The 143631-nt window shown below is 43.0% G+C and overlaps 5 protein-coding genes across 8 annotated transcripts; 2 read left to right on the top strand and 3 right to left on the bottom strand.

Moving 5' to 3' along the window:
• Nucleotides 1-791: 791 nt before the first annotated feature.
• Nucleotides 792-13635, top strand: CIAO3 (cytosolic iron-sulfur assembly component 3). 2 transcript variants are annotated; one of them, XM_063315036.1, is made up of 11 exons: nt 792-876; nt 5104-5199; nt 5742-5885; nt 6715-6844; nt 7868-8002; nt 9102-9220; nt 9752-9881; nt 10810-10882; nt 11784-11921; nt 12674-12831; nt 13363-13635. In XM_063315036.1, exons 1-11 carry the CDS (start codon nt 811-813, stop codon nt 13599-13601), a joined length of 1428 nt encoding a protein of 475 aa, XP_063171106.1. In that variant the 5' UTR covers nt 792-810; the 3' UTR covers nt 13602-13635. The 2 variants fall into 2 exon arrangements, with proteins under 2 accessions (XP_063171106.1, XP_063171107.1); XM_063315037.1 differs by lacking the exon at nt 12674-12831.
• A 1853-nt stretch (nt 13636-15488) lies between these two features.
• LOC134505176 (hydroxyacylglutathione hydrolase-like protein) lies at nt 15489-27136 on the bottom strand. The gene is made up of 9 exons (XM_063314747.1): nt 27064-27136; nt 26437-26572; nt 25873-25937; nt 25392-25509; nt 21570-21678; nt 19906-20009; nt 17502-17603; nt 16956-17035; nt 15489-15779 (listed from the first exon to the last, which is right to left on the bottom strand). Exons 2-9 carry the CDS (start codon nt 26539-26541, stop codon nt 15617-15619), a joined length of 846 nt encoding a protein of 281 aa, XP_063170817.1. The 5' UTR covers nt 26542-26572; nt 27064-27136; the 3' UTR covers nt 15489-15616.
• A 1708-nt stretch (nt 27137-28844) lies between these two features.
• LOC134505175 (hydroxyacylglutathione hydrolase, mitochondrial) lies at nt 28845-56428 on the bottom strand. Of its 3 annotated transcripts, none has more exons than XM_063314743.1 (9): nt 56319-56428; nt 44564-44745; nt 41886-41950; nt 39095-39212; nt 36559-36667; nt 33553-33656; nt 33119-33220; nt 32659-32738; nt 28845-30007 (listed from the first exon to the last, which is right to left on the bottom strand). In XM_063314743.1, the coding sequence occupies exons 1-9, from the start codon at nt 56380-56382 to the stop codon at nt 29908-29910; spliced, it is 924 nt and encodes a 307-aa protein (XP_063170813.1). In that variant the 5' UTR covers nt 56383-56428; the 3' UTR covers nt 28845-29907. The 3 variants fall into 3 exon arrangements, with proteins under 3 accessions (XP_063170813.1, XP_063170816.1, XP_063170814.1); XM_063314746.1 differs by lacking the exon at nt 56319-56428 and adding an exon at nt 51647-51897; XM_063314744.1 differs by lacking the exon at nt 33119-33220.
• Nucleotides 56429-58543: 2115 nt separating this feature from the next.
• FAHD1 (fumarylacetoacetate hydrolase domain containing 1) lies at nt 58544-59947 on the top strand. Its single transcript, XM_063314748.1, has one exon. The coding sequence runs from the start codon at nt 58641-58643 to the stop codon at nt 59310-59312; it is 672 nt and encodes a 223-aa protein (XP_063170818.1). The 5' UTR covers nt 58544-58640; the 3' UTR covers nt 59313-59947.
• A 402-nt stretch (nt 59948-60349) lies between these two features.
• On the bottom strand, nt 60350-106754 carry MEIOB (meiosis specific with OB-fold). Its single transcript, XM_063314741.1, has 13 exons — nt 106681-106754; nt 88113-88170; nt 87236-87367; nt 85387-85459; nt 83905-84091; nt 82371-82471; nt 66900-66952; nt 66717-66812; nt 66150-66251; nt 65293-65446; nt 64725-64917; nt 64080-64166; nt 60350-60554 (listed from the first exon to the last, which is right to left on the bottom strand). The coding sequence occupies exons 1-13, from the start codon at nt 106747-106749 to the stop codon at nt 60447-60449; spliced, it is 1413 nt and encodes a 470-aa protein (XP_063170811.1). The 5' UTR covers nt 106750-106754; the 3' UTR covers nt 60350-60446.
• Between the last annotated feature and the right edge of the window lie 36877 nt (nt 106755-143631).

Below are 143631 nucleotides of genomic sequence, written 5' to 3'. Positions count from 1 at the left end.
AATCCCATCTGTCATTAAGCGAGGACCCCCACCCCGATGCAAGCCATCCCCTTCCAGCGCCGTTCCAGCCCCGAGCCTCGGCAACGAAAGGGGCTGCCTCCTCTTGAACTCCCCCCGACTTCTGCCTTTCTGGCTGCTCGGCCCAGCGGCGCTCCCTGCGGCGGGGGCGCTGCCGCGCGCCGGGGCTGAAGCAGAGGCCCGGGGCTTGGCCCGAGCGCGTGACGGGCGCCCGGGAAGGCGCTCTCCCGGCCGGGGCTACGGGGCATGCACACTTCGGGGCAGACAGCAAGCGACGGCCCCCGCGGCCGCCCTCCTTCCTCCTGGAGAGACGGAAAAACCGGTTGAGCAACCGACGGAAGGATCAGGCCCGCTCCGGGCTGGCCGCGCACGCGCCTTGGTCGGTCCCCGGCAGAGGCCCCGAGGCCAGCAGGGGGCGCCGCCCTTGCCTTCGCACCGGCGATCGGAACGGGTTCCGCAGCACCTAAAGGTTCGGGCAGCCCGGGAGGCTCAGGACGAAGGCCCCCCGAACGCGCTCCCGGAGGTAGAGCTGCCTCTTCCCGCTCTGAGGCAAAAGGCGGGGCGCTCACGGGCGGCCCTTCGCCCCGCCCGGCCTCCCCGGAACGCTGCCCGCGCGCCAGGCCCGGAGCCGCCGCCGGGGAGGCGAGGCGGCAGCGCTGCGCGGTCGGTAGCCCGCGGCCGCCTTTACGGCAGGAGGGCCTATGTCGTCACTTATGGAATCGCAGCCTTTTGCGGCAGCGCGGCTTGCCGGGGGCGCTTTACGGCAAGGCGGCTGTGAAAGGCCGCAGGAAGATGGCGGCGGCCTTCAGCGGAGCTCTGCAGCTGACCGAGCTGGACGATTTCATCGGGCCCTCGCAGGTGGGCGCCTGGGCGGGCGCGGCTGGGGTCCGCTCCTCTTGACGGAAGCTACGTTTGCAGGCCTTACCAATAGCCCCGTCGGATAGGCGACCGCCGTCACCTTCCTTGACTCGGAGAGGCTGAACGGGACTAACCTGGTTTGAGGGCGCCCGACGGCTGACTTCTCCGTTTCATCCACCCATCATTGTGCCAAAATAACAGCGACGAGGACGGGCTTTACGTCGCTTCCATTGCGGTTGGGGGATGCTGGGAAGAGAAGGAAACGGCCTCAGTAAAAATGGCGCCATGCGCTGCTAGCAGTTGTTATAGTGGTAGCCAATTTGGGTGGTTTGAAAAGGGATCTGGGTGGTGGCTCTGAATACGGGTGGCTCTTGACTCCCCCCTTTTCTTGGCATCAGGCCTTCAAGGCTGCTCTCGCCCTCCCGTCTGGCCTTGGGGGCTCCCCAAATGCACCCAGTGGGCAGCAGGGGACAGGAAGGCTGGACTAGACATCCCCCACATTATGACAGTGTGATGGAGCGGGAGGTGAGGAGGAGGCAGGAGATGGGTGGGGTTGCTTCAAGTGTCAATGTGATGTCCTCGCACAATTCTTATAATTGACTCCTCTGCTCCGCCAGCCGTAGTGGAGCTTCCTTTGTTACAAGTGGAGTTATCTTGAAAACAAGAGTGCTTTTGATTATGTACAGAGTGGGGCCAGGCAATGCTTCAGAGTTAGTTCCAAAGCATACAGGGCCCCAAATAGCAACACTTTGCAACTCTTTGAAGCAGCTGCATCATTTCCTGTGATCGTGGGGCTGCCTTCCCAGCTTCCATGTGATCTTGGGAAGACGTCGCTGCTTTAAAGAGTTGCACACAGGTGCAATTGGCAGTATCCATAAAATACCATAATAACATGAAATCATAATGACATGTAACCATTACATAATTGCGATTACAGTTGGATAATCATGATATGACACCTGAATCAAGTACATAAGTCACATAAAAAAAATTAAGGGGGAAGAAAAGTCAGCTTTCCCAAATTCTCAGCAAGATAAGAAATTGAACTGTCCCCTTTTCTTGCAGAACTGGGCAAGAATTAATTTATTTTTACAGTTCATAACCTGCCTTTCTAATCATCAGGGGGTTAAGGTAGCTGACAATTAAACAATAATATAGAACATAGAAATTTGGATGGGTTCCTGAGGCCATCAAGTCCTAACCCTCTGCTTAGTAATCATGCCATGATGTCTGAACCAAACAAGTCACATCATTTGTGTGATGATATTGTGCTACACGTGTCGTCATTTGCTGCCTTCCCCCAGGGTCCTACAGGTGCTAACTTTCCACCCTCCAGGTTCTGCAACACCCTTTTGGCACAGAATCCTAGTAAAGAGTTGGTTCTTTTATTCCTACTAATGAGTGACTTGCCAAATCCTTGGATTAGAGAACGAGTTCTATGAGTCTGAAGCCCCCTTGCTTCTCTCATTCCTTCTCCCAACCTACTCTTCCATGTCTAGACAACAGCCTTATGATTTAGATTAAGCAGAGAGGTGTTGGTTGCATAATGCACAACTAGCTTGGTTGTTGACCTTGCTTATTCTTCTTGTGGCTTGTTTGTTTGTTTGTTGCAAATGCACCATTTCAGCCGTTTGATTCTGATGTGTTCTGCAAGCTTGGTTTGTTTTGTGATGATTTAATGTCTTGTATAGGTTAATTTAATAACTAGATTAAGGGTGATGTGCAAAAGCAGTAGGCAGAGGGAGAATAAGCCTGTATGTAAAGTATGTGTGTGCGCACACATACAGTATAACTGGCCCAAATTCATCCATGGAGCTTCACAACTGAGTATTTGAACAGAGGCCTTCCCTGGCTGTCTCCAAAACAGAGTTTTTTTAATGTAATTTTTTTTATTAAAGATTTTTTCAAGCAGTAAAAGACAAATCTAAAAGAAAAAATAGAACAAAGAATAAGAAATAAAGAGAAGAAAAAGAAAGTGCAGAAAACACAACAAAAGAAAAAAGAAAGATAGAAAAATGAATAACTAAGAGAGCAAAAGTCAGAAAAATAAGTGACTTCCGACCTTCTTAGCAACAGAAATTAACAAATTTATTATCCAATCCTTAATATTACAAAATTTCCTTCAGCCCCTTGTGTAGTCCTTTTTCAGTCATCAAATCTGTAAATCATCACTTCACTTTTCTCTATTTTCAGCAAAAAGTCCATAAAAAGTTTCCAGTCCTTTAAAAACATACCTATTGTTTTATCCGTGACCAAACAGATCACTTTTGCCATTTTTGACAATTCGGACATCTGCACAACCCGTTCCTCCATTGTGGGAATTTCAGTATTCCTCCATTGTTGCACATATTTGCTTGCTGCAGTCTTGCTGCAGTTACCATGTATAAAATCAGTCTTCTGTGAGCTTTCTTCTATTTGGCTATCCATAAGTCCCAATAAGAAAAGTTCTGGCTTTTTCTCAATATTAAACTTTAAGATTTTTTGTATCATTTTGTATCATTATTTGTATCCAGAATTTTCTAGCTTTTTCACAAGTCCAATATGCATGATAAAATGTCTCTTCATATTTTTCACATTTCCAACATTGATTTGAGGTACCTTTATACATCTTTGATATTTTCTCTGGTGTGATATACTGTCCTAACAGCCAAGAACCACACAGAGACAAGGAGTAGGTCTCTAGTGTTTTATTACTGCTACATAACAAAGAATCCTAACAAACTGAAGAAGCGTGGGAAAACCCAGACATATAAACCCCAAAGACTAAGGCGGGCCCGATCTGTGTCTCTTTGAATGGCTACCTAATTCCTCAGTACTACGCATGCGCTTTACAGCCTGGATGGGAGCCCCCTGCTCGCCATCCTCACTCATGACGTATACCAACGGTACATCATTTTATAGAAATTCTCTCTTAAATTATAATAGTGTGAAGTTTATTCCATTTACCCACATTCTCTCCCATTTGTCAATTTGTATATTATAACCAAAATTCATTGGTTATAATATACAAATTGACAAATTTGTATTATTGACAAAGGTCCGCATAGTTAAAGCAATGGTGTTCCCCGTAGTAACATATGGCTGAGAGAGCTGGACCATAAGGAAGGCTGAGAGAAGGAAGATCGATGCTTTTGAACTGTGGTGTTGGAGGAAAATTCTGAGAGTGCCTTGGGCTGCAAGAAGATCAAACCAGTCCATCCTCCAGGAAATAAAGCCAGACTGCTCACTTGAGGGAACGATATTAAAGGCAAAACTGAAATACTTTGGCCACATAATGAGAAGACAGGACACCCTGGAGAAGGTGCTGATGCTAGGGAGAGTGGAGGGCAAAAGGAAGAGGGGCTGACCAAGGGCAAGATGGATGGATGATATCCTAGAGGTGACGGACTCGTCCCTGGGGGAGCTGGGGGTGTTGACAACCGACAGGAAGCTCTGGCGTGGGCTGGTCCATGAAGTCATGAAGAGTCGGAAGCGACTAAACAAATAACAAAAACAACCAAAATTCATAGCACATTTTATCATGCAATCCTTAACTTGTTCTTCAGTTTCAAATTTTAATAAAAGCTTATACATTTCTGCAATTACATGTTTGTCATTTGTACATAATTCATTTTCTACCATTTTCAATTTTGATTATAATGTGGTTTGATATACAAAACAACTCCATTTTTCTTCACTGACCCTGCAGATATAAATTATTGTCCCAAATTTTTGTAAACCAAATAATTTTTACCTTTTTTTCTTATATGGGTTTCCTGTAAGCAAATTACATCTTGTTTCAGTTTTTTCAAATAATGAAATACTTTTTTTTTCTTTTGAGGAGCATTGGCTTCATTTATATTCCATGTTAGGCATATCCGTGGTGTAAGTTTGGAAAAGTCTATGCCTGTGGCACCTAACTTAGTAATCTCACAGAAGTTTTCAGAGGCAGAGGGGATGAATATAATGCCAGCCATCTGGTGGGAAGTTGGGCTGCACATTTTTCAGTTTAAACTCGGTGCTGCATTGCCAAGACAGAATTCCCCCATTATCCCTGTTTCTTCATAAGATCACTGTTAGCAATATTTGCAATTCTTCTAGGAAGCTTGGATCGAGTTCCAATGTTTAATTCCATGTCTTTTTACAGTTATGGTTGGGTTTTTTTATTTGTTTGGGGACAGGTAGTTTTTGTTATAGATTTTTGTTGGCATGTGGTTGTTTGATTTGGTTGTTTGATTTCCCTTTCAGGAATGCATAAAACCAATCAAAGTTGACAAGAAACATGGGAAAGCAGCAGCTAAGATCCATATTGAAGATGATGGAACTTACTTCCAAATTGACCAGGTAAAGTTTTTCTTTCCCCAGTCTGAGTGTGTCTTAGAGACTATTGAACAAGCCTTTTTCAACATGTTTTACAGAGAACAGCAACTGTGCAGCACAAACCACTTTAGCAGGATTTTTGCTGTGCTGGAAGTTGTTCTAGATTTGAGGATCAGCAACTCAAGTGGTTCATTTTTATCGTAATCAGAAAATTATATTTGTTTTTGCTGTGGAACCCAAACCTATGACAGCAGATTAGTGTCCTCAAGGGTATAGTCTAGCAGAAATCCCTCTGTGGTGCAGAGCAAAAGAAATCTGTAACATCTCTATTTTCTTTGACGGGGAACTCTGTAACCAAAGTGGGCAGTGACCAGGAGTGTCTGTGGTGTGTGTATGTGCGTCAAAAAGTCAAGATGGTTGCCACAACCATGCTGCATATGAGGGGTGGGGCTTCATTTTTGTGGTCACAGCAATCATCCTGACTTTTTTGACCTACTCTGTGGATGCCCATAATTACTTTTTTCAGGATGCTTACAAGCTGATGGCTTCGATGGCTTCCTTCCTAGGCTGGAGGGTCACAAAAATTGGAAAAGGCCAAAATTACTCTCAATGACTGTTTGGCTTGCAGTGGCTGCATCACGTCGGCGGAGAGTGTCCTAATCACTCAGCAGAGCCATGAAGAGCTCTGCAAAATGTTAAATGCCAATAAGGTATGTGGCTTAGTGTTTTAGTAATATGAATTAAATAGGGCTGAGGGAACAAATTGGAACCAAGGACCCAGAGACAATATGTTCAAGTTGAGGCTTTAATTTTGATTCCTGCATCGAGCAGGGACTTGTACCTTAATGGCCTCCAACTTTCTCTTTTTCTGTTACCATTTTTAATCATTATCTACCTTGAGTTCCCTGTGACTAGAGGAGGTAGTGTATAAACTGTAAAAATAAATGAATTCTTGCCTAGTTCCTACAAGATAAGTGGATGAGTTTTATAACTGAACTTGCCAGAGATTCTGAAAGAGTGGCTTTTCTTCCACCTTAAGTCTTTCCATTCCTTGCTACAGAGGGTAGAAACAAGTTCCTCCTATTCTCCTTTGCATTTGAGTAAATCTGGCAAATTATTTTCAAGTTAGCAGTAGAAGGTTGAGAAGTGCCATCTCTCACTTTTCATGGCAGTCCAAATTAGATTCCCAAAAGAAAGAGCCTTCCCCAGCCCAGAATTCCCTGTTGTGCTTTGTTACTCTTCCACTGGAAGGCAAATGTGGTTTTGTTAAAGCATTGATATGCATTTGAGAGAGAGAGATTTTCTTGTTGCCAACAGAAAAACTTGGATGTGTTCATCAAGTCACCAGGAGTCAAGCTAAATTCAAAGGAGACATTGCCTTTAATATTACTCTTACCTCCTCTGGTGAAGAGGTATGGTTTAAATATAATAAATAATAAATTATGGAAGTAGTCCACCTGCCTTACATTGTATAAATATCAGTGTGCTAGGTCAGTGGAGTTATGTCTTTTTCTTCCCTTGATTTTTTTTGACAAAAAGGCATCCAATTCTCCCAAGAAACTGGTGGTAGTGTCTGTGTCTCCACAGTCCAGAGCTTCTTTAGCTGCAAGATTCAAACTGACTCCTTTAGACACGGCCAAGAAGCTGACCGCCTTCTTTAAGAATTTAGGTGAGTAGCGTTTGACTGAAAACGGTGCTGAGAGTTTGCATATAAAGGCTGCAGTGTCATCTCTCAGCCACTTTGCTCCTTAAAACTCTCAAAAGAGATGCTGAGCCTGTTAATCTGATGAAATTAATCCAGATCAAAGTCATTTGTGTGTTGCACCTAAGTAGTATTAATAGCAGAAATTTGGGGAATGTTAGAAAAAAACAGCTTTGAAGTACATGCTTCCCTTAGCTGACATATTTAAAAGGTAGAAAAATTATTTTTCCTCATCTTACACCAAATCATCATAATAATAATTCAGTCGTATTTCTGGGAAGCTGTGAAGAATGCTGGTTCATGCTGTTTCAAAACACTTTTGCAGAGAAATTGAACACGGTGATAGGAATAACCCCTTTCCTGCACTTAGGTGGAAACCACCAAGCATGTGATGTCAGTGAGAAAGTAGCCTCATATATTTGTTTGTACTAAATTCCTTATTTGGAAGAGAGATCAACTGTGATGCTGCCGTGGCGGGATCATCCCTGTCACTCCTGTGTTCAGTTGTCCTGCTTTCCTAATGCTTTTCTTCTTTCAGTGCTGCAAATGTAATCCTAATACTTTAATTTGCATTCAAGATTGTGGGGATGCTGGGAAAAGAATGGGAGAGAGAGCAGATATAAGGAGTCAAGTGATAGAAGGTGAATCTGATGGCAGCTTATCTCATAAATGGCAACTCAGCCTATGTAGCAAGAAACCTGGGAAGAAGAATTTCAAAGTTTGTAAAGAGCTCACTATAAATGAGGCTGGGAAATTCTTATAGTTTCCAAGATTCTGTATTTGCTCCATTAAAGCTACCTTACTTTCAGCCCTGCCCAGCTGCATGGGGTTTGACACGAGCTAATGAAATGATAGAATTATACATCCCATGAAATTTTGCTGCTGATCGATGGTTGCAGCTTCTTCCTTGCTGCAGTTGAGTTGTCAGCCTAAATTGCACCTCCTTGTAGTACCTACTCAACATTTCTTCTCTTCCTCCTCTCTTACCAGGGGTTCATTTTGTCTTTGACACAACTTTCTCCAGGAACTTCAGTTTGATGGAGAGTCAGCGAGAATTTCTGCAACGTTTCCAGAGACGAGCAGAAGATAAGAAGGCTTTGCCAATGTTAGCTGCTGCTTGCCCTGGTAAGCACCAGAGGGGAGCAAAGACTGAGGCAAGTCTCTTACTGTGCCCTAGGTCTGACCACCATAACTGGCTCCAATTCTGGGCACCACATTTTAGGAAATTTCAGTGAAAGTTTTAGAGAAATGCAAAGGTAATTAGAGAAGGGCAAGCAGGGTGATCAGGGAACTAAAACCAATACTTTGGAGGGAGACGGAGTGATAGTGGGGCTGTGCAGACCTTGAAAAGGATTTGGAAGAAGTGCTTCAGTTCTTGTGTCAGCACAGCATCTTTCTGTCATTCATTTTTAAGCATGACTTTTTTCAGGCTTCTGAAAGAATCTGGAAATATGCTGCTGTTGCTTTAAAGTGTCACCTCATTAAAGTGAATGAGAGCTAATAGAAGATTGGGGCTGTGTCCCAAAAAACATTTGGGGTCGTATCCTTCTGATGCTATAAAGCAAAGGAAAAGTGAAGTAAAATCCTGGTTGCTGTCATGTGACTTTTCACTTAGTGACCACTTTGCTTAACGACCAAATTGCCAGTCCCAATTGTGGTTGCTAAATGAGCACTTCCTGTACTTGCTTTTTCAGAACCAAGCAGGCAGTCTTGAGTCTTACGTAGGCCCTGCCTAGCTTCCATACTGTGAGAGAGGGTGTGGAGGCTGGGAACGGCGTGAAAACAGAGAAGACATAACGGATCAAGAGACAGGAGGGGAGTCTGTTGTCCGTTTATCTTGTAAATGGCAACTTGGCCTACGGGGTGGAGGGAAGAACTTGGGAAGAAGTGTTCAAATCATGCCAAGAGATGCCTTCATGAATTCACTGTGAAGGAGGCTGGGAAATTCCTCTTGCTATTTCCAAGGTTCTGTATTTGTCTCAAAAGTTACATTAAATATACCTTACTAAAATCGGTGTAGTTCTTACTTCAGTTGTCTTGCCCAGCTGCATGGGGCTTGATACATATTTATGGATCTGGTTATATTCAGTTTAATGGGTGGGAAAAGAATTCCTTGTGTAACGCTTTCCCGTATTCTTAAATTGGGTCATGGCCCATCTTTGCCATATAGCGTTCATTGATCCAAATCAGATTGGTTTAATTCTTAAACATGTTTCTTTTACAGGTTGGATCTGCTATGCTGAAAAGACTCACGGGACTTTTATCACCCCACACATCAGCACCACGAGATCGCCCCAGCAGATCATGGGCTCCCTGGTTAAGGACCACTTTGCCAAGCAGCAGGTGTTGCTCTTGCTCAGGCTTTTCTCACAAGAGGGCAGGCATAATAGGACACTTAGAAGCTGCTGGAGCCAAAGGACAGATTGGCAAATGTGCTACGAAGCCCAGAACCTTCGCTTCCCTTGCAAAAACAGGGTTTTGGGGGGTTTGAGTGAGTTTTTCCACAAAGGAGCAGCCAACTGTTTCTTCACCATGAAATGATCTACCACAATGGGATTGCCACCCCTGGGGTGGGTTTAGACCAGCCCTTCTGTATGTGTTACTCTTCAGATGGATAGGTGTTACAGCTCCCAGAATCCCCTAGCCAATCACCTGGAGAACAGTAGGGGGGGGGGAAGGTATAAACACTTTGGGGAAGGAGAAGGGTGAGTTAAATGGTCAACTTCTGATTGCCAGATTGCTCAGACCCCAAATTGGGAGGTGGTCCTGTCCTTTGTGCCCCTCTGTTCAGCTGCATCCGCTGTGGGAAACGGGGATTAGGGCTAGGTATTCTTTTGCCAGTTTCAGCGCAGTTTTGAAACTCTCTCATTCCAGTGCCTAACCCCAGACCAAATCTACCATGTAACTGTGATGCCTTGCTATGATAAAAAGCTGGAAGCTTCCAGGCCAGATTTCTTCATTCAAGAGCACCAAACTCGTGAGGTTGACTGTGTAATTACCACAGGTAAAGTGAACATCTATACAGTCTTTGAGAGGAAGGACCCTAGTTCTCCTGCCTTGATCCCTTTTGTGACCTAATCCTGCTCTGACAGAAATCTTGACGGAAGCCAGGGTCTCATTTGTCACAAATGGAGAGGGGAAAGTTCCAAATAAGTACTGTTGCCACACAATTGGGGGCAAAGAGACAATGCAGATTACTCTCTTGATGTATTTACTAGAGGTGTGCAAATAACTTAAAATGTGAAACACTTCATTTTGAGTTAGAAATTTATTTTTTTCACATTTCTGGATTTCTGAGCTCAAAATGTTTTGAGTTCAAAATGAGATGGGGTTTTTTTGCTCCAAGCATGTCAAATTTGGGACATTTTGTACAGCCCTAGTATTTATAATAAGGAATCAATTCTTTATTTTAGTTTCTAATACACTACTTGATCCCATAGACTTAAGGCAGATACCAGAAACTTGGTTATTTCTACCTCCGGCAAGCTTGCAATATAAGTAATGCATTCATGGCTTCAAGATACAAAGAGAGGCTGGTGCCTGGAGGAAAGGATTGTGTTCTCTTTGGTAGCTGTAGCAAGCCAGGACGGGGTCAACTGGTCAAATCCCTAACACTGCCCCCCCCCGCCCAATTTTAGTTCCTATCATTTGAGGGCATGGAGCATAAACTAAAAATATCATTTTCTTTTAAAAAAACAGGTTCACACCTGGTAGGAAAAATAAACATAAATCAAATACTGGATTCCATGTTAATGATGTACAACTCATTTAGTTTTCTTGCTACAGGCACCTAGAAGTTGTCCCCTCCATGCCAGCAAGGCTCGCGTGGGATTGCCTTGGAATTCTGAAGCATCTCATCTCTGTTCTGGGCCAGGGCTTGGTCTCTTTGGTCTGCTTGAAGTTAATTGTCACATCTCTTTTCTCTATTTCAGGAGAAGTCTTAAAGTTGCTGGATCAGGAGGGACTCTCCCTTCCTGAAGTGAATTCTGTGCCTTTGGATAGCATGTAAGAGCCACTGAGAATTCATCTATTTGCCAAGCTGCAGTCTGTTTTCTCCAGTTTCTTCTGCAACATGTTCTGCTAAAGGGGATTTTCTATGGCCAGGAGAGGCATGATGCACCCTTCTTCTTGCCATTACAGCTCACTTAACAAATACATCCAGGTGGCTTGACCAAGTGAACTAGTTTTAGTTTTGTCCTGCTGCACCCACTTTGATTTAGAGTTGTACACCTTTTAAAGGCCAGGTTTGGCCCAGGAAATGTTGTTCAGCTCAAGAGTGTGGCCAGGGTGGTCTGTCCTCTTCCAACTACAACTTACAGCATCCCTCACTAATGGGGCGTGCTGGAGTTAGAGATCAGCCACACCTGAAAGTGTTCAAGTTTGCCAACTGTCTAGTGATAAGCAACTAAACTTGTCTGCTGCCATTCCAGAAGAGGCTGAGGGTGGCTTCCGATGGTGAGGCTTGGATGTGGGGCTAATGCCCTCTCCTCTATTCCTAAATTGGGCTTTGCTTTCCCTAGCACACTGTTGAGCATTTGGTGGTATGTAATATTAAATGGCAACAACTAGCTAGCTTGGGCTGTTGTTGAAAAGTTTAACAAAGTTGGACCTGGTTAGCACTTAGATGGGAGACCACCAGGAAGGTCAAGAGCTATAGACTGAACTGAGAACTGAAAAAACATCCTGGAAGAAGGCTGAAAAAATACATTCCCATATTGTGCCCAAGAATACATGGAGACACTAGAGCCCAGTGAATGGTAACCCATCTTGGCTGGTCTTGGAAAAGCTAATCCCATGATTGTTGGCTAGGTTGGGAAGTTAAGAAAAGGAAACTACACGGATGTAGCATCAATAGAGTCACTGGGAGTTGAGCTTGACTTTGTGGCATTTTTTCTTTCCACTGTAGGTTTGGCAGCCTTTTGGAAGAACAGCTCTTTGGCCATTATGGAGGTGGCTCTGGGGGCTACTTGGAGCACATATTCAAGTATGCAGCAAAGGAGCTCTTTGGCATTCCAGTGAAGGAACTTCACTACAAGATCCTGAAGTAAGGAGATCAGCTTGCTTCATAGCCCTTCTGCCCCGCCCTCCTCCTGCCTCTCTCTCCATCCGCAGAAGGGAACGGGAGTGATACTCAGATCAATGGTAGGACACATCCAGCCTTCAGATCTTGTGGCCCTTAGAACCCTCTCTGTTGTTCCAGATTTCAGTGCTAAAACTGTCCTAGTTCATTGGTTGGATTTTCTACTCTTTTGAAGCTTTATGAAATAACTTGTGAGGCACAATCTGTCAATATTTGGCTTTTTTTACCTTGCGAGCCTGTGACATAAACTTTGAAGGCCAGGGGGCATAACGTAATGGCTCCGCATTAGTTTAAAAAAAGAAAGGACCCCCCTCCCCCAAGCCCAGGAATTAAAATTTTGACCTTGCTTATATGTCCAGTGCAGTTTACATCACTGCCTGGCCCACTGGGGCTTTCACCCCTTTCTATGTGAAATACCTGCCCTCCCACCAACAAAAGGTTGTTAAGCCCTTAAATTGATTAGCTGCCGCCTGTGAGTGCTTGGACCCTTGCTAGTGCAGTCCCACAATGAAATGTCAGGTATTGCTGGCTCTGCAAGAGGCAAGACGGGGATTTTGTCCTCCAACCAGTTTTTCCTTTGGAGGGTATGTTTCCTGTCTGTTTCCACCCAGTTTGTGATGCTGTTGCAGCCCAACCTGCTTTCTGCTCGTGGGCCTAGCAGGAGAAGGAACAGTTTGGCTGTCACCTTCTTTGTTCTTTAATATTCATTCATCCAGAAACAAAGATTTTCAAGAGGTGACGCTGGAGAAGGATGGCCAGACTCTCCTGCACTTTGCCTTGGCATATGGATTTCGGAACATCCAGAACTTTGTGCAGAAACTGAAACGTGGAAAGTTGCCCTACCACTACGTTGAGGTGATGGCTTGTCCCTCAGGTGAGGATGGCTACAGGTTTATGGCAGATTGCTGGAAGGGAAGAGAAAAATGCCAGGTATGGTGATCTAGAGCTCTGTGCGGCCATTTCAGGAATTTATTTAAGAGAGTAAGTGGTGTTAATAGTGTTGCCCTGCAACATTTGTCTTGCCAATAGGACACTAGAATGATGCAAAACAAAAGGCAGGTTTCCAGTATGTGTATTATTTCCAAGAATGCCTTTGGTTCACAAGTCTTGAAAACTTACTTAGAAAATGAAACTGACAGGCAGTGACAATTCAGGACTTGGTTTGGATGGTTTCCCTCCTATCAATGACCCTGCCAAAACCCAGGTAAGCAGGGGTCATAGGCAGCGTCCCGCCTATCCACATTTTGTGCGCAGCTCCCCCCCTTTTCCATTTTATACCTAGACTAGCACCATGCTTCCAACTTACTCCAACATCCCTCAGTCCCGCCCCCCATCAGCAACTCCCAGTTTAAGCTAAATTCTCCTTCACTTTCTTTGCCTTCAGCTGTAAACCCTTGTTTTCCAGGGTGCTTAAATGGAGGGGGACAGATCAGAGCAGAAGGTGAATCCAGCAAGGATCTGTTCCATCATGTGGAGACACTGTATGAAATGGTCCAGCCAGAAGACCCCGAGATGAACAAAGCTATCAGGGACCTCTATGTCCAGTGGCTTGGTGGCCCCACTTCTGCACAGGCTCAGAAGCACCTGCATACACATTACCATGCTGTGGAGAAAGCCAGCACAGGCTTTAATATTAAGTGGTAAAGCTGCTCAGCAGATCCTTTGCTGCTCCAGATGAGGCTGAAATTTCATTCTTAAGCAAATGGCAGTCACATCACAGATTTGAATTTTGAAAGTTGTAAAGTGAAGATTTGGCTTCAAAACAGGCGACGGTGCTCCCCACCCTATTTCTTCTGCCTCACCAGATCTTTGAGGCAGAAAACCAGACTGTAATTTAATTCTTTCGTCAGCTTATCCCTTTCTGCAGTCTCACCACTTTATTATTTTTCCCACTACCACAGAAGGTTAGAAAGAATTTATGAAAGGAGTTCATCATCTGGGTAACTGGATGAAAGCAAAATGGAAGCAGGTGAAATTTGGCATTCAGGGAGGAGGCACCAAAAGAAAGACTTCGAAAATGGTTTGGATCCCTGTGGGAGCTATGGAGAAAAAATATCCTGAAAATCTCCCCCCAGTGCTCTGCATGGGAGGGGCAGTTGATTAGCAGCTTGGAATGCTGCCAGCTCCTCCATTCTAGACCTCTTCCCTCCTAGCGACCGAGTGGAGCATATGCAGCCTAACCTCCTCCTAAGGTGCCCTTAGCCCACGTGCAGCATAAGGGCAGAACAGAAGTGCGCACACCCACCTTATTAGACTCTCATACATAAACATAAGGGCTGTATGTACAAACACAAGCATCAATAAAATAGAGCTTGATCATGTTTCCACATGATGCCTCATTTTTACAAAGGCTCCCTAAAATTTGGCTGCCATGTGGGTAAGAGGCTTTGTATCAGAAAGCAACAGTGGAATAGCAAGCACAAAATACAAATTTTACAAAGATCTCTACAAAAAGTGAGAAAGGTGCGCAGCAATGTTGCATTGTTTCAGTCTCCCCAGCTTCATGTGGAAAGTATGCATGCTTGACTAAGGGAGTTTTAGACACACTGCACAAGAAAAAAAGGGAGAGCATTATGCTTAGGCCTAAACAAGTCTTCAGGCAGGTGAAGGTATTCAGGTTTGCTGGTTTGGAGTTGCATTGTCCAATCCACTCTATGGGATTCTGTTGACCTTATTCTGACAGTCCATGTGATCCATTTATTTTTACGAGCATTTGCATGCTTCCTATCCTCCAGATTCTAGATAGCCTTTGAAGATAAAACCTGATTAGCCTGTTCCCATCTGTTAAGAAAAAATCACACTTAAAAAATGTAGACACATTAAAATACTTCATTTCTACAACATACTGAACTGATGAGGGATGTAGAGTAGAGGGTGTTAGAAGATGAGGCTCCCCTTGATTACACCAGGGCTCTTTCTAACTCGCAAGGTTTCACCTTACCAATCTGGCTCATTTTGAGATAGCCAGGATGGTGCAGCTTCAGCCTAAGATCAGAGAGCCCCAGGCTCAAATCTATCCACAGCCATGGAAGGTAGCTAGAGGATTTGGGGTCATCTTGCCAATCATCTCAAGATACCAGCTAGGGTTATTGTGTGAGATTTTGGAGGAACAAATGGTACCTATGCTTCCTTTGAATTCCTGAAGGAAAGGCTGGATGTAAATCCCAACAAACCAAACTTTTTAAAAGCTGCCTTTAATTAAAAGTGAAGAACAAATAGCTGTCATTAAGTTCACAGTGCAATGGGAGGCAGGTAACAACATATTTCCCTCTTCCTCCTCCCTTTTGCATAAGCTCTGTAGCTCCTGCCTTCTGTACAGGAATAAGTTACTTTCAGTGCTCATCACATTTTCAGCAGGGTACTTAAGATGCTGTTTCTTCTCCCTTTGTTGAATGGTCTGAGGCAACTTGGTCTTGGCAAGCATCTGCAGCTTTTGGTGCTGCTGGAAAGGGGCTGTGCAAACTGTATTTGCTGCAGGTGTCAAAAAAAAAAAAGTCGTGTGCCAATCCCAAGACTTGGAACATCTAAAATGGGAGACCCCCCTGCTTTTAGATGACCCCTGCAACCTGTGTTCAACTTTTTCTAGCAACACAGGGGAGGGGGGAGTGAGCCCTTCAATAACAGCACCTGTGCACCCCATCATGGCGGGAGGAGGGGGTTCACTTTTGCAGGAGTGGATCAAAAAGCCCCCACTCGAATGCCAGCACGGCCCGAGGATTCAGCTGCTCTTTGGGTTTCCGGAAGCTCTCTCTGGCTGTGCAGAGAGCAGCAAAGGCCTCAACGGGAGCAGACTTGCCTGTGAATTTCTGGACAGGTTCTTCCCTGAAATAGCAAACAGGGCCCACTTAGCAAACCCAAGAGATGGGTCCTCACCACGCCTGCAGTTACCACACTGGTAGCACAGATGGAGCAAGGGGCTGTAGGTACTTTGCAGAAACCAGCTGGCTCCCCAACAGGGATAGATGCCAAAACTCTTCCTTCCAGATGCAACGATCACCCTCTTGAGCTATAATTGGTTTTAAGCTATGATCTGCAGAGCAGGGATATCTGTGGTGGCCTGACTGTATGATTGAAGCCCTGCCTTTTATGTTTAAACACAGAAAGGGCAGGGCTTCAATCACATGATGGGTTCCACAACCAAGAATTTTTTAATACTCCCCTTGCAGATGGCCTGGAATAAACCACAAAGGTTGACTCTGGCATAAGGCTTTGCCATAACGAGGTTAGTCTGTCTTGGCTTAGCTCGATGGGTCAATCCAGCTAATGGACAATGGCAAGCCTCATTTCCTACCTGTTCTGGATTGCAACTTGTGCGCCCAGCATCTTTTCTTGGGATTACGCTATAGCTGTTGTGTTTCTGTTGTGTTTCTGTTGTGTTTCACGCTATAGCTGTTGTGTTGTGTACGCTTCTGTTGTGTTTCTGTTGTGTTTCTCAGAGAAGATGCATAAGGTGTCATTGACAAATGCTACCTGGGCACCCTACGAACCCACGTTTCCCTTTCAAATCCAAGGTGCTGCATACTTTTAATATCAGGTGAAAGGAACATTTGGTTGGGTTTACGTGATACATTAGATGGGGATAAAATTGTAGTGGGAACCCAGCTCTTGTCTAGGATTGTGTTAGAACATGGCATACCATAGTAGGCTCTATTTTGTAAACAATTATGTAAATATAGCAACTGTATAGGAGTAATTTGGGTGTTGGATGCAGTGTATTGCGTGAACCCAGACAAAACCCTTTAAGCCTAAGGCACAGGTTCAGATGTTGGATGGTCCAGGGAGACCCGAGTTCAGATGCACTAAGGATGTACTTTGCTTCTGATTTGAAGTGCAGCAATATCCTTAACCTACCCTCAGCCACAGGAGTCTCTCAGACCGCCAATCTCATAGGGCGGTTGCAGTTGATGGTGGGTGCCAAGTACATTGCCTTGAGCTCCTGGAGGATGGGCTACAAACCAACGAAAAAATGCTCCCCCCATTAAAGGAGCATGGGCTTACAAGATTCGAAGGAAAGGGTTGTAGAGGAACTCCTCTGCCAGTGTAGAAGGCACCGTTGGAAGGTCTTCATCCTCTCGGAGCTGTAAAAGGATTCAATGAGACCTCTTCCAATGTACCATATTCTTGTGGTTCACCCAGAGGATCAGCAAAAGGCATATGGGACAAGTACACCCACTCTCATCTCTGATACAGCAAGCTGGGGTATTTCCAAATACCCAATTTTTTTTAAACAAGTAATGGGGTGGGATTTCAATCACGTGGCCATCCTGAGCTTTTTTTTTACCTCTTCCCCACTACAGATGCCCCTAACAGTAGTTGTGATTTGTAATCCATTGTTCAATGATGTGTTCTGCCACCAATGTTGGCTTATTCCACAAGCCATTATTAAAACAAGCCAGGGTCTAGCAGGACCTGAGAAGCAATCACTTAGCTAATTCCCCACTATGACATTACTGGCCATAATTCTGGCTTTTATAAAGGGTTAATCTTCAGTCTTGCCCTCATTTTGGAAAGACGAGAAAACAAGAGAACAGTAGAACCACTTACTTTAGCCCAAATGAGCTTCTCTTTGACAAATTCGTTCTCTGGTTCCACCTTTAAGGCAAATTTCAAATTCCGGGTGGTGTACTCATGACCACAGAAGATTTTCTGAAAAGCAATTTTTTTTCCAGGCTGCCATATTAAGAGTAATTCACCTTGGGATCCCCTTCCACCTCCAAAGTTCTTTGCTGTGATCCCAAAGTCCCCAGTGATAGCTGTCAAAAATTGCAAATGTGGTTTTTCACATTTTGAGGAAGTAAACACACAAAAATGCAATGTAATCCATAAAATAGGATTAACTTTTTAAAATGAAGAACTGACCCAAGTTCTTTTCCCTCAACCTGGGAGGGGGCACCAAGAAAATCCACCCACATGTGATATTGCCCACCATCTGTCAGGGACATTTTCATCTGCATGCCTATCCTTAAGGGCCTCATTCAAATCTGAGGATTCTGGGGTTGTTTCCCAATCATCAGCTCCCCAGGCATTGTACAGCTTTAAACTTTTTAATCAAATAAGAATGACTATCAAAGCAAGTTTGTGATATAAAATTGAACCACAGCCCTTCCCATTATAATCCCAGATTAAAATTTAGGCTACAGGGGCTAAACTAACAGATCTTGAATATTAAACCACCACACAATACTCAAAGCATGTAAAACTGGAAAAGGCTTGTTGGGCGGAAGTGATAGCAAGGTAGATGCAGGAGGGCTTGATGTGGTCGGCCGAGGCCATTCCAAAGCAGGAACGTGGGAAAGTGGCAGCTGGGCTGATGGGGCGGATAGATGGTCACCATCCCAACGGCAGAATGACAGGATGCCACTAATGCAGGCAGCCAGGGCCACCAGGGAGAAGGAACGGCTCGCCATCTTCTCCCCTGCACCCATGGATGCGCATATAAGGAAATCTGTGTGCACGCAGCACTCTTCTTGCTGCCCCTTTCTTTTGAAGGAAATCACACTATAGGATTTCCCAGTCTGGATCAGGGCTCTGCCCACTTCCAATCCTTGCTGCTCATCCTTCCACAGGCATGTGTTTTCTTTCCTTTCTGCAGAGAAACTTTGGCCCAAAGATTGAGGTGCTCCTTTTTCCAGCCTGACGACCAAACCTGCCTTTGAACAGACAGACTCCCAAGTTGATGGGACTAAAAGAAGTGGACTGGACCAAAGGCAGATGCAGTACAAAAAATCCAAAGGTTTCTAGGTTTCCAAATGCTAGTACTCTTTGACTTACAACGGCAATTGGGACTGGAGTTTCCATCGCTAAGCAATGAGGTTGTAAAGTGCGATCACATCGCTTAGTGACTGCAATCCCTGCAGTCCCAGTTGCCATTGTTAACCGAATCCTACAGTGATTAGGAGGAGCAACTTCCTGCTGGCTTCCCACAACCAGTCAGTGGGGGAGCCGGCAGGAAGTTGCAAGTCCCAGGCTGGCAGGCAGATAAATGGCTGCTGCGGGGTGGGGGAGGGAACAAGGGAGTGCGTGGGAGGGTTGGGGAGGGTGCGCAAGGGTGTGAGGGGCTGCATGAGAGGTGATGCGTCAAGGTGCATGCGAGCTGCCACACTGGTTGGGAGGGTGCATGGGGGTGCGGGTTGTGAAGGGCGTGTGGGTGTGGGTGTGTGACCAGTGCAGCGCAAGCGGAGAGGGGCTGGAGAGGATGCATGGGGGGGGGCGGAAACTTACCCCAGTGACTTGCAACCTTCCCTGCTGGCTTCCCCGTTGACTTTCTGGGGAAGCCAGCAGGGAAGGCTGCAAATGGTGATCACTGAGCACTGCCACCTGTTAACTGTGAGCTGGTTGCCAATCATCCAGATTGCAATCACTTGACCATGGGGGTGCTGGGATGGCCAGAACTTGAGGATTGGTTGTAACCACCATTCATTCATTGCCATCATAACTTTGGTCACTGAATAAATGGTTGTAGGTTGATGACTACCTTTACTCCTGGTTTTTTTAAATTCATGCCACACATAGAAAAAGGGGTGGGGCTTCAAGCAGTTGGTTGCAACCACAATCTTGATTGTTTTGATCCCCTCCCTTTCAGGCTGCCCCTGGGCTGAACCAAGATTAGTATGATTTCATTTTCATTTATACGTAATAAATCTGTAGATTTCATAACATTCCCCTTCAGTCATGTTAAACTTACAACCTATTGGCACCTTTTGGGCGGGTCTCTGGGGGCCACACCCAAAGCCCTTGGGGGCTAATGTGGCCCTGGACCTCCAGGCCTCTCCCCCTGCCTTCTTAAGCCCTGACATCTGGCACCAAGCTTTGCCTAAGCCTCTGTGCCCCTCTATCCCCATTGCTGGCCCTTAAATGGGAAACTCAACTGGGCAAGGCTCTTTTCTTGGCTTTTGGGCCTGGCTTCCTCTCCCCTGGCACATCAACAGTATTAGAAGCTCAAACCTACTGTCTCCTTTGGCAGCCCGCCAAGGATCTCTGTCAGGCTCTTGTGCAGCTGTTTGGCCGTGCATTCGAGGAGTCTCCCACAACCACCGACAAGTAAGGTGTCACCTGAAGAGGGAGAGGATGCTCTCACAGATGAAGAACCAAGCAAGAACCCCCTCTTGATCTCCCCCAGGCAACTCTGCCCCTGGCAGGCCAGCTGTTACTCAAGAAGCATCAGCAAAGCAATTCTAACTTGAGTCTCACATTCAGAAGGCTTCTACTTCCATTAAAACACCTTCCTGGCAACTGTGCATCATGTTGCATCCCAGTGCTACCCCATTTGTTTATTTACTTGTTTGTCCAATTTATATCCCACCTTTTCAATGATTGTTCAGGTGGTTTCCTTCATTTTATCTCCACTGCAACCATCCCATGAGGCAGGCTGGCTGAGAGAGGGTGACTGGCCCAAAGTTCATTCAACAAGTTTCCATGTCTGAAGATGGACTTGACACAGGTTTCCCCAGATTTAGGCACTCACAATATGTTCCATCGGTTTTGATTCACTGACAGAACATGAACCACTGATTGTTCTCTTCAAATGATATTGATCTTTTCAGACCCCTCCCCTGCTCAGCTCTGATTACTGGAAGCAACCGAGAATCAAAAGAAAAGCCAGCTTCCTCAGGAGCTTAATGTGGCCTACATTATTTTTCTTCCTCCAATTTTATCCCCATAGCAACAGACCTACTCATCTACCTGTGCTTGTGGCCCACTACACTTTGTAGCTCTCTCAAACTACTGAGCCTTCAGTCACCAAATTAAGCCCAACTTACTTTGTGTATAAACAAAGACATTCTGATCTATTCATAAACCATGATTAAAACAAGCCATGGTTTAGCCACTAAGGTTAACATGAAGTGTTAATACAGTCTAAAACTTCTTGTGGCATAAGTGGCTCATCTTTGCCCCATAAATGCCCTAAAGCCACAGTGTGGTAATTACAAAGACCTGCATCTATTAATCAGTAGCCCTTCCATCTCCCATTCCTGCTTGTGTTCTTGGGCAAAGATTTTCCAATCTAAACAGCCCAGCTGCAAGGGCTCATGGGATATCATGCAAATGGAGAAAGCGGATGGGCATTCTGTCAATTCCAAAATGGCAACTTTGTCCCGCCAAACAATCAACTGCCTGATGATTGTACAACCCTACTAAGGGTTACACCCTACAACTGACAAATCAACTGGGTTAAGCATCTTATGTGAACACAGGGTCAATCAAGCCACCTAATCCAGTTTTGTACGAAGTATGTGCATTACCACCAAGCTGTGGTTCTTTTCCTTGATACTTACATTGCTCCTTTCAGCTAAGGATGCTGGGAAATGGGCCATGGGCAAAGCAACCCCAAAGGGTTGGAAGTATTCCTACAACATGCTGGTCAGATCATCTGTAGATCTAGCAGGTGCATTCCGCTAAGCTGGGTAACCTAATCTTGTTGACTTTATTCACTGGGGCGTCTTACACACTATTGCCCACACCCTATTGGGTGAACCTAGAAAATGAGTTAACCCAAAACTGTTTCAACAGCTTTGTGCATGTGAGCAGTTATTCCCCCGTTCCCTAGCCCAAAGTCTCCAGGACAAACATTACCACCAGGACTGTAATTGTCATTTGCTTCTCAGGACAGACCTGTGAAAGCTGCAGGAGCGTTCAGAGAATCATTTTCCCACATGAAGTAGCAGACATGTCCTGTAGTGTGGCCTGGAGTGAGAAGGCACCGTACATTGATGCTGCCAAACTGTGCAAAAGAAAAGAGGACGTGTTTCTAATCAAAGCCCAAGGCAGCTGCCAACCATCCACCCCTGCTTGAAAAAATTCCGACTGCCACAGGCTTGCTGAGTTCCCACAACATTCTAGACTAGGCTAAAATAGGGTTGGCTCATTCACGGTTCAGTGTGTGGTGCGAAGCCAGCCTTTGTCTTGACAAGTGGAGTGACCAAGGCCATCTTGGGAAGGCATCCATTCCTCCAAGGTGGCGTCAAGTCACATGGAAAGCCAAGCAGCCACCAGCACCCCAACAGGCTGAGCACAGACCCTCTACCACAGAGGGCGGGCAAAAGGTTGACGGGAAAAGGCCAGAAGGTTGGAAACCTCAACTGCACTCTGGGCAACTGCTAGGAACAGCCAACAGAATGGGAAGGTGAGCCAAGAGACCTGGGACAAAGTCTTTGGAGGAATGTAGCATCTCTTTCTTCAGGTGGTGAACTTACCCAATGAATAGGATGACCAGTATGAAACTTAATAGGGTTGTACAATGCTTTGGTACAATTGGAAGAGGTGTTTCAGAACTTGTAGGAGCATGAACCCAGCATCTGCCTGTAACTCATTAAAACATCACATTTCTCCAGGATTGTGTTGTGGCAACAGAAATTCCCTGTAACGTCCAGGTGGAAAATGATGGTGCTGTTTTCATGATTTGGATGCTGCATTTGTGACCCCTGTATGTTCTGAAATGTACAGAGCCCTAAATGTTTTGTGAATACTGTACGACAGTTTTCTTAACCTGAATGTAACATGTTCTGTGAGCCTGCTGATGAAGTAACTGAAAGGAATTAAATTCAAACAGTACCTGCCTTCTGCTTTACAGTCTTTTGGCCAGCAGATGAAGAGCTTTCTGTTCATCCAGGCCATTTAAACAAAATTAAGTTTTAAATAAATAGTGCTATAGCTTTCTAAGTGATGTTTTTAGACACAGCTCAATTGGCCCTTGTTGCATTATTGAATTAACCCATTTTCTGGCCTCTGCATAATACTGTGAACTAAATTAACCAATGGGATGGGTTTGCACAACACAGTTAAGGCCATAAATACTGCAAAACACCATTAGATGGCAATAAAGCTTTATTGCTCTGCTGTCATCTGGAGTTTTGCAGGCCAGATAAAGTAGCTGTGCCATGAAACAAACAAGCTAAGATTAAACCCAAGATTAGCATGTTATGCTACTAGATCTTTAACTAACCTGCTTGAGCATATTGTGTCAACACCATGATCTTGTCTTTGCCAGAAGAAAAGCTCCAGGTTGCTCTTTTTAATTTCTGTATGTTGTACTGTTAACACTGTGCCTTGTTTGACTCATTCCTCTATTAGCCTCCCAGAAAATACTTGTGTGAGGGAAATCGTACAAATTTAAACCATAATCTTAATTACAATGAAAACAATAATTGTAAAATACTGTTGCTGCACTGAACTAGAGCTGTTTGCTTAAACTGAGACGGACTATCTTTCAGGATCAAGGGACATGCTTTGCCTTTTAGCAATCTCTGGGGTTTACCATTAAAAAAGTGGTTGAGGTCAGAGTTTGGGCTACCAGATCTGGGGTGCAAAACCTCAAATGACCACCAGAGGGCTAGCTATATCTCTCTGTTGTCTTCTGGTGGTCATCTGCATCATTTCAGCCCAGATCTGGCAACTCTCCAAAGCATTAGACCTACCTCTACCTACACAAAAAAACCTGTTACATGGCATTTTGTGCCAAATTCCAGCAGCCCAATGAAGGCAGGCTAGGCCACCTATGGAGGCAGATATTTATATGCATCTAAGGACCCATCTTCTCTGCAAAGCTTACTAATAAAGGGTTTCTGATGAATTGTGTGGGGTATGTTTTATTCAATTATTTGCAGTTGCAACTCAGCTTCAATTCTAGAAAGAAGGTTTGGACATCATTGCTTATTATCGGTTATCCTGGTTCATAACTATGGGACAGCCTTTGGAGACAAATTGGAAGCTGTAACTGGTCCAGAATGCAGCAGCAAGAGGACAGGTGGGATTATCCTGCCATTGCCGTGTTATCACCTCTCCTGAAATCACTGCACTGGTTACAAACAGGCTTCTGGGTCCAATTCAGAATGGAGTTACATCAGGCATTGCCTCCCCATTACTGAATATTCCCATCTGGAGAGAACATCTTGGGAGAGTCTGTGAAGGGTTCTCTCTCTCTGAAGTGAAGGGACCGTGGATGAGACAACAGATCTCCTTTGTAGTGGCCCCCACGCTTTGGAACTCCTTATTGCCAGAGGCCCATAAAGCTTCCTCCCTCCCTCCTGGTTTTTAGATGTTTACTTCATTGAGCCTAGCTAAGTTTTATTGGCATCCATGAGGGACAATTGGTGTATTATTCTTAACTTATTGTTGTTTTTTAATTCTGATCTATTTTACTGTTGCATTTATAATTTAATTTGTAAGCTGCCCAGTCATTTGGATTGGGTGGGCTATAAACACTGAAAAATAAATAACTCAATTTCATCTTTTCATTTGCATACAGAGATCAGAGTCATTGGATTACCTTCTGCCCACATCATTCCATCTCACTCTTTTAATAATACGTGCAATGGCCAGCTGAACTGGACCACACCTCCAGTTCCCAAGGGTGACTGAAATAAGTAGGTGGGCATGAGTAGGTGGGTGGCTATTTCCTGTTTTTTGTCTTCTGAGCTTGTCTTAGCTGTCCTAGCTAAGCTGCCTTAGCTTGTCCTCCAAAGTTACAGCTGAGTCTCACATCAAAAGAAGGGTTCCCTGGTCAATGCAGTTTCTCAGCTTCTCTGCTTATCCTTATTGCATCCACTGCAATGGCATGCCGAGTGCTTTCGTCAATAATCAGGTACATATAATTCATACTCATTTATATGATGGCATTTAAAAACTGTTTCTGGACTTTGTTCTAGCTCACAGATAACCACAGGTTTTTGAAACTGGTGAATTCAAGAAAGTAACTACTTAAAATATAAATCGAAGAAAATATTTGTAGCTCAGGTTGAACTGTGGAGCCCTTGGTGCTCTCTGAGCCTTGTTGTTTTCTTGCAGACGTTTCATTGCCAGACTAGGCAACATCTTCAGTGCAAAGAGGGAGTGGGCCTTGCTCTCTGTTTGCCCTGCTTGTGTTGGTGGGGGTGTTGTTCTCTCCTTGGGAGTTCTTTAATTGGGCTGTTGTTTGCTGCTTGGTTGATTGCCTGAGTTAATAGTTCCTTGATTAGGGTATATTGTGCTGTTTGATGGTTCATCTGGTGTTAATCCTAGTGTTGATTTTTGCCTATCTGGGTGTCGATTGCTGGCAAGGGAGTGTCCTGGTCTTTTGGCTTTTCTATCTTCTCTTTTGAATGGTATGTAAATATTGTTTACCTCTATGTGTCTGTTGATGGCTGCTTGGTCTGAGTGCCAGGCTTCCACATACTTAAAATATTTCCAGTAAGATCCTTTAGGTGTGTGCAGAGAGGAGGTACCCATGAAGGAAAGTGATATTGTTCTCACTGTGCAAACAGTGTGAATCATATAATCTGGACATCTGCTGGGGGGGGGGGGAGGACAAATGATGCAAATCAATTTGTGCCATGTATGTAATGATGTCCCAATACAAATGACATCACCGTGGATAGTTCTAGACATCTCCGCAACTAAGCCATACTGCAATACAACAATCAAGATGAACAAGGGTGTGATCCATTCCCTGCTTCTTACCTTTAATTCCTCCTCATGAGTCACTCGGTGCGTCAGAGCTCCTACCCGTTCGTCTCCCCCATATACCTCCAGGCCAGGATAAAGCTTGGCCAGTTCTTCATTGTCTCTTGCATGATCCCTTGGAAGAGAGGAGGAAGAGGAGAGCTAGGAGGCTGTCAAAAGGAGCTCCTATAGCCTTTCAAAATTCTCCACCCCACTTGTAGATGGAGAAGCTCTTTGAATTTTTCACAAATTCAAAGAATTCAAGAATTATTCTTCAATAATTTCTCCAGAACTGGGCTGAGGTATCTCAACCACTGAAAAAGTCCTCTGGGAGATCTTCCCTTGGGCTTGAAGGGAGGCTGCAGAAAGCTACAGAGACAGAAGCTTCACTTGTTTCGTTTGTGCCTCATGAATTCAGCCCGCCTTGAACTTGAAGAGGGAGGAACGCTGTTCTCTGCTCCCAAAGAACCACTGGAAGAGCCACACCAAGCATACTTACCAGTGATGATGGGTGGTCAGAACAGCTTTCAGAGTTATGCCTTCTCTTCGGATGATCTCTAGGAGCTAGGGGGAAAAAACCCACAGAGAGCATAGTGCACATTTGGTTAGGATCTCCTGCAGCTTCTCCCCAGGACAGCCAGCTAGTAGGGGTAGTGGTGAAAGTGCTGGACTAGGAGCAGGGAGACAAAGGTTCAAGTCCATGAATTATACCACCTTACCTTAGCCTACCCTGATGTGCTTCTGCACATTCAAATCCTGAATAATTTTGCAGCAAACTCTGGAGTTAATCCTTCCTCAACCAGGATAGTCAAAGAAAGTAAGGGAAAGAGTATGGGACATCCATGGGGGAGTGGGGTATATAAAAAAGTGAAGATGTATCACATGTAAAAGGGACTGAGCTTTGATCGTGCACTTGGGCCTGCCAACCTTTTCAACTCCCCCTGCAGATTCCCTAAGGGGAGCTGCTCCAAAGGACTGAATTCATCCAATCACTTGCAAAACCAGCCTATATCACCTGTCCCAATTTTATAATTTCTTCCAAGACTAGTTTGACCCCATTTACCCGCTTGGAAACAGCAGCATCCACTGCAATGGCGTGCCGAGTGCTTTCTTCAATAATCAGGTACATGTAATTATCTTCCAAAATTGAAATCACTTTGACCTTCATGCTCCAGAGATTCAAGGGTCATGGGAGCAAACTGCCCAAAGGAAAACCAGATTAGTTAAGAGCAATTCCAAACCACTTTGTCTGTCTTATCTTGCATACTAGTTGCAGCAACCTGATATAATTTGTTCGAAGTCTTGCTTCACTAAACCTACCCTTTTCCTTTGGTGCTCTTTGTAACTGGAAGTCCCTCCCAAATTCTTATACTGTGCAACCATGAGGACTAGAAATTTGCTTGACTTGTTCTGGTTTACTTAGAACAATTTTAGATCCACTAGTTTGAATATTAAATGGGGGGAGGGCTACTCAAGCCCTTCCCTCAGTTTTTTACTCACTGAACAAACAAACAGGGAGACTAGTAGTTGTTTGCCAGGTGAGTTCAGTGGGGCAGTCCCTAACAATTTTTCCTTCTTAGTCAAGAGTTGGCTAATACAAGATCCTAGGATGGAGATGAGAATAGAAAACCCCGGTGATGCTGTAAGAGGCAAAAGTGAAGGTGGACTAAAGGTATGTTTGTCTTCCTACCTGAAAAAAGACTGATAAATATTTGCAGCAGTCTTACACTGGACAAATTCAAGCAGGAAACAGCTGCTGTTATTCAGCTGATGAGGAAGAATGAAACCGTATCAGTTTAAAAAAAGCAAGCTTTACAGGGAAAGTGGAAGCAGCTCCCCACCATCACAACCAAACGAGGAAGCAGCAAGAGGGATTTCTGGGAGACTCAGTCTCCCTCTGGATTTCAGGACCGGCTTCACACCACTTACTCAGGAGGGAGAACATGGGTCTCTGCCCATATACAGACTGCCTCTCTTAACTGACTAGATGCTAAGCCTCTTTCCAACCTGATCAAAACCAAAAGGGCATTTTTTCTTTACTTTCCTTTTCGTATCTTCAAAGGCGCAGTGATGATTATAACGTCTGCACGCTGCAGTTTTAACTGCGATTTTTAAGTCACAACAACAATCGCCTCGGAGGCGCAGTCGGCCCGCTTCCTGCCCGGGCCGCTTCGCTTCACCCGCGAGGCAGGCGGCGACGGGACTCCGCGCTCGCAAGCGCCCCGGCCACCCGCGCCCCGCCCCTTCCCGGAGGCCGCCCCCCTCCGCACGGCACGGGAGAACGCCGGCGGGCAGCCTCCCCAACGCCCGCCCCGCCGCCCCGCCGCCCCCCTTGCCTGGCGAGCCGCGGCAACCGGCGGCAGGTTCGGGCGCGACTGGCGGAGAGCCCCGCGCCGCCTCCCGGGCTCGGCGCCAGCGGAACCACCGCGACCCCACGCACACGTCCTCCCGCCGACGCGCCTCTCCGTCAGCCGGGTGGGCGGCCAGGGGAGGAGACGCCCGGCTCGGAACGGCCGCGGGCGGGGACGATGGTCCGGGGAGGGGAGGGGCCTCGCGCCCCGCCCAGGTATTTATTCTGCACGGCCGCCGCCAGCGCTCCCCGCCGGCCGGCCGGCCTGCGGGCCCCGGCGGAGGAAGCGGCGCTCTGAGCGCCTCGGCCGCGCGCGCTTTGCCTGCGGAGGAGGGCGGATTCCAGAAGGCGCCCGGGAGAGGGGAAGGCGGAAGGCAGCTCGCGGGCGGATTCCGCCGCTCCCTCCGGGCTACACTCAAGGGTCGGTCTCAGCCGCGGGATGCCAAGCGGCCTCGCCCAGCCAGGCGCGCACCCGCGCCCTCCCCGGCCCGGCGGAGAGCCGGAGTTCCCCACTGGAGGCGCCGCCTTGCAAGGAGCGGTGCCCCGCCCGAGCGGGCCGCCCACTGCCTGCGGGCGGTTTTCGGGGCAGCAGCATGAGAGCAACATCGCCTCAGAATGAGACTACGGTTTCTCAAAACTGGCATCCGTCCTCTTAATCCCAGTCTTCTATTTTGGACATTTTCAGCACAACTGCCCAACCCAGCTTGGCTTTCAAACCACACGTATTGCCGAAATTCCCCACAATGCGTGAAAGATCACCTTTTGATATCCCCAAAGCTGAAAGATGCTTTTTTGTTCTTATTTAGTAACAGTCACTCCAGTAAATTCAGTAAGGATTAGAAAAAGTCCAGGGAAAAGATCCATTCCACCTGTAAAACATCTTGAAGTCTGCAGGAACACTGAAGGAAGGAACCAAAAGCATACTACCTTTTTGTTCATAGCCAATGCAAACTCAGGACATGGCCCTTGTAACATTCGGCACAGAGGAACTGGCATTTTAAACAAGGTATCCTGAGAATTAGGCAGGGAGAGACATATGTTTTCTTTTGCCAGATCTAGCCTTATGGTTTCCAAGGCAGATGAAATGGTATTCAAATTTCTTGAAGTTGAAAATGGCAACATTTTCTTGTTCAATAATCTCTTAAAGTATATTTATTAGATATATTTATTTACATGTACATTAGCTGAATCAACAGGGAATGACAATTCAAGCAAGCTTGTAATGAGTCTGCTACACTGAAGGCTTTCCAAGCGCAACTTGGCCTTGTAGCTTAAGGAGAGAGGGAGAGGGAGAGAGAGAGAGAGAGAGAACGCCATTTTTTATTGTCACTGCTTCCCCGGCACACAAGGATCTCTGAGAACTGGGGTTTTTCCAGAGTGCTGAGAATATTTAATGAAGCTGCTAGTTATTTCTTGTTGAAGCCATGATGTTAAATTCAATTGTAAGTTTTTTTCTTTTTAAAGTGCAGCGTAGAAACAACAGTGCTGTCAAAACAATCACCGTTTTCCTATTTAAAGATAACAAATACCTCTATTTATTTGTTCCTGGCAACATCACCTCTCCTCTGTGGGTTTCCCAGCCTGCTCCTACTTCTCTGAGAGGCTGGTGGTGTGCTAGGGGATCTGTGTGCTCACAGGCTCTTTGCTTGTTGACAAAGCAGCAAGCGCGTGCAGATCTCAAACATCAGGATCAAAGGAGCATTTGGAATAGCAGAAAATACTTCTTTGCAGGTAAGAAAAGTTCATTTCGGGGTTTAGAAAGAACACAGACGTTTTCTTACGGAAGTCTTTCAAGTAATTATGAATGGAAAATCAAACAGTGAAACGAGAGACTAGAGTGTGCATTTCAATTCAAGAGGCAAAGGGTTCAAAGTCATCTTCCAAAGAAAGCCCATGGCACTTGTCCACATTTGACCCCATGACAAAAACCACAGCCCCTCCACTCCCCGGTAGATACATCCACACAACTCCCATGCATCACATTAAAAAAAAATTATCAGCTGAGTGCTAAGGATACAAGTAGTTAGATTTTAACAGTTTTTTTAAACTGCAAAGTGCTTTGGTGGCTTTTTCCTACTGAATTCAATAATGTGAGTAAGTTCAATAAAACAGGACAATGAGACATCAATTTCCTGAACTAAATAACAGAAAAAGAAAAACAGCAGTGGATCTACAGTATATCATTTACTCTTTCGGCACCTTGAAGTTGTCTTTTTCTTTCCGGATGGCTCCCATGGTCCGAACGGGGTCTGTTTCCCGAGCATGATGCTGCACCGTTGCTTCTCTGTCCAGAAGGAAGAAGACTTGTTAGGGCAGGGTTTCTCCACCAGGGTTCTGTGGCACTCTCAAAAGGTCACCAGGGGTTCCCTGGGAGATCACAATTTAAAAAATTATTTCAAATTTGGGCAACTTCACAAATAGGTAAGTTTCGTTCCTTATGTTTAGTTTAAGAACATTGTTAATGCATATATCTACAGGCCAACCCATGAAATGAATATAATAATTTTGTAACTTCTGGCCTATCTTTGAGCCTGAATGTGCAGGGGTTCCCTGAGGCCTGAAAGATATTTCAAGGGTTCCTCCAGGGTCAAAAGGTTGATAAAGGCTGCATTAGGGAGGTTATATAGACCACTTTCAGCATATTAAACATGCCTTCCCCAGCTTGGTAGCCTCCAGATGAGTTGGGCCGGTTAAGTCCCAGAATCCCTAGCCAGCAGTGGAACTCATGGCTATGAATTCTGGAAGTTGAGGGAACGCTGAAAGCAAACCATAAGCAAGGCAATGCCTCTTATTCCTTTCTGTGCTCTGTCTCTGACATTCAGGAAGGCAGGATGCTGCAAGGCAGTTGATTCAGCAAACACATGTTTACCTTTATTTATTTATGTAATAGAACAAAAAGAAGAAGAGTAATTTCTTTGAGAAATCCATAATGCTGAGAAAGGTTGAAGGAAATAGAAGAGGACGACCAGCAGCAAGGGGGATGGACTCAGTTACAGTGGTGCTGGATGCACTTTTGGAAGATCTGAAGGACCAGGCTGGGGACAGATCCTCCCGGAGAAAATCTGTCTCTGTGGTTTCTAAGAATCAATACCTCTTGATAGCACATAATCAATCATTCAGTCTCCTTATTCAGGACAAACCAGACAAAAGGTTTCCCTTTTTTTTCAGCTTCTGCTGGAAGCATCTGGGTGGCTACTGTGAAAAATAGGATGCCAGACATTTTTTGGTATATAAATGTATCTTATATACATTTTGGTATATAAGAAGGTGCTTATATACTAAATAATTCAGGATGAGAGAAGGTGGGCTTCAAATTAGTTCTGTTTACAGGTCAAGGCTGACACTCAGATGCTCCCTTAATTAACTGGGACTTTCCCATGAGCTGATAGCACACTTTCCAAGTTCTCCCATTGCTGCAAAGAAAACTGAGAGGCTGTTCATTTTCTTTTCAACCTCCTGACAGCAAAGCAAGAAACCACTTAAAATCATGGCAAAATCTTTGGGGACAGGACTGGGCAGGAGATACCTACCTGTAAGGTAAAGGTAAAGGTAAAGGTTTCCCTTGACGTAAAGTCCAGTCGTGTCCGACTCTAGGGGGCGGTGCTCATCTCCGTTTCTAAGCCTTGGAGCCGGCGTTGTCATAGACACTTCCGGGTCATGTGGCCAGCATGACGACTCGGAACGCCGTTACCTTCCCGCCGAAGCGGTACCTATTGATCTACTCACATTTGCATGTTTTCGAACTGCTAGGTGGGCAGGAGCTGGGACGAGCAACGGGAGCTCACCCCGCCGCGCGGTTTCGAACCGCCGACCTTCCGATCGGCAGCTCAGCGGTTTAACCCGCAGCGCCACCGCGTCCCTACCTGTACCCCTTCCATTTTCCTTCCCCACATCTGGCTGGATCTATGCATGTGTGTGTGTGTAAGATAGGCAGGCAGACAGAAACATCTAATAATGAACAGAGGGATGATATTCCCTGAGTGATCCTGGTTTTCCAGGGCGGCATAACTATTTTTAGTAACACAAGTTTTGGTCCATCAAACATTTCAATGTGTGATGCAGCTGACTGGGGAGTTAGTTTGGTTCCCCTAACCTACTACTGAATGTTTAGGATGTTTGCACAAAATCCCCCTGAATGCAGTGACACCTGTTGTGCAAACAGGGCCACTGAGTGCTCACTTCTATTTAGCCGCAGTCCTTGGTTAACAGCAATTGGGACCAGAATCTCTGTCGCTGAGTGACACTCATAAAGTGCGATGTTGTGTGACTGCACCACTTAGTGACAGAAATTCTGACACTACTGGTTGCCATCATTAAGCAATGTGGGTTGTTAAGTGAGGACATCACATGGTCATCCTTTGCTTGTAGGAAGCCAGCAAAGGTCACAAATGGCGATCACATGCCCACAGGACACTGTGATGTCCTAATAGTGACCCAGGCATCGAGCGTCTGAATTGTGATGACGTGACCGCAGGGATGCTGCAATTGACATAAGTACGAGGACCAGTCGTAACTACCACTCGTTCAGCACTGTCATAAGTTTGAATGGTTGTTGAACAAGTGGTTGTTAAACATGGACCACCTGTAAAGTATCTTTGAGCATGTAACCTTACAAAGGTGAGGCTTTGTAAAGAGCTTGAACATTGAACAGATTTACTTTAATTTCTAAAAATTGCTTTGTAGAGCATATTTTGTTTTCTCACCCCCCTATTAAAATACTGGACTCATTTATGTATGTATTGCTATTAACAGTTTTCAAAAGCAAAAGAACAGTTCCTACATTTGGGGCTGAAATAAAAAAGGAACGTTCTCTTTCAGCTGCTGAACACTTGCTTATCCAAAAGTGACCTACTGAGTGCCAGGGGGCAGCTTCTTTTTTCAAACCAGTTGGGAGACAGCTGCCTTGCCACAACTGTCCTGCCACAGAGAAATTACCTCACTCTCATGAATGGGTTGTATGTGAATTCTTCACCGATGGTTGATGGGATGGTTGCCTCACCTCCATCGTACTTGGCCTACAAAAAGAAGGGAAAACCCCCAAGACAGAATCCTTGAGAGATGCACCTACTGTGCATCTGCATCAGTGATAATCTGTTGCACCAGTGGTGGGCACAACCAAAGCCAGCATTGGGAAGAATCTCTCCCTTTATTCTTTGCCATTTTTTGACCCTCCCAGCAGAATGGCTGACCATTTCTGCCAGGGCTCTGAACAAATCACAGAAAACCACAGCAACGAGGTAGGTCATAGGATTGCGATTGCCAACCCCTGCATTAATGCCCTGGGGAAGTTCGAATAGGACCTTCCTACAACCAAAGAGAGCAAGCGAAAGGCAAGCTGAGACTTCCTAGCAACCACTCCTGTTTTTCCAAGGAAGAAAAGTGCAAATTCTCTTGCCTTTGCCCATGACAGCTTTCTCTGGATGGCAGGGTTATCTGGTTCCACGTACTGGGCAAACTTTAAGTTGTTGATGGTATATTCGTGGCCACAGTAGACTTTCTAGCCAGGAAAGAAGCAGATGAAGAGAAAGTTAGAAGCCACCAATTCAGAAACTGTAGGTCAGCCTAACCTGGTACTTTCCAAAAATTATTTAAATATTGCAAAATAATGATAGATTAATGTATATTTCACAATATTATTTGTCTCAATTGCTTAAAATGGGGGTGGAGGGTCTTCTGGGGCCAGGGAGGGATACATTTGGCTTTTGTGATTATGACTTGCATGGAACTGTGTTTTGCTAATCCAGGTTTAAAATGCTGTATAAACCCGGCTCACTATCTTTGAGCCCCCCTATCTATTCCCCAAGAGGTTTTGTAGTTATACCAAAATACCGTTTCAGGAGGGAGGCGCCCCAAGACCTCAATCAAAGCTCTGTACATTTCTTCCGGAGTTCCTTCAAAGAACTTTCCACAACCAGCCACAAACAGGGTGTCCCCTGGAAGAAAGACGGGGTTCAAAAAGTAGAAATTGACTACTATGCTAAGAAGGACTGGCACACCGCTGAAAGCACATGAATTGGGCACAGTTGTACAGAAGGAATGAATACTAACACACATTTATTTAGTTCTTGCAATGGACAAGATGCTGTATGGCATAGAACAAAAATGTAATCTCCATTGTAGTTAGCCTACAATGTTAGTTTATTTGAACTAACACATTTTATTAAAAGTATAAACTTTTGTGAACTATAGTCCTGAAGTCCTGCTATGCTGCTTTATTGCAGTGGGAGTGTTGTTTTTGTTCCTGGGAGGGGTGAGTGAAGAACACCAGTATACTCTGAGCAGGGTCACCCAAGGTGTGAAGGTCACCCTGGCTGCCCAAGCAGGCACTTATACTGGGCAGTAGTAATACAAGAAGATGCTGCAGATGGATGTTCACTTTAGTGACAATGGCAAGCACATCTTGCTGTGCAAGAGAAAGCAACGGTAAACCATTCCTGTAGTTCAGTGGTCAACATACTACTTCCTGTAGTTCAAGTCAACGTATTACTAAGGCAGAGCTGAAGGTCTTTCAGAATACTAATGGTGTTTATGATGTAGGTAGATTAAAGCCTTTGGGTCATCTAGTTGCTGATGATGCCTTGCAAGAAAAGAAAATCAACAAGACTCAATTAGAGCAGCAATGGGTACACCGGTGGAAGATATGAAAGACCAGGTGGGAGACAGGTCATCCTGGATAAAATCTATCTATGGGATTATGAAGAGTCAACTCAACTTGATGTCAATCAGCTTAGTTTAGTCTGAAAAGGTGCTACCAGACTCCTCCTATACCTATTCCATGTAGCTTTACAATATAAGCTGTTTTTGTCAATCCAAATAGTACCAACTAGATTCTCTTGCATCTTTCCTTCTTGGATCTTAGTTTGATGAAAGAGAATCTTTGGAAATTTCTTTCAAAGGAGAAGAGTTTTTTGGAGAAAAGCTGGGTGGAGTTGTGATTTTCTTGGCCTTTACTAGTAATAAGATTGCCATGTATAAAATGTCTTTCTATGTACATCTCTCTCTAGCAGTCTGAAGTTTCCTTGACCTCTCATATTTCTTCAATCCCAAGGCACAAGATCAAGAGGGAAATCCTCCCATGGAGCTTCTTCAGACTAGGATCAGCTGTGGCTCCTAAGATATGGAAAGATTTGGAAGAAATTCTCAAGTATCCAGCAAGTAAGATAAAAATTATCTAGACCCATATCAATTGGGTTTCAGGCTGGGATTTAGTACTGAGAGACCCTCGGCCATGCTTGTTGATGACCTGTGGTGGAGCCAGGATGGCAGTGATGAATCCTATGCTCCTTGATCACTCGGTAGCTTTCAATATTATCCACCACGGTATCCTTCTGAGCTGGCTCCATGGGTTGAGGATTGGGGGCACCATTTCATGGTGGTTCCCCTCCTTTCTCCAGAGCTGATTCCAGTTGGTGTTGGTTGGGGGGGAAGAGATCATTCCTTAGGCCACAGGGTTCTACTCTCTCCCCACTCCTTTTTAATATCTAAATGAAACTGCTGGATGAGGTCATCCACCTATTTGGGATGATATCCAATTATATCTTTCAACTCTGGGCCAGCCAAGTGAGGCTGTCAAGGTTCTGTTCCAGTGCCTGAAGGCTGGATAGGTTTGGATGGGGAGGAACCGTCTCCAACTCAATCCTACCAAGACCAAGTGGCTATGAGTGTTTGGGATCTGGGGCTGGGACTTAGAGGCCATTCCTACCTGAAGAACCACCACCAGAGAGTGGAGGTAGAAGTCCTTGGTTACAGAGGGGATGACCCTTTCCCCTACGTTGTGGTCTCAATGGCAAGCAGGGTCTCTGCCCAGCTTTAGACAGAGCACCAGCTGTTGTCTTACCAGGGCTGGGGTAGCCTAGTGTCAGTGACACAGGCCCTAATAACCTTATATTTGGATTACTGTGAAGACGAAACCAAGGAACTATCCTTGAAGATGGTTTTGAAGGTAGAGCTGGTGCAGAATACAGTTACTTGATTGATAAATATAGCGCTGTGTAATGCAACTACTTTGGATTCAAAGGCAGAAGAGTGCTCTGAAGCATGCATTGGCATGAATGTAACCCCTTAAATCAAATACACAGCAACTGTGAAAGGCAGCAGATGAGCCCCCATAATTCTGATGCTGAAAGGGCTGTACTGGTTGCCTGGAGGTTACTGGGCCCAAATTAAAAGGTTGGCATAGATCTATAAAGCCCTGTAGTATTGAAAGGTTGGCACTGGAGAGATCAGGTCCAAGTTCATCCTCAGCAATAGAAGTTCACTGGGAGGCTTTGGGCCAGTGATTCTCTCTTAGCCCAACCCCCTTACAGGGTTGCAGAATGGAATTTTGGAAGAGTGTGCGCTACTTTGAGCTGCTCAACAAAAGGTGGAATGTACTGCAAATTGAACAACTAAATACATGGCTTGGGACACAGGGTTTAAAAGATCCCAACAAAGGAATCCAACTATTCATTCAGATCACCTGAGGAGATGCTCCTTGCCATTCCAGCAGTAGGTTCAGCCCAGAATGCAGCTGGCAGTGCCCACATTAGAGAACCCTTTCCCAAGGAAAGAGCACCTCCTTTCTGTTCAATAGGAACTGAAATCAGGCCTGTTTACCCAGGGATTTGCTGGGTCCCAACTTCTTCAAGACAAGATAGCCTTTAGAGTGCCTTCAGTTTGATTTTCTGCTTTAAATAAGCATATTTCAGTGTTTTTCCTTTGCTGGTTTTATTGTTGATGTTTTTGTTGAAGATTTGGTTGTTCTGTGCACTGGTTTCCTTCAGGAAGAAAGCTATTGTGGAAATACTACTCATAATAACAATAAGCTCTTTGGAAGGCCGTGGTTCTGGAGTGTACCTGTGAACACTGCTGGCGGCTCTGAGCTGTTTGGCTTTGTCACAAAATAGCAGATGTGTCCAGATGTGTGGCAGGGGGTCGAGAGGCATTTCACATTGAGGGAGCCCACCTGAGGAGGGAAGAAATTTCCTGGTTACTAATGGGGATGCTTTGACACCATCTGCGGATTTGATATAGCTCAGATGACAAATAGCAAATAGCCTCCAGAGGTAGACAGAAGCAGAGCACCAAACAGAAGCTGGTGTGAATCCGGTTGCTCCAATCCATTACAGCCCCAATGCTACCTTAATGGTTCCATTTCTTGAGCTGGATGCGTATTTGCTGGCCAGCACAGAAGTTTTTCTGTTGCAGAGAACTTTTCCCTAGGCAGGAGGCAAAGAAGGCCCCATTCTTGCCTATCTGAAGAAAAACTTTGGCCAGAGGCCTTGGTAGCTCTAGGCAAAGAACAAGGCCAACTTTTTTAGCAACTTGTTGCACAGAGCAGCTATGTGCCTAGATTTGGAAGGCTTACAAAATTCCTCCCCAGGGCTAGGGTGGAGGCAAACAAGGGCACCCATAAGCAGCTTTCATGCCTACCAGGCTTCCTGGCCCACCTAACTTGGTTACTTTAAGGTTCTTTTCATGAAAAATAAATACAAAATAAATACTTGCTGCAAAGCTTCTAGTTTTATTTATATGAACTTCTCTGGCCCACCAGATCCCATATGCATTCTTAACACATAGAAATAGGGTAGACTGTATCTCCTTGTACAAGAGGTAGGAAGAAGCAACCTCACCAGTTTCTAGCATCAGCTTGATTGAGAAGGGTGACACATGGGTCCTATTGGCATCCTAAAACACAAAAGTGGTGGGAGGATGCAGCCTATGCTTGGATGTGGAGCTCTGCCCTCCTTCCAAAAAGGAAGTTTGGTTGAAAGCCTTGAAAGCCAACTTCAGGGCCAAAAGGCAGCCATGGGAAACCATTTAAACAGTTTGCCTCTTGGGAAATGGGCTACCCACCTACCTTAGCAGCCCTTTTGTGAAAGTTCAAGCCAACCATGGCCACCATTTTGTGCCCCAGCATGCTCTTGGTTCTTACGATGTGCCCACCTGGCCAAATGTTTGCATGTTCCAGCTCTATCAGGACCCATGACCAAATGAGAAAATGAAAATTTGCTTAAAATTTAACACTTTCAACACTGCCAACAACTTTCTAGTCTGAGCAGAGGCAAAATGGGGAAAAAACTGGGGAAGAAACAAACTCAAGATTCTGAGATTGTGGGACAAATATATTTTGGTATCCCAGTTTTTCTGACCTGATGTAGGGACAAACAGCAAACAAAAATTAAATATAAAACTGCTATGGAGATCCAGATCTATTTGTTAAAAAATGAACAGGCACATTTTAAACTTCCTAGTTCTGTTTCAGAAGTACCCATGGTATAAAAAAAATGTGCACACACAAAAAAGATGCAAAACTGCATCCATAATGAACTATGGATAATGCAATCTTCTTAAAATTAAATTGATTTTGAATAGAATATGTTATTAAAAACAAACCACATTGGCTCAGATAGCAATTAAATAGAACCATCATTTAATATTTAAATGAGGCAGTAAGACCTCTATGTACAGGAGCCAACTGATTTTTGAGACTTCCTATGATATGCAATCAGGGAGAAGATTAGTGCTGTTGGCCCTGAGTTTTGCATTCAAACAGTTGCTGCAGGCAGTCCACTCTGAATCAGAATGTGGCTAGGGGGAGACTTTTTCCATCTCTCCCCACAGCAGTCCTTGCCTAGATCATTTTTGATTAATGACTAGTTCGGCTTTCAGTCTTCCTCTGCTAAAAAGACTTCTGCTATTCAAGCAAAGAGTGAATCTGTGTGTATGACAAAATGCATCCAACCTGCTCAGTAAAGAATTCTGTGCAGCTCCAAAAACTGACACCACCCAATTCAAGAAATTGCGTCTAGGTCAATGTATTTCTCTGCCTATATCCAGTGGGACAAGAAGGCACAGTTTATAGGACCTGCTTGCTGCTTCTCCCAGAGGCTCAAATCGAGAAATCCTCCTGGCTAAAATTAGCTAGAAGGTGCGACTGCACATACCAGTTTCCTACTGATGCAGAAGAAGCACGTTTTGGACCATGTACGTGAAATATCCAATCAAGAGGTAGCATGCCAATAGACACGGGTCTGTTTTCCTTGGACTGCACAGATTCATTTGTAGCAAAAAAAAAAAAAATAGAGTGGTAAATGTTCACTGATTCCAGCAAAACATTAGATGATTGGGGAGCATCACACAGTTCCCATGGAAGGTAATGGCAGTTACCAATGTGAACCAGGCTGTGAAGCAACTTGGTGCCATAAAGTTGGCCCTTTAGACCAAGCCTGCCACTGCCAGTCAAAGACAGCTTCCTCTCTACCAGGATGGAGAATGAAGGGGTCAGCATAGCAATCATGCACAAGAGATTCACACACCTCCAAGCTTGGATGGGGTGCATATTTCAGAAAGTGGCTGGGCAAACCTGTCCCCCCACTTTTTTTGCTTTTACCTGAAATGACATAAGATGAGAGACTTTCTGGGTGAGGGCTCCAACCCTGCTATCTCCCCCGTACACTTGTAACCCCGGCTCCATCTTTACAAGTTTCTCATTGCCACCAGCATGGTCCCTAGAAGGTCAAAATGTCAGACTTTGGAGGCTGTGCAAACACAGAAGAAGCATTCGCTGAAAACGCACATCTAGCAAAATGGTCATTCAGTCCCGCTTTTGGCAAACTGGGCTCACACAAAGTCATGTTATGCTGAATTTATGCAACACAAGAAGCCCAAAGCAAACAGGATGGCTTAATGTGTTACATAAATTGGCACTTACTTAAATTTAATTTTCTTTTAAATTGGAGTCCATGTGTCCTGAATTGGTAGTCTGTGGCAAGGAGTGGTTAATTCCTGTGGAAAGGGCTCTTGCACCCCTGTTGTCTGATGCTGATGCATCAGTGCACAATTTAAAGCTTATGCAAATAGGATGGAGCAGCAGCAACTGCAACCTAATCCACAGGTAATGGCAAGAGAAGCTGGAGAGACTAACAATGAGCACATCAACTTTCATGGCAGTTGAGTTTTCTGCTGATTCAAGGACAGGTGGAGAATACTTCAACTCAGCTGTTGAGAAACACCCTAAGTACTGCTATTGGAAACCCAAAAAATTAGAAATGACTCAAAACCAAAAAGACTCAGAAACCAGAAAGAGGGACTTAGCCTGGGGAAGCAGTTTGTATTTCAATGCCTCAGCAGATTCTAGATCAAGGAGGAAGTTGCTCCTCAGAGAAACACTACTAGTCATGTCAAATCATTGGAGTGAACTAAAAAGAAATTAGTGCTTTCTCATGCCAACCACTTTCCTTTTAACCGAACTATAGGCATAGCAACTGCCCAGACTGGGTATGTTATCAATTCAACTGGGCTAAGAGGCGGTCATCTGACATGTGGTTGCAATGGAAGCCAGCTTTTTTGGCATCTGGAAAACTGGGCTAAGGGCAGGGATGACAAAATTGGCAAGACAGTAGACAGAACACCATGATGCAAGTCCCACCCCTTTTGTACATGTGTCAGCCACACACTTTCAAAAGGGCCAGGGGTGGCATTGCAATGTTCTTGACATTTCTGACCTTCACTTCTGGCTAACTGGAGACACCCAGGGACCCTGTCTTTGCCTGACATTAAAGCAGAAGGAACTGAGAATCAGAGAGTTAGCCCAGAAGCTACCAGCAAGACTGCATCTCACCAACATTTCATAGATCAGCTTCCTAGGATGGCAGGAACATGCTGCCAAGAAAGCCTGTATTGATGTGCTACTATGGTGAATTTATTTCAGAGCCAAAAACTTACTCAAGCCAGAGCTTGAAGATACCACACATATCTTATTTGACTGCAAATTAAACTCTGCAGAAAGGGCTGACCACTTAGATTTATATTTAAAAAACAAAAAATACTGGAGTAGCCAGCAGAGACTTTCTTATTTTTTACAGGGAACGAACCAGCTCATTACTAGTAAGACTGGGGGCCGCGGTGGCTCAGTGGTTAAGATGCTGAGTCAGAGGACCATTAAGGTCGGCAGCTCAGCAGTTCGAAACCCAAGAGTGTGAGCCACATCAGAGCTCCCGTCAACTTGTCCCAGCTCCTGCTAACCTAGCAGTTCGAAAGCATGCAAATGCAAGTAAATAGGTACCACTTTGGTGGGAAAATAACAGGGACATGAAAGGAGCCCTCCTTGGGTGTCCCTGGGGCAACGGTGACGTCACAGACAAATCCTTTCAACACAGAAGTGCCTTGGTAGGTGCTTCTGACACGAAGAAAAAAAAAACTAGCAAGACTGCACTCTTTTTCTCTTATTCTTGATATGTTGCTGGTCATTGACCGAATAAATATTATTACTTACTTAGTTACTTATTCTTGATATGGTCAAAAGACTAAATCCCTAAAGTATCTATCTATCAGAGCCAAGCCTAAAGGATAAAGTGTGCCTGGGAGCAGAGCGGGGGGAGGAAGAGGTGGTGGGTTTCTCCAATTTGGGGTCCTGCAGATGTGTTGAAATTACACCTGCTGAGTTTCCAGCAAGTAATGAGAATTCCCAAGAACACTAGTTGAGAAAGGCTGCCCTAGATAATGTGACCTAAGATTAGAATGATTCCAAAAGGTGCTGATCAAGTACACCCCAAATTTGTACATAAACCCCAGCCACCAATGGCCTAAAGTAGAAGTTCCCAAACTTTCCAGGTTCACACCACCTTTAGTGTCTGAGTAATTTTTTTGTGGCACTCCCAGAGGCATCCCAGGGTGCCACAGCAAAGTCACTAACAGTTCTTTTTATTGGGTAATAAAATATCTTGCAGTGCCCCTGTAAGTTTGCTGTGATGCCCTGGGGTACAGCAGTGCATAGTTTGGGAACCGCAGGCTTGAAGGATTCCCCCAAATTTCATTTCAAAAGTTGTAAATTCAAACTTCACTGACAGCCACAGCTTTCCACGAAGTGAACAGTGAACTCAGTGAACAGTTAATTTGAAAAGAGGCCAATATTTTTTCCTCCCTAGAAATGCCTTCCACTTTGGAAAACTACAATTTCTAGAGTTCCTTGTCTGGGAAGCCATGATAACAGCAAGAACTGAAATTGGATGACATTTGCAGTTGCAGATATGCCCTGAGCCAGACTGGGAGAAAATGTTTATAGCCCGGGCATTACTTTTTGCATGGGGAAGATCCTGGCACACCAAAAAGAGAGCTGCCTCCTTGTTGCCCCTTGTACCCAGGTGCAAAGCCTTTTAAACCATGTAATAAAAAAGGATCACCAGTGGTGATGTGTAGTAAGGACGGTGGTCAGTTTCACTCCATGCTTCCTGACTGCATCCAGAACCTAGCAGAAACAATGAAAAGCAAAAGTATTGTTATAGTTATTGTTATTACTACTACTGCTACTATTATTTACAATACTGTAAATGTCCAAAGCCTTGAGGGTAAAGGACGACACTAACTATTAATTGGGCTGCCTTCATTACACAGGAAAACCAATCAATCAAGTGAGGACAGAAAATACCTCAAGGAATATCAAGAAAGCTGCAATCAACCAAAAGATTGTTTACTGAAATGTCTCTAGAAACCAGCATTTGGTGGTCACTAAAAAGTAACCATCAGGAAAGACAACCATTATTATCAAATAAGTAGCATACTACTAAAAGAACTAAAGAGCCAGTTTGCTGTAGTGGTTAAGGCATCAGGCTAGAAACCGGGACACCTTGAATTCGAGTCCCGCCTTAGGCACAAAGCCAGCTGGTGGACCTTGGGCCAGTCACTCCCTCTCAGCCCTGGGAAGGAGGCAACGGCAAACCACTTCCAAAAAACCATGCCAAGAAAACTGCAGGGACTTGTTCAGGCAGTCCCAAGAACTGGACACGATTGAACAGATTAAAAAAAAAAGAACTAGTACTACTACTGAATATACCACTGAAGAAACAAGGGGGAATATTTAGATACTTGACTGAATTTGAAAATCTTGTAACATGCAGTTCAGAACATCCATTGGGCCTTATTTATAAATTGCTGGTGAAATATGACTCAGAAATCAAACAAGTCAAAGACTGCATGATAAAATGGATGCAGAATTTGAAGCAGCAATAGCTATGCAACAATGGGAATTACAATGGAAGAACATTACAATTACTTTGAATATTAGAGAAAATTGGTGTAAGATGTTTTATCATTCATATATTACTCTAGTCCTGATTGCTAAACTAGACAATTTATTCTCTAAAACCTGGTGGAAACATAATGAGCAGGTCGGAGCCATTCTTTCATAATTGGTGGCAATGTTGTAAAGCTCAACAATTTTGGAAAATGATTCATATTAAGATTCATAAACCTTAAATGTTGAATTCCCATTTCAAACTGCAATATTCTTATACAACTTTACTAAACCATACATTCCTTCAGAGTATACTGAATTAGCTTTGTGTATGCTAACTGCTGCAAGGATGTTATATGCTTTTTATGGGAAAGGTTGTCTGATACTGCCAATGGCTAGCTAAATTGTGAGAGTATCCTTCAATATCCAGAATAACTTCGTGTCTTGAAAGAAATTCTGATACAGCATAAGTTCAAACTGGAAACCATTCATATACCGTTTAATACATGAATTTGTACCATATCCAAAACTGGGGTTTTTCACGCATAGACTCTGTTATTTCAGTTTTACAGGATATCTAAATCAGAATAGGCATTCAGAAACGTGGAATGAATTTGGTATAGTTTATAATCTTATTCAGTGACTTTATTGTGTTAACCATGTAGCAGGCAATCATGTGACAAGGGAAAATTTAAATTGTCAGCAGATGATGCATTTATTTCAAAATATGGCTATTTTCAGCTGTGATTTTTTAAAATATAGTGTAAGTGGCAAACTGAGAGGCTTAATACAGCTATTTACTTACAATTCTTCCCAGATCTCTATAAATCAAAACAGGACCAAAATTTCAGCTTCTTCCATTCCAGTGAAGCCACTCCACTGTTGCCGTGCCTCCTGTGGCCCTTTGAAGGAGGAAGGGGAAAGAAGCAGAAGAGTGCCCCCCATTCCCTGATTGTAAGGATGGAATACCCAGTCGCAATGGCTAATTGCGACTGGGTGCTCCAGCCTTACACAGAGCTGAAGAAGACGGCTGACGGGGAACAATTGTTGTAAACCGCCCAGAGTCCCCCATTGGGGGAGATGGGCAGTGATATAAATTTAATAAATAAATGAATAAACAAGTGAATGCATTTGGAGCTGGAGGCATGAGCAGCCATTAACTGTCAGAACAAACAGAACAAGCTGTCACCACAGAGGAGAGCCATCAAAGAAGAAGAGAGGAAGGGGCGGGACAGAGGCGGGAGGCTTAAAAGAGAAGGCGGGAGGAAGTAGGCCCCATTTGTCGTTTTAACAGAGTTTGATACTGTCCCAATAAAGAACTACGCATATCTCTAGTGGCTTGTGCTGTGAGTTGCTGGCTTTGGGGCATAAAGATCAAGAACCTCACACCGATCTTGCAATATGTCCCAAGAATGAGCAATAAAGTTTTAAAATAAAACTAAGTTTCCAGATTTTTAATTATGTTAAATTCTAGTACTGTAACCGCACCACCACTTTCCTTGAAAATAAAGAAGGAATTGGACACTCACATTTGAATGAAAAATAGTAAAAGAAGGAACCTGGAGCTGAAAAAAGACTGTGCTCCTGAAAGACACAATTTCTTGCCCCAACCCTTTCAACTCAGGCTCTCAAAACAACTGGGTCAAATTCCCAGCACCTCCCTGCACCCATCCCAAAGGCATGAGTGAGGAAATGCCAATCCACAAATCCAAAGAATACCTGCTGGCATTCGTTAACTATTAGGAAACATGAAGTCAAAACTCTTGCTCTCCGAAAGGTGTGATGCTGGTCTGTGCGAATGGATGCTTGTGAGTCCCAGAGAAAAGTGGGGTGGTCCAAAAGAAGTACCTTTTGGGGCTGCACAGGATCAACAATGGCTGCTTCCTTGGTCTCCTCATCCATGAGGAGGTACATGTAGTTGTCCGTGAGGGCTGGAAGGAGTTCCACCTTCATGCTGGCGTGCAAGATGACCTGAGAAGGCCGCCACTCAAATTCTGAATGGAGGAAGTTGACTTGAAGCGAGGGAAAACCTTCGGAAGACAAGCAACAAGGTTAGCTTTTCCCGCAATAGAAGAAGAAAGCCTTTACCATTTTGTATTTTATATTTATATATTGTATATGTTTAATGTTATATGATTGAGAGGGGCTGTTTGTTTGTTTTTTATGCTGTGTACTGCCCAGAGTCATGCTGTTTGAGCTGGGCAGCCTTATAAATCTTGCAAATAGACAGACAGGCCTTTGGCAAGGGAGAGTAAGACCCTTCACTTCATTACGTGTGCCATCTTTTATCTTTATTTTTTATGTTTTATTGATTTTATTGTAATTTCTTTGATTGTTATGAGCCACCCAGAGTTGGGTGGTATAAAAGTTTAATAATATAAAAATATAAATAAATTAAAATGTGGGATTTAAGATCCTTGAATGAGAAACTTGGCCAGTGCAGGACAGAAGTTGTGGAAGGAACAGCAATTAAATGGCCCCCCCAAAAGGAGGCATGAAGTAGTCTATCTGGGAGAAAAGTGACCCCTTAATTCATACATTTCCCCCCCTACTTATAGTCAAACAAGTAAGTCCATCCTTCCAAGGAGCTCTATCTAGTTTTTGTCCCTTTCCCCATTTTTCCTTGCAGATCTCATGAAGTTGGCTAGGGAAGTGATCCCTCATAATCCCTACAATCCTGAACCACAAAACCAAGATTTCAGCCTGCCTCTCCTTGGTCCAGCATCTCTGTCACATGATGGCTTCCACCGTTTTGAGGAGAAATACAGAGAGAAGAGGAAAACTGCTTCTTGTCACTGCTTGACCTTTATACCAGAAAAACTCCAAACTGCCCAATTTTTGGAAAAGAGAGGAAGGAAAAAAATCTCCTCTTCTTCTCCATACAAATATTTGTATTTTCCATTGCTAAACGTATATTGCTTTACAAAATTAAGCTTTTTTTTAGGAACCCAGCTTGTGGAGAAATTAGGCCTCTTTCCACTAATTTCAGCCACCAAACTAACAGTGGTCTATTTAGTGTCTGCCAGACCTAAGATCCTGGCTGGGTATACCCATCATTAGCTAGGGTTTTGTTTGCTCTGCTTATACATCCTGGCTTGTCTGCCTCCACTTAATATGCTAAATGAGGGTTTGTCATCCCAATGCCCATAGGCATCTCTCCCCTTCCAGACAACTTCACTGGCAATGCTGCCACCTTGCCAGAACTGTTTTTGTTTCAATTGTTATTTATGCATAGATTTATATATTTAATACAATTTTAGAGATTGCCTGACTCCATATGATTCTGGGTGGCTTACATTAAAAAAGGTAAGAATAAAAAATTATATTATATAAAATCTATATCTCTGTGTGTCACATAAAAATCTGGCCTGTTGCAAAATAAAATACCAGCTGGTAGCATAATTTTTATTTACCGGAATGCCTCTGGGTTCCATATAGGCCCCAGAAGCACTTTGAGAAAAGAAAGATGCTGAGTATCTGCAAGACGCAAACAAACAAGCAAGCCCACAAGGCAATGGTGGGAGCATCTGGGTGTGAATTTGCCCTCCGTTCTTTTGGGACTGAGCACGGTGGCTATTTGTGACCCCTGGGGCAAGAGGGGTTCTTTTCTGGGCAAAACACACCAGTTGCTGCTTACTTGGCTTCTCATTCTTCTAAGGGTCGCCTGCACTGAGATGTGGCATTTTGGTCTTTACCATTCGTGTATCAGATTTCTGTTCCACTTCTTGTTCTAGAGCTCAAGGCGACATGGAGCCCTCCCTCTTCCTACAGCAACCTACAACCACCTTGTAGTGTAGGTGGGGCTGTAACTAAGTAAGTAATAATGTTTATTTGGTCAATGACCAGCAACATAAAATTAATAAAAATAACAAATAAAATCGAAATAAGTCAAATGAATACAATTATACACAGACAACTGAAAATTAAAACAATTATAATATAATCTATAGTTCCCTATTAAAATAATGACATATTTATTTACCTAAACATTAGTTGATCCAATATATTAATACTATATTGTAAAATATATCCTCAAAAATTTATTAAAAGATAACTAAACAAAATATTGATAAAAATAGAAAAGTAAAAAAAAATCCTACTTCTTTAACCGGTTTTGCCTTATTATCATTGCGGCAGCACAAAATTTAGCTACTGCACGTGTGATGGCTAGTTTTGAGTCCTGAAGATGGTTCTCGTAAAAACTGTCTGGTCTCCCTGGAAATCTTTCTTTTAGCGGGTGAATGTATATTGATCAGATATCCCTGTACTATTTGCAGCGTAATAAAACATGAGATATGTTTTCCACCTCCTTAGTGCCACATGTACAAATTCTCTCTGCTAAGGGGGTTTTATTATACCTGTCTTGCAGGAGTGCTGATGGAAGGATATTGAGTCTAGCTCTAAAAAATGCTATTCTAATCTTGGGAAAGGTTGGGTCTTTCAGATAACTTGCTGTTTCCCATGTATCCCATCTTATCCGATTTCTACGGTGCAGAGGTATCCTATTAACTTCTAACTGGAATTCCATATCTCTTATTCTATCCATAACCAATTGCTTGGCTTGATCGTAACCTAAAGATTTTAAGAGTAATGAGGAAAGCCTGTATAAAGCCAGCTTATGCTCTGTCGTCTGTTTCCAGGGAGAGGAAAAGTTATCAATCAGGACTAAAGGGGTCAAGCCAATTGGCAAGAACTGAATTTTCAACCCAAAAGTTAGCATCATCTTCCAGGCCCTAACCTGATTTCAAGGCATTCCTGTTCCTAGTCTCAACTGGGCATCTGATGTTCCACTATGTGCAGTAGATGGGGCTAAATAAGTGGGACATTAACTTGAAACCATGGAAATTCCACTCTGGCCACCCAAGGGAAACATCAAATATTGGGAAAAATTAATATGGAATATTTATTCTGTCAAAAATAGCTTAGCACATAATGTTCTACTTGGTATAGTTATGAAATTTACAGAGCAATTTTATTCAAAACCTTTTCAGGTTTTCACAAAACACTGGGCCTGTAATAGTGGCTTACGCAGTAAGTTAGATGTCTAAAAGCCATGGAATAAAGAACTGGAGTACTCAGTATATAGACATCAGCAAATAGCTGTTTGGCCATGGTCATATTTCTATATATTTAACATTAAGATGAACTCAACAAAAAATAATTTGCACCTGTTAATAATAATTATTGTCATTATTATTGTTAATAATTTAATTGTGCAACGTTAATTTATAATTTATATTTAATTATATAACTTTATTATATAACTTTATTATGTAACTATAATTTATATAGTTCTATTCCATATGTAAGCAATAGGTAGTATTATAGATTTTTTTTAAACATGTATTTGGAAAAAACATAGTTTTCTTTAAAAATCCTGTGCTTGATTAGTCAATGTGACACTCATGCTTTGTGGAACCTTCTCTAGAATTAAAGCCTCGACGACCTTCATGCTTTAGCTCTGAACAAAGGAAAAAACCGCCCCCCACTGACCCTGGCAGGGCAAGTATATACACAGGGAGCAAACCCCACCCTCACCAGCACTGGGGATGTTACCTAGCTGGGCAATGAAATGTCTGCAAGCAAACAACCAAGCTCAGAGACCACATATTTTGATTAGTCCATAATTCAACTAATTTAATCCAGAAAATGGGTTAACAGATTAATTGTACAGTACAATAAAGGTTTTTAAAATAAAAACATTTTGCTCACTCCAAACATGAATACTGAATGCTAATTTCTTTTTCAGTGCTCCTCCAAATGTTCCTACTGTGAAAATGAAGAGCTTAGTAGACTGCAGAGAACATTAGAAAACTGACAGCTTATTTTCTCTTCCATCTCTTACTGCTTCCCCTAATCAAGGGGTTCACAGCTACATAATCTGCAAAAGTGGCTAATGAATCTTTTTTATTTTTGTTTATTTTATTTCAAGCAATATCAGGTATTAACATAAATCCAAGATACATATAAAGAAAAAAAGATACAGAAAATAAAAAAGATCTACTACAATGTATACAGAGATGGGTACTACACATGTGAAAATTTACCATATATAAAGAGTACACCAAATTATAATCTATTGGTATTAAGGTAAACCATAAAATCCAACCAAATTTGATGAAGTTGTGGTTCCTGCTTCTGAAGTCTCATTACTTTAACTTTATCTGTGATTTTTTTCTAATGTGGCAATTGAAGAGGCCTTGCTAATCCACAACTCAATTGTTATGTTATCTTGAGTTTTCCAATTTTGCATAGTTATTGTTTTGGCTGCTAAAATTAAATAGATACTCAGTTCTTTACTTTTAAGCTTATGGTTTGGTCCTGTACTAATAAGCCTAACCCTGGAGAGCACTGAATTCTTTCTTTAGTGGTGATATTATCTCTCCAAATATTTTTCACCAAAAAGGTATAACTTTATCACATGACCACCACACACACACACACACACACACACCTTTTTTTGACAACCTCTCCAGCATTTGGAAGCATAATTTTGATATATGTGTGCCAATCTAACAGGAGTCCAATGCCAATGATGTATAATCTTGCACTGACACTGAAGTGAATCCACCCAGTTTCCATAACTCCTGCCAATTTGTCTCCTGTATTGGATTTTGAAGATTCTACGCTTCCTTTAATCGATATGGTGGATCTCCTATTTCTGACTGCAGTAATAACCTATACATTTTTGAGATTGTTCCTTTTGGTTGTTCTAAATAATGGAATATTAAATTCTCGAAATTAGGATAAGGCCATATCACTGAAGCTCTAATATTTCTATTGCCCAGAAGAGAATTTGAAGCATTGTTTTAGTAAAAACATTTTCAATCTGTTTTATTCTAGAAAAATGTTTTGGGTAAAAAAACCTGACTGATTTATAAATTTATTTGATTCGAACATAGTTTCCATTTGAATCCACTGTTTAGAAGAGTCTTCCAAAATAAATGGAATCATATGCCCTAACTGTGGCATTTGCTAATATATTGGAACAAATTGGACATGTCCAAGCCTCCCTGTTTCTGGGGTCTATATAAAATCCTTTTATTTACCCTCAAGTTTTCGGCATGAAAGCAAAAGCTTGCTTTCTTTTTTCTTTTTGCCAATGTCTTGAAGGCTTTAAGACATTGGCATGACTCATTTTTGTCAAACTGGTCATTTTTATAGAACAAACCAGGTGGTTTACCCTCAGAAAACATGTATTTTCATGCACAATTTAGAAGACATGCTAAAATCTTCCTGATAGCAATTTTCTATGTCTTAATTTTCCCCTCTAAAAATCTGAATGGTGTAAAGAAATGGCATGCTGATTGTCAAGTCATAAAATAACTGAAAATATCTCAGGAAAAAATGCCAAAGTAAAACTCTGACTCTGACTGCAATATTTAAAACCACAATCTTTGTGCTTTTCTGAACTTCCCCTAATGAAATATTTCCGTTCCAATACTCTTTGCTATTGGAAAAACATCCATGGTGACATTTAATACAGAGAAATTAGTATGTAAAGTAGTAAATGTAGTAAATGTCTGCTTTACAAGCACCATGTTGGAGAAGCCTTGGGAGAATTGCATGGCACGGAACAGCATTTGCACATAGGAATCAACATCATGAAAATAGAAATGTCACCTTGACATCTCTCCATCTTGTCCAGGAATTAATTCCCAAATTCTTATGTGGTCAGAGACTAAACATGATCAGATCCCTCTTAATGGCCGAATAATACTCTCAAAAGCTGCTTGCCATCACCTCTGTCTCCCCTAAACATCTGCTCTTCTTTTTTGGCACTTTCACCTCTAAAGAACAGGCAGGTAAGGAGATGGGAGGAAGGCAATGTCAGACAGATTCAAAAAGCAAGCAAGTTGAAATCATAAACTAATCAGACCCACCCCTCACTGCCCAAAATGCAAATGGAAAAACAGTAAGATCCAAGGGAGCAACTGTTGCCTGGATTTGCTAACAGCTGATGTCTTTTAGGAAGCAAAGTTCCTTCCTTCAGAAAGGTTTGGCCACCTCCTAAAACACATCCCTAATGTTTTCTTTAGATCTGTAATGCCGAGGTGCACAGATACCATCCCTAGGGCTGCAATGACTGCTACAAGCCTTACTGTGCCTCCAGAAACCCTGCAGAACCACAACACTGAATTGCAACTTTTAATGGGACAGAAATGGATTAATAAGTACCCAGGGAGAACTCCTGCTAACTAGATGATTACTCAACATCATATCATCCCAGTCCAGCAGCTGATCTGTGGATTTGAGATACAGTAGTAGCAATTCTTAGTCATGCCTGGAGATGCAGAACAGCGAATATAGGCTCTCAGCCCCACTTGGTAGACCAGACCAGGAAATCAACTTTACGGGAAGGCCAAAACTACTTTTATTGAGATTGGCCAGAAGAACAGAATCCTGAAAGTCTGACTGTGCTGTACTTCCCCTCCCCCTTCTTATATTCCAGTGAATTAGGGAGACACCTGCTTTCAAATATTATCTCAAAGTTCTCGACTTTAAAAATGCTTCACTCCTTTTGCCTGGGCAATGGCTCCTGCATATCTCCATCCAGGTCATCTTCCGACTCTCTGCATAGCCCCAACCTCCGGATCCTCTTATGCAACAGAATCAAGGAGTAAAGTCCATTTCCTGGAATCCAAAGACTCCACTATCTTGCGTTAAAACTCAGGAATCAGGTGTTCTCAAAAGCACCATTAAAACCAGAAAATTTTCCACCCCACACAAGTAGGTCTTTACAGTCCCAGCTACTGATACCTTCCTTATCATCAGGAACTGGATTTAGAAACGTATTTCTAAGCTGGTCAATTGGAAGAAATGCTTATCCACTACAGCCTCTTAAAGGATAAGTGAGAATTTACAAATTGCCTTAAAAGCATGTGAATCACCAACTTCAGCCCTAAACAGTCCCTCTTGCTCTTTCCTGACCTGCAAGTCTCCAATAAACTTTTCTCCAGCCAGTTCTGTGTTCAGCAAGCTGGGAAGATGTTTTCACCACTACTCTTGACAATCCGGCTGGATAGCATGACTTAACCCAGCTAGTCTCCGCCCATCTCCTCTACTCTCAGGGAATGGAGTATGGTGAGGTGAGACAGATTCCCAACTTTTTTGTGACACCTCCTAGGTGTTGTTTGGAGGCACCAGTCCAAAACTTCACAAGGCCTTGGAAAACAAGCCAGCTGAGAAAAACAAAACAAAAAGGAGAAAAAGTCAGAAAAGAACTTCCAATGCTTCCATCTTTGTATGTGTCCTTTTTTGAAATATTCAGGAGCAGAGGCATCCTGCATAAAAAGAGAATAGTGAAGTGGTTGAGAAATTACAATTAGGGTTTTTAAATGGAAATTCCTTTTGAAAGAAACTTAAAAGCAACATGGGCTCCCTGCATTCACTTTGCATCTTCCTTATTTCAAGATTACTTTCTCTGTGAACTATATGCCTCAGGTCAAATTCATTGCTGTCAAAGAGAAGTAACTTCACCCAGCATTTATTAAATGCATCTAAGTTTTCTAAGCATTCTAAGAAAGTCTGCCTGCAAATATCCATCAAGCATAAGTACAAAAGAACAACATCCAGAGGGGAGAAACAAGCAAGCAAATGTAGGGACCAGTCTTTAACCTAAGTTTTAAGGTTACCAAGAATCCTTTGAAAGTCAAGACACCTAAAAGCAGCTTACCTCATATGATTAATTTGGACTCTGTCGAGTGTCTTGTTTCTCAGACACCCAAAGAGATAGATGAAAGAAACTGTCACTCAGTTTTCCAATGTTTTATGCACAAAAGCTCATGAATAGCTAACTGCCTAGGCAATTTCTAAATAACCAATGAAGCCAGTGGCAGCAAAGTAGCAATTCAGTAGCTGGGAAACTAAATTAGAGCCTCTCCAGGCCACAACAGTCACCACTTGTGGGGATCAAACTGGAAAGGCTGGATCTGGAATTCTCCAAGCAGGTAATGGGAGAGAGTGAAGGCAGAGGTAAGACTCCAGAGGAAAGACTCTGTCATCACAACAAATGTCTATCTTAATAAACCTTCAAAGAAAGATTGGGGCAAAATCCTTTCATCTGCTCTAAATGCCAAAGCTCCGTTTGAAATATTATACCAAAGACTGCAATGAAACATTGCAGCAACGGCATCCTAGCCAGGCAGCTCTGCTCTCACTTGCCTCTTCCCCTGGACACTCAGGGTTTCATGACAATGGGTATTCTACAGCTCTTCCTGGATGGTTGAATGCCTGCAAATCTCTGTGCTCCCCTAAGTCTGTAAATAAGGTATGTGACCAGTGATTTATTACAAGGAGGCTGGGGATCAGGCTCATGACATATAGGTGTGAAGATGCACGTGATATGATCACATGCACATACTGTATGTATTACTAGGCATTACAGGTAGTTGTCGTTTAACATTCACTTGTTCAGTGACCATTCAAAGTTACAATGGCACTGAATGAAGAGACTTACAGCTGGTCCCTGAAGCTGCAGCCATCGCAACATCCCTGTGGTCACATCATCACAATTTGCAACCTTCACAGCTGGCTTCTAACAAGCAAAGTCAACGGGGAAGATGGCAGGAGGTAGTGAATGGTGATCATGTGACAGCGAGATGCTGCAACTGTGTGGGATTTGCCTAACTACAGCAACTGGGACTGCTGTTGTAATTCAGCATGGTCACGTGATATCTTGTCTTACGACCATATCGCTTAGTGATAGAGTTTCCAGTCCCAATTAGTGTCCGTAAGCAAGGACTACCTGTATAGCTCTATCATATGCACAAACCATACTCTCTTGCAAATATCAAACCCATCTCCTTTTCAGCAAAAGGGGACATGAATAAATTAGAAAAGATGCCATTAGGAGAGAGAAAACTAATTATTTGGTTCTACCTCTACCCACACACACACACCCATACAGCTTAGGGCATTTCTCCTACAAACAGCTGATCCATTTGATCCCAGGTTGCCACCAGTCATATGATCAAGCTAATCAACTGGCTATTGAGAAAAGCTGGAGTGGTTTTCAAGGATTGTAGATTCTGCCGCTAAGGGCCGAATGCATTTTGCACATCATTTATGATAGATACAGCACCCCTCCAGCTGTTTTTGGCTGATCTAAAAAAAAAAAAAAACTAAGCAAAGTTAGGGACACTCAGTACTCACATGGGAGATCATCAGGAAATTTCAGGTTTTGTCATGAGTACTGAAGGTGAACAGGAGGGGCCACTATCCAGGGGCAAAAACACATGTGTAGTTTAGAGACTTTGAGCTGTCATTCAAAGAAACCCAGAACAGACCCGCCTTGACTTTTGGGGTTTATCTGTCTGGGCTTTCCCACGCTTCTTCAGTTTGGTAGGATTCTCTGTCTACAATAGCAGTAATAAAACACTAGAGACCTATTCCTCGTCTCAGCGTGGTCCTTGCTTAGTCAGGACAGTACGGATGGTGAGCAGGAGGAGGCCCCTATCCAGGGAGGAAAACACATTCGTAGTTTAGAGATTTTGAACTGTCATTCAAAGAGACACAGAACAGACCCGCCTTGACTTTTGGGGGTTTATCTGTCTGGGCTTTCCCACGCTTCTTCAGTTTGGTAGGATTTTCTGTCTACTATAGCAATAATAAAGCACTAGAGACTTCTTCCTCATCTTGGCGTGGTTCTTGCTTAGCCAGGACAGGTTTATAGGCTAGATTGGAAAGTTAAAAAAACATCTTGGAAGAGGGAAATGATAAACCACTTCCATACTGGTGCCAAAGAAATCATGTAGACATGTCCACGTAATCATCAAGACCTCAACTCAAGAGGGTCTCTCTTTACCTTTTTATGGGTTTAGCATTAAGGTCACCAGGAGCTGAACTCAACCTGGTGCTCTCCTGATATTTTTAGCACCACAATTCTCAGAATTGTGCATGCTAGCAGATTCTTACCCTAATTCTCAATTGTGCATGCTGGCAGAGAATTCTGAAAGTGATATCCCCAACACATTTGGAAGACACCAGATTAGGGAAGGCCAATGTAAATGTTTGTCCGTAGCCTGGAAAGCTGATTGACTGGGAACCAGAACCTGAACTTAACCAACATGCAACTTGGCCACCCTCAAAGCAACAGCTTCCACCTAATTGTTTTTTCCTTTCAAATATCATCCTTCTTTTCGGTTCCAGGATCTGAACAAACGCATTGCACCTAACAGTGCAAATAATTACCACAAGGAAAAGGCACACCTCAGCTGAAATCAACCTCAACAACTGTTTAAACCCTGGATCTTTACCATGCAGGCTGGGAATTTGGGGAGTTTGTCCAACACATTTCGTCAGCATTTTGTGAAAACCTGCCAATGGGCCTTGAACTTCGTGTGCATATTCAATAATATTACTTCGTGTACAAACACCTTGTCAAAAGACATACAAACACCTTGCAAAAAGAGGTAAGTGGCATGTTTTTGCAGATGTTCCTTGGCAAGTAACACACAAGAGAATGGAGCACTGAGCAGCAACTGAAAACTAGTTTTGCAGTTGGAAACCATAATTTGTCCTCTCTATTCCCCACTTGAAGATATGAGATTTTGTATCAAAAGCAAACAACACATTCAAAGATTGTAGATTGAAATTAAATTTTGACTGAAATTACATTTTTGACTGAAAAATATGGAATATCTATATGGTTTTGAGTACTGCACTGACAAGTATTTGTTGCAACTTATGCGAAAAGGCTTGTTCACTGATAACTTAAAAATCACCAGCAATGTGTTTAAGAAATCACAAACCATGCCATGCCTTGCCATCCCACCAATGAAAAAAGATGCCATCTTGATACGTCCCCCCCCCCACCAGGCCCAGCGCAATTCTTCCTAGCCAGGTGCTCTCCAGCTGGGCATGGGGGGGGGGGTCCTAGCAAATTGGTGCTACTGCTCCATTTGCTACCTATAAATGGAAGGGAGACACTTTCGGGAGTACTAGCACTTAATCAATCTGAGAGCGGAACAGGGGGGGCGGGAATTTGGAACTGGGACAGGCCTAATTTAGGGTGTATATGATCATCTTTCTGTTTTTGACTTCAGAAAGGCAGGAAACTCTTCCACCAGTTTTCAGCGGTCGCAGTTATGGGGATCGAGGGCTGCAGCACGGCGAGTCAGGGGCGCAGGTGACCCCCCCGTTTGCTGGAGAGACAGATGCGGGGCGCGGGCGCAAAAGGTCCGTGCTCCGCGCCGTTGAACCGTCCCGGCCTCCCGCGGAGCCCTGGGAGACGCGGTTCGGCTGAGCGACTCAGCGCCGCTGCCAAGCCTTCTCCGTCCGGCTCGACCTCCGGGCGCTTCCCGGGAGAAGGAACCCAACAGCGCCCTCCAGCCGGGCTCAGCAGGGACATGAGCCCACCCGCATCGCCCTCGCCGGGACAGGCGGCGGTCTCCTCGAAGCCGCCCCGCGCCCACCGCCTACCCCTCCCTCCGCTTGAAGCCGCTCCGTGGGACGCCCGCAGGCTCGCCTCCCGGGCAGCGGCGCTTCCCCTCCGAGCAGCGGGCCGTCGGAAGGGCGGCGGGGCCTTTCCCGGGCGAGGCTCTGCAGAGTCAGCGCGGCTTGCCGGGGAGCCGAGCCCGGCGAGCGTCCCTCCCCCACGTACCGGTCAGACGCGCGCCCAGCAGCAGCAGAGCGGAGCCGATCCTCCCTCCGCCCCCGCAGACCATGGTCCGAGGCGGAGGCGGCCGCAACCGAGCACCGGCGCGCCCCGACCGAAGCCCCGCTCCCGCGGGCGCTCGTTGGCGCAGGCGCTTCCGCCCCCTCCCGCCCTGACCCGCCACCGCCCAATGACTTCGCTGCCTGCAGGGCCGCCCCTCTCCAGGCGGGGCTGGCGCGGCGTTGCGGCCGACTCTGCCCTGGCCGGCGCCCGTGCCGAAGGCGGGCGGAGGAAGGAGCCGGGTGGCTCGGCCTGCGCTGGGAAGGTAAAGCTCGGCTGGCGCGGCTCTTAGGCGTTTCCCTCCCCGGTGCTTTATTAATCTGGTAGACGAAGGGTGGCCAGGTGACCGTGGGAGCCCGGCCTCTCTAGGACCGAGCCCCGCGACACGTGCTTGCAGAGGTGCCCTTGCCGGGCAGGGAGTCAGGCCAAATTCCTCCTGGACGCCTTTATTCAGTAATAAGCTCTGCAGAGCTCGGTTGGATTTTCCTCCGCAATTTTGTATCAGGCTGAGGTTTTCAACGGATGTGAAACGGGGATTTTCCAGAGTCCAAACTGACCTAATAAGTATAATTAATCGAGTGTTTTTCAGCAAGTGGAGGGCTGTATTGAGTAGAGTTCTGCCATTGCAGTAAAATTTTCCTTTTAAGTCCCAGAATGTGCGGAATCACAAGAAAGTCTCTGAGCATGCGCAGGCTTTCCTCTTGCTTCAAACTACTACTCAGAAAAAAAACACAGGCAGAGTCTTTTTTCCTCAAGTATTAAACAGTTCTGCCTATGGTACACAGAAGGTTATGCAGGAAGGTGTAGGAACTGTAACGTTTTTAGGATTAAATACTATAGCTGTATGGACAAACCATTAGAAGGCGGTTGTTTACTACAGACAGAACTGTAAGAATTGCTGGTGTACAGTAATAATGCAATAGGAAGTGGCTTGGAAAAGCTAATTGTATTATCACTATTACAGATTACTGATGTCCAACTCTGTTTAGCAGTGTTGATTCCTGCTAGAAGCAGCAGTAGTTCGTTATTGGTATGTTTGTTCTGCAGTTCCAGATGTTAGAAGGCAGTTGCTGAGTAAGATGGACCATGGAACAGAGAAACTTGGATTTCATCCGTATTCCTGCATTTGCAGATGACTGTAGCAATTACTTTAAGTTGGAAAAAGACAAGGAATGGACTTGTTATGGTTACGTATGCAGGGATTTTTAAACTGCGTTCCATGGAATTCCAGGGTTTTGCAAGAACTAGATGAGGTTCCACTAGGGACTAAGGGCAAAATATAGAAACAACCCCCCACCCCCGAAACCTTGAGTACAGCACATTTTCTGTCACTAGAGCTTTGCTTCTTGATCAGGGGTTCCAGACAGGTTCCCCAGCCTGAAAAAGTTTGAAAGCCCTGGATCTGTGGGACCACCTTTCTCTGTTTGGCCCCATCCCTGCTGGGCTTTAGAACAGCCTCACAGGCTCCAACTAAGAATCTGACCCCCATGCCCAGGAAGACATCCAGGTCTCCAAGGCTCTGTGAAAAGCCATCAGGGTCAGGGTCAATTTAATCTCAAGGGGTTGGTGTTCCAAACAACAGGCGCTGCAACAGAAAAAGCACACTTTTGGGGTCCAGAAAGATCACACTCCTTCACCAACAGCACGCCACTCCTGCCAGACTGAAGGGGATAGGTAGAAGCAATTGAGGAGAGGTGGTCCTGCAAACAACTTGGCACCATTCTGTGAAGGACACTACAAGCAGCACTTGAATTGCACCTGGAAGCACACTGGCAGCCAGTGCAGCTTGCAGAGCAGAGGTATGACATGGAGATGCCTGGGCCGCTGCATTCTGAACTAGCTGCAGCTTCTGGATGCTCTTCAAGGGCAGCTCCATATAGAACACATTGCAGTAATCCACTCAGGAGGTGACCAAGGCATGATCAGTCCCCATAGTATTTCATTTTGTACCTTTAGCATTCCGATTGCTTTTTTTGCATTTTTAATGTAGGCCACCTTGATTTTTTCTAATTTGGCAGCCATATAATCTAGTAAAGAAATACCTGATGTGTGTAGAAGTTTAGGCCAGGAAAACAAACACACATACACACAAGCTGTATGGGAAAAATGCACAAATGCTACAGAGGTCTATAAATGATTCAATTTTCTTCCCCAGGCCAGAAATAAGGATCCAAATTGCTGTGTGGAGAAATTGTTGCTCTTGAAGCCAAGCTAAACAGCAGCTACTTCACCCAGAGTTTACTGTTTTGAAGAGCTAATAATTGCAGCATGTCTTTGTCTAAGCCTATGAGCAAGTTCTGGGAATGGGGTAAGAATATCTTCTGTGTGGGGAGGAATTATGCAGCACATGCCAAGGAGCTGAAGAATGCCCTTCCCACTGAGCCACTTTTCTTCCTTAAGCCCTCCTCAGCCTATATCAGGGAAGGCAATGCCATCATCCAGCCCTACTACTGTAATAAGCTGCACCACGAGGTGGAACTGGGTGTGGTGATTGGGAAGAGAGCCCAGGGAGTTCCTCAGGAAGCAGCAATGGGTCATGTGGCAGGCTATGCTCTCTGCCTGGACATGACAGCCAGGGATACTCAGGAGGAGTGCAAGAAGAAAGGGCTTCCTTGGACTTTAGCCAAAGGATTCAGTACCTCCTGTCCAGTGAGTGACTTTGTACCCAAGGAGAAAGTCCCAGATCCACATCAGTTGAAGATCTGGCTGAAGGTAAATGGAGAGTTGCGTCAAGAAGGGAATACATCTGGCATGATGTTCACCATTCCATACATCATCAGCTACATCAGTGGAATTGTCACATTGGAAGAAGGGGATATCATCTTAACAGGGTCCCCTGAAGGAGTTTCTGCTGTGCAAGAGAAGGATGAAATAGAAGCTGGGATTGAGGGGCTGCTGAGAATGCAGTTTCAGGTAGTGCGGCAGAAAAGCCGTCCCTGATATGTGGGAAGTTCCTTTTCTCTGGAAGAAAAAAGAGTTGATTGCTCATACAAAGGCCACATTTTCTCCTTGTGAGATGGAAAATAGCAGGCTTTTCAGAAGACCCTACAATTATTGCCTTTTCTCATTCAGATGTCCTTGTCTCTCTTAAAGTGCAGACCACAGAGATCCCACCTATTGGGTACCAGACACAGTGACTTTAGTTGCATATAAGATAAACCAGAATATAGCAATAGGCTGACAAACACTCTCTAATTGCCTAGTTGGAGGAGCTACAGTAGTCCTTTTTTGGTTGCCCTGGTATGATTTGCAGATGAGAGATCTGGGCTGTTTCCCTTTGACAAGCTCAGGTTTGGGAGCTGTGTTTGTTGTCAATTTCCTATTTCTGGCTTGTCTGGAAAAGGCCAGCCTGCCACTGTAAATAAAAAGCCTATATATTTTTAAAACTGCAAAACACTATGTATCATATAATCATAACCCACCTTCCTTAAAAATGTAGCCAAATAATGGAGTTTTGTGCCAGATTATATTGTTTAAAATTATATTTCATATGATGTGATTTGAAAAGCACTTTGCAATGAAGCCAAAACTTGTCTTTGTTTCTGTGAATAAATGCCACACAATTCATAATATTACTTGCCTATTGTCTGTGAAATGAAATGTAGTTAGCAATTTTGCAACATAGATCATAGGTATTTGTTTTCCACTGTTGCAGACTTGAAGGGGGGGGAGTGGGAAAGTGCTGAGAGAGAGGACACTCCTTACATCTGATGAGTTCATGGTTTGTGCAACACATGAAGGTGCTTCTCTCCCAGCTGAAATTCTCAACTATTATAGTGAACCATCTCTCACTACAGAACGTCCTGGATGCCCTTCATTTTTGAGGTAATCTGAAATTAAACATGCTTGTGAAGAAGATTGAAAACGTATATTCCTTCTACATTTTAATGGAAAAATACATCTTGGAGAGTGAAGCAAGCTCAACTGTTAATCAAAATCAGATATAATCTTACCACCTAAATAAAGTATATCTTACAGGCCTTTGCACTGAGTGTGCACCCACCTCCAAAGATGGCATTTCACCATGCTATGATAAAATGAGAATTCCAGTTGTTTTGAAGATGCACAATGTAGTTATTTTCCTTTTCCAGGCAGGTTTTGACAAGCCTCCATTGGATCTGCTAGCTTGCAAGAAAGTAGTTTCACTCTCAGCCCAGTTCGTGCTGTGGTAGAAAGAATAACCTGTGGGAGTAAATTTACAAATCAGTGCTTTTACAAACAATTTTTAAAGATTTTGCCCTCTCTTTATAACAAAAAACTTCATACAAAACTTGAATTACACAATGGCTATGTTCCTGTAACACGTTTAACTTAGTTAATGAATTAGCCCATTTTTCTGGGTACACGCAATATACTGAACCATAAGCTTTTGTTGTTTATTTGTTTAGTCGCTTCCGACTCTTCGTGACTTCATGGACCAGCCCACGCCAGAGCTTCCTGTCGGTCGTCAACACCCCCAGCTCCCCCAGGGACAAGTCCGTCACCTCTAGAATATCATCCATCCACCTTGCCCTTGGTCGGCCCCGCTTCCTTTTGCCTTCCACTCTCCCTAGCATCAGCATCTTCTCCAGGGTGTCCTGTCTTCTCATTATGTGGCCAGACTATTTCAGTTTTGCCTTTAATATCATTCCCTCAAGTGAGCAGTCTGGCTTTATTTCCTGGAGGATGGACTGGTTTGATCTTCTTGCAGTCCAAGGTACTTTCAGAATTTTCCTCCAACACCACAGTTCAAAAGCATCGATCTTCCTTCGCTCAGCCTTCCTTATGGTCCAGCTCTCGCAGCCATATGTTACTACGGGGAACACCATTGCTTTAACTATGCGGGCCTTTGTTGTCAGTGTGATGTCTCTGCTCTTAACTATCTTATCGAGATTTGTCATTGCTCTTCTCCCAAGGATTAAGCGTCTTCTGATTTCCTGACTGCAGTCAGCATCTGCAGTAATCTTTGCACCTAGGAATACAAAGTTTTTCACTGCTGCTACGTTTTCTCCCTCTATTTGCCAGTTATCAATCAAGCTGGTTGCCATAATCTTGGTTTTTTTGAGGTTTAGCTGCAAGCCAGCTTTTGCACTTTCTTCTTTCACCTTCATCATAAGGCTCCTCAGTTCCTCTTCACTTTCAGCCATCGAAGTGGTATCATCTGCATATCTGAGATTGTTAATGTTTCTTCCAGAGATTTTAACTCCAGCCTTGGATTCCTCAAGCCCATTGACACTAACTAAGGTTATCACAAGCAAATGCATCTGCTAGGTTATTAATGGACCTGGTTAAGCATGTTGTATGAACATAAACATATAGTTTCAAGTAGGAGAGAAGCAGTGTTCTTGCATTGTGTTCTCATTAATCCCCCCAGCTGTTTTTTCTTTTAATCTTTTTCCATTGGTGAGATCACAGATAAATTAGAATACTGTACTGTAAAGAACTTTCTACAGGTCTGAAAAACTTCAGTTGATGCTCCCCAACCCCAAATAAATTTTGTGTCATCAGTGCCATGTCTAATAAAATTCATAAGATGGAAGACTATTTCATAAATAATACTTATTCGAGAAGCATGGAAGCACCCTCTGTTCCATTTGTATCTCCTAGATTTTATATTGCTAGAGAATGTTGACAAAATATTTGAGCAGTTATATGCATGAATTTACTAGCTTCTAGAAATTCTGAACTATTTTTTAGAAAAGCCTTTGGTTTTTGAAGTTTCTGGATAATGTTTCTGGCCCCTCTCCTATTCAATTTCTGTATCAACTCCATGGTGGACCATCTCCACAACACAAACATTCACCCCCCCAAAACTTGGTGGAAGACACATCTCTGTTCTACTCTATGCAGATGATGCAGCAATACTTTCAAGAACACCTATTGGCCTTAAAAGAGCACTGAGAACACTAACAGTACTGCAAGGAAGACTAGAACTCAGTTATCAGAAAACTAAAATCATGGCATTTGCTAAAAGGCACAAGAGCCACTCCTGGAGCATAGATGGCCACAAAATTGAGCAGGTCTCATGTTTCATATACCTGGGAATAGTCCTTCACCCTGCCAGCAGTAGAAAAGCCCATGGGGACCATGTTGCTGAAATTGCACAGAGGAGCTCATCTGCCATTCTTAAATACCTCAAGTCAAGAGGTGGCCGCTATATACCTGCAGCACCAAAATTATTTGAAGCCAAGCCAATAGCACAACTCCTGTATGGTGCCCAGCATGGCCCCTTCTCGAATTTTGCACCATTGGAACTTGTGCAATCCAAATTTCTAAGATCAGCCCTTCAAGTCCCAAAATCTGTCTCTAATGCTGCCCTGAGACTAGAGACAGGCCTCATGAAAGTGGAGACCAGGGTGTGGGTGGTCATACTCATCTATTGGCTCAGATTATCCCTTTTTCCCCTTGGCCTTGCCCCATTAACTATGAGGGATGACTTTCAGTCCACATGGACACCGGCAGTGAAGACTAAAATCTCATCCTTGGGCTTCTCTCCAGATCTACTACTCAGCAGGGGATAGGATCAGGCCAAGGCACTCATCAAACAGCGTGTAGCAGACAGAGCACCAATTGGACTTAGCCAGGTCCCCAACCTTTATTGCCAGTGAATTCAGCAGGTATTCTGCCTCCCCTATGACATAACTAAACTCCAGGTACCCAACCGTTGGAGGGCCTTTACTCTGGCAAGATGTCACACACACACCCCTCCAGCTGTCTTTGAAGGCTGATACAGGAAGACTCCTTACCCTGTGAGGAAGAGACAAGGCCCCTGTGACTCTGGTCACACACAGACGACAGAGCATGTGCTCCTCCAGTGCCAGTTTTATAGAGACATTCGTACTAGCCTCATCTCACCATTACTGTATAAATACTGAAGGTGCCCAGGACAATTTTACACCTCCCTGCTGCTCTCAGATACCAACCGTGCTACAACAGACAACGTTGCCAGGTTCTGCGCAGCAGCGCTTAAAATTCGCCGGATGACGACCGGTGCCACAAACTAGCATTTATTTTATCACACTAGAGTACTGTATAGATACACTAACCTTTATGGTCCCCTATACCCATCTAATGTTCCTACCCCTCCTTCTAGATTTTCTTTTCTTCCCTTTTTCCTTTTCTTTTACACTTCAGTGTTTTAGCTTTCTATATTAGATTTTAATGTATTTTCTATGCTTTTAACTGACTGTATCCCACCCTCCTCATACTGGGCTTTGACTGTAAAAGATTTATTTGTTTGAACTAACTATTTTTCAGAAAAGCCTTTGATTTTTGAAGTTTCTGGATAATGTGTTCCAAAATATTGCAGCCACCACAGAAATATCTTTTTCTTGCAGTTCTCAGTATTTCATTCAGTGGGAGGAACTGGTAATAGATTTTGAGCAGATGTTAGTGGTTGTGGGAAATGGTGTTCTCTTGGTTTAGGACAGTATTACTGTATTGTTGTTGTTGTTATTATTATTTTATCCTGCCTATCTGTCTCTGTCTGTCTCAAGGCAGCAAACATACTTAATACTCCTGCCTCCTGTTTCACTACAATAACAACCCTGGAAGGTGGGTTGGGTTGAGAGAAAGAGGTCACCCACATGGCTTTCGTGCCTAAGGGAGGCCTAGAATTCAGAGTCTCCTGGTTTCTAGGTCAGCATCTTAACCACTACACCAAACTGGCTCTTACTTTTATATTTTATTCTACTTACTTTATTATTACTATTTATTTATTATACTTACTTTAAAATAAATTTTGCTTCTTTCTAGAAGAAGTTGCCATTTTAATGCTGTCTTTTGTGCTTCTGTCAGAGCTTGAAATTCTTGGACCTAGTGGAGTGATCCCAGTTTAATTTGTTAAAACTGCACATAGGTCTGCAAAGAACCATAATTCAGCAATAAAACGTTCCCCTCCAGAATGGGGTATAATGATCAGAAGACTAAATTTTCTGCAGGGCAAATAACAGTAAATGCTTACTTTTCACAATTTCTCTAGAAAGAAAGTACATTTAAAATGAATCAAAATGATTAAACAATTAGCTGCAATTATCACTTCAATATAAATGCTGTCCCAAGAGTAAATTGCTTATGTCCAATTGGTTTCTGTAGAGTGCTCATAATATATATTAGCTCTGAAGCAAAACTAGTGATGCCTTTTGATATCGTAGGAGTTTAGTAAATTTATGGTGGAATAGCTTTTAATAGGATGGAGTCTGTTTCATTAAATGCAGCAACTGGCATCAAGATTTACAAGCATTTTTGTATCCATAAATTTCCATCATCTGAATTGGCCCCAAACATTATTGATGAGAGATCCCAGGAATTTTGCTGGCATAAAAAGCCCTAAAAGAATAAACTCAAGTAGAAAACTATTTCTGATGTTCTTACCGTGTAACCTAAAGTTTCTTCAGCTATTATATCTGAGAGAGTGCAGAAGTGAAGAGTGCCTGTGTGGTCAGTTAGATCAACTAGTAAATCAAAGCTGGCAAACACTGGCACAGCATCAGCATCTAAGGAGTTAGTGCTGCTACAGAAAGAACATGTATTTGTCTTTTCATTGACAACATAGTGGCACTTGACACTACAAAGAAAAAAAGAAAAAGGAAACATATACTGTACATTAATATGTATACAGCTAACTGATTTTCAAATTGATTTTTCTGTGTTACAACTATTTTTTCCAAATTAAGCAGACTGATGAATGGAAAGTGGTTTGATCATTGAATCCATAACCAAAGGAGATAGTAGACTTCACTGAATAGATTAAAGCAGAAGCTGGGTAACCATTTGGCAGGGATGCTTTAATTAGGCTTACTACAATGAGCAGGGGGTTCGATTTCAGAGCCTAAAGAGTCCATTTCAATGTACAAATTCAGTGGCTTTCCAGAATAATTTGAAATTGAGAAGAGAATAAATGTCCAGGATGCTACTGAGTATAACCTAATGAGGTACTTACCATCTGTTCCGTATTACTTTACTTGCTTCATTATCAATATTCAATGTAGAAATGTAGGCAAAAATAATGCCATAAAATGGTTCTGGTTTTCCATCATTTTGCAAAGCTTTCATCTTTAATTGTTCCACAGTATAAATGTCAGCTATTGTCTGCACTACAGATAACAAGAAAAAAGTCCATCTGAAAACAAATCTTGACTGAAGTCAAACTCATGAATGGCTTCATTCTGCAAAGCAACATGAGACTTCAGGGCAGCATGATCCCCAACCCCTATAATAAGCTAATAATTGCTGGGTTCATGCAACACACTAACCACAATTTACAAACCACAGTGACTAGATTCATACATAATGCAAAACCATAAACCAAACAAATTATATTGTCCGTTAGCATGATGAAAGATTTAGGAAATTTCCATTCACTTCAGTGGATTTTGCAGTTAAAAACAAACCAGAGCAAAATAATTTAAAATAAAGTATAGATCAAATAGATACTGATTTATGTATGTATTGCCTTTTCACCCTGTAAGGATCACTGGAAGAATAATTTCCTTCTTTGTGATAACCAGAATTGTTACTTTTTCATGAATCTGGTTTCCCAGACTGGTCTAACCTTGTAGTCATTGGCCTGTAGTAGCTGAATATTCTTCATTTCAAAACTATTATTTCTCCAATTTGTGTGCCATTTCCTTGGGAAACATGATTAGACAGACAGACAGACAGACAGATGTTTTAGGTTTTATACAAGCAAAGTTCCAATCAGTTATAAGGAGTGGCTACTATTTAAAAGAGAGAACTGACAATTAAGATCTCAATGATCATATAAGAAGCAATTAAACTATTTAAAAAAACACTCACAATTTATGGACTCCTTGAACTGATCTCTCATTTCATCATCCAAGTCTAATATTTCTGGACTTTGTCTTATAAAGTTGAATAAAATATTTGCTTCTGCTGTATCTTGAAAAAATATTTTTCAATACAATATTAATACAAGTAAATCTGCAATGCCACAACATATTATGAGAATCTTAGATGAAAGACTTGTATGTTACAGATGATGCAGGGGTGGGTGGGGGGAGCCATTATAACTTCAAACCTATAAAATGGCCTTACAGAAAAACAGTAAGGTTGGCAGGGGATCTCTACTAAATTTGCTTTCTCTAAAAAAAATAAGAGTTGGAGGTTAAACCTTTGTATATGCATAGCTATAATTATTTATTACCATATTTATGGAAACTTTTATTTCAGATCAAAATCACTGATTTTAAATTCATTAGAATCAATAAAATTCTATTATTCTATTCTATTATTTATTCTATTATTCTATTAAAATTCTATTATTCTATTCTATTCCATTCATTAGAATCAATAAAATAAGGCATTTTATGATATATTAAACAGGATTTAAGAACTATTTCTTACCAGGATTAATAGTAATGATGGTCCTTGAGATTACAGTTGCAATCATACAGTTTCTAAATTTGTCAAAATTTATTCTTACATCAGATGCAAATATTACTGAGAAAGAAAATACAATGTGATTATTCCAGGCAAACTTTAGATAGCTTAACAAAATCTACTGTATTGAAAATGAAAAGATGGTACCTGTTTCTTGGGGTACCCAGCTCTGTGCAAGCTGAATAGATTCATGGTCCCAGCTGAAAAAACAATAAGTTAATACAAACAAATGCTTATTTGTTTAAAGTGTTTATGATTGTAAATAACCAGGGAAGTATCCAAATTTTAAAAGCATATAAGCATATACTAATACTATAAATAAAACTAGTAAATAAAAGACAAAAACAAACAAAGCAAACACATGATCGATCAAATGTTTCTCTGAACCTATAACATTACCTCCCTCCCTAAAAATTACACAATCAGGAACTATCCTACTAAAGGGATTCCAGAGCAAGTAGAAAGACCTTTCTTTTATCTTCACATAAAATGTCCTTCCAAACAGAAAAATACTTGACAATGGGTTTAACTCAATACCATAGGATAGCTATTACCAGAGCAAGATTCAAGCAGATTCTATGGTCAACTATGGACAATTTCACCAAGTGCCATATTTTGAGAGAATATGTGTCTATGGAGCAATAGAAATAGAAGACCTGGCACATGTCCTATTCAGCAGTCAAGGGCTCCCTACTTACAGATATTACTTGACAGAACCATATATTGGGACTCTAACAAAAGATGATCTTATTTCCTTCAGGGCACAAACTTATATGGAATCACTAGAACTGTTAAGTTTATAGCCATGGCTGTCCAACAGAAAATATGGTTTATAGAACACATTGGGGTTGCATGCAAAGGTGATGAATTCACCTAAACACACAAAGTTTTCGAATTTTAATATCCATCTTATTATAAGGTGGATATTATAATCTTATAAGAGAGCCAGTTTGGATTAATGGTTAAGGCAACAGTTCTAGTCCCGCCTTAGGCATGAAAGCCGGCTGGGTGACCTTGGGCCAGTTCCTCTCTCTCAGCCCAACCCACCTCACAGGGTTGTTGTTGTGGGGAAAATAGGAGGAGGAAGGAGTATTTGGTACCTTTGCCACCTTGAGTTATTTATTAAAAAAAAATAAAGGTGGGATAAAAAAATCAAATAATTCATTTTATTGTTTTACAGGTTTTATAGTTTTAAATTGTTTATTTTGTTGTAAACTGCACAGAGTCTGCCTTTGGGGGGAGATGGGCGGTGACAGAAATTTGAAATATAAATAAATAAATAAATAAATAACTCTGCACTCTAGTTTATCTTATACTATTTTATCTTACTTTTCATCCTTACTTAACTTACCTTACTATATTTTATCTATTTTATCTCACTGTAGTCTAGTCTCTAATAGGTAGAAGGCTTCATATGAGAAGACACATCCAGACAGGTTAGATTTAAGAGGTTCAAAATATCAGGGCTGTGCAGCACTTTGGATATGGTTCTAAGAAGATATGTCTGAACAAGTGGAGGGCATGAATATAGCACTTATCTGCAACTCCTTAAAACAGCTATTTTAAAGGGTCATAGAGGCACATGCTTCAGCAAAGGATCGTTACCTTGTTGTGGTGCTGGAGCTTGAGCACCTCAATGATGCCATGAGCTAAACCGTGAAGGGCCACCCAAGACGGGAAGGTCATGACAGAGAGGTCAGACTAAATGCGATCCCTGGGGAAGGTAATGGCAACCCACCCCAGTATTCTTGCCGTGAAAACTAAATGGATCAGTACAACCAGAGATATGTCAGTATACCATCGGAAGATGAGACCCCCAGGTCGGAAGATGGTCAAAATGCTACTGGGGAGGAACAGAGGATGAGCTCAACTAGCCCCAGACGTGATGACGCAGCTAGCTCAAAGCCGAAAGGACGGCTAGCGGCCGACGGTGCTGGTGGTGAACGGCGAATCCGATGTTCTAAGGATCAACATACCATTGGAACCTGGAATGTAAGATCTATGAGCCAGGGCAAATTGGATGTGGTTATTGGTGAGATGTCAAGATTAAAGATAGACATTCTGGGCGTCAGTGAACTGAAATGGACTGGAATGGGCCACTTCACATCAAATGACCACCAGATCTACTACTGTGGACAAGAGGACCACAGAAGAAATGGAGTAGCCTTCATAATTAATAGTCAAGTGGCTAAAGCAGTGCTTGGATACAACCCAAAAAACGACAGAATGATCTCAATTCGAATTCAGGGCAAGCCATCTAACATCACAGTGATCCAAATATACGCCCCAAACACAGATGCTGAAGAAGCTGAAGTAGAGCAGTTCTATGAGGATCTGCAGCACCTACTGGACAACACGCCTAAAAGAGATGTTATTTTCATCACAGGAGACTGGAATGCTAAGGTGGGCAGTCAAATGACACCTCGAATTACAGGTAAGTATGGCCTGGGAGAACAAAATGAAGCAGGACATAGGCTGATAGAATTTTGCCAAGACAATTCACTCTGCATAACAAACACTCTCTTCCAACAACCTAAGAGACGGCTTTATACATGGACTTCACCAGATGGACAACACCGAAATCAGATTGATTACATCCTTTGCAGCCAAAGGTGGCGGACATCTGTACAGTCGGTAAAAACAAGGCCTGGAGCTGACTGTAGTTCCGATCACAAACTTCTTCTTGCACAATTTAGGATCAGACTAAAGAGATTAGGGAAGACCCACAGATCAGCTAGATATGAGCTCACTAATATTCCTAAGGAATATGCAGTGGAGGTGAAGAATAGATTTAAGGGACTGGACTTAGAAGATAGGGTCCCAGAAGAACTCTGGACAGAAGTTGGCAGCATTGTTCAGGAGGCGGCAACAAAATACATCCCAAAGAAAGAGAAAACCAAGAAGGCAAAATGGCTGTCTGCTGAGACACTAGAAGTAGCCCAAGAAAGAAGGAAAGCAAAAGGCAACAGTGATAGGGGGAGATATGCCCAATTAAATGCAAAATTCCAGAGGTTAGCCAGAAGAGCTAAGGAATTATTTTTAAACAAGCAATGTGCGGAAGTCGAAGAAGACAATAGAATAGGAAGGACAAGAGACCTCTTCCAGAAAATTAGAAACATTGGAGGTAAATTCCAGGCCAAAATGGATATGATCAAAAACAAAGATGGCAAGGACCTAACAGAAGAAGAAGAGATCAAGAAAAGGTGGCAAGAATATACAGAAGACCTGTATAGGAAGGATAACAATATCGGGGATAGCTTTGACGGTGTGGTCAGTGAGCTAGAGCCAGACATCCTGAAGAGTGAGGTTGAGTGGGCCTTAAGAAGCATTGCTAATAACAAGGCAGCAGGAGACGACGGCATCCCAGCTGAACTGTTCAAAATCTTGCAAGATGATTGTCATGAGTGCCGTTGAGCTGAAGACATCAGCGCAATGGCACACATGACAATAACAAGGAAACAGGGGAAGGGGCTCAAGATAAGTAACCATCAACTTACAAAGACTAAAGAACAAGACACAATGGCTAAGCGGATCGCGAGGCACACCCAAGCTGTTAGCGCTAGCGCACCGGAGATCGCCCAGCTGACAGCAATCACCGGAGGAATAGGGAAACCGATGATGGGAGATCCCGGAGCGCCAGCGGGGCCTCGCAACCCCTCACCTACCGGCAAGACAGCATGTTGGACAAAGGGGGGTGACGTAACCGCGAGTGAGGGGGCGCTGACCGGCGCGGGGTATTTAAACCCCGCACCGGCGCGCTCCTGTCACTCTCAGCTTTTTTCTACCACTGTATCTACACTACGAATAAACCAGAGCCTGCTTCAACGGAATCAGTGTCTGTGTGTTACTCGGAGGTAGGCAGCGCATGACATAAAGCTGAGAGTCATAAACTCAGCCTCACCGAGCCCCACCGGACGACAACGATCCGCGGGAGGAGTAGACGGCGAGAAGACCAGGAACGATGAGGCCGGCGCGACGCGGACAAGGGGGGCGAGCCGCATGGCAAGAAGCAGAAGAGGAGCGATCGAGGCCAGAGGCACCGCGGACTCCCGGAGCCATGGACGCCCACCCGGCCCAACCCGAGCCTCAGCTCCAACCCCAAGGGGAGATGGCGACGGAGGCAACCGGGCCACGGGAGGGAGCAACATACCTCCCGAAACCAGCGGAGAACCCCGCGCCCCACATCGCACCCCAGCCACGGGCGTGGAGCGGCAGCCCAACGGCGGTAAACACGGGGGAGGACGAAGAAGCAACCCAGCTGACGGCGGAGGAAACGGACCAACGGTCGGGAGGGCCTGAACCCCACCGGCGACCCACCCCCGCCGACACACCGATGGAACCGGCCCCAGCGGCGGCGCGGATCGCGGACGAGGACGCACAAGCTAGACTCGCGGCCATGGAGACCCAACTGAAGGAACTCCGGACCATGCTTCAGTCGTTGATGTCCCCCGCGCCGCCCAACGACGTCCCCGCACAGGTCCACACCTCGAGCGAGGCGGCGAACTCCCACGGGCCAGATGACGGTCAACAAACGGCCCAGGCGGACGCCACCGCAGGCCGGGAAGCGAGAGGAAGGGGCTCACAAAACGCCCGGGCCCCAAAGGACTTCCCCATCTTCTTTGATGGGAACCCCGCGAAACTGTCGTTCTTCATCACGAACGCCAGGGAGTTCATGGGGAGGCACGGACACTCCTATGACTCCGAAGCGGACAAGATCGCAGCCGTGGCGATCAAACTACAAGACCGGGCGGCGGACTGGTACGTCCAACTGTACGAGTCCAGCTCCCCCGCCCTCGCCAACTTCCCCGCCTTCATCAACGAGATGAAGAGCTACTTTGAGGACCCACTAGCCAACGTGAGGGCGAAAAGCGCACTCCAAAGACTTAAACAGGGCGCACGCACTGTCCCGGACTACGCCCTCGAGTTCAAAGCCCTCGCAGGGAAGGTCAATGACTGGTCCGAGACCACCCTGCTGGAAATGTTCAAAAGGGGGCTCAACCGCGACGTACTCCAATGGGCCCTCTACCGCGACGACCCAGAGACTCTACACGGGTGGATCCACCTCGCGGGGAAAGCAGAACACGCGCACCGCACCTTCCTCATGACAACTACGGAAGACACAACCAACACCTGGCAAAAGGTACCCGCACCACACGGGGGGACGGCCGGTCCCACATACCCTAGGAAGAAATTTAATCGCGGGCCCTGCGGGAGGTGTGGAAAACTGGGGCACCAGACGGCAGACTGCTTCGCCAACCGACCACCGGCCAGTGTGCCTAAACCCGCCCCGAAAACTAGCATCAAACCACCTAAACCGCCGCCGCCCCCTCACCGCCGAATGACCGGAGCCACAGCAACACCAGAGGAAGGCTGGGACGCCTACTGGGGGAAGAGGACGCCGTAGACCCAGACCAGCCGGCGGGAAACGCTCCCCGCCTGCCCTGAAACGCGTTGCGAGGCAGGCGGTGGGACAGCAGCGCGGACCACCTCGATGGAACGGCGAAAGCTCCGTTATAATGGCGGCAATCAAACTCTCTGCCGGCAATGGAGCCACCACGGCCGCGGCACTAGTGGACTCGGGGTGCTCGAAAAACCTCATCCACCCCGACTTAGTCGCCAAACCCGACCTCCGCTGCTCCCCCCTCCCCACGCTGCTGGCATTCCACCAGCTGGACGGCTCAACAGCGGGAGGGAAACCAGCCACGATGCAGACCGAGCCGGTCACCCTGCAAATGGGCACTCACACCGAACGCACATCGTTCGTTGTCACCCACATCGGACGACCCATTGCAGTCTTGGGAATGCCATGGCTCGCGACAAACAACCCGCGCATCGACTGGGAGACCCGCACCTTCACATTTGGCGACGGCGAGTACCGGGCGCCAGTTCCGGCGGGCAGAACCAACCCCACTGTGGGACGAGCAGAGGCGACTACACAGGACAACGCAGCTACCACAGCAGACAATACGCCGACTTCTCCGAGGTCTTCGGAGAGGCGGAAGCTGACCAACTACCCCCCCACCGCAAGACGGACTGCCGGATTGACCTGCTGCCCGACGTCCCCTTACCTAGACCGAAGATCTACTCGATGACCCCGAAGGAGATGGCAACCCTCCGGGAGTTCATCGATAAAAACCTAGAGAGGGGATTCAATACTGTGCTCACCGGTCGGAGCCCCCGTCTTATTCCGGGAGAAGAAAGACGGCACCCTACGGCTCTGCACCGACTACTGGGGCCTAAACGCGGCTTCCCTGTCCAACAAATACCCCTTACCCCTGGTGAAAGATATGCTCGCCCACCTGTCCACGGGCAAGGTCTTCTCCAAGCTGGACCTTCGCAAGGCGTACTACCGCATCCGAATCAGGGAGGGGGACGAATGGAAGACTGCGTTCAACTGCCCCCTAGGCGCCTTCCAGTACAAAGTGCTGCCGTTCGGACTCGCGGGGGCCCCGGGGGTGTTTATGCAGCTCATCAATGAGGTCCTGCATGAACACCTGTTCAAAGGAGTCCTCGTCTACATAGACGACGTCCTTATCTACACTAAAACGCACGAGGAACATGTGACCCTAGTCAGACAAGTCCTCGATAAGCTCAGAAGGGCGCAGCTCTATGCCAAACCCGCAAAGTGCGAATTCCATAAAGCGCGCCTAGACTACCTGGGGTACCGAATCTCCGGAGACGGCATAGAAATGGACCCCGCAAAAGTCGAGGCGGTGCTGAACTGGGAACGCCCCTGCAACAGACGCCAACTCCAGAGCTTCCTCGGCTTCGCGAATTTTTACAGATCATTCGCCCGGGGGTTCGCAGAGATAGCCCTCCCCCTAACGGACCTCCTCAAAACCAAAGGGGTGGGGGACACCCGACGCGCCAAGAACCTGGGCACAGTATTGAATTGGACTCCCGCGTGCCAGACCGCATTCAATAAGTTGAAAGCGCTGTTCACCACAGAGCCAATCCTCGCGCACCCGGACCCAGAACGGCCGTTCGTGGTCCAAGCCGACGCCTCAGACTTCTCCCTGGGGGCCATCCTACTCCAAAAGGACCCCACAGGACTCCTGAAACCATGCGCCTACCTGTCGAGGAAATTCTCCGAGACAGAAAGGCGATGGCATGTCTGGGAGAAGGAAGCCTTCGCGGTAAAATCGGTGCTGGAAACATGGCGACACCTACTCGAAGGAGCCGCCCAACCATTCGAGGTCTGGACCGACCACCGGAACCTCGAGGCCCTCCAAACGCCCAGACGCCTCAGCCCAAAACAGGTCCGATGGGCCCAATTCTTCAGCCGCTTCAACTTCCAGCTGAAGTTCATGCCGGGTAAAAAGAACTTCCTGGCTGACGCCCTTTCCCGACTGCCCCAAGACGAAGAGCCCGCCCCAGACACCATTGGGACGGTCCTATCCGCTTCTCAACTGGGGATGGCCGTGACCACCCGGAGCGGCGTTCGGAGGCAGCTCGACTTTACGGCGCAACCGACGGCGGGACAACCTGTGACCAGACGACGCCAACCGCAACTACCAGGGGGGATACTCACGGACCTCGCCGCCGCCCTCAAAACCGACCCCTGGTTCCTGGCAAACCCCGACAAGGTAACGATGGCACAGGACCTGGCATGGGAGGAAGGCAGAATCTATGTCCCGGACTCGCAACGCCAAGCGATCTTACATAGATCCCACGACGCCAAGCAAGCGGGACACTTTGGGTTCCTTAAGACCCTGCACCTAACAAGGCGTCAATTCTGGTGGCCCGCGCAACGATGGGACGTGAAAGCTTACGTAGCGTCCTGCCCAACGTGCGCCAGAGCCAAACGGGCACCAGGCAAACCCGCGGGGCTTCTACAACAGGTGGCAGAACCCTCCCGCCCATGGGAGGAAATCTCCATGGATTTTATAGTGGACCTCCCACCCAGCCAGAAGAAAACGGCCATTTGGGTGGTGAAAGACTATTTTTCGAAACAGGCCCACTTCATCCCCTGCACATCGGTCCCGTCCGCACAACTAGCCAAACTCTTCCTCATCCACGTGTACAGGTTACACGGATGTCTCACACGTGTGGTGACCAACAGGGGCACACAATTCACTTCTAAATTCTGGCGGGCCTTCCTAAAGCTGACGGGGACCCAACAGGCCCTATCCACTGCCTGGCACCCCCAGACGGACGGAGCCACAGAGGTCCTTAATGCCACCCTAGAACAATTCATACGCTCATACACCAACTACCATCAAGACGACTGGGCCGAACTGCTCCCGTTCGCCGAAGTCGCATACAACAACGCCATTCACACGAGCATGGGGAAAACTCCGTTCGAGGTAGTCTCGGGGCGCGACTTCGTCCCCATACCGGAGCTACCACAACCCCCGGAGCCCCAGGTGGACGCTAGCAACTGGGGACGGAAGATTGCGGAATCGTGGCCAATAATCACGGCAGCGCTGAAGGAAGCACAGGCGGCCTACAAAGAGCAGGCCGACAAGCACCGGCGCCAACAACCGACGTTCCAGGCGGGGGATATGGTCTACCTATCCACCAAATTCCTAAAGTCGCCCCAACCCTCGAAAAAACTGGGGCCTAAGTACATCGGGCCGTTCCGAGTCACGCAGAACCCGGTGGCAATATGCCTGGACCTGCCACACAACCTACGGAGACTCCACCCGGTATTCCACACCAGCCTCCTGAAACCGGCAACCACCTCCCGATGGCACCCAAGCACGCCACTGCCCTCACCAGTGATGATCGACGGCCAACATCACTTTGACGTAAGGGACATACTCGACTCCCGCAGGCAACGGGGAACTTTACACTATTTGGTCAGGTGGAAACACTTCCCCCACCCAGAATGGGTGGCGGCGCACAACGTTAACGCGCCTGACCTGACCCGGGCTTTTCACCGGGCATACCCCGACAAGCCTAAGGCAAAACCAGCAAACCGGCACCTGCATAACCCCTCCCCCGCGCCCCCCCCGCCTACCGTGCCCCAAGGGAAAGGGCCCCCCCAAGCCCGCGACTTGGGTGGACCTCCCCCCCCGGGACTCACCCCCCCCGTCCCAGGCCCACGAGGCAGTGACAAGCGGTCGCCAGCACCCTCCCCCCGCCCCGGGCCCACGGGGGAGTGGCAATCAAGTCAACAGTGCATCCTGGGGGCAACGCCCAGGAGCACACATAACAAAGGCGACGCACTTAGAATAAAAAATAAGGGCCCTACCTGGAGCTGATAAGCACCCGACCAGCCACGCCTCTCTCCTCGTCGAACTGAACCAAACAAACAGGGTGTGGCCGGAGCATGCGCACGCCCAGGGTGTGACCGGGGCATGCGCACGAAGAACACACCCTACAGGGACACGTGGTAGAGGGCGGAACAAAGGGAGGGGCGAAAACACTCCGGCGGGAAATTCGGAAAAAAAAACAAACACCATTTTGACAGCTCTCCTGAAAAAACAACAACAACAACAACAACAGAAAAAACCCGGAAAGCCGGGGGGGGGCACTATTCGGACAGGGGGCAGTATGTCATGAGTGCCATTGAGCTGAAGACATCAGCGCAATGGCACACATGACAATAACAAGGAAACAGGGGAAGGGGCTCAAGATAAGTAGCCATCAACTTACAAAGACTAAAGAACAAGACACAATGGCTAAGCGGATCGCGAGGCACACCCAAGCTGTTAGCGCTAGCGCAACGGAGATCGCCCAGCTGACAGCAATCACCGGAGGAATAGGGAAACCGATGATGGGCGATCCTGGAGCGCCAGCGGGGCCTCGCAACCCCTCACCTACCGGCAAGACAGCATGTTGGACAAAGGGGGGTGACGTAACCGCGAGTGAGGGGGCGCTGACCGGCGCGGGGTATTTAAACCCCGCACCGGTGCGCTCCTGTCACTCTCAGCTTTTTTCTACCACTGTATCTACACTACGAATAAACCAGAGCCTGCTTCAACGAAATCAGTGTCTGTGTGTTACTCGGAGGTAGGCAGCGCATGACAATGATGCTGTCAAGGTAATGCATGCTATATGCCAGCAAATTTGGAAAACACAAGAATGGCCATCAGATTGGAAAAAATCAACTTATATCCCCATACCAAAAAAGGGAAACACTAAAGAATGTTCAAACTATCGAACAGTGGCACTCATTTCACATGCCAGTAAGGTAATGCTCAAGATCCTGCAAGGTAGACTTCAGCAATTCATGGAGCGAGAATTGCCAGATGTACAAGCTGGGTTTAGAAAAGGCAGAGGAACTAGAGACCAAATTGCCAATATCCGCTGGATAATGGAAAAAGCCAGGGAGTTTCAGAAAAACATCTATTTCTGTTTTATTGACTATTCTAAAGCCTCTGACTGTGTGGACCATAACAAATTGTGGCAAGTTCTTAGTGGTATGGGGATACCAAGTCATCTTGTATGCCTCCTGAAGAATCTGTATAACGACCAACTAGCAACAGTAAGAACAGACCACGGAACAACGGACTGGTTTAAGATTGGGAAAGGAGTACGGCAGGGCTGTATACTCTCACCCTACCTATTCAACTTGTATGCAGAACACATCATGCGACAAGCTGGCCTTGAGGAATCCAAGGCTGGAGTTAAAATCTCTGGAAGAAACATTAACAATCTCAGATATGCAGATGATACCACTTTGATGGCTGAAAGTGAAGAGGAACTGAGGAGCCTTATGATGAAGGTGAAAGAAGAAAGTGCAAAAGCTGGCTTGCAGCTAAACCTCAAAAAAACCAAGATTATGGCAACCAGCTTGATTGATAACTGGCAAATAGAGGGAGAAAATGTAGAAGCAGTGAAAGACTTTGTATTCCTAGGTGCAAAGATGCTGACTGCAGTCAGGAAATCAGAAGACGCTTAATCCTTGGGAGAAGAGCAATGACAAATCTCGATAAAATAGTTAAGAGCAGAGACATCACACTGACAACAAAGGCCCGCATAGTTAAAGCAATGGTGTTCCCTGTAGTAACATATGGCTGCGAGAGCTGGACCATAAGGAAGGCTGAGCAAAGGAAGATCGATGTTTTTGAACTGTGGTGTTGGAGGAAAATTCTGAGAGTGCCTTGGACTGCAAGAAGATCCAACCAGTCCATCCTCCAGGAAATAAAGCCAGACTGCTCACTTGAGGGAATGATATTAAAGGCAAAACTGAAATACTTTGGCCACATAATGAGAAGACAGGACACCCTGGAGAAGATGCTGATGCTAGGGAGAGTGGAAGGCAAAAGGAAGAGGGGCCGACCAAGGGCAAGATGGATGGATGATATTCTAGAGGTGACGGACTCGTCCCTGGGGGAGCTGGGGGTGTTGACGACCGACAGGAAGCTCTGGCGTGGGCTGGTCCATGAAGTCACGAAGAGTCGGAAGCGACTAAACGAATAAACAACAACAGAGGCACATGTCACCATATGCTCCGAAGCCTCCTTTTGGAATTCACCAAAAGTTCTGCACAGAACTCAAAAAACACAGCGCAATGATAGTGAACTATCAGCTAAGTACATTTGAAGACTGAAGTAATTAATCTTGCAAACAGCAAATAGCAACATGCAGAGAAGTACATGTTCTTTGTCTCTCCAGTCTGCATCTTCAGGTCACATTTTCCTAAAATGTTAACCTCAGTTATCTATCTTGTTATAAGCCCTGCTGGGTAGAACAGACCAGGAAATCAAGTCTACAGGAGAACTAGAACTACTTTTATTTAGGTAAAGGTAAAGGTTTCCCTTGACGTAAAGTCCAGTCGAATCCAACTCTAGGGGGCGGTGCTCATCTCCGTTTCTAAGCCTTGGAGCCGGCGTTGTCATAGACACTTCCGGGTCATGTGGCCAGCATGACTCGGAACGCCGTTACCTTCCCGCCGAAGCGGTACCTATTGATCTACTCACATTTGCATGTTTTCGAACTGCTAGGTGAGCAGGAGCTGGGACGAACAACGGGAGCTCACCCCGCTGCGCGGTTTCGAACCGCCGACCTTCCGATCAGCAGCTCAGCGGTTTAACCCGCAGCGCCACCGCGTCCACTTTTATTTAGATAGGCTATAATAACAGAATCTTCCAAGTCTGATTGTGCTACATTTCCCCCACCCCTTCTTATCCTCTGGTGAATCAGGGAGGGACCTGCCTGAGCCACTTCTGAATGTTAACTCATTTTTCAGTGCTACCACCCCCTTTGCCTTGTTAACATTTCTTGCATATTTCCATTAAGGTCATTGTCCTTACTCTCTACACTTGTATGTGGGCAATGGGATTAAAAACTTTTTTTCAAATTCAAAAGCCCATAGATGAGGAACTTCCCTTTCTCTTTGGAGAGTCCTGGATGCAAAATTTTCCTGACTAACAAAAATGAGAGGTGGTTCTGTGTTCAAAGTTCTTGAACCTTATTTGGGAATGACAGCCCACGTGCCTTTCAGAGCCATTGACTGACACCTGTTCCATATCCTTTCCTTTGTTGCTTTTCTGTTAATAGGTAAGGGCAGAAGAAGCACCATGTGTTATCATGTAGCACATCTGATAGCCTGCAATTCCAATCACAATTGTTCCAAATATTCACTAATCTAGTTTTTATCCTGTTTTTCTATAGATACTGTGTTTTTTAGAGGAAAAGCAGGAGAAATGTAATTATCTATCTGTTTATTTATCTGAAAGCCTCAGACCTCCATGACTAGTAATAAATATTTTCCTTACAGGCAGTATTTTTTGCTGTAGCCCAAATCCCAAAAAGTCTGTCAGTATTAACCTAGAAAAACAAGACTGTGGGAGCAAAGTGTGGCAAAAACCCTTATACAAGTAGGATATTTGTTAATTCATTACATTTCCTACTGGAACTGCTAGAAATATTCTAAGAGATCTTTTCTACCTCTCCTAGGAGTTCATTCTACATTTGATTTATCTAAGCATTTTCATTTGTCTAGAAAATTATATTGACATGTCCATGAAGTCACCAGAAATCAACCTTGGCTCAAAGGAGATTATTTTTATGCAACTGAAATATTAAATTACTAAAATATTTGATTCCACCCCTACTTTGCAAGTATTCTCTTTCTGTATCTATGGCTGACCTGCAACAATTTAAGTGACCCCACTGGAGTTTTCCTATAAAAGTTACTGATCTTCTAATTATCTAGGAGTATCAGCAATGGAAGTAGCAGCTTTTCTGCGTCTCTGGAATCCATCTCTGACACAGAATTGCTGTTAGTTTTAAAAGAGGTTTTTATAAATTGGTAATGAATGCAGCGTGATAGCACATACCAAATAAAAACTTGTTTATTATTACTTTGATTTCTATGCTGCTCAGTTCCCTAAGGTTGTATGTGGGCAATGGGATTAAAAATTTGTACAACAACCAGTAACATAGGATTAAAACCACAAAACAGTAATAACATACCATCTAGCTGGTGCACCATCATTTGGAGTACAGTAATCTGCTCCTAAACAGCCATGTCATTATGGAAGGGGGTGGACCATAATACCTAGTGACATTCAAGGATGTTTCACACAAGGGTGACCATCAGTGGCTTGACAGTGGGGGCCTTGTAGATGGCATTCCCTTGATAATGGGATCCTTGGCACACTTCTCTCTCAGTACTCGTTGGACAGGCAGACTCAACCTGGAGTTTGCCTATCCAATCTCAGTCTCAACCCAAAATCAGTCTTAAAGATCTGCAGACCCTGAACCATGTAGGGTTTTAAAGCAACTAGCACCCAACCAGCTGAAGCTTTTGAATTTTCTTCAAGGGCAGCTTCACATACAGTGAGTTGTAATAACCCAATCACAAAGTGACAAAGTAATGAGTGATAGTAGTTATCCAAAATAGCCAGGTTAAGCCATGTTTTTTTGAAGAAGGGTTTTATCACTGCCTCCTTGAAGGTAGAAGGCAACTCTCAAAGATGTATTTACAACTCACAGCCAGCCTTCTGTCACTCTCTGGCAGCTTTCCCTAGTCAGATAGGTTACTAATTGAATCCACAAGTGGCACAGCTAACAGCACAAGTACACTCTCAATTTCCTCATGATCCACAGGTTCAAACTAATCCCAAATAACCTTGCAAAATGAGGCTTCTATCATCTCAGTTGACCTGCCCAACTGGCATCCAACCAAACGTGATCAATTTTATTCTCTAGATACTGACTGAATTTCTTCCAATGACCCTGCAACTATCTTCTGGCCTGGTATCCCCCAATAAGGATCAGGAAATTTTAAACAATGCTACAGGGCAGTTACCTGCAAATGCAACGAAAGAAGTAAACCTGCTTTCCCTCTCTATTGGCTCAAATCTGAGCTCTTATACTGTCTGGACCTCTGCAAAGAGGTTTCCTATGTTGGAAAATTCCTGTGGGTGATTTCCAGTTTGCACCTAGCACATTCCTAGTCATTCCCTCTATCTGGATCAGTACAAGTATACACACCACTCAGTTCAGGTAAAAAAAAAAGCTTAATATTTATTTATTGAAAAGGTGAAAGGCCCCCTGTGCAAGCACCAAGTCATGTCTGACCCTTTGGGGGGACACTGCTTTCGTGACGTTTTCTTGGCAGACTATAGTGGGGTGGTTTGTCATTGCCTTCCTCAGTCGTCACCTTCCCCAGCAAGCTCATTTCACTGACCTCGGAAGGATGGAAGGCTGAGTCGACCTGAGCTGGCTACCCAAGAATCCAGCTTCCGCTGGGATCGAACTTGGGTCGTGGGGAGTTTGGGTTGCAATACTGCGGCCTACCACTCTGCACAAACATGATTTAATAAATAACTGGCAAAATGGGATAAAAGGTAGGCAAAAGCAAGGAGAGAAAGACATGAATCTCTCCTTTTTGGGAGAGATGGGCGATGATAGAAATTTGAAATATAAATGAATGAATGAATGAATAATAGGCAAGAGATAAAAGGTCAGAGAACTTAGTAACAACAATCTACATTCTCAATATTGATATACAAAAGAACTTTCCAAAGCCACTGGAACCAGTACCATTAGTGGGGATAATCCTAAAAGGCAGGGCCTTTGGTTATTTCAGCTTTTACCTTTTTATGTACACAGCAGCAGAATAGAAATACAAAGTAGGGCACCAGGTGTTCCATCCCTATTCTGTACCATTAAAGAAATAATTTGTGAACAGGGATGAGGAATCCAACATCAAGGAGGTTCTGCTGATCATTGTTAAAACTGAATGGTGAACTACATGAACCTTTGGTCAGATCCAGTGTTGTGCTACTTATTGCAGTGTAATATATAAAGCTGTTGAAAATAATGTCTGTAGAAAAATGATCTATGAACTTTATTAGGCAATATGTTACTCCGAGAAAGCAAGATAATCTAACTAACTAAATAGGTTTTTATTTCCTAATCTCTGTGACACCTTTTCCTAATTGATTAGCAGCTCATTTTCATTCTGCATCTCCAGAGGGAAGAATGTATCAATAATTCATAGAAAAAGATAATCTATTCAAAGCTATACTGTTGGGCAGTTTTACCTGTCATAGACATTAATGGATATTGCTGTCACTTAATAAATCCTACTGTATCTCACAAAGGCCACACAATTAATAGGTTTCGGTTAGTGATAATTGTATGCATTTATCCATTGTAGTTTCATATTTTTGTATTCATTGGTATAGCTGAATTATGACTTCAAATGGTGCTTACCATATCATTGCAAAGGAAGACTCACTATCATCATACAGCCTTACTTCACATCTGTGGCCTTTCCGCCTGTCTGAAGTAGCAAAATATTTTGGTTCACCAACCTTCGTAAAGGAAAAAAAGAAAAGAAAACCTGATATTGATCATAATATTGCATGTGTATCTGTTTTGTCAAATAGAAATTATTCTTATATCCATGTTCCCATTACTCAAAGCTCAAACCATTTCAGCAGAAATTAAGCTATAGCAGCACTGGTTATAATTGTAATGTGGATAAATGTATAGTTTATTCTCAGAAAGTCACATCTAAAGGACAACAGCTTATCAAATTGTGGAACATTGCTACAGGAACAAAGGGTTCTTGTTCCACTTGTCAATTATAAAAAAAAATCAGAATTCCTGCATTATTACTAAGAAGCATTCATGGTTAGCAAACTATAACCATTTAAAAAGCTTTGGAAGGAAAGAACCACGTATTTTAAATAAAACAAGGTTTTCTCATGTAGTAAATGCCCCAACCTATAGGGCCAATCAATATATAGCAGTGGGTTCCTTACTTTTTTCCACCCACTAATTCTCCCCTCCAAGTGTTCCTGCAAAAATTCAAAAATGTGGATTCCACATTTGGAATAAACCTAGCTGAAGGAAAGTTTAAACTCAATAAATGAAGCCAGGAATGGTTAAGAAACTCTCACCCACCATTTCTCCCCTCCAAATGCTTCTTTCTCTTCTACTGCATCTGCATTTTCAAAGTAGATTTACAGCTAGTGACAGGCAGCTAAAATTCATTCTCAAATTCTTAGGCCTATGAATATATGACCTTAATAAGTTTATATACCTTATAAGAAGTCAGGTACCTTGTCCAATACTGCAACTGCCTAATACCTCCCTGAGACCTAATTCCTTTTCAGTGAACTTTTCAGGTGTGGGTTGCCACCAATGCCATGGGATTCCACAGACTGATTCCAATGATAACTGTGTACAAGAATCACTGTGGCATTTAATAGGGGCTTACGTATTTTCTGCTGATTTCAGTATAGTTTGTGCAGAAGAGTTATACATAGATCATGCAGGTAAGGGAGAATAAAGGTACAAGGGTGAGATTCAACTTAATTTGAATACTGCAGAACAAATTTAGCATTAATACATAACCTCATGATGACTAATTAACCTGTGCAGATATTTTAAAAGACTTTAAATAAGCCTCTAGTAGCAAAGTACCTTACTGAGGCCCCATCTTAAATCCCACCAATGCCATGGGATTCCACAGACTGATTCCAATGATAACTGTGTACAGGAATCACTGTGGCATAATAGGGGCTTAAGGTTTTAATAGAATATTGTTTATGAAATATTTGATTGATGTTACTCATTAACCTTTCTTGGTGCTAAATCAAGCCAAGGGACTGCTGAGCAACACAGAAAGTTCTCCTCCCAACTCTGCTATGACCCAGTAAATCCTTATCTATACAGAAATCAATTAGATTTTCAGGCTACAATGTGAGCTCTCTGATTTATTACAGTTGGTGTGACTTACTAATTTAATAGCAGCAAGAATATTAATTATTTTTCCATCCAGGCTTTGTCCATTGGCCACAATATCCCCCAGTGAGTAAAAATCTTGAGGGTTCTTGACAGGTAGATGCAACAGAGACAGCAGTCTGGTGTCTACTTCATAGATTCTGACTGCAGAATGATTCTCACTGAGCAATAATTTGTAGCTGCTGACAAGTGAGCACATAACATTTTACCAACTTTTAAAGCATATAGTCTACTGGTTGCATCAGACTTTTTATATTTGAATACTGTATGAGCGACAGGTCAAACCACTGCAAATAGCAATTCTGAACTACTTTCCTGACATCTAAATTTGTTTCGACTTACTCAAACTTGAAAAAGTATCCTGGAAGCAGATTGGTCTTTAAACTGTACTTAAGCTTTGTAACAAGGTAAGCCTACCATATCTGAGCAGCAAAAATCTCATCTGAATTTTTATAGCACATATATGGTAGGACTGCAAGATCTTTTAGAAGTATCAATTCAGCTATCTGTTGTAGTCAGCAATTGATACTTTAGGCTGCGATTCTATATCCTGGAAGCAAACCCAACTAAATGAACTACTATATTTAGCCTCCTGAATGACTGACCAGGTCATTCACTTTGAGGAGGGTAACATAAACTCCTGATCACCTTGAAGCAGGGCAGGGCAGAGCAAAAAACATTCTTCCAATCTGGTTTCCAAACTGTAGATTATAATTAGGGTATTTGAAACATTTATTAACTTCAAATTAACTTAATTTTGGAAAAATTCACTGAGGTACTGCATAAATATGGTATAAATTCAGAACATGTAAAGGACATGTTTCTATTTTGGCTATATTTTATATTTATTTTCTGGAGTATGGAAGATAAACTATACTATTTTTGGATATGGATTTTTTTTTTCTAGCATTTTCCCACAGGTGCAGGGTCTGCTTTTCGGATCAACCAAATGTTGATCCATTGGCTGCAACAGGAATTGACTGACCGGCTTGTCGCTCGAGCCTGACATCATGGGCAGATCAAGAGAGAGTGACTGACCCAAAGTCACCCAGCTGGCTTTCATGCCTAAATTGGGACTACAACTCACAATCTCCTGCTTTCTAGCCTGGAGCCTTAAACAGTAAACCAAACTGGCTATTTTTGGATATGAATAAATGCTGAATAAAGGTAAGTGCCCTATGCAAGACTGTTTTATATATGACAAGTTTCACTCACAATACTTTGCAGGAAATATACCTCTACAACATTTTGTTATTACAATACAGAAAAATAGTCTGTGTAGACTAATCTGGATATTAATTATGTTGCTCCATAAATTGGGAGCTGAAGTAATTATACTGTACTAGTTACATTATATGCAATATTCATATAGAATCTTTTCCCTAGCTTGTTATATAACTGTGCAATAATATCATCTGCATCTTCTGATAACAATAATCTAACTATGCCAACCATATGAATTCTATTTTTAATTTACCTTGGTGTTGTAGGGTTGAATTTTTCTTCTTTTTCCACCTCTTTTGTCTGCACTAAAGGATTTTCAATTACAACTGCGATAAAAAAGATTCAAATAACAACTTACAAGTGGACAGATATACCTGCAAACCAATCCTAAGACTTGCCATGTAAGTAGTATCTAGAGTGAATGACCTGATTCATATCCTACCTTTCAGTCCAAATGAAGAAAAAGAAGTAGGCTGTGCAGCACTTCATATCAAAGGGCAAACATTGCTTTGGAGCATCTGGCATATATATCTCCTGCCTGCAACTCCTTAAATCAAATGCATCTTTTTCCAGGATTACACTGCATATGCAGAAGGCAGCTATCTGATCCTGGAAAGATGCGGTGCCTTTAATGATCTGCAGATACATGCTATGTTTGTGCCATAGTACCTTTTTACCTTGGAATATAAACTACTGTACAGTGTAAAAAGCAGCACAATTAAAGACATAGGCTTTTTTAAGTGTACATGCTTTTTAGAAATACTTTAAAATTTAGAAGTTTTTCCTTACCAATTTCTGTTCAGCAGTAACCTTGCACAAATTATGCCATTTAAATCAGGCATGGCTGATCTGTGGCTCTTAACTATTCTTTGTGAAGCCCATGCAATATGGAGCACCCCTGCCCATGTTTTTCTTGTGCTCATATCAGCCATCATCTGAATATTGAAAAAAAATGTTGCTTTTTATTAGCAGTATTAGCACAGCAAAGTTGTGAAGAAGATGAAGTTAAACATCTCTGGCTGATCCTGGAACAGCTAAGATTACTCAGGTCAGGGCAAGAATCTTTAATTTCCCTTTCTAGTGATTTCAATGCAAACAAAACATCTGTTCTTTGCATCTCTGGTAAGGAGAGAACTTATCTAACAATCCCATCCCCAAATACCTTCCAACACTTGAGAAAATGGGTCTGCTTTTTCTTTTAGGATAAAGTTTATCTACTCCTAGTTTAAATTGTTCAAATGAAAGAGAGAAAAAATAGTAAAGATGCTCTGGAGTCAGGCTCAACTCCTGGTGACTACAGGAATCACATCCATGCAGTTTTCTTGGCAACAAGGATATGATTTGTGATTGCTGCTGTTTGAGATTTTTTAAAAAAATTATTTCAGTCTAGCCTACAGCCCTGGGATTCTATTGTAGTATTCAAGTTCTAACTAGGTCTGACCTGGCTTAGGTTTTTGTGACCAGCTAAGGTAAGCTAAATGCTGAATGGCTTTTATTCAAACCATATAGAAAATTAGGAAGCACCTGGCAGTGTTCTTTATATACACAGCCACAATATATAATAAACAGAAATAATAACATTAAATTGTAAGCCTGCAGGTTTGTACAATAAAACTTTATTGACAAACATTGTGCACATTTTAAAACCCCATTCATTTCAGTGGAAATAATTAAATGAAATAAGGGCTATGCAATACAGTATATAATTCTATGTATGTATGTTATTCAAAAGTAATTCGCACTATTTCAATGGGAATTACTAGATTATTCCCACGTTCACTCTAGGGGGATTATGACTTCAATAACTTTTATACCTACTGTATGAAACATTTTTAGAAGAGTAAAACATAGTATACATTAAAGATCTAAGAAGAAATGTGGGAAATTATGTTCTAAGTTTATGTCTCTTCATGACAGTTTCACTATATCTGAATATACAGTATGAATATAACTTATTTCAATTAGTGTAACTGAAAAAAGTGGTTCCAATTAAATAGTCCCATAACTCTTGAAGGAAAGCACACTAAGATCACAATCGCATTATATTGATTTAAAGAAGAGAAAAAAATATTGAAATATGTTCAGAATAAATTCCAGCTTACCACAATCACCAACTTTAAAGCTTTCTGAAAGTGATTTAATATAGTCCTCTTTTCCCCAGGAATTTACATTTATGAACCATGATGGGGAATCACGAACAGTAAAACAAAAAGTATATCTTTCTGATCCAATATCTGCAGAGAGGGGCATATTTAAGAAACCAATTAAAAACTTCAATTTGGTGTGAGACACTTAATATATGCCTATTGTTGATATTTTGTCTGCTATTACAAATCTTAAATCATGCTGCAAATAATGCTTTTCAATCAAACTGAGCTCTGCGGGCTGACATCTGTACCAGACTCTTGTTGCTTGTGTGAACTTCAGTCCCAGTTCCAGCACTTCATTCCCAGGTGCCCATTCCCTTATATATAAATGATATACTGTATTAGGAAAGTTAGGATACCAGCAGCAGCAAAGAAGAAATGCTGTACTGTAAATGTTAATGGATCACCTGATGTGGAACTACATTATATATAATGCAGAGCAATCTCATTCATACCAATAGAGGTCACCATAAGGAATGGGAACAAAAAGTTTAGGAAAAGAAACCCGTGCAAGCCGTTGCTTTAGTACTGAATCTTACATTGAATAAAATATTTTGCTAATGTTCATTGCTTCAAAAATAGGGAAAGGCCCAGAGCTGTAATTATGGAACAGCACCTATCCTTAAAAATACTGAAACACATCAACAAAGGATAATGACAGAGGTGAGGAAGTTTGTTCCCCTTAACTTTTTATCATCACTTATATGCTATTGACATTTCAACATAGTTTGTGCAGAAAAGATTCCCACCAGATATTTTTTAATTAGCCAAGTCACTTACAGAAAGAGAGAGCCTGAGAAACTGAGATCAAATTACTTAAAAACAACTTTACTTTTTCTGTCTGGAAAGCCTTTGGCATCTGTTTTCCCAATCACCACACCAATTATACTCTGAGAAAAAAAGAGATTATAGAATATATATATCAAATACAGATGTACAGGATGGATTTGATTTCACAGACTCTCTATATTCCTTCAGTAATTAAAAGCATGTTTTTTGCTATTTTAATATACTTGACAGAAACATTAATTTATCAACAACAGAAGTCATTCTTGCAATATACAAAAAGATCATGTGTGAGAAATAATATAAGGAACTCATTTTACTAGTAGTGAATGCATAAGACAAATGATGATGGCACTCATTAGGGAACAAGACCCTGTGTCCACTTAATGAAGGCTTGTAGTTTTCTGTACATTCCAGGAAGTAAGTAATGGTGGGTGGTCATATTTCTTCACATGTTGAATATAACTCACATATTTTATTATACCTCCATGAGCTCTCAAGAATGGATTATTTCAAGGACCAACTACCTGTTATTTTCAAGCATGTATAAGTCAACCAACAACCATATTTTTCTAAGTAAAAGCAGCTTCTAAGAGTGCATGAGTGAACTGATGGTATCCAAATTAGAGGAATAGAAATCTTACTTTGTTGTCCAGCTGCAGAAAGACTCACATAAATAAATATCTTCAGTTGTTACAAGCATGTCATATATAAATAAAAAGTTTCAAAGAATTTAAACAATCACTAAATTTTATTTCTCTTAATTTCCAACAGTGGTAAACACAATTAAGAATACAAGTGTTGAAAAATGGGCTCTTAAATATCTGTGATCTTTTTCATCACTAGGTGGGGCAAGAAAACAATTCCTCCATTTATCTGGATGAGTTCATTCAGAGTATCTGTGTAACAAAATATAATTTCCTCAAAGTCTCCAAAAGCTTGCTTTTTAAAACACGTTCTACTAATCTACATTCAAAATGTTTAGTTTCCTACTCACAGTAATTTAATTAGATGGCAACATATCCTGTGTATAATTCTACTGATAATAAAAGAACTGGTTCCTGGAATCCAAAATGTCATTTAATGCCTTAGGACTTACAACAGTATTTACTTCAAAGTCTTCTTAAATTTTATCTTTACAAAATTATTTAGTCTCCTTTAACCAAGCAAAATTCCATAATTCAAAATTAAAAGCATGAGATCTATTCCTAAACCTTTTGTATATATCTTTAATTTTGAGTGAATGTTTCCCAAATGTGCACAATTGGGATTGTAGCCACACTGTTAAGCTAATCAAGGGAGAGAAGAAAAATTTCTGTGTCCATTTGCCAAATAACTCTTTGTTATTTTTCTTTTCTGTCTTCAAGTAACATTATTTAGAGCTTTGGTACAGTATTTGCATAATTTAAAACAGTGATTTAGTGACCCAATTATATATCATTTCTTTGAAGTAATGCTTTAGAATTTAGCTTTCTGGAGCTAGTTGTTTACTTTCAAGAATACACGTGCACATACACACACTCCTCTCTATTTGCTACTAACTTCCTTAAAGATGAATGACTTAATGCCAGCATTAAATAAATCTTTTTTTTCCAAACTGAAAGCAAGATTTGTTTACCAAGTCATATGATAATAAACTAGGTCCTGGCTCAGTCCATTTTCTAATGCTTAATCTCCTCTCACTGCTGTAAAATAAATAAACACTTCTGGCCAAATATAGCTGACCCACAAGCTGACCCACCTACTTTGGAAATGTTTCTGTGCTTTCAGTGTGGTAACAAAGAAACCTCTCTTTATAAAAACTAGGGTGAATAATATATCCTTTAATTTCTGTTAGGAGGAAATTGCTAATCTTATTTTATGTGAAATCAAGAATGGGTTCATGATATGGTATTATGCATACCAAAGAAGTGATTTTGGATGAGATTAAAAAAAAAAGGAAGAGTTTAAAAAGTCCCCAGAGAGGTCAACTATTACCCACCAAATTAAGGTTCTACAGAGGCAATTGTCTATGTTAACAGTGAGAGAGATGGAAAGAAAGATGAATATCCAAAACAAAGAAATTTTGAATTTGCAAATAAAATGGGGAAATGGTTGGCATATACATTGCAAAAAGAAAAAGAAGTGATACTAAAGTTACAAGAAGGAAATACTGTAATAACAGATTGTCCTATTTTGGAGTAAAGAACCACACTGAAACAGTATCTTGAGTCTCTAGTGATTTATTGTCCTATTCTTACTAGAAAGAAAATCCTGCCAAACTGAAAGGCCATGGGAAACCTTCACAGATAAACCCAAGAATCAAGGTGGGTCTGCTCTGGGCTTCTTTGAAGGAAAGTTCAAAGCCTCTAAACTACGCATGCGTTTCCCACTGGATAGGGGCCCCCTACTACTCACCATCAGTACTCATGACACAGATAATGCAAAGTGAATGAGTATTTACATAAACAGAATTTACCGAAGATTACAGGGAATTGGAGACAAATTTTGAATGGACCTATAACAAAAAAGGAAGTTTGTGAAGCTATTAAAAAGACTAAAACAGGAAAGGCACCTGGTCCAGATGGTCTGCTGGCCTCTTAATATAAATGTTTTGAGGACGAACTTTTACAACCTTTACAAGAAACAGATATTATTTAACAGAATGGAAAGATTCCCAACAGCTGGAAAGAGGCCAATATAGCATTAATACCTAAAGAGGCCCAGGATCTGACTTTAATAAGAACTTATTACCCAATATCTTTGTTGAATAAAGACTATGAGTAGGTTACAATGATTTTGGCTGAAAGATTGAATTCATGAAGATCAATGTGGGTTTTACCTAAAAAGATAATATTAGAAATGTGTTGGATATTCTGGAGTATTTGGAGCAATATAATGAAAATTAATCAGCCTGGGTTGATCTCTGCATTGATCTTATGTCCTGATTACCAGGAAACACACTGAGACGAGGACTTGGTCTCTAATATTTATTAGTAGTACTTAACAAGAATCCTAACAAACTGAGAAGGCGTGGGAAAACCCAGCCATATAAACCCCAAAGGTTAAGGCGGTTCCGATCTGTGTCTCTTTGAATGGCTGAACAGTTCCTCAGTGCTACGCATGCGCTTGACAATCTGGGTGGGAGCCCCCTGCTCGCCATCCTTACTCATGACATCACCCTCCCTTCCAGATTGATATTCCATTTCAGCCCCCTCCCCTCCAGAGTCTTGATAAGATATGTTGTCTGCTTGTAAAGTCTCATGAGAACTTGGCAAAGAAGGCAATTCTTCAAAGGACAACTCCTCCACGGACGAAGCGGTGCTGCCCTCCCAATCCGATAACGCCTCCGAGCCAGGTGGCTGCTGCTGAAAAACATCTAGAGAGTTAGCAGGGTCAACCCCCCTCCCCCCTGGGAAATGCAAGCCCGAGGTTGAGGGCTGTGGTTCCCCCACCTCCTCTGTAACTGGAGTCGAGGCTTCAGGCAGGGGCGGGGGGAAATACACACTCACGAACTCCTCAGCTTGGGCTTCTTCGGCCCGCTCAGGCGAAAGAGGAATCTCGGGTAAAATGTGAGGCTTGGGTTTGTGAGGGAAAAGCTGATGGAATCGATGAACCAGTGCTGGAGCATGTACATCTCTGGCATTCTCCCACGTGCGCTCCTCCTCAGGGTACCCTTTCCAGTGTATGAAATATTGGATGCCCCTTCCCCTCCTCCTAGAGTCCAGAATCTCTTCCACTTCGTACTCCTCCTCCCCCTCCACAATTACTGGAGGTGGTGGGGGTAGGTGCGATCGCAAGTTACTTGGGGGAGGGTCTTTGGCTAGCAAGGCTCTGTGAAACACTGGATGGATCTTCATGGATGGTGGGAGCTGTAAACGATAAGCTACTGGATTTATCTGCTGCACCACAGTGAAAGGGCCGACGAACTTAGAGTCCAATTTCTTGGAGGGTCTGGTAGAGATCAAGAACTTGGTAGAGAGCCACACTTTGTCTCCTACTGCGATCGCTGGCCCCTCCTGCCTGTGAGCGTCTGCCGCCCTTTTGTAAGCACTCTTTGCCCTGTTCAGCTGCTCCTTTAACAACTCCTGTGCGGCTTGTTGCTCTTTAAGAAAATCAGCTGCGGCTGGAACAGTTCCCTGCTGGGAGGAGGTGGGCAACACCTGAGGGTTAACCCCGTAGAGCGCTTGGAACGGAGACATCTGGGTAGATGACTGCACAGAGTTGTTATAAGTGAATTCTGCCATGGGCAACAGGGCTGGCCAATTGTCTTGCCGATACGTGGTGTAACACCTGAGATACTGCTGTAACCACTGGTTAATTTTTTCGGCCTGCCCATTACTGGCAGGGTGATGCGCTGATGACAGGTGGATCTGGACCCCTAATGACTGGAAAAGGGCCCTCCAGAACCTGGAAGTGAACTGAGGGCCTCTGTCACTCACCAAGTGATTCACCATGCCTCTATACCTAAAAACGTGGTCTATGAACAACTGCGCGGTGGCTGGTGCAGATGGGAGGCCCTTGCAAGGAATAAAATGTGCCATCTTTGTGAAAAGGTCCACCACCACCAGTATGGAAGTCAGGCCCTGGACCGGGGGTAAATCAGTGATGAAATCCATGGAGATCGTATCCCAAGGCCTACTGGGGGTGGGTAGGGGCTGCAAGAGTCCTGTGGGCTTCCCTGGGAGAGGCTTGGCTCGTCTGCAGGTGTGACAAGAAGCAACGTAGCCCTTAATGTCTGCAACCATCTTAGGCCACCAGTAGTCTCTCAGAGCTCTATGGAGAGTTTTGAAAACGCCTCCGTGGCCTGCTGTTTGGTGGTCATGACACAGTCTCAGTACTTCTTCCCTCAATGAAGGGGGAATATACAATCGCCCACTATGCCAGAGGATTCCTGCCTCCACATTGAAAGGGGAGGCAGTGTCTTGCGGGGCCCTCTGGAGGTTATCCATCCTGGCCCTGGCATACGGGTCCTGTTGCTGCTGAGCTCTGGCTCTTGCAAATAGGTCCTCTACTTGGCTGCCTGCTGCTAAACTCTCCGTTTGGCTCCCCCTCATCGGCTGATCAAAGTTGTGAGGTTGTAAGATAGCAGCCTGTACTTCCTGGTGAGTGGGGGGGTCTGCCCGAAAGGATCGAGACAGGGCGTCTGCCAAGCAGTTTTGCGCCCCGGGCACATAAGAAATGACAAAATTGAAACGGGAGAAAAACTGGCTCCATCTGATCTGGCGTGGGGTGAGGGATCTGGTGTTTTGTAGAAGCTGTAAATTCTTGTGATCGGTGCAAACTTTCACCGGAAAGGTTGCCCCTTCTAGCCAGTGCCTCCACTCTTGGAATGCTGCTTTAATTGCCAGCAACTCTCTGTTAAACACATCATAGTTTCTCTCTGCTGGTGAGAGTAGGCGTGAGAAAAAGGCACAAGGAAGCAATGTATTCTCTGCCCTGTTTGTATATTGCAATAACACTGCCCCAATGGCAACGTCTGAAGCATCTGAGTACATTATGAATGGCTTCGTGGGGTCAGGGTGCCTTAAGAGCGGTTGGGAAGCAAAAAGCTGCTTCAACTCCTGGAACGCTGCTTGCTCCCTCTCCCCCCATACGAATCTTGAGCCTTTCTTCAAGAGCTGTGTGAATGGTCTGGTCCGATGGCTATAGGCCGGGGCAAAACGGCGATAAAAATTACAGAATCCTAACCATTTTTGTACATCTTTAACATTTCGGGGAGGTGGCCAAGAGAGAATTGCCTGGACCTTAGCAGGATCCATGGATATGCCTTCTGTGGATACTATATAGCCCAGGAAATGTACTTCAGTTAAATCAAAGGCACACTTCTCTAGCTTGGCGAACAGCCTGTTCTCTCTCAGTCTTTGCAAAACATTACGTACATGGGTTACGTGAGTTGTGGCATCCTCAGAGAAAATTAATATGTCATCTAGATAAACGACCATGTATTTGTCTAGTAAATCAGCAAAAACGTGATTCATAAATCTGGAAAATATGGCTCCTGCATTAGACAAGCCAAAGGGCATAACAAGGTACTCAAATTTGCCAAACCTGGTGTCGAAGGCAGTCAGGTATTCGTGCCCCTCTTTCACCCGGATCAGATTGTACGCACTCCTGAGATCCAACCTGGTAAACATGCGTGCCTTCTGCAAGCGATCTAGCAGCTCCGAGATTAAGGGCAGAGGATAGGATTCTCTCTTTGCTTGTTTATTTAAGAAACTGAAGTCGTGGACCACTCTCAAGGGTGTCTCCTGGGTTGCAGGTGCCAACGGGTCGGGCTTCTTTGGTACGAAGAAGGTAGGAGCAGACGCTGGGGACGTAGATGGTCGGATGAAGCCCTTCTGGAGATTGGAGTCCAAGTAATCCTTTAAGGTGGCTAACTCCTTGGGGGACATGGGATATTGTTTCCTTGCTGGGATCTTGGCTCCTGGTAACAACTCAATGGTGCAGTCACAGTCCCTATGGGGGGGTAGTGCTGTGGCCTCTTGCTCGCTGAAAACGTCTGCAAAATCTGCATACTTGGCTGGCAAGTGGACCCCCCCTGCTACTGTGACTGCGTTGGTTGCTGGAGAGTGTGGAGCGGCTTGACTCTTGTGGTGCTGGCATTCCTTAGCTGGGAAGGAGATTGCTCCTGTAGTCCAGTTCATCAACGGGTTGTGGATCCTCAGCCAAGGCGTGCCTAGGATTACCGGCACATTTAGCGCTGCAGTAACATAAAGCTGGATCCATTCAGTGTGGTCTCCCACTGTGAGCTGCACCGGTTCTGTGAGCCTTCTAATCGGCCCTGCCTTGAGGGGCTGGCCGTCAATGGTCTCTACTTCTATGGGGCATGGCAATTCCCTGGTCGGTATGTTGCAGTCTTGTACGGTCTGTGCATCAACAAAATTAGTTGAAGCTCCAGAATCCACGAGGGCCTCTAGCTTGACCTGGTGCTCTGGGTTGACTTGGACTCTTACGGGTAAGTAGTAAAAGTCTTGCCTGGAATCTTCGGAATGAGCTCTCCTTAATTGATTTACGGTCTTCCTGCTGAGCTCTTGGGAGGGAGACCAACGGAGTTTCCCTGATTGGAAACAGAGGCGGGGATGGGTCCTGTTTCAGCTGCTTGCCCTGGGGGTCTTACTGGAGCAGTTTGGCCTCTCGCAGGGCAAGTTCTCACCATGTGCCCCTGGGCTCCGCAGTAGAAACACAGGGCTCTCTCTCTCCTTCTCTGCCTCTCAGTCTCGGAAATCAGTCTCCTGCTTGCCCCAATCTGCATTGGCTCCTCTCGTGCTGAGTGAGAGGCTGCTACAAGGGGAGTTGGGAATCCTGAAAACGCTCGGAGGGTCTTGCTTCTCCCCGGCTGCATCTGCCTAAGCTCCTCTAGCCTGGCATCTATGACCACCGATAGCTGATATAGGGCTTCTAACGTGGCTGGTGTTCCCTGGCGCACCAGTTCATTCTTAATCTCCTCATCCAGCCCCTGTTTGAATTGGTCTTTTAATGCACTCTCATTCCAGTCCAGATCTCCTGCTAACAACTTGAAATCAGCAATGTAGAGTCCCACCCTCTTGTTACCTTGCTTGAGCCTCCGAATCTCCCGGCTGGCCGTGGCCTCTCTGATGGGGTCGTCAAAATGTGCTCGGAAGCCTGCCAAAAAGTTCTGGTAGTCGTTGAGAATTGGATCGTTGTTCTCCACCATGGGAATAGCCCATTTGGCCGCTGGTCCCTTCAGCAGGCCTAGGATGAAGGTGACTCTGGTTCTGTCTGTGGGAAACTCTGCGGGTCTGCTGTCGAAGAACATAGTACACTGTGTGAGAAAGATTCTCAGCTGTCCTGCTTCTCCTCCAAATTTCTCTGGTAGACTGCCCTGTGATCTCAACATTACCGGTGGGGCTGCTGCTGCTGCTGCTGGTGGTGCCGGTTGTGGGTTAATCGGAGCTGGTTGTTGCAACTGCTGTAGCATGGCAGCTTGTAATGTGTTGATCTGGAGATCTACTTGTTGCTGGTGTTGCTGTAAGGCTGCTGCCAATTGCTGGATGGCGAGCCGCATTTCTTGGTTTTCTGAAGACATTTCTAAACGTATCTGTTTAATTGCTTGTTCCTCCCTCTTTCGATGGGAGTAGGAGTTTGTTAGGATTGATGTCCTGATTACCAGGAAACACACTGAGACGAGGACTTGGTCTCTAATATTTATTAGTAGTACTTAACAAGAATCCTAACAAACTGAGAAGGCGTGGGAAAACCCAGCCATATAAACCCCAAAGGTTAAGGCGGTCCCGATCTGTGTCTCTTTGAATGGCTGAACAGTTCCTCAGTGCTACGCATGCGCTTGACAATCTGGGTGGGAGCCCCCTGCTCGCCATCCTTACTCATGACATCTTAGATGCAGAGAAGGCCTTTGATAATTTGAAGTGGATTTTCTTGTTCAGAGTTCCAGAAGATATGAACTTTGGAGATAATTTTATTAAATGGGTAAGATTGATTTATACCTCACAGAAAGCACAGAAACTTGTGAGATTCAAAAAGGGACAAGACAAGGATTCCCACCGTCTCTACTCTTGTTCTTGAGATACTAAATAGAGACATAAGACAACATGAGAGAATCGTGGGAATAAAAAACAGAACTTGTAAGTTAAGGGCATTTGTTGACCTGGTGGTAGTGTTGGAGGATCTTTTAGGGGGAGTAGAAACATTAATGGGAAAATTAAAGGACTTTCCTTCAGCAAAGGATCGTTACCGTGTCGTGGTGCTGGAGCTTGAGCACCTCAATGATGCCATGAGCTAAACCGTGAAGGGCCACCCAAGACGGGAAGGTCATGACAGAGAGGTCAGACTAAATGCGATCCCTGGGGAAGGTAATGGCAACCCACCTCAGTATTCTTGCCGTGAAAACTAAATGGATCAGTACAACCAGAGATATGTCGGTATACCATCGGAAGATGAGACCCCCAGGTCGGAAGATGGTCAAAATGCTACTGGGGAGGAACAGAGGATGAGCTCAACTAGCCCCAGACGTGATGACGCAGCTAGCTCAAAGCCGAAAGGACGGCTAGCGGCCGACGGTGCTGGTGGTGAACGGCGAATCCGATGTTCTAAGGATCAACACACCATCGGAACCTGGAATGTAAGATCTATGAGCCAGGGCAAATTGGATGTGGTTATTGGTGAGATGTCAAGATTAAAGATAGACATTCTGGGCGTCAGTGAACTGAAATGGACTGGAATGGGCCACTTCACATCAAATGACCACCAGATCTACTACTGCGGACAAGAGGACCACAGAAGAAATGGAGTAGCCTTCATAATTAATAGTAAAGTGGCTAAAGCAGTGCTTGGATACAACCCAAAAAATGATAGAATGATCTCAATTCGAATTCAGGGCAAGCCATCTAACATCACAGTGATCCAAATATACGCCCCAACCACAAATGCTGAAGAAGCTGAAGTAGAGCAGTTCTATGAGGATCTGCAGCACCTACTGGACAACACGCCTAAAAGAGATGTTATTTTCATCACAGGAGACTGGAATGCTAAGGTGGGGAGTCAAATGACACCTCGAATTACAGGTAAGTATGGCCTAGGAGAACAAAACGAAGCAGGACACAGGCTGATAGAATTTTGCCAAGACAATTCACTCTGCATAACAAACACTCTCTTCCAACAACCTAAGAGACGGCTTTATACATGGACTTCACCAGATGGACAACACCGAAATCAGATTGATTACATCCTTTGCAGCCAAAGGTGGCGGACATCTGTACAGTCGGTAAAAACAAGGCCTGGAGCTGACTGTAGTTCAGATCACGAACTTCTTCTTGCACAATTTAGGATCAGACTAAAGAGATTAGGGAAGACCCACAGATCAGCTAGATATGAGCTCACTAATATTCCTAAGGAATATGCAGTGGAGGTGAAGAATAGATTTAAGGGACTGGACTTAGTAGATAGGGTCCCGGAAGAACTCTGGACAGAAGTTGGCAGCATTGTTCAGGAGGCGGCAACAAAATACATCCCAAAGAAAGAGAAAACCAAGAAGGCAAAATGGCTGTCTGCTGAGACACTAGAAGTAGCCCAAGAAAGAAGGAAAGCAAAAGGCAACAGTGATAGGGGGAGATATGCCCAATTAAATGCAAAATTCCAGAGGTTAGCCAGAAGAGATAAGGAATTATTTTTAAACAAGCAATGCGCGGAAGTGGAAGAAGACAATAGAATAGGAAGGACAAGAGACCTCTTCCAGAAAATTAGAAACATTGGAGGTAAATTCCAGGCAAAAATGGGTATGATCAAAAACAAAGATGGCAAGGACCTAACAGAAGAAGAAGAGATCAAGAAAAGGTGGCAAGAATATACAGAAAACCTGTATAGGAAGGATAACAATATCGGGGATAGCTTTGACAGTGTGGTCGGTGAGCTAGAGCCAGACATCCTGAAGAGTGAGGTTGAGTGGGCCTTAAGAAGCATTGCTAATAACAAGGCAACAGGAGACGACGGCATCCCAGCTGAACTGTTCAAAATCTTGCAAGATGATGCTGTCAAGGTAATGCATGCTATATGCCAGCAAATTTGGAAAACACAAGAATGGCCATCAGACTGGAAAAAATCAACTTATATCCCCATACCAAAAAAGGGAAACACTAAAGAATGTTCAAACTATCGAACAGTGGCACTCATTTCACATGCCAGTAAGGTAATGCTCAAGATCCTGCAAGGTAGACTTCAGCAGTTCATGGAGCGAGAATTGCCAGACGTACAAGCTGGGTTTAGAAAAGGCAGAGGAACTAGAGACCAAATTGCCAATATCCGCTGGATAATGGAAAAAGCCAGGGAGTTTCAGAAAAACATCTATTTCTGTTTTATTGACTATTCTAAAGCCTTTGACTGTGTGGACCATAACAAATTGTGGCAAGTTCTTAGTGGTATGGGGATACCAAGTCATCTTGTCTGCCTCCTGAAGAATCTGTATAACGACCAAGTAGCAACAGTAAGAACAGACCACGGAACAACGGACTGGTTTAAGATTGGGAAAGGAGTACGGCAGGGCTGTATACTCTCACCCTACCTATTCAACTTGTATGCAGAACACATCATGCGACAAGCTGGCCTTGAGGAATCCAAGGCTGGAGTTAAAATCTCTGGAAGAAACATTAACAATCTCAGATATGCAGATGATACCACTTTGATGGCTGAAAGTGAAGAGGAACTGAGGAGCCTTATGATGAAGGTGAAAGAAGAAAGTGCAAAAGCTGGTTTGCAGCTAAACCTCAAAAAAACCAAGATTATGGCAACCAGTTTGATTGATGACTGGCAAATAGAGGGAGAAAATGTAGAAGCAGTGAAAGACTTTGTATTCCTGGGTGCAAAGATTACTGCAAATGCTGACTGCAGTCAGGAAATCAGAAGACGCTTAATCCTTGGGAGAAGAGCAATGACAAATCTCGATAAAATAGTTAAGAGCAGAGACATCACACTGACAACAAAGGCCCGCATAGTTAAAGCAATGGTGTTCCCTGTAGTAACATATGGCTGCGAGAGCTGGACCATAAGGAAGGCTGAGAGAAGGAAGATCGATGCTTTTGAACTGTGGTGTTGGAGGAAAATTCTGAGAGTGCCTTGGACTGCAAGAAGATCCAACCAGTCCATCCTCCAGGAAATAAAGCCAGACTGCTCACTTGAGGGAATGATATTAAAGGCAAAACTGAAATACTTTGGCCACATCATGAGAAGACAGGACACCCTGGAGAAGATGCTGATGCTAGGGAGAGTGGAGGGCAAAAGGAAGAGGGGCCGACCAAGGGCAAGATGGATGGATGATATTCTAGAGGTGACGGACTCGTCCCTGGGGGAGCTGGGGGTGTTGACGACCGACAGGAAGCTCTGGCGTGGGCTGGTCCATGAAGTCACGAAGAGTCGGAAGCGACTAAACGAATAAACAACAAAAAAAGGACTTTCATATGCTAGCAGGTTTAAGAATAAGAAGATGAAAACATTAACAAAAAATATGAAAATAGAAGATCAAATAGAACTGATGGAGAAAACTGGTTTTAAGATTGAGAAAAAAGTAAAATACTTGGGCATTATTATGACAAATATGAATTGTATGTTATTTCAAAATAATTATATTAAGACATGGAATGAAATTAAAGACATATTAAGATGGGAGAAATTAAAATTGTCAATGTTGGGAAGAACTTCTGTGATAAAAATGTTTTTCCTAGAATGTTTTTCTTTCAGACAATACCTGTCTTGACAACTTATGTGTCAGGAAAAAGGGCAAGAACCACGCTGAGCCACAGTTGCACTCTAGTTTCTTTACTATTCCTACCCTATACAGAATCTTGCCAGACTAAAGGTAACTGATCTAAGTGGAAAAATACTCCTGGGACTCTGAGGCGGGACCAGCCTAGCTTTCCTTGCCAGCCTCCCAATGCTTTCAATGCTGTGAGAACGCTTATCTCCCTGGAATGCGCTCTCTCCCCCCTCAGCTCCGAGATCCATCACTTCACCCCACTCCTCAGGGAGACATTCCATCACATTATGTACCATTCAAGCAATGGCAAAAAGATATATCTAAATTTGTATGGCAATGGAAAAAAACACAAGTTAAATACAAAGTGTTACAAGATGCAAAGGAAAGAAGAAGATTGGATTTACCAGATTTGAAACTGTATTTTGCAACTTGTTCTTTGATTTGGATGAAAGAATGGGTGTTGCTGAGAAATAAAAGACATTTAGAGTTAGAAAGGCACGACCTGAGGTTTGGATGGCATGGATATTTATTGTACAATAAAGTTAAAGTTAATGTGGATTTTAAAAACCATTTTATCAGAAGTGCCATATTGAGAATATAGAATAGATATAAACCCAGGCTGTGCCCAAAAACACCTCTATGGATCTCAGCACAAGAAGCATTTTAGAGAAGACAAATGGTTAAGGTACCAGGATTTACTGGAGAATCACCAAGGGGAATATAAAATTAAATCAAGAGAGCAACTAATGGCAGAAGGATGTAGTTGTCAGTGGTTTTCCCATTTACAGTTATCAGAAGGATTTAAAATGCCATACATCAGAAACATCTCAGAAACCACCAACAGACTGTTAAAACCACATGGCATCACCGTAGCACATAAACCAACTAAAACTCTTCAAAACATATTAAGCAACCCAAAAGACCCAATAGCCCAAGAAGAAAAAACAGGAGTTATTTACAACATACCATGCAAAGACTGTAACAGCCACTATGTAGGACAGACGGGCAGAAGACCAGCAGAGTGCATCCACGAACACCAACTAGCAGTCAGAAGACACGATGAGAACTCCTTAATCTCACAACACATGGACAGACTCAACCATAGTTTCAACTGGGAAACTGTGAGCATCCAAAACCAAGCCAAATCCAAAAACACCAGAGGATTCCTGGAAGCCTGGCACTCAGACCAAGCAGCCATCAACAGACACATAGAGATAAACAACGTTTACATACCATTCAAAAGAGACAATTGTTGTTTATTCGTTTAGTCGCTTCCGACTCTTCGTGACTTCATGGACCAGCCCACGCCAGAGCTTCCTGTCGGTCGTCAACACCCCCAGGTCCCCCAGGGACGAGTCCGTCACCTCTAGAATATCATCCATCCATCTTGCCCTTGGTCGGCCCCTCTTCCTTTTGCCTTCCACTCTCCCTAGCATCAGCATCTTCTCCAGGGTGTCCTGTCTTCTCATTATGTGGCCAAAGTATTTCAGTTTTGCCTTTAATATCATTCCCTCAAGTGAGCAGTCTGGCTTTATTTCCCGGAGGATGGACTGGTTGGATCTTCTTGCAGTCCAAGGCACTCTCAGAATTTTCCTCCAACACCACAGTTCAAAAGCATCTATCTTCCTTCTCTCAGCCTTCCTTATGGTCCAGCTCTCGCAGCCATATGTTACTACAGGGAACACCATTGCTTTAACTATGCGGGCCTTTGTTGTCAGTGTGATGTCTCTGCTCTTAACTATTTTATCGAGATTTGTCATTGCTCTTCTCCCAAGGATTAAGCGTCTTCTGATTTCCTGACTGCAGTCAGCATCTGCAGTAATCTTTGAACCTAGGAATACAAAGTCTTTCACTGCTTCTACATTTTCTCCCTCTATTTGCCAGTTATCAATCAAGCTGGTTGCCATAATCTTGGTTTTTTTGAGGTTTAGCTGCAAGCCAGCTTTTGCACTTTCTTCTTTCACCTTCATCATAAGGCTCCTCAGTTCCTCTTCACTTTCAGCCATCAAAGTGGTATCATCTGCATATCTGAGATTGTTAATGTTTCTTCCAGAGATTTTAACTCCAGCCTTGGATTCCTCAAGGCCAGCTTGTCGCATGATATGTTCTGCATACAAGTTGAATAGGTAGGGTGAGAGTATACAGCCCTGCCGTACTCCTTTCCCAATCTTAAACCAGTCCGTTGTTCCGTGGTCTGTTCTTACTGTTGCTACTTGGTCGTTATACAGATTCTTCAGGAGGCATACAAGATGACTTGGTATCCCCATACCACTAAGAACTTGCCACAATTTGTTATGGTCCACACAGTCAAAGGCTTTAGAATAGTCAATAAAACAGAAATAGATGTTTTTCTGAAACTCCCTGGCTTTTTCCATTATCCAGCAGATATTGGCAATTTGGTCTCTAGTTCCTCTGCCTTTTCTAAACCCAGCTTGTACATCTGGCAATTCTCGCTCCATGAACTGCTGAAGTCTACCTTGCAGGATCTTGAGCATTACCTTACTGGCATGCGAAATGAGTGCCACTGTTCGATAGTTTGAACATTCTTTAGTTTTTCCCTTTTTTGGTATGGGGATATAAGTTGATTTTTTCCAATCTGATGGCCATTCTTGTGTTTTCCAAATTTGCTGGCATATAGCATGCATTACCTTGACAGCATCATCTTGCAAGATTTTGAACAGTTCAGCTGGGATGCCATCGTCTCCTGCTGCCTTATTAGCAATGCTTCTTAAGGCCCACTCAACCTCACTCTTCAGGATGTCTGGCTCTAGCTCACTGACCACACCGTCAAAGCTATCCCCGATATTGTTATCCTTCCTATACAGGTCTTCTGTATATTCTTGCCACCTTTTCTTGATCTCTTCTTCTTCTGTTAGGTCCTTGCCATCTTTGTTTTTGATCATACCCATTTTGGCCTGGAATTTACCTCCAATGTTTCTAATTTTCTGGAAGAGGTCTCTTGTCCTTCCTATTCTATTGTCTTCTTCCACTTCCATACATTGCTTGTTTAAAAATAATTCCTTAGCTCTTCTGGCTAACCTCTGGAATTTTGCATTTAATTGGGCATATCTCCCCCTATCACTGTTGCCTTTTGCTTTCCTTCTTTCTTGGGCTACTTCTAGTGTCTCAGCAGACAGCCATTTTGCCTTCTTGGTTTTCTCTTTGTTTGGGATGTATTTTGTTGCCGCCTCCTGAACAATGCTGCCAACTTCTGTCCATAGTTCTTCCGGGACCCTATCTACTAAGTCCAGTCCCTTAAATCTATTCTTCACCTCCACTGCATATTCCTTAGGAATATTAGTGAGCTCATATCTAGCTGATCTGTGGGTCTTCCCTAATCTCTTTAGTCTGATCCTAAATTGTGCAAGAAGAAGTTTGTGATTGGAACTACAGTCAGCTCCAGGCCTTGTTTTTACTGACTGTACAGATGTCCGCCACCTTTGGCTGCAAAGGATGTAATCAATCTGATTTTGGTGTTGTCCATCTGGTGAAGTCCATGTACAAAGCCGTCTCTTAGGTTGTTGGAAAAGAGACAATAGAAAAGCCAAAAGACCAGTACACTCCCTTGCCAACAATCAACACCCAGATATGCAAAAATCAACACAGGATTAACACCAGATGAACCATTGAACAGCACAATACACCCTAATCAAAGAACTATTAACTCAGGTAATCAACCAAGCAGCAAACAACAGCCCAATCAAAGAACTCCCAAGAAGAAAACACCAGCCGAGCAAGCCACAGTATATAAACTGAGAGCAAGGCCCACTCCCTCTTTGCACTGAAGATGTTGCCTAGTCTGGCAATGAAACGTCTGCAAGAAAACAACAAGGCTCAGAGAGTATCAAGGACTCCACGGATTTAAAATGGATAAAAAGATTTATGGTACGGAGCAAAGACAGACAGAATTGATGTGCAATTGTGTACTAATGATGAACATGTAATTGCTAAAATGTATAAACTTTTGTTGAAATTTGAAGAACAGGTTAAAGAATGTATGATAAAGTGGTCTAGGAATTTTAATTATAATATACAGATGAATCAATGGAAAAATATGTGGTCAAAAGGGTTGAAATTTACATTTTATGATTTTAAAGATTTTTTATAAAATGATGATGGTACATGATGCCAGAGAAATTATCTAGAATGTATAAAGGCATTCCAAATGTATGTTGGAAATGTGAACAACATGAAGGGACATTCTATCATGCTTGGTAGACATATAAAAAAAGCTAAAAAAATTGGATTCAATACACACATTGATACAGAGGATTTTAAATATTAATATTCAATTAAAGCCAGAACTTTTCCTTTTAGGGCTGATGGATACAGTTAGAAAAGAGTCATGGAAGATTATTTCAATATATGATTACTGCAGCAAGATTATTAGATGCACAAAGATGGAAAGATTCAGCATTACCCACCATGGAGGAAAGGCTGGTGAAATGCTGAGATGGCCAAACTGACCTCTCTGATTAGAGAAAGGTCATTATTGACATTCATTAATGACTGGAAATCCTTTATGGACTTTTTCTGTAAAAAAGAAAATGATTTTGTGACTTACGGTTTTGAAGAAAGAATAAGTTATAGAAAGAATTATGATGTAATTTTAGAGAGATTTGATTAGAATTGTAATATACCTTCTAAGAGAAAGATCAGAAGCCACTTCTTTATATTATTTTTTCCATGTTTTCTGTTCTTTTTCTTTTTTCTATTTCCTTTTTTCTTTGCCTCTTCCTTTTCTTTTCACATTTACTATATTTTTTTCTTTGAATGTATTTATTATATATGTAAAATATTTTAATAAAACTATTTTTTAAAAATGGTAGTATGCATACCATATTTGTTGGAGTGAACAGTCAAAAAGCTGGGATTTATATCTTGGATTACAATGTTGCTGTTCTTATTGTTTAAAAAATTGAATTACACACTTAGGTGTCGATCCTTAATAATAAAACTGAAATTTTATACAGTACACATTTATCTGAGTAAATGCTACTGAATGCAATGAGACTCATCCCTGAATAAACTTGCATAGGTTTGGTAGACACAGTGCATATAATTTTGGCTGTCCTGGTCCTACTTGTCAATACTCTATTTTATTACATCTAAAGTAAATGGGGGGAAGGGGCAGATAATTGAAATATAATAGAACTAGCCACACATAAGCTGAGTCTGCACAACCTGCTGTACTAATCTAAAATGGAGTAGAAAATTTTATGATGTTGTGGACACTCAGACACAAACAGGCCCTCACATTCAGCCATTTTATAATTTATTTCGGGTACAGCATGTGATGTGAACCCAGCAATTGCACTTTTATTAACCAATAACATGGAGAGCAAACCCAGCCATCCTTTCATAAAACATAATTCATGTTCTAATTTCTTTCCATTTTCAGTTCAAGACTGCTTTTTTCAAAGACTAAATATGTGCTTTCTAAGAAGGAATAGGCTCAGTGCTTGAAGTAGGTTGTCATAAAAAGATTTTTCTGCCAAGGGATTTTGGAACTTATTAAATAATAGCATGTAAGAATAGTAATATTTCTGCTTTAACATTTGTGTTATAGGTCTTCATTTCTATTGAAGATGTTAATGTGGATCTACTGCCATCACAGGCAGTTTCATTTTACAGCATCATCATTATATTTTAACATTGTTCAAATGAAATCTAGGAAACTGAGTAGAAAGAAGCAAGTTCCTAGTGAAGTGGGAATCGGATGGGGAAGAAGTCTCCATTGTGTGGGAAAGCTTTGTACATAGCAAACAGATGTGTTGAACATGTACATATACTGAGTTCCTGCCAAATATATTTAATATAATCCCTCTGGACGACTCTTCAAATCACCTGTTGTAGTGACAACAGTTATGAAACAACAGTCAGCCATGGACATTTTTGCCTTAATCATCAAGGAAAGTTAAGGAAAGAGGTACAGTATATGATTATCCATGTGAGCAAGGCACATAGCTATCAAGATGGTGTATGTAATCTCAAAGAATACATCACTAATGTGTTGAGAGAAATTAATGCAGATTATGCAGGAATTATCAACTCAACATCTATTTAAAGAAAATATGAAGAAGTCTCTTATACTTTAACTTAATGAACTATCCAGTCATCCTAGTTGATCGTAATATCCATTCTCTGGTCAAAGGGGCATCAGTTTTCAGTTTCCGAGGGTGCATAAGACACAGGCATATTTTGTCTCTAATAATTCTGCCAAAGATAAACCAATACTGTTGTTGTAACATATAACTTATATACAGATAAGTACTGTGTGTGCGCGCGCGTGTGCACGCTCGTGTGTGTGTGTGTGTGTGTGTGTGTGTGTGTATATATATATATATAAAACATAACTTATATACAGTTTCACTGGAGAACAAAACATTGTTATGTTATTAAGACCTACAGGATGAGCAAGGTTTGGGTGCAGATCTGAAATGGCTACAATATTTTGTGATGAAATGGAACACGCCATTCTTTTTACCTGAAATTGGAGAAAAGTATGTTAGAATGTTCTTTTAAAAACAGATTCAAAGCATTATTCAGCATATTTTAAACATGTATGCATAAAACTTTATTTTTAGGAACAATGTTTGACATGTAACAATTGCTTTCTGGAAATATCTTGTTTTTTACATGATCTTCTGATTAATTTTCTATGAAAGAAACACGTTCACAATTTTTAAATAAGCTTAATCTGCTTTTTAATAAGAAGCTAAAATGGAAGAGAACGTATTGGATTTGGTTGAGTTCTGTTACTATAAAAACAATAACACTTTATGAAAAATAAGGAACTCTATCATTCTGGCTTCAAGAAGAGCCAAACTTACCACAGTAACTAGAGATGGCCAAGAACCAAAGAAGATTGCAAGCAGTTCTATGAGGCTTTTTTTCAAAGCACGTAAAAATTATAAAGACCGCCTCCCCCCCCCAGCTAGTTGCCTTAATCTAGGGTCACAAATTGGCCTACAGATTATTAAAAACTATAGAAGCCACATGAAATGTGATATGAAATGAGATATGAGGAGAAAGGCAAGCTGCTGCCACCTCCTCCTCATATATATTACATATTCTCCTGATGTATCCAACCCATATAACAAACTGAGCAGAAGCTTGCTCATATAGGCAGCCAGTATCTTTTCTTTCAACAAATATTCATTTCTCACCACAGACCACATACTTCCTGCTACCTTTTCACCATTTGCATGATTTCTTCTCTTCCTGCAGTCTTTCAACATTCACTCTGTTTCTTACAGTTCTTTCATGCCTGCTTTTACTCAAAATCCACTCCAACAAATGGCCTATCCCACTTTCAGAGCCTCTCATCACCCTTGTATTCTTCCCTAATTCTCTCAATCTTGCATCATAAACCATCAAACCAATCATGTTTTCAGATTCATATGAATTGCTTTGCCATATTTACATATGAATGCACTTATGCTTATACTTTGTGTCCAAAACAAGCATACCTTCTTCTAAGCAGATGCTCAGTCTCTGAATGGTCTGAACACATTTTCTGTACCCCTTACCCACCCACCTTTTCAGGTCACCAAGTAATATTTTTTTCTTTTGGGCCACATGCATTCCAAAAGTTCCACATTTTTTTTCCAAGAACCCATCCTTGGTTCTTCCATTATCACAATTCACGCAAGTGGAGAATGCAACTTTCACCAACTTATGGATGCCTGTTTTCATATGCACTTATAACAATCAAGAGCAGGGTTTTTCAAACTGGGTTCCATAAACTCCAGGGTTCTGTGAGGACTTAAATGAGTTCTGCACAATTAAGGAAAAAACCCTCCCTTGTAGGAAGCATTTTCCCCTTAATATTAAGATATTAAGCAGAAGGGTGGGGCTTGTCAGCTTGAAGGTCTATCTCTCCTAATTGGAGTGGGTTTTTTTTTAATGAAAGGTTTTTCAGCCTGAAAAAGTTTGAAAAGCTCTTAGAGGACACCAATTCATAGATTTTAGCCATTTTATTCATAATTAAACTTCTACTTTCACTTCCTTTTATTTATTCATCAACTCCACAACACACAAAGACCAGGGTACCTTTAGTCAGATATGTTATCCTTCACTTTTCTCTTGGGTTTCACATAACGCTTTTTTACTAGGATAAAGGAGGTCATACTCATACCACATGCAGCTAAGAATGAACGATGGAGCCAATTTTGGCATGTTTGGGACAATAAGTGACAAGTAGAACTGAAGTCCAATTTTATTCCAAGCGTGCTGATATATTCTATGTAAGTTAAGATCTCTATTGAGGTTCCCTTGCAAGCTTACATAATTATTGCCTGCATCCCACTAACTATAAGGTAGGGGCAGATTTAAAATGAACAGCATTCATTATTATTATCCTTGGTATACTTCCCATAAAGTAAATGGGAAAAAATAAACATTACTTTTGCTGCTCAGAGTCACTGAGGGGGCAGCCTCAAGACAAGACAAGACAAATTTTCCTGCTTGGGAATGAAATCCTGGATTAGTTTACTAACAGTGAATGCAAGATGAGTGTTCACAGAGCAGGGTTATATGGAACAGCATGGGCTGAGGAAAAAAAAGATTCAGGCTCCTAACGAAAGGATTAATAGTTGGGTTTACCCATCTTGTAAGTCATGATTTATTTTAATCATGGGTTGCTGAAGAAGACATAGTGGTCTAACCCATAATATGACTTGCTTCATTTTGAATTAGCATATTGCATGAACTTGGCTATTGTGATTTGTATTATCATGATTTATGGCTTTGCATAATGGTTGAAGTGAGCTATTGACTTAATAAAACATGGTTCAAACAAGACTTGGTTTGGCCCATGTGTGAATCAATTCATAGCCACACAAACCATGGTTTACACATCACAAAGTTCACACAACACATTGTGCCAAGACCAAATGACTTAGTACAACTATCACTGTTAAAAAAAATAGGAAAATGTGTGGAATATATATATATATATATATATATATATATATATATATATATATATAATATATATATAAAAAAAAAAAGTTGAGCCACAAATACAGTTATCCTTTAATCTTGGCTTTGAATGAGAAATCTCTTGGAGAGACTGAGGTAAATCCCTCACAGGAACAAAACCCTTTTAATGATATTGATTTTAATTTTTGATTTTAAGTGGAACTGTTTTATTGTCATGCTTTAAAGTTTTGGAATTCTTTCAAGTTGCCTTGAGGTTTGACATAAAGAGAGATAAAAATGGTGTGCCAGTGGCTAGAAAGCTGATTCTTATTGGAGTTTGGCTAGTTTTAAAAATTCTATTTGTAAGCTGCTCAGAACCTTTTTGGATCTCAGCAGTGAAGAAATCAAGGTCATAAAATAAAAAATTCAGTACAATAATAAAAAAGAGGCATCTTCGTGAGGCAAAATTATGGGGCTTTGTGAGGAAACCACGGCAGGAACACCACCAGGATTGAAATATAGCAAACATGAAATGGCTGGTGGGGCAGAAGTGTGGGGCAGCTGCAAACTTTTTTTTTTTCTTTCTCAACCCAGGACCAAGTGTAAGGACCAAAGCACCCAGAATCCCCAGCCAGCATGGCCAAAGACAGCTGGGAATTTTGGGAGTTGTCTCCCTACCGCATTTGGCTGAGAGGAGGGCTGGCAAGGAACCCTGGAAGGCGAGGAACACACGCTCAAAACATGGACGCATTTGTTCAATTCCCAAAGTCAGAGAAGGAAAAGGGCTTGGGATCTCTTTTATGTTTTAAGCCCAGACCCAGCTTTTCTAACAGAGAATGCGGGTGATGAATACCGTACGTGAGCAAAACAATAAAAAAAAACCCGTTAAAAACCAAGGAAGTGCAACCCACCTCACCGCTTCGGGACGCAACTCCCTCAGCGGAATCGGCGTACGGCGGGAAAAAAGTTTGGCGCGCAGGCGCGCCAGTCCGAAACGGCTAGATTCCCCTTGCGCAGGCGCGCCTTCCCGTTCCTCCCCGACTACTTAAGTGGCCAGCGGGTGGGTGCGCCCTCACGTGGCAGAGTTGCGGCGTCGGTCGCGATGTTGAGAACTTGTCAGCCTTCCCAGGTTTGCAGGAATACGATTTCCATTGTTTCAAGCAGCAGTTCCTCGCTCTCGAAAAGTTTGACTTCAGAACGTGTGGAAGGAAGTTTGGTGGGTTCGCACAGCATGCTAAATCCTAAACCTGGGATAACCAGAAATAGTTATTGTGCTGACCTAAGGGTACAATCGCTCTCTCTGGGTTGCAAAAATTTGGATGGATATGGTAAAAGCTGACGTCGACACCAACCGTATTATGCTTTAGGCCTATCCGATCTGGCTGCAAACATCGTTGTGACCAGGAAATGCTAACTTTGCTGCCTTCTAGTGGCACTCAGTTTGGGTAGCCTAGTTTAATGCGTTAGCTTGGTTTACACAAATGTAAAGGTGCGATTCCCACAGCATGATAAACTATAAGCCTGGCCTAGTAAAATGCAGTGACTGTGTTCACATGAAGTGTGATGTCTGAAAAATTCTCCATATTATGGCTTAATGTGATGTTCTGCTTCACACAATATGCTGAACCACAAACCCCAGCTTAGCATACTGTGTTGTCAGAACCTGGCTACTGAGTAACTAGCACAGTTCTGCTGCAATTAGGCAATTAGCAGTTTATGTTCAGTACCTGATTACAATGTCTATCAGGCTTGATGGGCAGTGAACTGGGCAGTGGGTATCACTGTGTGTGATGGACAATGTACTCCACCAGATCTGGATGGCGGCAGTTGAGGACGAACAGGCTACAACTTATCTGCAGAGAGGATCTTTCTTCTTCCCCAGTTAAAAGTTAGTGCAGGGTTGTGATTAAAGTCTTGGACTAGGAGCGGGGACATGTTCAAGTAAGGCAACGGGCCAGGAGGTGGTGAGTTCTAGTCCCGCCTGAGGCATGAAAGCCGGCTGGATGACCTTGGGCCAGTCCCCCACTCTCAGCCCAAGAGCCAATCAGGCGTGGCAGGAGAGTTCTAGTCCCGCCTTAGGCATGAAAGCCAGCTGGGTGACCTTGGGCCAGTCCCCCTCTCTCAGCCCAACCCACCTCACAGGGTGGTGGTTGTGGGGAAAAGAGGAGGAGGAAGGAGTATTAGGTATGTTCGCTGCCTTGAGTTAATTATAAAGATAATAAAGGCAGGATAGAAACACTTGTCAAAAAGGACTAAATTATCTCCAGTTCCAGCTCAGTGCATCTGAGGTGAACAGCTCAGAGGAACCAGAAATTATAACCTGTGGTTCAGAACAAAACAAAACATAGACGCTGACCATGACACTTGGCTATTTAAACTGCCTGTGTAAGCCTTAACCTTCGGGGGGGGGGGTACAGAGCAACTCCTAGGACTCCATAGCAGGACTTGGCCTCCACTCTTTGCTGGCCACTCAAAGATCAAGTTGGCTTGACCTACGGGCTGGGGGGTGGGAGTAGGAAAATAGAGTAAATAATAATGTAATAATAATGCAATAATAATTGTATCATGCTGATTTAGTACCTTGATTGCATTCACAATTTTGAATACAGCATAGAGCAAAGCTAGTATTATAAACCTAATCTTTTTTTAATAGAATTACCTCCACTGGAATAAATTATATTTTATTTATTTTAGAAAAAGTGTGCTCAGGCTTCCTAATAGCCTACAGTATGTGATTTTGGATAAAGTTTTTTTTTAAAACTGCATAGAAAACTTCTGTATTTTATATTTGACAACCAAATTATGATTGTGTCCTTGTTTAGATGTTCCTTGGTTTACAAGAAGACTAAAGAAGCCAATTCATCTTTCCATTTACTTAGAAATAAGCTTAGAAATAACAGAAATCAACAATATTCCACTTGTGCATCATAATTTTATTTTATATTTTTTATGCATGATTGGTCAGTTTATGATCAGAAGGTCATGGATTTTAAAGCTGGAATCTATCTTAATTAATTTGCCCTGTCAACTCTGAATTACAAGATCTTACATTTTCTTCAATTAGAGCCCTGAAAATAAATACCACCTGTGCACTCATAGTGCCAATAAAATCGCTATAATAATTAACTGACTGGTAACATATGACATGCTGCTCATTTGGGCTCTACTGTGAGGAAGCAGGTGACCAGTCAGGGAGTTGACAGCATTTTTTTTTAATCTAATGTTGGAAACATGGAAAAGAAAACGAAAAACCTGTCTACCACTAGTCATTTTCCATCAGTTTAAATTTAAAGAATATTGCTGCCTTTAGGCGAGGGGTGGGGGGCTTTGAGTCAGTCTTGCCCTTGCCTCCTTCCCAGGGCAGAGAGAGAGAATGACTGGCCCAAAGTTACCCAGCTGGTGGGACTAGAACTCATGGTCTCCTGGTTTCTAGCCTGGTGCCTTAACCACTACATCAGAGTGGAATCTCTCAAATCCATCAAAGTAAAGATGAGAAGCTGAAGAACATCTGGTTGATCTTCTAGCTGAGAAGCAAAAACCGTATGTGTGTTTTCTCACATTCCTCTGTGCCAAGGAATGTGAGAAAAAGAGCAAGCATATTTGTTTAAATATGTGTGCTGGATTAGTCCATCCAAAATCTTAAAAAGAGTCATTCTTCATTTGGAAGATTCTATATATAGCCAATTTTGCTTTCTGGGGTAGATCAGAGGTTGGCGATTGATCTAATTTGTGCATTGATCTTGGATGCCATTACTGTACAGAAATCCAGTTTCCTGGGTATTCTACAGATGTTTTAGCTTGTGGCATATCCTTTTTTTGCCTACACAGAGGCGATGGGGGTGGGGGAAGGTAGGAGGAGCAAGTGACAATACAGTATGTCTATCATGATGCAAAACCTGCAACCTACATACTAGCATCAGACATTAAGATGCAAGCCTTAAGGGCAGAATTTGCATCGTGATGTCACCATGCATGTTATTTGAAAACAACTTTAACTTGCTATGGACACCACCACGTTCTCTATAACTATGTAACTATATTTATTTTGCAAAATGAGGAAATGCTGGAAACAGTGGTTGCCCAGTAGGTGAATTTTGGCAAAGCTGACCAGTGTTTATTACCTTGAGCCACCTGGCAAGTAGATTTGTGAAACTTTGGTAATGTATGATTGCATTCAGAGATAATTGTGTATCTGTGGTAATGCATCAGGAAATTGTAACAAAAGAATCCCTATCAATGAGTAGCTGAGATTGTTCTCCCCCTACAGGATCAAAGACAACTGCTGCCTTCAGTCCTGGGTCATTAAATGGGAATTTTTGGTTTGGAAATTTGATTGAATTTCTTTCCAGTCAAATCTCTGGATCAAAACTTCATATAGACCCAGTGACAAGTACTGGAAAGAACTTGTCGTTGTCGTCAGAATTACATTCTGTGTTTAGTGAACATATGTATATGCATATATTTAGTGAACATATATATATTTTAATCAACCAAACTCTGCAACCATAGTTTTTGGATTTGTGCTAGTCTGTGACTGTAACAAAACTCTCTTTCTCTCTTATTTTTGGATGGCAATTTTGCTTTTCTAATGCAGTAGATAAAGTGATCAGCTTGTATGCATCTACATGTATTTTTCATTTCAATTCCAATGTACTGATACTGATATTCATAGCAAACAACAAACTGCTTCAGTAAAAATAACAATAACAATAAAGATGTTCTGCATTTGTTGCTCTGTGTGCACTGTATTGTGGATTGAACCAGGAGCTATTCAGTACTCAGGAAGATTTTAAATTCTTTTGACTTTCCACATTTATGTGATGCTTGACAGGACTATGAAAAGCTTCATATTTGATCTCCTAGATTGTGCGGCTGCCACGCATCCTGAGAAAGAAGCTGCTGCTTTAACAAGTTGTACACAGTGCTACATTTTTGTTCCCAAACATTCCAAAGCTCTGTTTTGGAGACTGAACCTGAAGCAATAGCAGCTATAAGGCTTGACAGTAATATCTGCCCCTTTATATCAAGGATAAACAGGTACATGTTTTGCTAAAAGCATACATGGTTTTTCCAGATGACTTTATAAATTCACTGCCTTCTGCGGAATATGAAAAACCAAATGTAGTTCTCCTTGGTGACCACTCTTCAGAAACCTTTAAAAAGGTTGCAAAATTTTTATCAATAGCTATATCTGTTAGAAGCCATCTGGTTCCTCCTTCGTATTATGAATTGCTAGCTGTTAACTGTTTTAGGATTTTCTCATAATTTTTATTCTTTTTTATATTCATTGTATTGAATGGCTAGTTTTTTTGTGTGTGTTTGGTCTTGGACTGTAAATAAAATTTTGACTTGATTTGAATTTTTTTTATTGATTTCTGCCCGAGCACAGTGGAGCAATAAGATTTTGAAAACAACATACTGTTTTGGATAAAGAAGCACTTGAAGACTTAAGCATTGTTCGACTATACTGTTTTAAGACAACATGTATTCGGGACAAGAAAAGCCGTTGACTTGAATAATTAAACATTTTCCTTGACAATAAAATGAAGTTCTGAATAAAAAAAGCTAAGTACATAGATGGGAGACTACCAAGAAATTCTAGGACTGAAGGTTAGATTGGGAAGTAGAAAAAACATGTAATGAAAGTAATGGCATGATAATGAAGTCTCTTAAGCTTAACTGAGTTTAAGCGTGTATCATCATCATCATCATCTCCATCTCCTCTCATTCCAAGCAGAAACCCTGTTATAACCCGTACTCATAATAGGGTTCTTTAGCCTCTATTTGTTTTAGGTGGCTATTTCTCCACCACCTTTCCTGCTCTGTGCAAACTGTTTTGAAGTGTAATGACCAAAATTGTACACAGTGGTCAAATGCAGTCACAACCATTCAGCTAGGCTGTTCCTTCAAGTCTGCATACAAGGATGCAGAAAGCTGTGAATCTTGGGTCTGCACAGAAGGGAAAAGGAGGAAAGACCATAACAGCCCCAAACTGTAACTCTAAACCATGCCTTTTGGTGTTTCATTTGAACGGATGCAGTATATTGCTTTACACCGAAAATCTGTTTCCCATAGCACAACTACATAAGTCCATTTATTTCCAGAGTCATCTTTTCCAACCAGACAACAAAAACAGACTGTTTTTCTAAAGAATGGAAGATGATGCTATCTGGCCTTGGGAAATCTCTCCAATTAGGGCAAATTTTCACCTTTTGTCCGATGACCCCATATAAGGGAGACTGAAGTTTCCCGCACTTGTTTTCAACTCGCCTCCATTCAAACAAGAAGTGGGAGGGGAACAAGAACAGATCAAATTGCTGGCATATGACATTCTTCCAGCTATGTTTTTTGTCTTCTGTCTACTACCTACTTTGGGCTGAATGTAGGGTATAGTTTTCACTGTTTTTTTCCTGATACCAACATGGATTGAATTAACATAAAAAAGCTTATTCAAAAAGAAGAGGTATAAAGAAAGGATGAATTTCATAATGGTCATCAGGATAGCTTCTCTCTCTTTGGGAAAAACAGTATTTAAAGCATTCAAGCATGGGTCTGCTGGATTGGTTCTAAAATTCATCTAGTACAGAACGGGGGGCTGTGGTGTGTTTTGCCAGGGGCCATATCCCCCAAGTCAGGCAGTGCCAGAATGAAGGAGTTACTGGTCTGGACTAGTACTGCCTCTGTTCACTTATTCATCAGATTTAGATTCTACCTTTTCTTGGATTTCTGGAGGAAGAAATGGTGGACTGAAGATGGCTCTGTGAAAAGTAGAACTGACAACTGCAGTGGAATGAAGAGCTGTCAGACTGGTTCTTCGAAACTTCTCTGGACAAGGAGAGGACTTGAGATTGCCCACAAGTGCTTCAGACAGCTGCTCCTCGTGTGGAGACCACAAGATAGCAGTCTCTGGCAAGTTTAGAGTTCTGGGAGGTGAGAGAATAGCCATCTTGCTCAAACCATGGTTGGCGCCTTTAAAAGGACACTAAGTTCACATCCTTTTTTCTAATCACTTTCGGAAATTGCTTGTTAACTGTTTTTTAGCTATTAGAAACTTCGGGTCAACAAGTTGACAGCAATGGGTGAGCTTCCTTCAATCCTTAAAGAAAATTTTAACTATAAGTTTAAGAACTTAATTTTTTGTTGTTGTAATGAACAGCAAAAGGGTGATTAAAATTTTGATTTTAGGAAGTTACAAACAGACAAAGCGTCCAGATAAATTTGAAATAAGATTTTGGAATTAATTATAAAGAATCTTCCCCGTGGGAAAAGGCTTTTGTTTTGAATTTTTTTAAAAAAACGTAAGATTTTGAAAATTGGACACTAGAGGGAACTAAAGATTAGAATTAAAGGAGAAGAATTACATAAACTCGACTTACAGAATGAAGCAAAATATTCTAACATTGGACATATGGAAGGATATTTTTGAAAAATGGACCCAGAAGAAGTGGATTTACAAATGACAGGCTACAAGAATGACATGGAAAAAGATGTTACACTGGACATACAAAAGAAACTGGCTGATGTTTTAATAATTAAAAGAGATATACAAACAATAAACCAAGAGGGTGACCTAGACGATTTTCCTATATTGGATTTACAAAAGAGTTTTAGTGTTAAAGTTTTGAAGAATCTCGTGAGAAGGGAAAAAGAAAAAAATGAAAAGAAATCAAGTTCTATGACATTATTTGAAGTGACTAAAGATTAAGATTGTTGGAAGGAATATATAGTTGGTTTATTTGATCATGGTTAAAATAGATACATTGTTATTTCTGGTAACCCTTAATGGACTTTTGCTGACACCAGGACTGAAATGATGATGCTTTATGGATTTGTTTGTAGATAAGAGATGGGATATAGGAAGAAAAGATAATTTGTTGTATTTTAAGAGGAGGCATTAAGTTACTAAAATTGTTACATTTGTGATAAAGGTGGGAAGTCACTTTATATATTTCTTTTTTTTAGTATATTCTTATTTTTCTTCTCTTTTTTCCTTTTTCTTATTTCCCCAGGGGATGCACTCACTTACCCCTCAAGCACCCATATCCATAGAGGAATCTCCAACACAAGGGGAGCGCCCCTCGGACCGGACTCAACACCCATCAGAGGATCGGGGGAACGCCATCCCATTTCCCCAGGGCACACACCTGGTCCGGACAAAGGCAGGGAGACAAAGGAGATCGCCGGAATCGCCCATCAGCTGATGCATCACAGTCCCAAGCACCCATCCAGCCCTGGCTCGAGGGTGGAGAAGCACAACGTCCGCCAACAAAGTATAAACAGGGCACCCTGTCAACACATAAGGATTCCCGTCTTTTTCTCTGCACGTATTCCGTTTCAATAAAGCCGAAAATCCTTAGACCCTCTAAGTGAGTCCGTGTTTTATTCGAGGCGAGGCTGCCCTGACATGCACCTTATTGGCTTTCTGCTACTACTAGGTAGGTACTTGAATTCTATTGAATAAATGCAATTAATACAATGTCTCTGTGTATCTCATAATTTTCTCATTAGGTTATATTATGAATTCCAAATGGTGGCAATAACTGGAGGGTTTTGCGGATCATATTCAACTTTGAGGTGACCACACATGGTGCTCATTGGGTCTAGTCTGTTTTCAACACTGATTTGCTGGAAGTTCTGGAATCAGAAGGGACTGGTGGGAAGAAGGAACAAGGAACAGAAATGGGTTCCCACATACATTTTGGCAATTTTTAAAAAAATTGCTTTGCTGCAGAGCATGCAAAGAAAAGGGTATTTCCCCTCTATGATCAGCCTTCAGCCCTTTGGTTCTGGACCTGTGGGTTTATTTGTAAAGATACCATGCTTCAGAAATTTCAGACCAGGGTGAGGGTGGGCTGATCAGTTTTTGCTTGGGTTGTTTTGTATCATGGGCCTTTCGGCATGCCTTTTATCTTCATGCTGCTCCAGCTGAACAGGGCTTTCCAACAATTTCTGTGATGCTACAGTATTAAAAGTTTCATTTTAGGTTTTCTACAGATTCCCCCCTCCCTTTTGAGAAGGGGAAAAAAAATTCAATACAGTGGAAAAGAAGTCAGGATCAGCCATATCATTGCAGTTGACAGACAGTGGAGTTTCAAGCTGGGAAACTCTTTGTGATTGAAAAGGCCTCTTCATTTCCTGGCCCCTTTTTGGAGTGTGGGGGGCGGATTCAGGGGAGCTAGTCATACTAGCAGCTTTGATCAGGGGACCATTTGGAGGAATGAGGGTGGGATGGATGGGGAAGAGAAGACACAGCTTCAGTCTGCGTTAAATGGAGAATTTAATCATTGGCAGCAACTGGCTGGCTGTCAGTCAGACCAAGCAAAAGGGAGCCACACCATTTCCTGAACTATTTTGGTGCGTGCAGAGCAGGGCGGGAGGTTTCTTGGCTTGGATGGGTTTCTTCAGATTTCTTTAGCTCCTCCAGTTATTAAAAAAAGCTAAGGAAGAAGAAAATTTGGGATAAAGGGAATGCCTATGTTTTAATATGAAAAAGTTTTCCAGCAGGTTTCAAAGGATGGTAGCTTGCTACTGCCATTTGGAAACATGTACCCTGCATGTATTTTGTTATAATAATAATAATGATAGTTACAAACTGTCTGAAAATTGACCTTGGGAAATCACAAAAGTTTGAAAAAAATGCAGCTACGTGTATGTAATATCCATACATTTAATCACAGAGTTTTCTTCTTTGTAGAAGGGTTTTCATAATGAGTGTGTATTGAGTAGTTGTAATTGTGTTCCACTTGAGTTAAGGAGCCAAATCTCCCCACTTCTAGTCCAGCACTTTAACCACTATATGAAATTGGCTCTCTGTAGTGTGCAGTTTAGGACTCCTTAATTTGGATTTAGTATCTCTTCTGTGCAGCATTAGAAGCTCTAAAAATATTTAAAGAAAGAAATCCTCCAAAGGTATCGGCACAGTGTTGCTTCCCAAATTCTCAGAATCATTGTTGAATGACCCAGAACTGTCTCCTTTGCAGCTGCTGAGAATCATGACTCAGCCAGCCAGCTTGTCCTTCAGTCAACCACAAGGGAAACACAAAATCTGGCATCCAGTAGTGACCCTACCCTTACCCCCATCCTTCCCTCAATGGATTGGAGTTCACAGGAAGTAAATAAATAAGCCAGTCTCTTGTTTACTATTTGCCCTAGCATTTTACTGAAGCTCAGTGTGAGGATGCTGTGGCACCATCAGAACTTAGCAACTCTAGGGAAGTGTTTTGTGTCTCTTATCTAATATATTCTTAAAAATTTACACACTTAAATTAAAAATAGGCCACACATTAGACTTTACATATAGAATTAGATAGTGTATTTTACCTGAATTCAATATATATATATTTATTGCATGTTTTTAATATTTTAAGTGTGACTATGTTTATCTTATGGAATAATACCATTTTATTGGTCTATGACCGTAATAAAGAGTGATGATGATCTCTGTATCAAGTGGAAGAGCCAGGAAGTGGAGATAGGAAGGAATTCCTGCACTTGGAAAACAGATTGACTTATTGCTTTAGCTCTAGTGTTGCAATTTTAAAACAGATTATGTGCCATCAAGTTGTTTTCGACTCCTAGCGACTACATGGGTAGATTTTCTCCATGATGAACTATTTATTTTTTATTTAATGTATTAATTTATTAAATTTTTATCACCGCCCATCTCCCCCCAAAGGAGGGACTCTGAGTGGTTATCCCTAACCTGGTCCTTCAGCTCTTCCAATTATGCACCCATCGCCACTGTAACTGAGTGCATCCACTTTGCTGCTGGTCATCCTCTTCTTTTCTTTCCTTCCACCTTTCCCAGCATCACAGCCTTCTCCAGAGAGCTGCTGGGTCTTCGCATAATGTATCCAAAGTAGGATAATTTGAGCCTGATCATTTGTGCCTCGTGAACTCTTGGTTTGATTTGTTTAATGATCCATTTGCAATCTGTTTTGCTCTGCAGTTGATCTAGAAGGAAATGATTGAACACAATTGTGGGAGCGCATCCAGGAGTGGTCTGAAAGCCTTGTGTCAAAATGTACCAATATTCTTGTGACACCTTAGAGAATGTCACATTTATGTTCATATCAGCTTGGGCCCTTGTTACTTTTGAGACCATATTTTTCATGTAGACTCTCTCTAACCTGCATAATCTAATAGGGAGAAGACTAACATGAAAATGGCTTGTACAACTGGACAGTCAAAATGTCACCCTTTCTGTCTGTATGTGATGCATACGATGCAGGTTTAAAAGGGGCAGAGGTTCAATTGCCATTTTGACATCACTGACCTTCCTTGCAAACACCCCCCCTCCCAAATCAGTGAGCTGGGACCTGGAGATTGGCATTCTCAGTACTAGCCCTTTCCCTCTGGACCAGCTCGCCCCTGAGGTTAGCTGTAGTTGCGTCCCTAACCTGATGATGTTCTGGAAGATGATGAAACATCTTTAGGAGAACACTTGGACTCATTTGATTGTAGCTGCAGGTTTATCATTTTTAATACATTTTGTTTATTATTTATTGCTTTTAGGAATGGGCTTCAAGATTTTATTAATACTTTATCTCATATGTTGTAAGGAGATTGAAAACTTGTTAGACAATACTTGAAGGACTACAAGGGTTCCATCCCACAGTTTGGCAGTGGAGCTGACCTTGAAGGTATGGAAGATCTATTAGGGAGAGACTTGCAGAAGTTTGTAGAAAGCATGAGAAAAAAACTCAAAATAACCTTGGCTTAATTTTGTTTAGGATTAGATGGGCCAGAGAGAAACTCGGGCAGGTTTTCAAGATTCTGTATTATACCCTACAACAATAGAGTAGCATTCCTGGAATCCCTGTTTCTTGACCTGGCCTACCCTCAAAGGCTGACAGGTTGGCATTTATTTATTTATTGTTTAAATTTATATCACCACCCATCTTCCCCCAACGGAGAGCCCTGAGCCTCAGCCTTGCTTGCCTGAGTTCTTGAAATTGGAAAGATTAGAACAAGTGGGAACACACATGGAGGGTTTGGTAAGTGTCCAAGCCACAGAATGACCATATTGCCTGGGGCAAGGTGGGAGTGCAATTAGATGAGAACTTGCTCCCAAATACAAGAAGTTATATAGGAGTTATCTTTGCATAACTAGGCCTTCTTGGGATGACTGGACAGTGTAATTAACCCAGATTTATTCTCCTTTACTGTAGGAGTTATTGCTGCACAAGAGCTGTAATAACCATTTACCAGTTTGCAGAGCAAGATGGCCCCTGTTTAAGTAGGTACGTCTGACTTCTTAAATCAAGCTCTTTGTACTATTTACAGGGTTTTGCTACAGATCTGTGTGACTTTGATGCACAACATACTTTTCTTCCTTTCTGACTGTCCATAAATCTTGCAGGTAGAGGAAAAGACAATATATCACATCCAGCTGCTTTGCTTATGGGTTGTAAAGCCCACTGGGACTTTATTTAAGGGATTTGCTCTCAATCAAAGGTGTCTTGGGGGAGAGAAGATTCAGTAGCCCTAACTGATTTCAGGTAAAAGGTGAAGGTTCACCCGGGAAAGAGGAAGTGACATCTCTTGCCTGGCTCAACAGAAATGCTGATTTTGCCCCAAACATATTTGTCAAAGTGAAATTTGAAGCAAATTGCTGGGGCAGTACAGCAGAGAAATTTCAGCTAGTGCTGTATCAAAAAAAAAAAAATCCTGCATTTTTTCTGACCAGGTATAATTCATTTTATGCAAAGGAAATTGGCTTTAAGATTGCTTTCCAAGGAAAAGTTGGTGAAATTCTCAGGCTGGAGTGTGGTCTTAGTGATGAGCTGGGCCGGAGGTACATGTGGCTGTCTTGTCTTATCGTACCACCACCTCTCCAGCAGCCTGGAGCCTCTCTGGCTTCCCAGGTTTCAGCTAAATATCAAGGGAAGCTGTGGAGAAGCTCCCACTGGGTGTCTTTGCAGATTCAAAAGTATGGCCAGCCAGGGAGGTTGCAAGGTGATTGAAAGATGTGCAACCCAAACCACAATCAGTAGCTGTTCCTGTTATCTCCAATCAGAAGGTAAGCTCAAAAACACCCCCAGAAAAATTGGAAATAAATTCTCAAGTGCCCTCACAATTAGGCAGTAAAACACTCCTTTTGCAGGGGAGGAAAACAGAACTTTTAAAGTAAATTTTGACACAGCATTAATTTCACTGAAAACCTGAAGAGTTTGGAGAAAATAAGAGTAAGATTAGAGATAGACAATTGTTTAGTGGCTTAACACTTTTTAGGAGAGTGAAAGTCAACTCCCTAAAGTTGGGCTGTGTCCTACATGCCAGTGAAGGATTTCTGTTTCCTTCCTGGTTTGTGGGGAAGGCTATTTTTGTTTTTAAACATTAGGTTAATGCTATCACCCTCTTATGTAATTTTGGTTGGTTGTTATAAAGATATTACTTGACTGTGGAGTTTGAATATTTCTCCAGTCTTAGTTGATCTAATGCCACCTCTTGTATTTGCCTACTTACTTTGTGATTTTGTTCTCTCCTTTTCTCCCTTTTTTAATTTACATGAAATTAATTTTAGGCAGTTTAACATTGGTGAGCCACATCCCAATAGTACATGTCCACTGAAGGATGAGGCTTACATCTGTATATGTGTAAATGAAAGAAGGGCAAATCTAATAGAAACAAAATGAAAACATATGCTAAAGGATTTGCAGAACACATTAAACCAAACTTCCACCAACCTGAATTGAACATTGTTTGCTTTTGATGCCTTAAGACACTGAAATTCGTGGAGATACAGTATAATTATACCCCATTATGGAAGATATCTCATGAACGCTGAACATGTCTTCATTTTAGGAAGACGAAAAGCGACTCTTGAGTTTGGCAAGCAGCAGTGGAAGGGGAGGATTCTTCTCTCCCTTTCCTGGTATCATTGCCATATGTAAAACTTTCTGGGAAGACAAAAAAGATCAGAGGCAGCTTCCTTACTCTTTTGCTAGGCAGGAGGGAGAGATTCAAAGGCCCTTCCACAGAGAAAGCAGATGTCTCAAGGAGGTATCAATGAATCTGGAATGAAAAAGAAGAGAAGCAGGGAGACAAATACATATGTAATTAAAAGGATTTAGAAAAAATGTTAGGCTTCCTTTCCCCCCTCCCTCCATAAATAAATGCAATCATCCCTTCTCAAAGAAGCAACACATTTTGGGGAAGGCTTGCAAAGCCAATATGGCAAAGTTTTGTAATTTGCCTCTTCAAAGCCAAAGAAGCCTGCAAGAGTGCTTCAAAAGGCTTCATCAGGGAGGGATGTTTTAAATAAGCAAACATCCGGTAACCAAATGTTAATTCAGCTTTATTTCCTTGAAAAGATACAGAATGGGGGATGGGGGTAACAGGAGGGAGAACTTTCCATGTAATGCACACAGGTTCCCCAGAAAGCTGCCCACCTGGCATCATTGATGCCTGGTGTCTTCTGAGGAAGATGTGGTGATGGCTGGAATGGTAGGAGCTGTAGCACCAACTGCAGCAGGACTGGGACCTCTGGCATAAACATGGGTGGTTGGGGCATAGCAAATGTGCAGGGTCTTCTCTAAGGAGCAGATGGGATATAGATCTGAATATAATTTTTATTACAAATTTTAATTACAACAGTAAAAACTAATACAAACTAAACCTAAAAGAGGAGAATGGAAAGACAGACAGACAGATGCAGGAAAAAAACGAATAACAAAGAAAAAGAAAAATATATTAGGAAGTGACTTCCAACCTTCATCACGACAAGTATAAACAAATTTAATAACTTCACCCCTTATAAGGTTAAACAGATAACTCTTCATCCCATATCCCATCCCTTATCTATAAGCAAATCCATAGAACACTAACTTTTCAATCCTGGTGTCAGCAAAAAGTCCATAAAGGGTTGCCAGAACATTGCAAAAAAAAAAAGGTCTTATTTTAACCTTGATCAAATAAACCAACTTTATATTCCTTCCTTTTACTTCTAACAGTCTTAATCTATCAATCGAATACTGTCGTAGGATTTGATTTCTCTTCAAATCTTCTTTATCCCATCACACAGATTTCTTCAAAGCTTTAAAAAGCCTCTTTTGTAGATCCAATAAGAAAACATTTTCCAGATCATTATCTTGGTTTATCATTTGTATTTCCCTTTTAATTTTTAAAGCTTCAGCTGTTTCTTTTATATATCCAGTAAAGTGTCCTTTTCCAAATCATTCTCTTGGCCTGTGATTTGTAGTTCCATATTCTGTACTTTCTCTGTCTTATAAGTTAATTTTTTTCCACATCTGTCCTTCCTTCATTAACATCCTTTAGACATAGTCTATCCATAGAAGCAGACATCAGTACTGACAGTGTTGATATTGTAGTTACTAATTTCTGACTCCATTCTTCAAAGAACTCTAATGTTTCCGATGTTACAACTTTTATTTTCATTTTGTAAGTCCCAGTATTAACTGACATCAGGAAGAGGCTTGTATATTTTTTCCTTCTGCTTAAAATCTTTCTTAGATCAAAATCTTATTTAGCTTTTTGCTATTTATTTCAATTTTTTTAAGTTCATGAGCTTGTAAATTTTCTTTTGTTTAGAGCTGAAGATAAACTCATCCAATGAAGACTCTTCAAACTTGTTGTTCCAAAGGTCTCTTAAAGCTTTAAGATGGTTAATAGGTAATTTCAAAAAGTGTTTAGAAAGTGAGTTTTTTAAACTTAGTGTACTTTAAAAGGCTCCGCCGCAGTTGTGAGCAAGATGGCTGTCTCCTGGCACTCAAACCCGCAGAAAACCACTGTCCTGCTGTCCGGAGCACATGTGGACAATCTCCTGTTCTCTCCTTATCCTTATCTGGAGAGGTTTCAAGGAACAGGTCTGCTCACTGGCTCCTTGGTCTTTGCCATGGCCATTGGCTCTGCTTTCATACCTCCCTCCAAAGTCAGGATATACTAGATCAAACTAATAAATGATCTGGTTGGTGATGACTGTGTTGCACAATTCTGGTTAATTTGGTTTGCTGTAGGTAGGTAAAGGTAAAGGTTTCCCTTGACGTAAAGTCCATTCGTGTCCGACTCTAGGGGGCGGTGCTCATGTAGTGGTTCAGTGTTTTGTGTGAACTTGGAAGATTAATTCCATTATCCATTCTCACTATTGTGAACCCAAAAGCATTTTGCTTTCTTTGGCTTCTTTGTAATTTTGTAAAAGGGAAGCAAAAAGGAACTTAGAGACATTTTTCGAAATAAGAGTGAGTAGAGGTTGCAGCATGTGAATCTCCCAGCTAATTTTTAAATGACATTTAAAGAAGCAAGGAGATTCACATGCTGCAACCTCTACTCGCTCTTATTTCGAAAAATGTCTCTAAGTCCCTTTTTGCTTCCCTTTTACAAAATTACTGAGAAGCTTGACAGACTCCAGGAGAAATGTCCCTGTGGACCCCAGTATTAAAAGCATTTCTCTGTTGGAATTATCAGGGGTCGACTCAGCATTGTCTTATGAGCATAGTAAGAGGGCTTATCTGGTAGGCGTGTCTCTATTGTGCTTGTGGGAAGTCACACGGGTCACCTGATTTCCTCTTCCTCCTCCTCCTTGAGCCTGGGAGATTCACAGTCTCCATCTTTACCTCATGGGCAGACAGGCAGGCAGGAGGGCTGCATGTTGCAGGCCTCGTCCTCTAACATCTTGCCTGCACACAGACTTTCCACTCCACATAGAAAGTGTCCACAAAGTGCCTTTCTACCATGAACCTGCCTGTATCCAGATCTGCTGAGTAAAGCAAGCTATCTCCACTTTTCTTCATCTCACTGCTGTGTGAACCCTGAATTTATTTCTGAACATAATTAAGCTTGATGTGCAAGTTCTCATTTTTTGGTTCACGCTTCTACTCTGCAAGATTGCTGTTAGCTGCTTGGAGTTCTTTTATTAACCTTTAAAAACTCCATCATTCTCCATGTGGTTGGTCTTCTGTAACCAATGGCACCAGCAAGAGAAAAGTTTCTCATGGGCTCAAGAAATATAAAGACCAAAAAATCTTCAAGAAAAAAAATATTGAAACCCCCAAATGAAGAGTAATCATTCACAGTTGCCCTGTAAGGTGGTGGGGAACTATGTTTGTGTTTGTGCAGAGTTTTCCACAAATGGAGGTGCTGAAATTCTGAACAAGAAGAACCTCATGTAACATTTTGTTGCAGATTAAACTTAGATATCCATACACTATATTAAGCATGTCAGTCTGGAGGACTGAGCCATCCATTTCTTCTAAAAGTGTGTGTCTGTAATGTTAGAAGAAGGGCTGTAATAAATACAGTAGTAAAGTTTTATTGGGGAGGTTGTAATAATGATAAAAAGTACAAAAATAAGCAGTTTGCTTTTAAATATGAGATTCTGGAAGGCCTTTACCAAATTAACTTTTACTAAGAGATAGAGAGAGAGGGAGAGAACTTTATTTCAATCAGGGACCAGCTTAAAATAAGGTATGCAAAAATCCAGCCATAGAGGAATAACATTCAGTCGTTAAGTCATGTCCAACCCTTCATGACCCCATGGACCATAGCACGCCAGGCTTTTCTGTCCTCCGCTGTCTCCCGGAGTTTACTCAAATTCATGTTCATTTCATTGGTGATGCCATCTAACCATCTCATCCTCTGCCGTCCCCTCCTTTTGCCTTCAGTCTTTCCCAGCATCAGGGCCTTTTCCAGTGAGTTCTCTCTTTGCATTAGGTGGCCAAAGTATTTGAGCTTCAGCTTCAGTATCTGTCCTTCCAATGAACAGTCAGGGTTGATTTCCTGTAGGATTGACTGATTTAACCTCCTTGCAGTCCAAGGGACTCTTAAGATTCTTCTCCAGCACCACAGTTTGAAAGCATCAATTCTTTGGCGCCCAGCCTTCCTTATGGTCCAACTCTCACAGCCATACATTACTACTGGGAAAACCATAGCTTTGATTATATGGACCTTTGTCAGCAAGGTGATGATTCTGCTTTTTAATATGCTGTCTAGGTTTGCCATAGCTTTCCTCCCAAGGAGCAAGGGCCTTTTAATTTCATGGCTCCAGTCACCTTCAGTGGTGGTCTTGGAGCCCAAGAAAATAAAATCTGTCACTGCTTCCATTTCTTCCCCTTCTACTTGCCAGGAAGTGATGGGACCAGATGCCATGATCTTAGTTTTTTTAATGTTGAGTTTCAAGCCAGCTTTTGCACTCTCCTCTTTCACCCTCATCGAGAGGCTCTTTAGTTCCTCTTTAGTTCCACTTCCTGCCATTAGGGTGGTATCGTCCACATATCTGAGGTTGTTGATATTTCTCCCGGCAATCTTAATTCCGGCTTGTGATTCATCCAGCCTGGCATTTCTCCTGATGCACTCTGCATATAAGTTAAATAATCAGGGTGACAAAATACAGCCTTGTCGTACTCCTTTCCCAATTTTGAATCAATCGGTTGTTCCGTGTTTGGTTCTAACTGTTGCTTCCTGACCCGTACAGGTTTCTCAGGAGACAGGTAAGGTGGTCCAGTACTCCCATCTCTTTAAGAATTTGCCACAGTTTGTTGTGATCCACACAATCAAAGACTTTAGTGTAGTCAATGAAGCAGAAGTAGATGTTTTTCTGGAACTCTCTTGCTTTCTCCATGATCCAGCAAATGTTGGCAATTTGATCTCTAATTCCTCTGCCTCTTTGAAACCCAGCTTGTACTTCTGGTAGCTCTCGGTTCATATATTGCTGAAGCCTAGCTTGTAGGATTCTGAGCATAACCTTGGTAGCATGTGCAATGAGCGCAGTTGTGCGGTAGTTTGAACATTCTTTGGCATTGCCCTTCTTTGGAATTGGAACTTAAACTGACCTTTTCCAATCCTGTGTCCACTGTTGAGTTTTCCAGGTTTGTTGGCATATTGAGTGCAGCACTTTAACAGCATCATCTTTTAGGATTTTAAATAGCTCAGCTGGAATACTGTCATCTCTGCTAGCTTTGTTGTTAGTAATGCTTCCTAAGGCCCACTTGACTTCACTCTCTAGGATGTCCAGCTCAAGGTCAGTGACCACACCATCGTGGTTATCAGGGACATAAAGAACTTTCTTGTATAGTTCTTCTGTATATTCTTGCCACCTCTTCTTGATCTCTTCTGCTTCCGTTAGCTCCCTGCCTTTTTTGTCCTTTATCATGTCCATCTTTGCACAAAATGTTCCCTTGATATCTCCAATTTTCTTGATGAGATCTCTAGTCTTCCCCATTCTATTGTTTTCCTCGATTTCTTTGCATTGTTCATCTAAGAATGCCTTCTTATCTCTCCTTGCTATTCTCTGGAAATCTGCATTCAGTTGGTTATATCTTTCCCTTTCTCCCTTCCTTTTCGCTTTTCTTCTTTCCTCAGCTATTTGTAAAGCCTCATAAGACAGCCACTTTGCTTTCTTGCATTTCTTTTTCTTTGGGATGGTTTTAGTTGCTGCCTCCTGTACAGTGCTACGAACCTCCATCCATAGTTCTCCAGGCACTCTGTCTACCAGATCTAGTCCCTTAAATCTATATATCACCTCTACTGTATATTCATAAGGGATATGATTTAGGTCATATCTGAATGGTCTAGTAGTTTTCCCTACGTTCTTCAATTTAAGCCTAAATGTTGCAATAAGAAGCTCATGATCTGAGCCACACTCAGCTCCAGGTCTTGTTTTTTCTGACTGTATAGAGCTGCTCCATCTTTGGCTGCAAAGTACATAATCTGATTTCGGTATTGACCATCTGGTGATGTCCATGTGTAGAGCCGTCTCTTGTGTTGTTGGAAAAGAGTGTTTGCTATGACCAGCGTGTTCTCTTGACAAAGCTCTAGTAGCCTTTGCCCTGCTTCATTTCGTACTCCAAGGCCAAACTTGCCTGTTACTCCGGTTATTCTCCACTGGAGAAGGAAATGGCAACCCACTCCAGTATCCTTGCCAAGAAAACCCCATGGACATTATCAAAAGGCTAAAAGATATGACGCTGGAAGATGAGCCCCTCAGGTCAGAAGGTGTCCAACATGCTACTGGGGAAGAGCAGAGGGCAATTATGAGTAGCTCCAGAAAGAGTGAAGCAGCTGGGCCAAAGCTGAAAGGATGCTCAGTTGTGGATGTGTCTAGAAGTGGAAGGAAAGTCCGATGCTGTAAAGAACAATATTGCATAGGAACCTGGAAGGTAAGATCTATGAATCAAGGTAAGCTGGATGTGTTTAAACATGAGATGGCAAGATTGAACATTGACACCTTGGGAATCAGCAAACTACAATGGATGGGAATGGGTGAATTTAATTCAGGTGACCGTTATATCTACTACTGTGGGCAAGAATCCCTTAGAAGAAATGGAGTAGCCCTCATAGTCAATAAAAGAGTGGGAAAAGCAGTACTGGGGTACAACCTCAGAAACGACAGAATGATCTCCATTTGAATCCAAGGCAAACCATTCAACATCACAGTAATCCAAGTCGATGCGCCAACCCCTGATGCTGAAGAAGCTAAAGTTGACCGGTTCTATGAAGACCTACAATACCTTCTAGAACTAACACCAAAAAAGATGTCCTTTTAATCATAGGGGATTGGAATACTAAAGTAGGAAGTCAAGAAATAACTGGAATAACATACTCAAGCACAAATAAAATAATGCAGCATTGCACTCAGGGATAGGAGAGGACATGGGTAAGATTATAGTAGTAATAAATGTAAAACGTAATTTAACCTCTTCCCCAATTAATCTAGGTTTTGGCATGCAAAGCCAGCTGGGTGACCTTAGGCCAGTCACATACTCTCAGCCCTAGGAAGGAAGCAGTGGCAAGCTATTCCTGAAATCTTGCCAAGAAAACTGCAGGGAGTCGCCAGGAGTCAACACTGACTCAAAGACAAAAACAAAGCAAAACAAAAAAAGGCAATGAGAAATGCACTTTGGGAATGTCAAAAATAACAGCAGGTTACCTAATTCTGCATCTATGTGATATTTTCTGAATCGGATTAATTAAAAAGATGTACAGATAATATTTAGTGATAGATCCTGGATTTGATTGAGGCCTGAATTTTGGGATGGAGTGTGGTAATGCAGAATAGATCATTTTCACATGAATGGGAAAGGGCATCTACAGCATATGGACTGACCTGCAAATATCATATCCTAATTTGCTGCCCTGGATCTGAAGCATGTGATGAGTGGTGGTGATATACTGCAGCAGCCATGTCCAAAAGTAAAGGGAAAAGAAAAAGAAAACGTTCTGCTGCTTGTGAAAAACAGCAGAGGGAGGAGGGAAGACGAGTTGATTCAGTGCTGGGTCTTAAGATTGGAATGAAATTTCAAGAATTTCAAATTCCTAAGAGAAATTTGCAATGAGACCGCCATTGGTCATCCCAATCAGCATGACCTCAAGTTCAGACCTCTATCGGTCACCAAAATCCAATGTCTTTGGTGGATGGTAAGAGTACAGAGACAGGAAATTGCATTAACTGGGCAGAGCTGAGCCAGTCATAGAGAATAAGGAAGGGCAGGGCAGATCTCAATCGAATCATGAGCACAAAGGATTTGGCAGTGTTGTCAAAGCAGCCTCTGCAAATAGTTGCTAAGATAAAAACAACAATCAAACAGCATGAGAGGCTTGTGACAAGTTGTGCCAGACTCAGATGAGGCTTGTGATCTGTTTCAGAAGAGAGCAGAGTCATTCTTGCCACAGAATGGTCCAGAAAGGGTCAGATGTTCTCCCTCTTCCCTTAAACACAGGATCAGCTTTGTCCCTCTCCATAGAGAGCTGAGGTAACTGGACCTGCCTGCTCTCATGGCAAATAACTTCCATGGAATGTTATGCTGCACTTACGTCCCTTACCAGGTCTCATTCCAATCCGTTTAGTGACCAAGAATTTGTCCTCAATTTCTCTTTCACAGGAAAAGAGAATTTTGATGAAATGTTCATGCAAGGAATAGGATGTTTGGCTGTAAGAGGGGTTGAAATCAGGTGACAGGTCCTAAGGAGATTTGCACACTCTTGAGGATTGTTCTAAAAAAGATACTTGCCGGGATAATCCTCCAAGTAAGAATGGGTTTCCATTTTTCCAAATCGTGCTTTCAGTCTGTGAAACCTTTGGCCTTGGACTGATCCAGACAGGTTAGGTTGCAACTGGTGTTTTGAACTGGTTCTTTAACTGGACCTTAACAATAATTGGGGCCTCCACATTGTTAAGAGGGTCAAAGAAGGCAATATAGTGGCCATAATGGTATGACTGAAGCTCTGCCCCTTTTTACAGGCATAGCACATGTAATACATGTAACAAAGGGTCAGGGCTTCAGTCACACAGGTGCCGTCTTGACCTTTCTGATGCTCCCGCCCCCTGCCCTGGACACTTTTGGTTGCTGTGGCTATGTGCTTCTGACAATAGTGATACAAAAAACTCATCACCATGTTTTTAGATACCAATCTCTGTAAGTCATGCTAGCCTGGAATAGTCACTATATATGGGATTACCTTTTTAAAGACAGATACGTAGCTGTTATGATGAAATTAACAAATTACTGGTGTACTAGAGAAGATGCAAGGAAATAAATGGAATAGATCATTACATTTTGGAATGATGTCTTTCAGTGTGAAGTATGTCACATGCACAGACAAACGGTAAACTTTCAAAATTATTGTTGAAGATGGAATAGCTTTCTATATTTAGGTGCTAGAAGATCCCTAATTCTGTTGAGTTTTTCTGTACATATAAGGATATAAAATATAATAAAAGCTGTTCATACTTTGATGTTTATTTCTTAGGTGCATCCCAGTGTGGTCTAGGCTTAAGAATTTACATGCGGTTGCAAGTACTTAAGGGTGCACTGTATTGTCTTTTGCCATTTTAAAAAATTACCACAGAATGAATGAATAAGGTAGCGTTTTCCCCGGCCTGTTGCCCTTTGAAAGCACCAGCTCATCAATTTTTGATTACCGGTGCTTATCGGTGGCCATTGATTTCTACCCCTTGCCCTTCTCCCTTTTTGGCATTACTAAGTCATGTTCATGTTAGGTGGTTGGCTTTCATGCCAGATGTCACCACGTCAGTGTCAGGGAAAGGCCAGAGGGAGAAGGGGGTGGAAAAGACAGAAGCAAGATAAAACACAGCTCAGTAAATCAGATCATCGATTTTTTTTAGTCCTGCTGCTTTTGTACCTTTTTACATTCACTTGCACGCAAATGCATGTACGCATACACACACAGAGCTTGCAACTGATGTAGATAGGGTGGTTGACACGGAGATGGTCATAACATCGAAGAAAGGCATGCAGCTTTGCAAATAACTGTTTCCTTTAAGGTGATGGGCACTAGCCTCATCTCACCATTACTGCATAAATACCCTGGGCACACAGGACAATTGTACACCTCCCTGCTGCTTTCAGATACAACATACAATGTGCCCAGGTTCTGCACAGCAGTGCTTAAAATTTGTTGGATGAAGACCTGTACCATAAACTAGCCTTGATGAGCATCTAGTTTGCCATACTAGAGTGCTCTATAATTTGATACAGGTTTCCACATACAGGTAAGTCCTTGGTTAATGGCCATTTGTTCAATGACCATTCGAAGTTACAATAGTGCTAAACAGCTGGTCCTCAAAGTTGCAGCTGTTGCAGCATCCCCACAGTCACATGATTGCAATTCAGGCATTTGGCAACCGGTCTGCAATTATGACAGGAGGCTGGCAGGAGGTCACAAATGGCAATCACATGACATTGTGCCTAACAACTGCACAGGATTTGCCAAATGATGGCAGCTGGGACTGCTAGAACTGCCATTGTAAGTTGGTGCGTTCACATGATGTCGTACTTTATGACCATGTTGCTTGGTGGTGGACTTGCCAGTCACAATTACTGTTGTTAACCAAGGAATACTTGTACTAACCTTTATGCTCCCCTACAACCATCTAACACTCTTACCTCTCCTTATAGATTTTTAGACTCTTGTTTTTTATATACATATACTTTTTAATATCTTCTAGCTTTTCATAATTTGTTTTTAGACTGATACATCTTTTATGCTTTTTAATTGACTGTACCCCACCCTCCTTATCCTGGTCTATGACAGTAATTGGGATGGGATGGGATACCTGCCAAGGAGAAAAAGAAGCTGATATGTTGTAGGCTTGCTAGGAAGGCAGTAGGATATCGTGCTAGGTAAAAGCCTGCCTGAGTTTGCCTATGGTGAGTGTGTCCAACAGTGTAGCACGTATATGTCACTGTTACTGGCTGTTTAAGCATCACCTCTCTAACGGAGTCTGCACAATGCACTTAACTGGGTTGGTTCACACAGCAGTTAAATCATTAATGGGGAGGGAAGTGGCTTCCTTTCATTTTGTAAAAAATGGCTTCTCACACCACAGATTAATTCTAAAAACCCTGAGAAACTGTGCCACCACTTTTCAGCAGCTGCCTGCTAAATTTCAGCAGTGCAATTGGAGAAGAATCCAGTGGCCACAGAAAGGGATCAGAGACCATATGTGGCTTGAAGGACACAGTTGTCCCAACCTCCTCTAATGCGTGGCTGTTCTTTGCTTACCTTTTCCTCGGTCCCCAAAGAATATAGTTATTGATTTAGTTATCTGAAGTCATGTGCAGCACAAATTAAGCATAAATGCTGACAAATCCAGTGTGTATCTGGTCAGCCATCTGTTCCTGGGTGGAGCCAGGACTAACATTTTGTTATTAGATGCATGCAGAATTTCAATGGGGCTTTGAGTGAAGTCATTTCATATAGTGAAACAGGTGGAGCAGAAGCTTGTAAAAAGAGGTTTCTGCACACACAGCATGTGCAGAAGGTGTTTCCTTGAACATGAAGCAGTGTGTTACTTGTATTGCACCAAGTCACAAGGCAAAGCATTACCATTTCTCACATTGCACAGAAAGAAGACTATGCATATTGTTTGGCAATGAGCATCTCCTTTTGCCCCCCCCCCCTGGTTTTTCAGAAATGTTTCCTTTACTTGTTTTTTTAACTTTCCGTATGGGGCTGTGAATAAGTAGCTCACTTACCTTAGTGGCTTTCATGGCCAATCTTCTCCAAAGGCTGGGCTTCTTTTAGAGCAATCACTGGAATCTGAGGGAAACCTCCTTCCCAGAGTCAGGTGCTTAGAGTGGACACAGACTGGCCCTCTCAAAGCAGATCTGGGGGATTATGGGATTACACTTCTGTTACGCAAAATCTAAGACAGCATGGTAGTGGAAGTGACTTTGAAAGCCCTTGTCTTAAAGCAATGATGCATAACATTTCCCAGGGCTTGCCTTGGTCTTTGGATTGGCAAGTGTGTGCCAATGAAGTCATTCCAAAAATTCAAATCATAGGGTTGGAAGGGACCTTGGAGGCCTTCTAGTCCAACCCCTTCCCCAGTGCAGGAATCCTTATACCATCCTGGACAAGTGGCTGTTTAGTCTTTTCTTGAACATTTCCAGTGAATCATCACTCATGACTCCAGGAGGCAGGCTGTTCCATTGCTTAATAGGTCTCCCAGTCAGGAAATTCCTCCTTAGTTCAAGTTTAGATCTCTTACTATACAGCTTCTACCCACTGGTTCTTGTCTTACCCTCAGGTGTTAGAAGAATAAATTCACACTTTCTGTTCTGCGACATGCCTTCAAGTATTTGAGGACTGCTATCATACCTCCTTCTCTTCTTTAGGCTAAACCTACCAAGTTCCTTTAACCCCTCTTTGTAGGATTTAGCCTCCAAGCCCATAACCATCACTCTTTCCTGCACCCTTTTGAGTTCCTCAGTGTCCTTTTTGTACTGTAGTAACCAGAACTGGACACGATATTGCAAGGGTAGTCTGACCAGTGCAGCCAAGAGTGGTACTATCACTTCTTGTGATCTTGACACTGTACCTCTATTGATGAAGCCCAAAACTACATTGGCTCCTTTGGCAGCTGTTGTACATTGCTGACCTTGCGCGATCAGTGGTCTACCAAGACATCCAGATCCTTCTTGCAAATACTGCTGCCACGTACCACCTATGTATCTTTTTTTTTTCTGCCAATGTGCAGAACCTTACATTTCTCATCATTAGCCACAATGTTCTGTTGGATAGGGGCCAATGTTCTAGTCTCTCAAGATCAATCCCCTCCGGATTTGTGTCATCTGCAAATTTTATAAGCACCCATTCTATTCCATCATCTAGGACGTCTATGAAGATTTAAAGAGTACTGGCCCCAAGACCAAAACCTGAGTTACCCAATGCATATCTCCTTCTATGTGGACATAAACCTGTTAAGTTTATCAATATTAACATACTGACTTAGGTTGTTCAGTGAACTGCAGATTCATTTGGAAGTGAGGCCAGCATTCCACATTGTTCCAGTTTATCAAGATGGAGGCTGTGGTTTACTTAGCAAATGCTTTACTGAAGTCTAAATGCACTATATCCACAGCATTACCTGTTGGAAAGGGGGACAGGACTGCTGGGATGAGAACAAAAGCTAAACATGATTTAAACATTTAAATAATTAAAACTACAATCAGTTAAATATATTTAACATTTTGTATCTCATAAATAATTTCCCTTTTACCTTATTAGAATTACAAACTTGGTGGCAGCAGTTTCAGATGCCAATATTTTAATGCCCTTATATGGATCACCAGTGTGACCACATCTGGAATATTGTGTGCAGTTCTGGTTGTCGTATGCCAAAAAAGTTATAGTGGAGCTAGAGAAGATTCAGAGGAGGACAACTAAGATGATCGAGGGGGTGGAGCAGCTTCCCTATGAAGAGAGGTTGCAACATTTGGGGCATTTTTCAGGTAGTCCTCAGGTGATGACAGCAATTGGGACCAGAATTTCCATCGCTAAGCGATGTGATCGTGAAGTGTGACATGACGTGACCATATTGCTTAGTGGCAGCGGTCCCAGCAGTCCTGATTGCCGTTGTAACCCCAAATCTGACGGCAAAAAGGTTGGCATGCAGTAGTATAATGTGTTTTATTTCTTTTAAATACTATGGATGGGGATGGGAGCAAGAGGCCTTGGAGAGGCCAGTGGTCTGAAATCGGTCCTCCATGGGGTAGTTTTTCAGGATTTGAAGGGGTTTTGAGTAGGAACGCGGTGGCGCTGCGGGTTAAACCGCTGAGCTGTCGATCGGAAGGTCGGCGGTTCGAAACCGCGCAGCGGGGTGAGCTCCCGTTGCTCGTCCCAGCTTCTGCACACCAAGCAGTTCGAAAACATGCAAATGTGAGTAGATTAATTGGTACCGCTTCGGCGGGAAGGTAACGGCGTTCCGTGAGTCATGCTGGCCACATGACCCGGAAGTGTCCTATGGACAACGCCGGCTCCAAGGCTTTGAAACGGAGATGAGCACCGCCCCCTAGAGTCGGACACGACTGGACTTTACGTCAAGGGAAACCTTTACCTTTACTGAGTAGGAAGGGGAGGGATTTCCCTCCCAGAAGTTTTCTGTTCCCGCTCCAATCCTTGGCTAGTGTCATGGCCCAGGACTCAGACGAGCTGCTCCAGCTGAACCAGTGGAAAGTCAGCCTCAGGAGAGACAAAGCCAGGAATCACCTGAGGCTGATCAAACACAGACACCATCGGAACAGCTGGAGTGGTCCGATGATGAGGTACGGCCTCCAAGCCCTCTGACTTGGTGAGTAGAGCAGAGAAAAGACACTCAGTGAGGTCCTTGCCAAGCAAGGGAGTAGCTATCTTAACTGAGAATAGCTGGCTGCAGCCTGATTTCAGAGGCAGCCCTGACCCATGTTTCTCTGTTGGAAACAACCATCTGATCTCCTGCTCAGTGTGTCATTCCTGTGAATCCTGCTTGTGTAAAAAAACCCTGAAACTCTGACCTTTGGACTGGGTGATGAACTTGTCTTCATCACCACTAAACCACTAAACCAGACTTGGCTCTCTGAACTTGGGACTGGATTTTGACTTGTCTTCTGTGTGTTCCCATTGAAAGCAAAACTACCCAGGCAAGCTTTCTTTCCAAGAGACTCTGTTTTGATTTACATTCCTTTCCTTGTCAGTTGTTTATCTACTCAGCCTTGAGTAAATTGCTATTCTTACCTAGCAACTGTGTGTGTATGAGTTTGAAACCTGAAATAGGACAGCCAGAGAGCCAATGTGGGGGAGTGGTTATGGCACTGGACCAGAACAGAGGGAAAGCCACGTTCAAATCCAGCCCTGGAAACTTGTCGGGTGTAAAGGAGCTTAGAGCTGATCTTGGGGAAGAGAGCCAGTTTGGTTTAGTGGTTAAGGCAGCAGGCTAGAAATCAGGAGACTGAGAGGTGTAGTCCCACCTTAGGTATGAAAGCTGGCTGGGTGACCTTGGGCCAGTCCCTCCTTCTCAGCCCAAGAGCCAATCAGGTGTGGTAGGAGAGTTCTAGTCCCGCCTTAGGCCTGAAAGCCGGTTGGGTGACCTCGGGCCAGTTGGCCTCTCTCAGCTCAACCCACCTCACAGGGCTGCTGTTGTGGGGAAAATAGGAGGAGAAAGGAGTATTAGGTATATTCCCCGCCTTGAGTTATTTATAAAAATACTAAAGGTGGGATAGAAAATAAAATAAATAAAGGTGTAACAGAGCCATTAAGGGGGAAGGAAGAACAAGCTCTTAAGGAGGGACTGGGAGAAGAGATTACAGGGTCATAAGACAGAAGGAACCATGAGAAAGAAGCTCAGAATAATTCTGCCTTGATTTGGTTTGGTATAAGACAGAATAGAAATTTCAGAATTCTGTTACTGTACCCTACAAAAAATAGCATTCCTGGCCTACTTCACAATGGCTCATACCAGGTTACTCTGGGGAGTCCCTTTCTCTGCCCATCCAACTTCAAAGGGTTATGTGGAAAAATTGAGTGAGGGAGTATATGCATTTCTCCTGAGCTCTTGAATGAAAGGTGGGATATCAATCTTGTTGGAATTATCAGGGGTCAACTCAGCCTTGTCTCATAAGGGGGTCTTTCTAGTAAACACATCTCTGTTGTGCTTGTGGGATGTCACATGGGTCACCTGATTTCCACTTCCTCCTCCTCCTCGGGTTTGGGGATTAACAATCTCCATTTTTACTTCTTGGGCACACCTGCAAGCAGGAGGTGCTGCAGAATGCAGCTCTCATCCTTTTTCATCTTGCTTGCATGCAGACATTTCTATTCCACATAGAAATGTGTCTACAAAGAACCAGTGATGAATAAATGCTTTCTATTATGAATCTACCTGTATCCAGATCTACTGAATAAATGTAAGCTACCTTTTTTTTTCTCTTCATCTAACTACTGTGTGAAGACTGAAATCCTTTCTGAACGTAATTAAGCTTAATGTGCAAGTTTCTTTTTGGTTCATGCTTCTACTTTGCAAGGTTGTTGTTAGCTGCTTGGAGTTCTTTTATTAACCTTTAAAAACTCCATCAAACCTAACAACTCAGTGAATTAATCCCACTACCAAAACAAAAACAACAACAACAAAAAACTGCAGAAACAGCTCCTGAATTCCATCTGTCCATATTGTCTTTGGATGGCCTTCTCTGCTTCCCTAGGAAATGCATAAATGTTGCCCACTCCTGCAGGTATGATCTGCAGCTAGTGAGAGCAACATGAAGGAAAAGCAAATTGGGTAGGCAGCATCTTACAACCTATGGGTCCTATGGGCTGGGGTGGGACTCCTTTACAAAGCCTTACTTACTTACTTACTTACTTACTTACTTACTTACTTATTTGATTGATTGATTGATTGATTGATTGATTGATTGATTTCTATAGCCGCCCATCTCAGCAAGTGACTCTTTGTCAAATGTATTGCAGGAGCCAGCTGTCTAGAATCCCTCCCCCCCCCCCCCAGTTCTGAGCTGACTGGCTCCTTTTTGCAGTTTGTATATGATGGGCAGGATTTTAATCAGACATTGTGAGGAAGGTGGGAGAAGCGGGAGGTTTGGAAGGGCCATATTGGGGAAATAGGGGCTTTGAATTCAATGGTATCTGTACGTAGGATTCCCCGGCAAGGTTGTCCAACAATTTTGCTCTTCTGAGTTTTCCTTCTAATGTTGTATCTTTCTTGACCTGACTTTCTGCTTCCAATTTCAAAGAACAACATTTCAGATTGCAAACTGGGGTATAGGTTCAGACGTGCTTGCACACCATCAAAAATTATAAGAATGTGCATGTGGAACAAATGGCATATGTGTGTGTGAGAGAGAGGGAGGGAGTGCTTAAAGAAAGGGAAGAAAAAAAATCCTTACAGCAAAGCATTGTTCTTAAACCACTGCAGTATGGGACAACGACATTAACCAGCTGGAGATGGATTCCCAGGCTTGTAATTAAAGGCTGACTGTTCTGGTAGGCCTTCTGCAATCCCATTCCTGGATTCATGCTTCTGTCTTTTTCCCACCCTTTTAACCAGAACACCATTGCAAAATCCCTCCATTTCATTCTTTTTCTTTCCAGCATTGATCCTGTATGCTGAGAGGCAGAAAATACAGAAATAGTGAGGTTTTGCAGTGCCAGAGAATTTTCCATGATTCAGGGAGGGAGAGGGAGAAAGATGGGTTTCACTGGACCTTTAATGGAATTTCTTTGGCTAGCACCAGCCCCCATATTTTAGATGTCTTGAGGCTGCTGGATGGCAGGAGTGGCAAGACCTAAGTTTCTGCACTTCCCACCCGGCAGTCCGAATTCCACACCAGCCATATCTGAAAATCAGTCAATTGAATGGCTTGGTTCCCTGTTTTCTCAGGTCCTCTTGCTTTGCAGGCAGTTTCTTCAGATTCTCAGCTATAGAAGAAAGCTAAGCAACTCAATTCCTGAAAGCAATGCTGGAGTGCACCTGCAATGTGAATTTAAAAAGATGGGCATTGTAGTTTCACACACCTGGAGAGCACCAGGTTGGGGAAGGCTGGGTCAGGGGTTAATTTGTTTCAGTGAACATTTTGTTTTGCTGCCTGGGTAGCATGTGCAGGTAGTTAAACTATTCATCTAGATTGCATCATGGAGCTCTTACAGTCTCTCACACAACATACCACATGGGTTTACGTTACCTGGATTATCGCATAAATCTCAAGCAGCTGACTTTACAAAATGCACAAAAGCAGGAGTTGATTGACCTGTAGTGACCAAGCGCTGAAGGGCATAAAAGGCATGGTGTCCATGGGAGGCATTAGGAGGACACGTAACGTCACATTTACCATGAGGCCATCACAGAAATGATGTGAATTATGTGATTCTCCAGTTTCCTGGGGAAATGTTAATTTTTTAAAAACTGTGTTAGGCTGATTTTAAGATCCTATACAACAACTTTGTTTGCTATCTCAATATGGCACTAAACCATAAACCATGATTTATCAACCAGAAATTTCTAGATTGACCCAACTGGCTAAGACATGAACAAGCCAGAACATTGGGGCTTAGCATGTTGTATGAAGCCAGCCAGTGCTGATTGCGATGGACAGAATTACATTGTAATATTTGCTTTTATTCACCAACTAGAACTAGATTTGAATCAAATGTATTCCAGTTTCTTCCAAATATTTGTTTTATTACTGAGAGCATTTATATCCTGCCTTTTCTTGGAGAGCTCAAGCCAATAGAGACAATACTGTCTCCTAACTTTATCCTGATAATAACAACCCTGTGAGGTAGGATGGACTGTGAGAGAGTGACTGGCCCAAAATGAGCCTCCAGGACTGGGGGTGGACATGATCTTGGGTCTCCTGCTCCAAGTCCAGTGCTTTAAACACACAGGCCATATTGTGACCTATTTGAGTCCCTGGTTTTTTCCATCTTCCTCCTTTCCTGGTTCTTGTTTCTTTCTTCCTTCTCTGGAAGTTGGGGAGGGGGTATGTGTATCAAAAAGTCAAAATGGTGGCCACAATTGCATAATTGAAGCCTTGAAGGAACAGGAGTTTAATCTCATGATCATGACCACTATTCTGACATTTTACTACCACCATGGGTGCCAATCTCACATCACAAAGTCAACAATCTATTAGCTGGTCAAAATGAGTTAAGGCCAATGAAATTAAAAAGAGAGATGTCAATACACATGTTTTGCAAACTTTAGTGAGTGTCAGCCCTGTGAAGATGGCAAACTCAAGAAACAAGAAGCAGTTAGATTTCTGGAAAGATCGTTATGATAGGGTAATGCAACAGAATCTTGAAAGCCTCCCACAATAATTCTCCTGCACAGTTTATACCTACAAGTGTAATTGAGGCAGAGTTACTCCAAGTCTTACACTTTTGCCTTCCTGTTTCCTCTCTTAACTGCCTTGCTGCCTCCTCTCGGTTCCTCAGGTTTGTCAGGCATTCCATCGCACTGAAAGATCATCAAAGTAGTTTCTCAACAATACAGAAAATATTCTGGACAGCAGTAAAGACACTGAGCATAGCTTTATTCACCTTCAATCTTTTCTTCTATGAATGCCAGACCAAAAGGCAACAAACGTAAACCATGAGGAATATGAGAAATATGAGGAAAAAAGACTGAAATCTGCTTGTGTTCCTCCTTCACCCTGCTCTGTCTAAGGAAGAGGCAGGGTTTCTTTTTAAAGCTCAAGCTCCATTGGCATTTCTGTTCAACCACACATCTCTGTATTCAATCAATGATGGAATTCCAAGCATTCCTTGTTAATTTGGCATGCTCAGCCTATTTAATACAGCAACTTTACATGCTAGCTATGTTCATACAACGTGCTTGGCTAGCTTATACTAAGGCTGACCATATTTCCTTGAGACAAAAATGGGACATTGGGATGGCAAAACGGGAAGGGGTTAAACTTATGTAAGATTCTGCATTCATGAAAAAGACAATAAAAAAAGTTATCGACAGTAAGCTGGGAAGGTTCAGGAGGGGGAGGTGTGGCAATGGTTGGGTCCAGAGAGGCTGGTGCAGGGGTGGCATTGGGCGGAGAGGTTGCAGGAAGGCTGAGGGCGGCAGTGAGCTGGGATAGGAGGACAGGAACAGAGGCAGCAGCAGGCTGGAGAAGCAGAGGGCTGAGGGCGGCGGCGAGCTGGGACAGGAGGACAGGAGGCAGAAGGAGGCTGGAGAAGTACAGAAGGGCTGAGGTGGCGGCGAGCTCGGACGGGAGGACAGGAATGAGGCAGCAAGAGGCTGGAGGGTGCAGGAGAGCTGAGGGTGGCGGCGAGCTGGGATGGGAGGACAGGAACGGAGGAGTCTAGTGAACAGTTGTTCCCGACAACCTGTTCCTCTCTGGTGCACTCTTTTATTTTCTTCCCGCCATTTTGGTCTGACAGCCAATCAGCTTCTTTTCTGCTGGGTGTGCTTTTCTGACCATCTTCCACTGCACTGATTGGTGGCAGCAACTCTTCCTTTTGCTCACCGCCAATCAGCTGTTCCTGCAATTCCCACTGTAGGTTTCTCGCCAGATTGAGAACTACTGCCAAGTCAGCCTCCTTTTCAATTTCAATTTTTTCCCACTTTTCCCAATAGCGGTTCCAATGTTTTTAAAAAACGGGGCAAAATTGACAATTTATATTAAAACGATGGGACGGTCGGGAAATGTTAAAAAAATGGGACTGTCCTGTTCAAAACAAGACGTATGGTTAGCCTAATACTAAGGCCTAGGCACTGTACTCACCCAATCTTAGGAACACCAGATCTGGGCTGCAAACAGCTGTAAAGCCACTAGGTGGCAGTGAGGAGAAACATGAAAAAATAAATATGCTGCCATCCAATGGGGTTATAAATATTTGCAGCTTTGTAGTGGCCCTTACACCTACAGCTTGGTGAATGTAAACACTGCTTCACTTTACAAGGTTTAGTGTACTGTGTGAACCCAGTTTTTTGCTTAGTTTAAAAGTTAGCATACTTGGCCAAACCAGAAAACATTACCCAGTCAGCAGATAGTGCAGAGGTGTTATGTACCCAGTTTGGTCCAGTTCATTGTTTTTGTCCACAGTTGTTTATTCGTTCAGTCGCTTCTGACTCTTCGTGACTTCATGGACCAGCCCACGCCAGAGCTTCCTGTCGGTTGTCAACACCCCCAGCTCCCCCAGGGACGAGTCCGTCACCTCTAGAATATCATCCGTCCACCTTGCCCTTGGTCGGCCCCGCTTCCTTTTGCCTTCCACTCTCCCTAGCATCAGCATCTTCTCCAGGGTGTCCTGTCTTCTCATTATGTGGCCAAAGTATTTCAGTTTTGCCTTTAATATCATTCCCTCAAGTGAGCAGTCTGGCTTTATTTCCTGGAGGATGGACTGGTTTGATCTTGCAGTCCAAGGCACTCTCAGAATTTTCCTCCAACACCACAGTTCAAAAGCATCAATCTTCCTTCTCTCAGCCTTCCTTATGGTCCAGCTCTCGCAGCCATATGTCACTACGGGGAACACCATTGCTTTAACTATGCGGGCCTTTGTTGTCAGCATGATGTCTCTGCTCTTCACTATTTTATCGAGATTTGTCATTGCTCTTCTCTCAAGGATTAAGCTTCTTCTGATTTCCTGACTGCAGTCAGCACCTGTAGTAATCTTTGCACCTAGAAATACAAAGTCTTTCACTGCCTCTACATTTTCTCCCTTTATTTGCCAG

The sequence above is a fragment of the Candoia aspera genome, chromosome 14 (assembly GCF_035149785.1).
Source record: "Candoia aspera isolate rCanAsp1 chromosome 14, rCanAsp1.hap2, whole genome shotgun sequence".
Lineage (NCBI taxonomy): Eukaryota > Metazoa > Chordata > Lepidosauria > Squamata > Boidae > Candoia > Candoia aspera.
The sequence above is the reverse complement of the archived record's forward strand: the minus strand, read 5'-3'. Positions and strand labels throughout refer to the sequence as shown.

What these genes read in the sequence shown, in the direction of transcription:
- CIAO3 (XM_063315036.1), top strand. Translation starts at nt 811, where the DNA reads ATGGCGGCGGCCTTCAGCGGAGCTCTGCAGCTGACCGAGCTGGACGAT. An exon ending in CGCCTTCTTTAAGAATTTAG is followed by an intron (nt 6,845 to 7,867) that starts GTGAGTAGCGTT and finishes CTCTCTTACCAG; the next exon opens with GGGTTCATTTTGTCTTTGAC. An exon ending in CTTCACTACAAGATCCTGAA is followed by an intron (nt 11,922 to 12,673) that starts GTAAGGAGATCA and finishes TCATTCATCCAG; the next exon opens with AAACAAAGATTTTCAAGAGG.
- LOC134505176 (XM_063314747.1), bottom strand. Translation starts at nt 26,541, where the DNA reads ATGAAGGTCAAAGTGATTTCAATTTTGGAAGATAATTACATGTACCTG. An exon ending in CTGACCACCCATCATCACTG is followed by an intron (nt 25,510 to 25,872) that starts GTAAGTATGCTT and finishes CTCTCTTCCAAG; the next exon opens with GGATCATGCAAGAGACAATG. An exon ending in AGAAGCTCATTTGGGCTAAA is followed by an intron (nt 17,036 to 17,501) that starts GTAAGTGGTTCT and finishes ATCCTTTTACAG; the next exon opens with CTCCGAGAGGATGAAGACCT.
- LOC134505175 (XM_063314743.1), bottom strand. Translation starts at nt 56,382, where the DNA reads ATGGTCTGCGGGGGCGGAGGGAGGATCGGCTCCGCTCTGCTGCTGCTG. An exon ending in ATCCTGTGCAGCCCCAAAAG is followed by an intron (nt 41,951 to 44,563) that starts GTACTTCTTTTG and finishes TGTTTCTGCTAG; the next exon opens with GTTCTGGATGCAGTCAGGAA. An exon ending in GGCGCCTCCCTCCTGAAACG is followed by an intron (nt 33,221 to 33,552) that starts GTATTTTGGTAT and finishes TTTCCTGGCTAG; the next exon opens with AAAGTCTACTGTGGCCACGA.
- FAHD1 (XM_063314748.1), top strand. Translation starts at nt 58,641, where the DNA reads ATGTCTTTGTCTAAGCCTATGAGCAAGTTCTGGGAATGGGGTAAGAAT.
- MEIOB (XM_063314741.1), bottom strand. Translation starts at nt 106,749, where the DNA reads ATGGCGTGTTCCATTTCATCACAAAATATTGTAGCCATTTCAGATCTG. An exon ending in TTCTTGCTGCTATTAAATTA is followed by an intron (nt 82,472 to 83,904) that starts GTAAGTCACACC and finishes TCCTTTACGAAG; the next exon opens with GTTGGTGAACCAAAATATTT. An exon ending in AAAGTAATACGGAACAGATG is followed by an intron (nt 64,918 to 65,292) that starts GTAAGTACCTCA and finishes TTTTCTTTGTAG; the next exon opens with TGTCAAGTGCCACTATGTTG.